Source organism: Odocoileus virginianus, chromosome 8 (assembly GCF_023699985.2).
Source record: "Odocoileus virginianus isolate 20LAN1187 ecotype Illinois chromosome 8, Ovbor_1.2, whole genome shotgun sequence".
Classification (NCBI taxonomy): domain Eukaryota; kingdom Metazoa; phylum Chordata; class Mammalia; order Artiodactyla; family Cervidae; genus Odocoileus; species Odocoileus virginianus.
The window spans coordinates 73,261,203-73,405,381 of record NC_069681.1 but is presented as its reverse complement, the minus strand read 5'-3'; the positions used below and the strand labels follow the sequence as shown (position 1 = coordinate 73,405,381).

The 144,179-nt window shown below is 45.8% G+C and overlaps 2 protein-coding genes across 10 annotated transcripts; one reads left to right on the top strand and one right to left on the bottom strand.

Moving 5' to 3' along the window:
• The first annotated feature begins 748 nt into the window (after nt 1-748).
• On the top strand, nt 749-4,297 carry GPR12 (G protein-coupled receptor 12). 4 transcript variants are annotated; one of them, XM_020902985.2, is made up of 2 exons: nt 749-1,271; nt 1,967-4,297. In XM_020902985.2, the coding sequence occupies exons 1-2, from the start codon at nt 851-853 to the stop codon at nt 2,977-2,979; spliced, it is 1,434 nt and encodes a 477-aa protein (XP_020758644.2). In that variant the 5' UTR covers nt 749-850; the 3' UTR covers nt 2,980-4,297. The 4 variants fall into 4 exon arrangements, with proteins under 4 accessions (XP_020758644.2, XP_070327812.1, XP_020758643.1 ...); XM_070471711.1 differs by having other exon boundaries at nt 1,179-1,414; XM_020902984.2 differs by having other exon boundaries at nt 1,179-1,414; nt 1,960-4,297.
• A 37,212-nt stretch (nt 4,298-41,509) lies between these two features.
• Nucleotides 41,510-117,795, bottom strand: WASF3 (WASP family member 3). 6 transcript variants are annotated; one of them, XM_070471705.1, is made up of 11 exons: nt 117,691-117,740; nt 113,028-113,123; nt 82,080-82,172; nt 73,473-73,615; nt 62,831-62,965; nt 60,603-60,756; nt 56,857-56,974; nt 51,575-51,750; nt 47,278-47,541; nt 45,472-45,839; nt 41,510-44,600 (listed from the first exon to the last, which is right to left on the bottom strand). In XM_070471705.1, the coding sequence occupies exons 4-11, from the start codon at nt 73,603-73,605 to the stop codon at nt 44,443-44,445; spliced, it is 1,506 nt and encodes a 501-aa protein (XP_070327806.1). In that variant the 5' UTR covers nt 73,606-73,615; nt 82,080-82,172; nt 113,028-113,123; nt 117,691-117,740; the 3' UTR covers nt 41,510-44,442. The 6 variants fall into 6 exon arrangements, with proteins under 6 accessions (XP_070327806.1, XP_070327805.1, XP_070327811.1 ...); XM_070471704.1 differs by lacking the exon at nt 113,028-113,123 and having other exon boundaries at nt 117,691-117,795; XM_070471710.1 differs by lacking the exons at nt 51,575-51,750; nt 113,028-113,123 and adding an exon at nt 48,354-48,520 and having other exon boundaries at nt 117,691-117,795.
• Between the last annotated feature and the right edge of the window lie 26,384 nt (nt 117,796-144,179).

Sequence of the window (144,179 nt, the reverse complement as noted above, 5' to 3'; positions counted from 1 at the left end):
AGGGGAGATAGGGTGGCAGGAGGAGGATGCATCTGCAGGAAGGAATTTAGTTCTAGGGTCCTATGCCCTGCAGGACCCCCTTTATTCACACAGAAACTACTCCCTCCACCTCAGGGTGGAGAAAGGTAGCTGGGAAAACCGTCACTGCTGATGGGGAATGACCAGAGTATCATACCTTTTCCTTCTCCCATCTTGAAAGAGAGACCATGTTTAAAATTAGGATGTCCCAGGTCCTCTGAATTTTGCATCCCGAGGAGACAGGATCATAAAAGCAGATAGCCATCAGGTTCTCAATCTTAGAAACTATTGAATGTGTTCAAATGAAAAGATAAACTAACATTGCCACTTCAGTGCATCAATGAATTGGGTTTTGGCCAGCATTTGCTTCTGTAAGAAGTCTGTAAATGATTTCCATTGGAAAACACAGCTCGGGGAACACTTAATAAGTGCAATTTGATGATGATAATGATGATTCACGTAGCAGCACCCTATATCCAGTGAAGCAAATATTCCCAGGGAATAGTGATTAAAAAAAAAAAAAAAAGCAAGCTAGGTCCAGGACGCATCTAAGGAAGGGGGGTCCCTTGGGGATCAGGACTGCAGTGTGGTCAACTGCAATTCCGAAAACAGCTGGCTGGATCAAAGACTCTGCTTCCCTAAACCTGCTCACCCCCGCCCCATCCCACCTGACCATCCTGAGTACCACCCTAGGCAGTTCTTTTGAGCGTGAAGGCAGCAGTTTAGGGAAAGGCGTGGAGAAGCGGGCCCTGGAGACCGGGACGCCCCAGGGGGACCTCGGGCAAGAAATGGGTCACGGGGCTCCGGGGCGGCGCTGTCCCGCCCCCGCGCCATGCGAGCCCGGGTGGGATGCGGGGCGGCGGCGGCCACCGTGACGCTGCAGTTCCTGGCGTCCGGCTCCTCTCGCTCGCACCCGGCGGTGGGGGGCTCTCCCCGCCCGCGCGCCCAGCGCAGCCCCGACCCGTGGGGCGCGCGCCGGCCTCCAGGGGCTCCGGCGGCGGCGCGCGCGGGGGCGGCGGCGCGCGCGGGCGGGGAGAGCGAGCGGCCGGGCGGGGAGAGCCGGGCGCGTGAGCCGAGCCCGCCGCTCACCTGCCGCCGCCGCTCACCTGGCGCGGAGCGCGCCCCCGCCCTCCCGGCCAGGCCCCGCGCGCGGCCGCCGCCCCTCGCCCCGCGGGTCCGGCGCCGACATGCGACCCGGGTAGCGCTTCGGGAGCAGCGGAGGAGCTCCCCACCCCCGGCCTGGGCGCGCCAAGGTGACCCCCGAGATGTACCCGCGCCCTGTGGGTCCCCTCGCGTCCCCTCGCGTCCGCCGCGGTGCCTGGGCATCCATCTGTCCGTCCGTGTCCACACTTCCATCGCGTGAACCCCCCTTTCGTGGCTCTGCGGCGACTGCCCGGTGCGCACGGGTCGGCGGGGCGGGGTGGGGGGGAGCGGCCGGGACCCCCTTTGTTCTGGCTGGGGTGTGAGTGTGCGCGCGCGCTGGGCGCCTGGCGGGTGGGAGTTTTGAACGTTCCAGCGAGGATGGCAGCCCAGCCCGGCTGGAGAGCTGTCGCCGCGGCTGGGTCCCCCCCCGCGGCAGCCCCGGTGCCAGGCGGCCGCTCGTTGGTGGCACGCGAGACACATTTTCACGTGTGTCCCCAGCACTTGAGCAAACAGACCGCTGCGGTCCCGCGTGTGCCTTCCCCGCTCGCGCGCCTGTGTGCAAGTCCCATCCCGGGTGTCACCCAGCGCCAAGACGGCATTTTTGTTGTTGTCGTGGGTTTTAAGCCACGGAGACTTTGGCTTTTGTCGTACTTCTTACGAGGTTGTGATTTGGAAAGCTTGTGGCATTTGGGGGCAGTGTCTGAGTAGGGCTGGTTCTCTGTTGGTGTGGTTTTTGCGTGATGTGGGATTGTCGCCCTGCCATATCTCAGCACTAAACAGCCTGTCTTTTCGTTGAAGAGGACAGGGGTTAAAATGAATGAAGACCCGAAGGTCAATGTAAGCGGGCTGCCTCGGGAGTTTGTAGATGCCGGTGCCTCCGGGAACATCTCCGCAGAGGTCTCCTCCCAGGTCCCTGTCCTGCAGCCGGAGCCGGACCTGGTGGTTAACCCCTGGGACATTGTCTTATGTACCTCGGGAACCCTCATCTCCTGCGAAAATGCCATCGTGGTCCTTATCATCTTCCACAACCCCAGCCTGCGGGCACCCATGTTTCTGCTGATAGGCAGCCTGGCGCTTGCAGACCTGCTGGCCGGCATCGGACTCATCGTCAATTTTGTCTTTGCCTACCTGCTTCAGTCAGAGGCCACCAAGCTGGTCACCATCGGACTTATCGTGGCCTCTTTCTCTGCCTCCGTCTGCAGCTTGCTGGCCATCACGGTTGACCGCTACCTCTCCTTGTATTACGCCCTGACCTACCACTCAGAGAGGACGGTCACGTTTACCTACGTCATGCTCTTCATGCTCTGGGGGACCTCCATCTGCCTGGGCCTGCTGCCGGTCCTGGGCTGGAACTGCCTGCGGGACGAGTCCACTTGCAGCGTGGTCAGGCCCCTCACCAAGAACAACGCCGCCATCCTGTCGGTCTCCTTCCTCTTCACCTTCGCACTCATGCTGCAGCTCTACATCCAGATCTGTAAGATTGTCATGCGACACGCCCATCAGATCGCCCTGCAGCACCACTTCCTGGCCACCTCGCACTACGTGACCACCCGGAAGGGGGTCTCCACCCTGGCCATCATCCTGGGGACCTTCGCTGCTTGCTGGATGCCTTTCACCCTCTACTCCTTGATCGCCGATTACACCTACCCCTCCATCTACACCTATGCCACCCTCCTGCCCGCCACCTACAACTCCATCATCAACCCCGTCATATATGCATTCAGAAACCAGGAGATCCAGAAGGCCCTCTGCCTCGTGTGCTGCGGCTGCGTCCCGCCTGGCCTGTCCCAGAGAGCGCGGTCACCCAGCGACGTGTAGCGGGCTCTCCACCTAGGAGGAGCCTGAGGGAATTTACCAAGCACTCCCACTGCCTGGCCAGACCGTTGAGATGCACTCCTTCCATCCTTTCTGCTGGAGTCTCTCTCGAGCCACAGGAGCACTTTGAAGCATTCACTTAGATGAGTTAAGTGCTTGAAGTGAAAATAATGTCACCAGTGTTTTCACCTTTTTAAAAGCAATTGAGTTCTTTGCTCAATGTTATTTTGTTTTGTTTGGGATGGGGTTTTTTTTTTTAAGTATTTTATTTGAAGGCGGGGCTTATGCTTTTTTGTTGTTTGGAGGATTGATATTGTCAGGGGAAAGGAAGGGGTGTAACATGGCCATGAAATTATGAAAGGTAAACTGGTCCCAGAGTTTTTACCTGGACTTTAAAATAAAACTGAATTATTGAGGAAATTGGAGAAAGTACTTTTTTCAGACCTTCTTTTTTAAAATGTCAAGGTAGATTTTTTTAATGCTGCATGATCTAACAGAATACAATCACTCTGAAGCCAATAGTCTATGTGATTATGTTATGGATTTTATTAACACGAACTGATTTTATTCGTGTGAACTCAGTTGTGAGTTACCAACACTGAAACCATAAACTCATTTTTATTCATTCTTTCTTTACTTTCAGCAGTTGCTGTTGACAAGAGTTATTTTGGCATTTCTATGACTGTTGTTAACTCTTTCTGCATGGCTGCCTGTGTCAGCTAGACCACTAGTTTCAAATGTTGCCATGTAAATCCAGAACCAGATGAATGAGTCACTCTTCAATACAGTTTTTCAATATGACCTTCTAAAATGAAATATGAAATGTGTTGTGATTTACGTACAAAGTAGGATTGATTAGGTATAACACAGTAGTTCCCTGAGCTACAGTGTGTGTTCAGGAAACAAAAGAAAAAAATCAGTATCATGTTCAAATTAGATTAAATTGATTTTAGTATACTCTGAAAAAAATGAATCGATGTGAAGCTATCACAAAATATAAAAAGCATCACTTTTCCTATCTAAGAATGTATTAATAGTTTTTCTTGGTTGAACCAAATAGAATGAAATACTGTAGACCAAGTATTTCTGATTCATACACTGTCTGTGGTGTCAGTGCATTTGAAACAGGTGGTCTTCTATTTTACCAGTTAAGCTTGTGAATAAATAACATACATATCTGATTGTGATGTATATCGGCTATATTCTGTATGTTTACAAGCAGAATGACCATGTGGCTGTTTATGAAAAGTTGAATTTGAATTCCTTTTCTTTTCACCAAAAAACAACTTAAATTCAATAAAAACTATATTGCCTGTTTTCAGAGAGCCAAGATTTAGTCCAGGAAATGACACAGAAAGAATCATTTTAAATATATCGTAAAACTGCTGTGTTTGACTGTCTTCTGTTAGCACAGAGGATACTTTGGACACAGAAAACCTTGCCTCCAGTTGCAGTGTGTTTATAGCTGTGGCTGAACAACCTGTGGGAGAATTTCTGGACAGCCCCATCCATGTAGCCCATTCAGACAGTGGATCCCTGGGAATCATTTGTAGTAAATTAACCTCTTTGGTGTGTCCCAAACCTTATATTCACAGTGGTCTGAGGCCCTTCTGGCAGCCTGCAGGGCTGATACCATCTCTCCAGGACCCCTTCTAATGCAGCCCAGGTGTGGATCAATCCTGCCTGAGTCGATGTAGAGGAGAGGGGTGGAGACACTGCAGAAATGGGAAAGGATTTTCAATACACATCACTGGATGACCCATCTTAGCCTTTAAAAATTCTTCAACACATGACAGAGTTGGCAGGTTGAATGTGATTAGTCTGATTTTCGTCACTTGAAAGTTAATCACATCTCCATGGGAGAAGTGACTGAGGTAAGTTGGTTTCAAGGTGGGCTGGGAAATATCCATAAAGAGGTTTGAAAACAAAAAATGATGTTTTTGTAGAAATAGTGTTTGCCATTTTCGTATCTCTAAGAGTAATTGTAATGATCATAATAAGTACTGTTTTTCACCACATTAAAATGTGCCGGCCTCATGCTGGGTGCTTTACCTGCTCTGCTCTCTTCACAAAAACACACATTTACAGTTAAGAAAATAGAGGCTCAGAGAGGCGAAGAAATTTGTCCAAGGCCACAGAGCTTCAAGGGTAAAGCTGGGATCTGAACCCAGGTTTTCCAGAGTCCATGCCTGTCTCCCTTCTGCACGGGGCTGCCCTGATGCTGCCCTGAATACGAGGGAAATGATTTACAACATGTGTTATTGTTTAGTTGCTCAGTTGTGTCTAACTCTTTGCAACCCCATGGACTGTAGCCTGCCAGGCTGCTCTGTCCACGGGGATTCTCCAGGCAAGAACACTGGAGTGGGTTGTCATGCCCTTCTTCAGGTGATCTTCCTGACCCAGGGATCGAACCTGGGTCTCCTGCATTGCAGCTGGATTCTGTACCGTCTGAACCACCAGGGAAGCCACCTATGTTACTGTCACTGAAGTTTTAGTTCTATAGGTAAGACGTAAAGCTTCCCCTTTAAAATTACATGGGATGGACTATCAATGTAGTCCTGCCTAGGTGAAAGAGGCCTGTTTTTCTTTAGGTCTCTTCTTCCCAGAGCTTTTTTCCCATTTAGGGCCCCGTTAGGGCCAAGGCCCCCGCCCCCAGTCCCACCCCTTGCCCGAGGCACAGTGCAAAGTTTTAATGCAAAGAGATGAGGGTACTCTTATTATTCAAAGATTTCCTCTTCATTTACTATTTAAATCCTCCTATTATACCCTTACATCAGTATGTAATCGTCTTCTAAATACTAGTTAAGTGGCTGCTTTTGCCTCCTGTTTTTTAAATACCTGATTTCAGCTGAGATTTTTTTTTTTTCAATCAACTAACATGTTCTTACAGTTTATTTTCAGTTGTGAAGATTTCTGGATGTTTATGTGGGGGGTCCGTCTTCCCTCCTGGTACCTGGAGGCAGGGGGTGGGGTGATGGGGAGAGCACCTTTTCCAGAAACCTAAATGGAACAGCCGCATTCACGAAGGGAAAATTCCTCTGCTGACTTAGCAGGCAGGATTGATCTTGGAGTCCTGCAAAATTTAAAGCAGGATTTAAACATGTTTAAAAGAGAAAATGTCCCTCACAGCTCAGTTGGTAAAGAATCTGTCTGCAATGCGGGAAACCCTTGTTCAATCCCTGGGTTGGGAAGATCTGCTGGAGGAGGGGTGGGCTACCCACTCCAGTATTCTTAGGCTTCCCCTGTAGCACAGTGGGTAAAGAATCTGCCTGCAATATGGGCCGACCTGGTTTCAGTCCCTGAGTTGGGAAGATCCCCTGGAGAAGAGAAAGGCTACCCACTCCAGTATTCTGGCCTGGAGAATTCTGCAGAGTTGGGCATAACTTTCACTTTCAGTGCCAATAAAAGTATTTTGGAGCCTTAGTAAACTTTGTGTTTTTAGAGAATTGCTCTATTAATTATTAAAATAGTGATTGATTTTATTTCTTGATACCATATAGATCATTTATTAGGACAACTTACCATTTCAAATTAAAAATACATATTAAGTGGCTATGATGGTATTGTATTGAACATTTATGTTTCCACTTTGATCAAAACCCAGTGTAATAAAGGAACAGATGGCCTTCTTGTCCCTTTTGAAGAATGGGATGATTATCAGATGGTTTTGCTGTCTGATTGGAATCTTAAAATCTGATTAGAACTTTTAGAATCATCAAATTTAGTTTATATACATCAAGAAAGTAAAAACATAGTTTGAATTAGCAGACAGATACACTGTCCTCTGGCAGACAATGCAGAGAAAATCCTGATAATTTTGACTAGGGTGGTGCTAGTGGTAAAGAAGCCGCCTGCCAAGGCAGGGGACATAAAAGACGTGGATTCAATCCCTGAGTAAGGGAGATGCCTTGGAGGAGGGCATGGCAACCCACTCCAGTATTCTTGCCTGGAGAACCCCATGGACAGAGGAGCCTGGAGGGCTATGACCCATAGGGTCACAAAGAGTTGGACACTACTGAAGCGACTTAGCACGCTTGCAATTTTGACTAGGGATCTCCGAAATTTAAATGTTTGAAAGACACACAAATTACCTGAGACTTGTTAAAATGCAACTTCTCCTTCAATAGGTCTGGGTCATCACCCAATTTCCAGCAAGTTCCCAGGTGATACTGATGGTGATGCTGACGGTCTGCAGTCAATGCTTTGGGTCACAAGGATAACTGTCCCATCTCTAGCATCCTTTCAGAAAGTCTATAAACTTCTGATAAGAATGAATGCTTTGAAATATAAATAATATATATAATTTATATAAATGTATATAATAAAATGTAAATATATTAAATATAAATACATAATATATTTTAAATAATATTGTCAGAAGTTAATAATTAAGTAGTCTGTGTTTAATGCATATGAACTTTGAACTTTTTCTAGAATTTCTCAGTTCCTAGTAAAGATCTATAAGTATTTTTTCCATGCTAATATTCTCACTTTTTAAAATTCAGATTATCATTACCTTAAGGTGATTCTTTCATAATCCTTATATAACAATGCAATGTGTGTGTATACATATATGTGTGTACACATATATACACACACACACACACACACACACATATATATATGATTATACACAGCAGCAACCAAGGTTTTCACTGCCATTTATTCAAGGACAGCTTTCCCCATGATGCATGTGATTTGTGTTTAGGGGACTATGGGTGCTTGCATGATTTCATTTGGAAATAACTGAGATGAATACTTTTGTTCTCTGGGTTCTAAAACTCAACCAAACTCATCCTAAGGTGTCCCTTTTCTAGCCAAGATAAATCAGAGAAATTGAAAAATATCTCACCGTGATTTTTGACATTTATCTGTGATCTTTTGTATCAAAAATGCTATTAATAATAGTGACGATGGTCCCTATATCCACTGTGGTACATTTCTGTCCAAGGAGGTAAGAACATTTTTTTTTTTAATCCAACAGAAGTATGTTAAAGTACAAAGTTGAAGTGGAATTTAATATATAACTTAAATATCTCCATTGTATTAAATATTTACAGAAGAAACCTAAGAATTTTTTACTCATTAAAGTTCAAATAACAGCATCAAAGCACCAGTGAACAAACTTTCCACTGAAAGTAAATTTGGAGCAGAAATGAAAACACTAGGCACAGAGTCCCTGGTAATTGACTGTCTGAACAGACAACTACAAGGAGTGTATTTTAAAAGGAAAAAGACATCTTAACAGCATCTTCTGAAAGGTAACAGAAGTCAAGGTTACTGACTTGGGAAACTGAAGGGAAAAAACCTAAGGGAAAATTGCTTTGTTCCAACTACAGCCTTACTCCTTCCAGAATCCTTTTGAAATAGGAACAAATTTATTCTTGGGTACTATAGAGTCTAACAGCTGGAAGGAAATTTACAGAGTGGGATTTTCTATATATTTTCTATATATATTTTCTAAACCATCTAAGTCAAGGTAGCTTTGGAAACTGAAGTCCCACACTTTTCCCTCAAAGCTTGGTGTGTTTTAGTATTCCTAATCATAGGCTGCCTTATGACGCTGTAATTCTGTTTACCATGGCCCAGCCCTGGAGACGCAGAGAACGCCTTCGTCACAGTCAACATTTTTATATTGAAAATATTGATTAAACAGTATTCTCTTCTTCAAATGATGTTATCCCAAAGAATTAAATCATTTTTCCTGGTTGATTTTATTTTATACCCTTTTGATCATTTTCCCGATCCTTTCCCCCACATCATCTACCATTTCTCTGCAGCCTCTTCGAGTCATCAAAACTGGGCTCCAGTGTCCCACTAAATGTGGAACTTCCTGGGGCAGAGTGATTAATTACCCTCTGTGTCTGCTGGCTGTGCAGCTGTGGGCTTTCAAGCAGAGACCCCAACCAGCAGCCTCAGCATCTCCTGGAAACTTGTTGAAAATGCAATCTCAGGCCTCACCCCAGACCTGTTGACTCAGACACTTGGGCCATGAGACCCTGCAGTCGGACCTTTAACGAGCCCACCGCCCCCGCCCCCACCTGATGCAGGTGACTAGAGTTAACTGAAAACTCTAGTCTTGCAGTCTGGGTGCTACTCTAGGAACCCAGGGGCCTCCCTCCCTCCGGATGTCCTCCCCCACCCACCCCTCCCCCTGCAGCCCCCAGCAAACAGCCTTGTAAACAGGCATCATGCATGCTTGGTGCATGCATGACAAGTTGCTCCAGTCACGTCCGACTCTGTGATCCCATGGACTGTAGCCTGCCAGGCTCCTCTGTCCATGGGATTCTCTAGGCACGAATACTGGAGTGGGTTGCCATTTCCTTCTCCAGGGGGGTCTTCCCAACCCAGGGATTGAACCCCGGGTCTCCTGCTTTGCAGGTGGATTCTTTATCAGTGAAACACCTGGGAAGATCAAAGGAACTATACTCCTTTGGTTAAGTTTAAAAAAAAAAAGAACAGAAACTGTCACTCCCCATTAGGTAATTGCTTTCGTTCTGGAACAAGTGACAAACACTGAGGAATCTCCTCACACAGTACAGAAATAAGCCTCAGAAAAGCTTATTTCACTGTACCCAGCCCTTCTGTTTGTGTGAAGATGGTTTCTTCCATCTCTCAGACTAGGTTTCTCCTCTAGTTACCAGCAGGTGCCTACTGATTTCCTCCAGGAAGCCCCCCTGGGTTGCAGAGGTTTGGGAAAGAAAACCTACCACTCAGGGCGCCCGCCTCTACCAGCAGACCTGCCAGAGTGACAGGGCTTGAGACAGCAACGTTGATCATAGATGTCATTTCTATTGGAGTAAAAATAGGTTTATGATTGTAAGAGGGAAAGACGTCAATCAATGGTTATGTAGTCTTCCTGAGTAAAATGATTGGGAACACGGGCTCTGAACACATGCCACCTGGGTTCATGTCACTTCCGATTACTGGCTTTGGGATGTATTGCTGAACCTCTCCGAACCTCCATGTCCTGGTTTTATGAAAAGAGCATGACCCAAGGACCCCCCACGCAGCGATGCAGGAGATGGGACACTGGAAGGATCTAGCATACAGCGCTTTGCACAGACCTACTTGGGTGTTATTTTGCCTTAGTGTTTTTATTAGCGCTGCTGTTAATACATGTTCTGACTCACTCATTTTTCATCCCTTGAAGGTAGTATTTGAAAACTAGGATTAAAGCGGCGGTGGGGGGGTGGGGGGGGTGGGGGTTGCTGTTTGCCCCAGCAGATTCAGAGCCAGTCCTACAAGCCTCCTTCTTCTGTGGCCCCCGGTGCTCTGCTCTGCACGTCTGGGAGTTCAACACATTTCTGAGCTCAAATTGTCTGATGATTTACTGGCTTAATAAGCAACATTGCATTTCAGAAGTCATTGCATTTTCAACTCAGGTTATATGATGTTTGCATGCCCCAGGTATGAGTCCAAAACAACTGGGCAATCCGATGCTTTGTCACAGCAGGGCTGGCAAGCTCAGAAGAAGGATTTGCAAATCGGAAATTGCAGAAATACAGGTAAACTGAAGAAACCTTCAAAATAAGCTAGCCAATAAAAACAGGAATTTTTTAAAAACCGGGACAGCTGCTTTCTTAGTTCTCCTGAGGGAGAAAAGCGCAGACTGGCCATTTTCCAGTCTGCGAAGTTTACAGGCTTTCTAAGAAGATGGTCTATATATTGGATAAGAGATTTCACTGAAAATGATGGATTTGGCAGTTCATTTCAGGATAGCAATCAGCTGCTTCACAGAACTTGAGACCCAAGAATAATAATCTTTGCCTCAACCAACATTGGGCTTCCTGGTGGCTCAAGGGTAAATAATCTGCCTGCAATGCAAGAGATGTAGGAAATAGTCACTGGGTCGGGAAGATCCCCTGGAGGAGGAAATGGCAACCCACTCCAGTATTTTTCCCGGGATAATCGCATGGACAGAGGAGCCTGACAGGCTACAGTCCATAGAGACATGAAGAATCGGACTCAACTGAGCAAGTGAGCACACCACAGCAAGCAACATCCAGTAAAAGTATATTCAGTGGAATGTGTGTTTGTGCGTTAGGATGGACTGTAACCTATGTATTCTCATTTTAGGTTTTGAAACAGTTTGAAAAACAGTTGAGGATATATAGAATCAAACTTGATTTTTCTGCATGAAGTATGAAATAAAATGGGATAGGACAAAGTTGAAGCCTTCAACACATACTCAGTTTTTCCAAACCTGTTTTTTATATACTTTTAAAAGCATACAATTCAGTCATTAGTGAGTTATTCTTAATGACAATGTTTAATGTCAGTGGCACGTATTTTGGATTGTATGAGTTTGGTAAATATTTTGTATGGAACTATCAAATCTAAACAGTTGCTATTAAAAGCTGTGTCAATGGCTACTTAAGAAAAGTAAATTAAATAACCAGCAGCTCTACTTGTGTTTATTTCTATGTATATCTATTTTGATAGCAAAGTCCTGGAGCAGGGCTGTCTGAGGGAACTTTCTGTGATGATGGGAAAGTTGTGTGTGTTCTATTATTCGATACAGGAACTTGCAGCCTTGTGCGGCAACTGAGATTGGAAATGTGGCTAGTGAGACTGAGGAACTGATTTATTTTTTTCATTTCATGTCAATTGATTTAAATTTTAAAAGTCATGTGTTGCTGCTAGCTGCTGCAGGGCGCAGCACATGTCTAGGTATGCACTGCTTCTGTCATGGAGCTGCTGCTGCTGCTAAGTCACTTCAGTCGTGTCTGACTCTGTGTGACCCCATAGACAGCAGCCCATGGGGCTCCCCAGTCCCTGGGATTCCCCAGGCAAGAACACTGGAGCGGGTTGCCATGGAGACAGCTACAATAAAGACTGGCTCCTGTAGGTCTGTGTGATTAAGGACTCAGTCAGGGTAGGAGATGCCCTGGATCCCAGGATGGAAGTGGAGAAGTGTCACCTGGAAAGCTTCCTAGAGCAGTGGGTGTGGGGGGCATGGGGTCGGCTTTACTGAGAACCATTTCCTATGGGTCAGTCCCAAGGAGACTGATCGCAACTCACGGAGCCCAGACACACACCCCACACCAGCCCCAGACCACAAGCCAGCCCCTAGCTTCCCGCCCTGTGTGATCCAGTTGCTGTACACCGCAGCAGTGCAGACCCTGCCTGCAGGGCCATCCTCCCGCCCCACCCCTTTGCAGGTGTGGATCCTGGGGCCTGGATCACAGCCGAGCCCCGAGGTTTGCCGGCTGCCACCCCATCTCGGGCCACAGCCCAGGTCCACCACCCCACCCCATCCTCAGCTTTCTCTTTAGACCATGGTGGTGGATGTCAGGACCAGGCCAGGGGTCCTGTATGAAGGTGGTGGGCTGGTGCTGCAGTTGGGGACACGTGTCTGCATCCTGGGGCTCCCACCTCGGGTGAGTCACTTCACTTCTGTAAGCCCAAGTGTCCTCTGTGAGAAGCTGCCCATGAGATCATAGGTATAGAGCCGTGTCCCTAACGGACTCACAAGGGGAGCTATCTTTTACTATTCTGCATGAAAATCCTGCTGAGCGTCTGCATAAGCAAGTACCCTCTAACCTAATAAAAGTCAGATATTATTTCCCAAACAGGTAAACCAAGTCTAGCGAGGGGAGGGGAGGGTCCCTGATCACAGGACATGGAGCGGGCTGGTCCAGTCCCGCTTTATTTTCCTCCATTATTCATGAATGCTTGTCTGAGGCCTCGCTCATATTGCTAACGGTGATGATTGCCAACACTTACAGAGCCAGCACGGTGCTGAGAGCTTCGCCTGCATTCTGTCTGACACCATGAATTTTTAATGTGCTCTTGTGTCACTTCACGTATGGCCAACACATTTCGTCAGGCAGGGCCTGGTCTATGACCACGTACATTCTCTTTAATGACTGTAGGATTCTATCAGATGAAAATACGGTTGTTATTTAACCAATCCTCTTTATACTGATTATCTGGCCAATTTCCAATTTTGTTACTGGAAATGTGCTTCAAGGATTAGCCCTGAACACACGTTGCCCACACCTATGATTTTTTCTCTAAAAATCCTAAAAGATAAGTGTTCCCTCCTGGGCCAGTGGTTAGGTCTTGGTGCTTTCACTACCATGACCTGGGTTCAATCCCTGGATAGGAAGCTGAGATCCCACAGCCACATGGCATGGCCAGAAATAAATAAATGAATAAAAATAACCACTACCTAACTTAGTATTGTTTTCCTTTCATTTGTATAAAATATAGTATGATGCTATTTGCGGCCTTAAATTAAAAATAAAAACTCTAGAAGAGGAATTACTGCATCACAGTTCCACACTACCATCCAGGTGAAAGTGTTAGTCGTTTAGTCTTGTCCGACTCTTTGCGACCCCACAGATTGTAGCCCACCAGGTTCCTCTGTCCATGGGATCCTCCAGGCAAGAATACTGGAGTGGATAGCCATTCTCTTCTCCGGGGGACCTTCCTAACCCAGGGATCGAATCCAGGTCTCCTTGATTGCAGGCAGATTGTTTACTGTCTGAGCCATCAGGGGCCCTCAGGAGTGATCCGCAATCCAGCCAGCATTGCGTGCGAACGTCCCCAGTAGACACGGTTCTATCCTAGGCGTGTCTGCGCAGATGAGGGAAGGCAGGATGACCGGATGCTTCTGCCCCATGAGTGACGGCCTTGCAGGTGTACCCTGATGGCATAATGGGCTCCATCTCAACCCAGAGGCACAGAGAGGGGAGACGTGAGGGGCCAGGCTCCACGGGGAAGGAGGGCTGGGACCACCCTCTCCCTTCTGCGCTGGTTGCACTTCTATTAGTCCCTGCGCCCATCTGGGGACATGGTATTTGGAAATGGTTATAGATACACTGAAACAAATTCAGTTTACAATGTGATTAAAAAGGTCAGGAAATGGAGTCAATGAGGGAAGAAGAAAAGCGTTGGATTCTCTGTCCTGGAGGAAAGGAGGCCAGTTCATGACCTAATTACTACCTTGAGGTTATAAAGAACTTGAAAGAGAGTGTTTTGGTTGCTTTTTTTTCAGTATTGATGGAGTATTGAATAAGGAGAATAGATCACATTAAACTGGGATATTTTCCAGTTGGTACAACGGAAATGCTTTCCATGCATCATCTCACTGAATTTGATGATGACCTTTTGCTGAGGGCAAGTCCCTGCAGGTATCATTGGTACCTCAAGTCTACATCAAGGCAGTTGAAGAAATCAGTTAACTTGCTAAAGACCCACAGGTACTCTTCCACTCTCTGGTGGATGCCCAAGCCCCTAGCACTATGCCTGGCAAAGGGATTGTATCTACTGACCGTTGACTTGAGTACTTGAATGCACTCCTGCTGGATTCCACAGCCCTTGTCTGTAACCACTGGGATACAAGGTCCCCAATGCACAGTCAACAGGTGATGCTCTCTAAAGCATCACTGTAGCCCAGATATCTTGGTCCTGTCATCAGCTCTCTTCTAAGCATTTGGTTTCCCCATCATAAAGAGTGTCATCTCACCGCCAAGTCCCCCTTGGACAGGCCTCTTCTCCAAACCTAACCTCTGTCCTCCCCTGTCCCAACAGAGGGGGCTTCCCCGGCCCCTCCCCCCAGGTGGCAGTCAGCCCAGATGGCCTGCCCTCATCCTCTGTCTTGGCAGCTCTCAGCTCTGCCAGCATGTCTCTCTCACAGGCAGTAGATGGCCCACAGGCCCAGGAACCCGGTCTGTATCCCAAATCCTGATGAGCTTAAGGAAACCTCCACCCTCCCACATGCAGGTCTCAGGCAGGGTAAAGTCTTGTAGTAACTGCTGAGACAATGATGTTTACTCCCAGTCGTGTTATTTAATCACAGGTACTACTTGGTATGAGGCTTCCCAGACGGTTCTGGAGATGGCAATGGCAATGCAGGAGACATAACAGACACAGGTTCGATCCCTGGTTTGGGAAGATCCCCTGGAGGAGGGCATGGCAACCCACTCCGGTATTCTGGCCTGGAAAATCCCAGGGACAGAGGAGCCTGGCAGGATACAGTTGATGGGGTCCCAGAGTCTGACACAGCTAAAGTGACTTAGCATGCACACATGTACCTGGAATGAAGGTACAAGAACATTTCCTTCCCATGAGCCCACACAAACCTCCTGGCAAAGCTCCTCTGGCCTCCCACAGCTGAGGGGACCCCAGCTCCACACCCCCTCCCAGCACAGCTCTAACCACTGGCCCAGCACTGGCCAGTAGGAGCCCTGGACCTCTGGCCTCTGACGATCAGCCAGTTTGTCCAAGAAGCACACAAGGCCGCCTGCCTGGAGTTGGGAGACCCTCCAAGCTCAAGAACTGCCTCCTTGACTAGAAACAAGCCAACGAGCTACAAACAGTTGCGGGAGGAAGCGAAGGACTGGTGAGCAAGCAGCTGTCACACCACAACGTGCCCCTTCATCAGCGAGGACCAGCAGTCCTATTTTCTAAGGTATCCGCTTTGGCTGAAATTCAGGTGAGGCTGCGGGCTAGAATGTGGGCACACAGACATGCACTGGGTGAGTAGCACACGACACGTCCCTCCTACAGCGTCCAGGCCCAGCTGCCCTCGCATCTCCCGGTGGAGGTCTCCCTTGGGAGGACACATGTTCGGGTAGCTCCCTGCCACCAAATCACACAGGACATGGGTACACGGGCGCCCAGAGGCTCTCAGCCCACACTTGTTACTTCTTTTCCTTTCCTTAATTTCTCTGGCAAAACCAAGGCTGCCTGGGCTGAGGAGTCATATTTTCTATGGTTTCTAAGGAGTGCTGTATGAGATGTGTCTTGAGATAAAAAAGAAATGGATTTCGGGGTGGCTGGTACTCGGGGTAGGATGCACTCCGGAGCCCCACCACCCACAGGGAGGCTGCAACTCCTCCCGTGTCCATTTCACTCCAGGAAACACACCAGGATGCAAAGGACGACGACAGTCACCCCGGAGATAACCTTGACTCTGTTTTAAAAGGGTTTGAAAGAGTAAATAATTCCAGCTGTAGCTCTTTCTTGTCAGTAACACTTGGGCTGAGGACACATGATGGGATGTCATGCTGTGACTAAGGATGTCTGAAAGATTGTCGGCTACTCAGAGGGACAGAATCCACAGGTCAGTGGGAACAAGGCCATTTCAGGATGAAACGTGGGTGGGTGAGCGATGGGCTGAGGACAGAGGGGCAGGCACCTGCGGGTCAGACCCAGAGGTGGAAAAGCGAGCAGAGTTTCAGGAAAGGTGTGGGCTCATCGTGGTGGGTGTAGACCCCTGTGCTGTCTCAGGCCCCATGTCCAGGAGGATGGGAGATGACGCTTTGCACTGAGGCTCTGTGGGTGAGACCCTGTGCACGCAAAAGTAAAACTGCTTGGGCTGCTGTGACAAGGTTTATCCTCCAGTATCAGTTTTCTCCTTCTCTTAGTATTATACCCAAATTTTGTCTGCAATACAAGCCTGCCCAGAAGAAAAACTATTCTTATCTTCCTTGCACCTGTGGCGGCCCCTGGGATAGAAGCAGGATTGGGGTCCACGACTACCTAGAAATGTCCTGAAAAGTAAGAAATACACCTTCCCTACCTTCTCTCTGCTAGCCAGCTGAATGCATATGCAATGGCTGGAGCTACAGCAGTTATCTTAGCCGAAATAGGAAATCCTTGTGTTGAGGATCAAGGTGGAAGGATCTGGATCCTCAACATGTGACATCCTATTCCAGTCTGTGCCAACTATACCCATTATACAGATTCCCCATATTACTGACAAACTGCCCTCTGTTGATGGAGGAGGTGCTCAGGAGCAAGGCGATACACAAAGCCAGATATTCAGAGATGACTTGCAAATAGGAGGTGCTCAATATGGTACTGCATTATGTGAATTGGGAGAGAAAAGAAAACTGCCTGGAATGAGCATTTGGGAAAGAGCAAATATCCCTGACTCTTAGAGAGATGAAAATAAAAGCGCAGGGCCTTGCAGGCAGACCAACTGCAGCCAAGGTAGGCTGGATGCTCTATTTAGGGGAAAATAAAGCAGAGTCAAAAATAGTCTCTTTCATCAGCAGGTCCCTGGCAGCGCAATCAGCCACCCACCCTTCCTTGACGGTCAGCTCCCAATAGCCCCAGGTGAGTGGTCCCTTGTTCCATCGTAATCGCTTACTGTCCCTTGGAGGTGGGACTGCTTTGAGGTTTGTCTTTTCACAACAGGGAGCAGCTGCTGCCCTGCACGTGCCCTCTGGGGAAACACTCTGCAGCGCCTTCACTCTGCCAGCCAGCCTTGCTTGGGGGCCAATAGCCAGTCCCCGGAACCTTCTGAAGCACCACGAGGGGCCCTGGCGGGGGCTGTGTGCAGTCAGCACACAGTCTGGAGGTGTGCAGAGCCCTCAAGCAGCTGAAGGGACCAAAGCCGGTGGGTGCCTCCTGGGCAGGCCTTCCCAGTGGCTCAGCCGAGACGGCTGGCCTGGCCGGGTAAACTGAGGCAGAAGCTGGTGTGGGCAGGGGTGCATGGGGAGGGACCATGCTCTAGAGTCCCCTTTTGACCACTCAGGAGTGAGGATGCTCCTCTGGCCTTTAAGACTCCCAGGACCCTGTCAGACCGCATCCCTCCTGCCAGCTGGATTTGGTATGAAGACTGACCTCTCTAAAGCACTTGGGTCTGGAGTGTAGCCGCAGACCAGCGACCCTCATGGGCAGCACATCATGGTCTCGGGCTTTAGTAAAGACTGCAAGGCCCATGGCCTGGCTCCAGGACTTGGTCCATTTCACCTGCATTTTCAAATGTATTGGTGTAATTGCTTATTACCTTTTTGATGATTGGTGGGACTTTTAGCAAAAATCCCCTTTATACATCCTGACGTTGATTTTGTTACTTCCCTGTTTCTTTAAACTGGGGTTGTAGTATTTGTCTTCTCAAACAACCAGTCTTTGGCTTTCTCAATCCTCATTTGTATGCTTATTTTTCTAAGTCTTTTTCTTGGCTTTTATCTTTATTATAAATGAAACTTTCTTTGGCTTTATTTTCCTGTTCACTTTCAAACTTGTTGAGATAGACTCTTAGTGCTTTAATTTTCAGCATTTATTTTTGTCTAATAAACTCGTTTGGGCTTCCCAGGTATCTCAGTGGTAAAGAATCTGCCTGCCAACTAGGAGATGGGGGTTCGATCCCTGAGTCAGGAAGATCCCCTGGAGAAGGAAGTGGCAACCCACTCCAGTATTCTCGCCTGGAGAATCCCGTGGACAGAGGAGCCTGGAGGGCTACAGTCCATGGGGTCCCAAAGAGTTGGACACGGCTGAGGGACTGAACTGCAGAAACAGCAATAGGTTCATTGAAGGCCATAAATTTTTCTTCAGCCATGGCTTTGGCTGCATCCCAAACATTTTGATATGTAGTGTTTAAGAATAATTTAAAAATATTTTCTGATTTTTATTATGATTTCTTCTTTGTCCCATATAGTTCTTTAGAAAAAAATACTGCTTAATTACCCATCAAATACACTTATCTTTTTGTTATTGATTTTTAACCTAGTTGCATTGAAGTGAAAAAATATTCCCCTCTTCCTTATATTTTAGATGTGTCTCTTGTAAACGGCGTATCACTGGGTTGTGTTTATCCCATCTGGCAAACTTTGTATTAATTAGAATATTTATCATGTTTATAATTAATGATGTGTATTATAGATTACTTTTATTATTTCATTCTATTATCTCATTATACAGTTTTTCATATTCTTCTAGTGGTTACCATGGAGATTACAACAACACTCCACACATGTCAAAGTCCAATACGAATTGGTTGTCTGCTTCTTTCTGCTGTGTCCTGCTTTCTGTCCCTTCTTCTGCCTTGGATTGTTGGATGCATTTGTAACATTAATTTTCATTAGAGTACAGTTGCTTTATAATGCTGTGTCAGTTTCTTCTGCATAGCAAAGTGAATCAGCTCTCTGTGTACATAGAACGCCTTTTTATGGAGTTCCTTTCTATTTAGGCCACCACAGGGCACTGGGCAGAGTTCCCTGTGCTCCATGTCTGTTCTCAATAGTTAGCTGTTTTATACATGGTATCAATAGTGTGTATACGTCCAGCTGATCTCCCAACCCATCCCACCGCCCCTTCCCCCTTGGCGTCCACATGTTTGTTCTCTACGTCTGTACCGGTGTCCTGGCTGGGCCAGAGCTCAGGCTCAAAACACAGACTCCACCTGTCCAGCAAGTGGAGTCTGTGTTCCTCAAGACTGTCTTTGTTTATAAGGACACCCGGACGTCTGCAGGCCCATGTGACATGCATGGTGGGGGTGGCAGGTGGAGGTCAGGGCTCACTGAGTGATATCAAGCCTCTGGAGAGGAAATGCACCCCGGGGAGGAGGAGATGGGGCGGAACACAGAGCCTTGCTCCAGGTCAGGCCTCCATATGCAGCTGGCGCTTAGACTCCCCCCACCCCCGGCAAGACACCCGGTCACACACATGGCCCCACCTGGGTGGGTGCAGGCTAAAAAGCTGGACTATTGGACTCTGGGATGGGGGTCCTCTCCCCGAGGTGCCACCAGGGTGGTGGGGTCTCTTCTCTTTGGGTGTCACTGACTGGGGGGAAATTGCAGGGCCTGACATGCAGACAGAAGAGATTCTGACCTACTAGGGGGAACACTGGAGACCCTGCCAGTGCTCCACGGAAGGTGGGCAGCCCCCGGCCTCATGTTTGAGGTACCAGAATTGTTCAGGGCTGCCACCCGAGGCCTGGAGTCAGCGTTTGTGTGATCGCTTTCCTACTTCCCAGCAGAGACACCAGATCCCTGGGAGGTTTGTTTAAAAAAAAAAAAAAAAGAAAAGATCACTGTCTAAACTAAAAGTAAAACCCATGTGGGGAGAGTTCGTCCTCTAAGTTTGTAAGATAAGGGCTTGGAAACCACGAAGTCTAAGCTCCTCCACTTGATGCCACAGACATACGGCGAGGTTCCAGCCAGACCTTCCGGGGAATCTGATCACAACCACACTGAGCACCCTTCGGTCATTTTTCGGAAAGTCTCTGCCTCTTGCTCAGCTGCGACGGCTCTCAACATGCCCGTGTCGCGGCTGCCTGGTGAAGCCCATTTCTGGAGAAGAAGGTCCCCCTATGCCGCCGCTAGGTCATCCGCTCCCAGACTCCCCCACAGCTGTCCCTGGAATCTCAGAGGGACCTGGGGACCCAGGGCATGAGTCTGTGGCATCTCAGAGATGCCATCTCCTCCCAGAGGCCACACCAGCCTGGGGTGAGGTGACGAGAAGCCTGTGGGTCCGAGCCCCGGTGCTGGGAGGAGAGACCTTCCCGCCAGGGGAGGGGGTGAACAGACCCCAGGGGTGGGGGTCGCAGGCTGACCTGGGGCCTCCCCCAGGCCTCTGTCCAGGGCCAGTCTCACCTCTGCTGCCTCTAGACCTTCAGACCACAGGACCCTCAGCCTGGCCCCCTCCCTGATTACCAGGCAACCCCCCCACTAACCGGCCCCCACAGTCTCAGGACACTGGTGGGCCTGCTTGCGAAGCCTGCCCTCTCTCCCCAGGACACCGGCTCGTGTGCCTGAAGAACCTTCCACACTCCCTTGGCGTGTGGGCCCATCGCAGACACTTGAGCTGGGCTTCAGATGAGAGGAGCCTGGCAGCTTGTGATTGTTACCTAAATGCAACACAGCTGCAGCGGGCGCGGAGTGGGGGGGGCGCAGGGAGGCCCTCATGGAGTGTGCATCCCCCGCTCCACGGAGTGAAAGAGTCTGCAGCCAGGCCACCCCATGCTCTGCGGGGCGTCCATCCCCATCTCTGAGGATGTCTGACGGGAAGGCCTGCCCTTGGCACTCCCCCGCTCTGCTGGGCACCAGGGGCTCCAGGACGAGAGGGGACCTGCCAGGACCCTCCAAGGAAGCTGCCAGTCTGCAGACTTCTCCACTGCATCTGACCCGGCTTCAGGGAACAGCACAGCGGAATCCCAGCTCTGGTCCTGCGCGCCTGGCAACTTGGGGCCAGTGGGACCCTAAGGACCTGGAACCCTCCTCCTGCATCTCAGCACCAATGAGAGCGAGGCTTCTACAGGCTTCTGAACACAACTATGGTAGGAAACGTGACAAGCCACCACCCTCCACACGCTAGTTATTCCATTTCTTTTTTTGCCAGTGCTGTTTATGACCCAGCAAATTGATTTCATGTCTTCGAACCGATTTCCAACACACATTTTGAAAAGACTAGCTTAAGGAACCCATACATCAGGAACCTGTTCATTCTTTCAGTGAATAATTTTGAGTCCCTCCCCGGTGGCGAGCGGGCTGGACACCTAATACGTAGTGCTGAGCTAAGGAGATAATGCCTGGCCTGGGGAAGTACACATATTACCAGACTATGGGTGCTCAGTAAACAAGTACATTTGTAACTTTTGAATCGTATCAAGGGCTGTGAGAGGAAAGAGCAGGGGGACGGAGTGACTTGGACGAAGTGGTTAGTAAGGGTGCTCTCCAGGCCGAGGGAGCTCTGTGCACAAAGGCCCTAAGAGAGAACTGCAGGGGCTCAAGGATGAAAACCAAAGTGCCAGTGGGCCCGAGGGCAGGGAGCCTGGCGGACACTGCAGGTGACCAGTGGCCACAGGCTGCAGGGGCGCCCCGCCCAGTGAGCGAGCCGCAGTCACGGGTGGCCTTGAGCACCGAAGCGTGTACTGAGATGTGTCCCACCTGGAAAATATACTAGGATTTCTAAGACTTAGGGGAAAATAGCCATGTCGACCATCTCAGCAACTTTTTATATTAATTTCATGTTGAAATGATATTATGTTGACTATTCTGTATTGGGTTAACTGAAATATATGATTCCTGGAGAAGGGAAAAGCTACTGACTCCAGTATTCTTGCCCGGAGAATCCCCATGGACAGAGGAGCTTGGCAGACTACAGTCCATGGGGTCGCAAAGAGTCGGACACCACTGAGTGACTAAGCACAAAATATATTATTAAAATTAATTTCAGTTTTTCAAAATTTGCAGTATGGCTATGAGAAACAGAAAGTTATACCTGTGGTTCCATCTGTGGTTTGCATTAGAATCTGCTGGAAGGTGCTGCAAATCACAGAGGTTTAATCAGGGCAGTTAGGAAGTCACTTGGCTGCTCTGCGAGAGGCAGATTCAGGGTGCAAGGTTGGCAAGGAAAGATTGTGGGAAGTGGCTGTCTCACCCGACAAAGAGGGAGGGAGAGCGTTGACCTGGATAAGCGGGGTGGTCCTGAGGATGGGCAGACAGGGATGATGTCAGATGTGTTCGCAGGGCCCCCCACTGACCCACATACTCCTGAGCATCAAGAAAGGAGCCTTGGCCATTTCCTTCATTTTATGTGAAAATAGAGTGAAAGAGTCAGTCCCTCAGGTGTACCCGACTCTTTGTGACCCCGTGGACTGAAGCCTGCCAGGCTCCTCTGTCAAGGGGATTCTCCAGGCAAGGATACTGGAATGGGTTGCCATGCCCTCCTCCAGGGGATCTGCCCGACCCAGGGATTGAACCCAAGGTCAATCCACCTGTATTGCAGGCGGATTCTTTACCCCACTGAGCCATAGGGTAAGCCCAGCATTATTAGTAGTATTATTTGTGTGTGTGTGTGTGTGTGTGATTAAAAGTCTACTTTATTTTCTTTTTCATCACCTCTTTGTGACATATTTGGTGAACATGAACTTCCTGCCCTTGATAAAAACATTGAAGGCCCATGACTTTTTTGCAAGTACACGGCTGAAATCAAAAGCTGCCACTAATATTATGAGGAACACTGTACCAATTTCATTATTTAAAAAAAAAAAAAAGATTTAAAAATCCAGTAAAACATTTTAAAGGGGTCCTTAAAGGCTTCCCTTGTGGCTCAGCTGGTAAAGAATCCGCCTGCAATGTGGGAGACCTGGGTTCAATCCCTGGGTTGGGAAGATCCCCTGGGGAAGGGAAAGGCTACCCACTCCAGTATTCTGGCCTGGAGAATTCCATGGACTGTATAGCCCACGGGGCCGCAAAGAGTCAGACATGACTGAGCGACTTTCACTAACTGTCCACAAGTTTGTATCATTAGCATTATGAAGTGGTTTAACACTAGGACAGCAAAGGACATAATTCACTGCACTGATAGAATATGGAGAAAAATGAATAATCAATTGAACACATGCAGAAAAAGCACTTTTAAGAATTCAGTATTCATTCTTGACAAAACATTTAGGAAACAGGACTACAGGGGGTCGTCCTAATCTCACAGGATTTCTTAGCAGCATTTTTAGAGGCATCATTGCCATGTCCCCTTTGGCCCCCATGATAACTAGAGCCAGTGCCGGTAAGATGTGGGCAAATCCCTCATTCTAGCGTTTATATCAATAATGGGAACATTTATATTTTGAACCAGAGGGCCAGGGAATCTAATATTCGATATCTTGATCATTCCTTCCAGAGTTGAGTTCACTGCACATGATCAATATCTAACATAACTTCGTTGGTTATTAAAGCTCTGCTTCTTTGAAAGCAACAATTGACCCTCTCCTGCAATGGACTCATGACACCGGGGACCTGGGAACCTGGGATGCTGGTCATTCTCTGACAATGATGGATTCCCTTCCCCTGCAGGTATGTTCTTCTCTCTATAAAATTGCACTTGATTGGGACCCTCAGATGATGTTTCAAAAAATGACCAAAGTTCAACTTTCGCAAGAGAGTAAGATCTCAGCATAGCCAGTCTTTGTAAAGAAGAGACACAAGACAGTGATGTGGCTCAAAAGAACACCAGGGTTTAGGGCCAAGGAGGGGCCAGGGCTCCGCAAAGAAGAGTCTTGTTCCACTGACAGTGCTGCTGAGGGGGCCACCTTTCCCATGGCCCCAGGAGTCACAACGCTGAGGTTCTCATCCACCTCCCACCCTGTGACACACGCAGGTGAACTCAGGCCTCAAAACAACGTCCTCTGCCCGTGCTACGGATGGGAAAACCAAGTCACCAAGAAGTGGACACACGCAGAGAACTTAGAAGATGGTTCCACATGCACAGAGTCCAGTATAAACGGTAATTATTCAAAAGCTGGCAGCTGTCTAAGGGTGACTGAAATTAATTGGGCTCACTTCTGAAACTATCAGCAACGGTAACAGGATACAAGGTTAACAGACAAAGTCAACCACTTTCCTATTTACCAGCACAACCTGGACACTGGACTTTCAAAATTGCCTCCAGATGGCTCTTCGTTCAGCCAGTGTTGGGAACCCAGCCCCAGGCCACTGAGGCACCCCCACGCCACCAACCGAGGCCTGATGAGCAGGCGGCTTTAAATGATCATAATATCAACTTTGCATGTTGCTAAGAACAGTCAGCTCCCTTGCCATGTTGCCATCCTAATCATCATAAAATTGTAGTGCATTGGCATAATTTGGAATCTTAATGAGAACCGCTTTCTTCATCTTAATTGGATTCCAAGTTACATTAATTCTTTATAAATATCTCTCAATATATTATGCTTAGTAAGTCAGAAATATTTTGTTAGCACTGCATTTTAAACATGAGAGAGAGAAGGAGGGGGTGGAGAACAGAGCAGATAGCTCATTTTAAAGCACTCTAAAAGGCGAAAGCAGTCCTCGCACACACCAGCACTGCAGACGCGAATGCAGCCCCAGCTCGTGTTGTATAACAGAAGCGAGACTTCTAACTGCAGGACACAGACCACAGCCACCCAGGAAGCAGCGTGACTCGGGCCACGACCTGCCCCATCAGGAGACACGCTCCTGCCGTGGCCACCTACACCCTTTGAGCCTGTTTTCTTGGATTTGAAAAAGAAGTCACTCTCACTACCTGTGTGTGGCAAGGAACTGGGTCAGGTGCCTGTGCTTGCAAGCTGATGAGATAAATGATGAGACTTTCTTAACTCAGGCAAAACAGAGACCCAAGTACATGCGTTGTCCAAAATTACACAACCAGGAGAGGCAGAGACAGGATTCAAAAAACTGGGTACCTTTGAGTCCAAAGTCTTCTTTTTTTTTTAATGTATAGAAACACACAATATTTGGGCTTCCCAGGTGATGCTTAGTAAGCAGTGGTAAAGAACCCATCTGTCAATGCAGAAGACAGGTTTGATCCCTGGGTCGGGAAGATCCCCTGGAGGAGGGCACGGCAACCCACTCCAGTATTCTTGCCTGGAGAATCCCATGGACAGAGGAGCCTGGCGGGCTAGAGTCTGTGGGGTTGCAAAAGAGTCAGACATGACTAAAGCGACTGAAAACACACGCACAAGCTAATGTAAGCAAAAAAAAAAAAAAAATTGCATTATCTAGCAATATAAAACTATCTAGGAATGAAAGAAATGTAGAAACAGACTATATATTTGTTTTATTTAATAATCATAAAGATGAGATAAAATAACAGTAAAATTTTTAAGTATATAATACACTTAATAAGCACAAAGTCTTCCTGTCTACGCCACTCTGGTCTAATAATTCTGACTGAGATAAAAAGCCAGTTTAGACTTGAAGGCATCATGCCAATTGAAATAGACCTGCCCATAGATTCCGCTGATGTGAGGCTCAGGAAGATTATGGTGAATGAAGAGGCCTCTTAGACCTAAATCCATGACGGGGGGGTGGGGGGTGGGAACCACTTTCTTATTTCACTTGAACTGCCTTGGGCCACTCAACAGCAGGAGTCTAGGAGACCCCAGGGGTGCCCTGCTGAGGGTGCCCTCTCTTCCATAGTGTAACCTATCCCCTTGCGCCCCTTCCAGCTCTCTCTGCCTCCATCTCTGGCTCCCAGGAGGGTCTTCAGGGTCTCAGAGCACAAATACAGTGAAGTGATTTCCATCTCTTGCACTCAGCCTCCATCCCAGCCCGGTCCATGAGCAGAGGCAGCCTCAGCCAGGCTGGTCCAGTCTCCTCTGGCCTTGGATTCTCTGTTACAACAGCCTGGCAGCTCCAAACAGGGAACTTACTGTACTTTTTGCAACTCCTTTTTCTGAGTCACCGGCTCTCCCCCAGCTCCCTGGAGCAGAAAGGATGCTGAGGAGAAAGCTTCCAGGCCAGAGAGGTGCTCCCCCCAACCCCCGCCCCGGCCGTCTGGTTTGATGTGATAGCCACCTCTACTCACCACACAGCTAGGCCCACACCCCACTCCCCCCCAGGTCTCCTGAAGGGTCCTTCACGCCCATCAGAGAGCAGACAGGGCCACCTCGTGACTCAGCATCCCGCCTCCGGGGACCCGCCCACGTCCAGGACTGCCCGGAGGGGACAGCTTAACCCCTGCTTCTTCCAGCAGGAGGGAAGACCCGGGCAAGACGCCCACACCACCCTCCTCTCTTCGGCTCCATCCAGGGCACGTCCCACGTGGAAGGAAAAGCCCCTTTCCAGGCAGAAATAGCCTGGGGAAGCACACGTTTCAGGCCGGTCACCCTGACTACCTGGTTTTAGAAGCTGGGCTGAGGGGCGGGGAAGCCCTGGCCTCTGGGTCCGGGGGTAGGGGGGACCAGCTCTGCAGCAGTGCCCTCCTGGACTGGGCAGCGGGTCAGCTGAGGGCAGTGGGTGACCAGGCAGGTGGGAGGACTCCCCCCCGGGGTGCCGAGGGACGCTGCGCCGGGTGACGCCTCATCCCGGTCCCGGAGCCGAGGCAGCACTGCCCCCGTGTGGACGGTCCCTGCACCGCAGCCACCTGGCCGCCCAAAGCCCGCCGGGCTGCCGCCTCGGACCGCCCGGCATAGAAGATGGGTTCAGGTCCGCTGATGCCCCCGCCTTTCTCACCACGTTCTGGGTGAGGAACCCAACACTCAGAAGCCGCCCGCGACCTACCCCGGGCCGTGCAGCCCGTGACGGGCCGACAGCGGGCTGGGAGCCCGGTGCCCTGCGGGCCTGCTGCTCCCGGCCCCACACCGGACTGACCGCCGCAGCTCCGCGGCGAGTCTCAAGCAGGATCCTCCAGCCTCTGACTCTGCTCCCTCCTTCAGCAGTGTGCGGGTGGCCGTCTCTCGCCTCTCAGACCGCCTCTGGCCCATCCACACCCTCCCCCAGACCAGCCCCACCGCTGCCCCAGACTCGGCCAGGCCAGGCCCCTAGCCGCGTCCTCTCGGAGCACGGGTCTCCGTGCAGGCCAGCGCCCGCGCACACTCTGGGGGGTTTGGTTTTGGTTTTCTTCTGTTTTGGTTTAGTCCGCGGGGGCTGCCCTGGGGGAGGGGTCCCTGTCCTAGACCTGCTCCTTCACTGCCCCCTCTCGCCCGCCAGAAGCAGAGGCTGTTCTTTCATCCAACCTCCCTCCTCATCCCCTGGGGTCCTCTGAACCTCTGCTAGGAGCTAACCACCTTGTCTTGTTCTACTTGGTAATTCTTTATATCAAAATGCCCTTGTTCAGGGGAAGGCGCGGCCAGTTGAGACAGTAGCACTGGCGTGTATACACTACCATGTGTAAAAACGCTAGCTTCTGGGAAGCTGCTGTGTAACACGGGAGCCCGGGCCGGTGCTCTGTGATGACCTAGAGGGGTGGATGTGTGCGGAGGGGAGGGAGGCTCAAGAGGGAGCCCGTGTATGTATAATTATTTGTTATAATTACTGATTTGTGTTGTTCTACAGCAGAAACCAATATAGTATAGTAAAATATGTAAACATAATACAATACCACCAATACAACATAGTAAAAAATAAACAATAAAAAAAAAAAGCGTTAGTCGCTCAGTCATGTCTGACTCTTTGCAACCCCAAAGACTGTAGCCCGCCAGGCTCCTCTGTCCATGGGATTCTGCAGGCAAGAATACTGGAGTGGGTTGCCATTTCCTCCTCCAGGGGATCTTCCCGAATCAGGGATCACCCAGGTCTCCCACTTTGCAGGCAGATACTTTGCTGCCTGAGCCACCAAATATCCCTGTTCAAATAACCGGTGTAGTTACTGTTTCCAATCAAACCCTGACAGCCTGCTGGCAGAGCTCAAGACTGGCAAAAGGGGGCAGATCTCTGGCAGACCCTCCCCACCCCAGGGCATAAATGGGAGAGGGAGCAGGGGGCTGTGGTTGGGGAATGCTTGTGAAGATAAGAGTCAATCACTCAACAACTGAACCAAGGGTAAAATAAAGATAATTTCAGATAAAAATAATGAGTTTTTCCATCAGCAAACCCTCACTGAAGAACATTTTTAAATAATGTACTTCAGGAAAGAATGAAGTGATCCCAAATGGAAGGTCTGAAATACAGGAAAAAAGGAGGAGCAAAAATAATGATGAATTTTGGGGTAGATCTAAAAGGACATGAAACAATGCTATCTTACGAGGTTGAAAAAAGAATCCATAAGTCAGATTGGGGTGCTATGGACTAAATTTTGTCCCCAAAATTCACACAGCAAAGCCCTAATCCCACTGTGATGGTGTTCGGATGTGATTAAGTTATAAGAGGGGACCTTCTGGATGGGATGGGCGTGCTTTAAGAAGAGACCCTGGAGAGTTCCCCTCCACCCCGCCCCATGAGGGCACAGCAGGAAGGCGGCCGTCTGCAAGCCAGGAGGAGGTGCCTCCCCACTCTGCCAGAATCCAGACATACTGGTACCCTGATGTTGGACTTCCAGCCTTTAGAACCATGAGAAAATACATTTCTGCTATCTAAGCCACCCAGGCTGCGGTGCTTCATTGTGGCAGCTGAGCTAAACCAGGGAAGGTGTTCTATACCCGAGATGTGGCAAAACCTTCATCTTGTCCCAAAGGAGTGAGCAGACAGGACTGGCAGCCAGGCCGCTTGAACCTGTACATCTTCCCGAGTGGACTGGCCACTAGGGCTGATTGGCCGGTGTGTGTCATAAAACAAATAAGTTCATTACCTCTGGGGAAATTATTGACCATCTTTAGACTTTGATAAATTAAGCTTTCATATTATAATGCTGACAGTAATGACCCATTAAAAATTTTCCAATTAAAACACAAAAACTGTCAGGAGGAGGAAAAAAAAATCCAAATATTTGCTAACAAGAGGCATATCCAAAACATAAGAATACACAAGATTGAAAGTAAAAGGACAGATACACGAAGAAGATGTTCATTTTAAAAAATGCTACTGGAACATTATAAATATTAGACAGAACAGATTTAAGGTAAAGACAATCATCAGAAAGAATTTCGTGTCATGACGACAAAAGCTCATTCACTAGAACGATGTAAGATCTGGTTAAAAGAACAGATTCCATTGTCTGTTGCTTCATTTGCTATTATTTTCTCCCATTCTGAGGGCTGTCTTTTCAATAATAGCAAACGAAGCAACAGACAAAGGATTAATCTCAAAAATATACAAGCAACTCCTACAGCTCAATTCCAGAAAAATAAATGACCCAATCAAAAAATGGGCCAAAGAACTAAACAGACATTTCTCCAAAGAAGACATACAGATGGCTAACAAACACATGAAAAGATGCTCAACATCACTCATTATCAGAGAAGTGCAAATCAAAACCACAACAAGGTACCATTACATGCTAGTCAGGATGGCTGTTATCGAAAAGTCTACAAGCAATAAATGCTGGAGAGGGTGTGGAGAAAAGGGAACCCTCTTACACTGCTGGTGGGAATGCAAGCTAGTACAGCCACTATGGAGAACAGTGTGGAGATTCCTTAAAAAACTGGAAATAGAACAGCCATATGACCCAGCAATCCCACTTCTGGGCATACACACCAAGGAAACCAGATCTGAAAGAGACACGTGCACCCCAATGTTCATCGCAGCACTGTTTATAATAGCCAGGACATGGAAGCAACCTAGATGCCCATCAGCAGACGAATGGATGAGGAAGCTGTGGTACATATACACAATGGAATATTACTCAGCCATTAAAAAGAATTCATTTGAATCCGTTCTAATGAGATGGATGAAACTGGAGCCCATTATACAAAGTGAAGTAAGCCGGAAAGATAAAGACCAATACAGTATACTAATGCATATATATGGAATTTTAAAAGATGGTAATGATAACCCTATATGCAAAACAGAAAAAGAGACACAGATGTACAGAACAGACTTTTGGACTCTGTGGGAGAAGGTGAGGGTGGGATGTTCAGAGAGAACAGCATTGAAACAAGTATACTATCAAGGGTGAAACAGATCACCAGCCCAGGTTGGATGCATGAGACAAGTGCTCAGGGCTGGTGTACTGGGAAGACCCAGAGGGATGGGATGGGGAGGGAGGTGGGAGGGGGGATAGGGATGGGGAACACATGTAAATCCATGGCTGATTCATGTCAATGTATGGCAAAAACCACTACAATATTGTAAAGTAATTAGCCTTCAACTAATAAAAATAAATGGAAAAAAAAAAAAAAAGAACAGATTCCAGGGACAGTCTGTTCAAATCCCAGCATGGCTACTTACTATATATGGAGTCCACAGCAAATTACTTAGTCTCTGTATTTTTCAGTTTCCATACATAAGTGGCCTACTAATAGTAACTACCTCATAAGACAGTTGGGCTTCTCTGGTGGCTCAGTGCTATAAAGAATCTGCCTAACAATGCAGGAGACTTGGGTTCTATCCCTGGGTCAGGAAGATCCTTGGAGAAGGAAATGGCACCCCATTCAGTATTCTTGCCTGGGAAATTCCATGGACAGAGGAGCCTGGCAGGCTGCAGTCCATGGGGTCACTGAGTCAGATGCAAATTAGTGGCTAAACAACATAGAATGGTTAAGAGGAAAAACAAGTTAGCATATATTTAAAGCAATTAGAACAATGCCTGGCATGTATGTATATAGTAGGCATTCCAGCCATAGGACTTGAAATTACAAACCCTAATAACATGAATCAACATATGTGAAAATAAGTTTCCTAGAACTACAAAATATAAGAGACACCAGCCCAGATTCTCAGTGGGCTATTCTAGATACATCCTCTCAGTGACTTAAAAAATTCAGTAACAATATGGAAAAGTTGACAGTACAAAAATCTTAAATCAATGAACACATACAAAACACTGCATCCAATAACCTCCTATGAATTGTTTTCCAAAATTTGACATATACTGCATCATAAAGTAAATGTTAGCAAATTTCAAACAAAGCCTGCATGAAATCATGAAAAACATATTCTAGAACTAGATGCAACAAAGCTAGAAATAAAAAACCAAAAAACCCTAGAAAGTCCCCTTATGTTTGGAAATTAACATTTCTAAATATTGGATTGACCAAAAGCTATTTGAATAACTTACCCAAGGTCATGGGGCAGAGGCAGGATTGGAATTCCAGAAGCCCAATTCTAGGGCCCCATTCTTTTCTGTTTGCCTTACTTGTAGAAAAATAAGGTGAATTTTATGATGAACAGGAGTCTTTCATCTCTATATCACATGTGCAGCATATCAAAAGGACTTTCTATATTTTAAAATAATTGGTCAATGTTTTTTAGGCTGGTGAACATTTGTTATTGTTTGGTTGGCAAGTTGTGTCCAGCTCTTTTGCCACCCCATCCATGGACTGCGTAGCCCACCAGCCTCCTCTGTCCATGGGATTTCCCAGGCAAGAATACTGGAGTGGGTTGCCATTTCTTTCTCCAGGGGATCTTCCTGACCCAGGGATCAAACCCGCTGCTCCTGTTTGGCAGGTGGATTCCTTACCACTGAGCCACCAGGGAGACCCCCAGGTGAACATTTTCTTGGCTATAAAAGTGACAGGTATGAAAAGGGAAGCAGGCGAGATCCCTCTCCCCAACCCCGAGACACGTGTACGCTCCTGAGGTCTACTACTGACACTCTCCTGTGGATCCTTTCAGAAATATTTTATGCACCTAGAAATAAAGACATGCTTTTTTCTTTTTTATTTAACGAAGGCATATATGCATATTTTTCCAACCTTTGTTTTTTCACTTTAACAATTTATCTTGAGAATCATATTAATTCATTTAAAACACCCTTGTAGTTTGTACAGTGGCAGAGTATTCCATTGTGTATACATTAAATTCTGTAATTTGTATTCTGTCGATAGAACAGGAGGCTGTCTCCAATGTTCTGTTATTTCAAACCATGCTGTGGGGAAGATGTCATTTTGCAGTGTGCAGATAAGCTGGAAACACCTCTCTGTGCCAGGGACTGGCGTGTCTCAGTTCCTAAAGGTGTGTAACAAATTACCCCAAATCTGAGTAACCTAAGGGGACATTTATTTTTGCTTACAAATCTGCAGTTTCAGCTGGCAGAACTCAGTGGGAATGGATGTCATTGCCCCAGCAATGGTGGGCTGTGGGGACCCCAGTCCTCGGCAGGGGTCTCTTCCACTCCCCGGGCTGGCAGGCAATGCTGGGTGCCAGCTAGGACCAGACCTTAATGTGGCCCCTCTAGTCGGCTTCCTAGCAGCATGGAGGCTGACCCTGGAGGTGGGTTCTGAGCCAGGCTTTCTTGTGTTTGTGACCTCGGCTGAGAAGTCTGGCCTGCAGAGAAGCAGCTCCTAAAACCCCACCCGGCTCCAAGGGGAGGGGAATAGAATCTGCTCCTGACACTGGAAGGGAACGTGGGCCCAGAAATACTACTTCTGGAAAAGTCCTGCACAGAGATGGACTTGCTCGATCACAGGCATGTGCAGTCTTGATAGATGTTTGCTAATCGCCCTTGGGGGAGGAATATGTCCCAGTTCCCTCCCAATGGTGGTGAACAGAAACTCACACCTGTTTTATGGAGGAATGAGAGATGGAAGCAAAGAAGGGGTGCGGGGAGGGGCCGCAGGAGCGCTGCTGTCCCACCACCGGCCGCTGGGGGGCGGCGCTTCCCCGGAGAAGCGCAGGGCGGTGCCCTCCGAGGCCCGGTGGGCCCTGGGGACCACAACGCGCTTGAAGAGCGAGGCCAGACGCTCTCTGCATCTGGTCAGCTCTGCGGGCTCACACCGCGTGGGTGCCTCGGTGGACGGAAGAGGAGAGGTGGGTCAGAGCCGTCCGTCTCTCGAGCTCTTCAGTAAAGCGCTGTCTGGTCTCCCTGGAGAGTCCGTCCAGGGATTCCGGCCCCACCATCCTCCACAGGACTCTGGGGTGATGCAGTTCCATTCGAGGCAGGTTTCCAGAGGGCCTCAGGGTTAAGTGCCAGCTCCTGGCTTGCTCAGTCCCCAGGGAAAGAGGAGATGCTGCTGGGGGTCAGAGATCGTGCAGATGCTGACCCCCAAGCTGCGCTCCTGCCCAGATGACTCCAGGGTGATTGTCTCTGATTCCATCTTGCTGAAACCTCAGTCACTTCCAGGGACCCCAAGACCAGAGCCCCTGGGACCGAGCCTCCTCCGCGGCACTGTGAGGCCCCGGGTGTGGCACTGGGGTGCTGGTAGCTGCCCCGGCTCAGCAACCCTCTGTGCCCGAGGTCTGAGATGCAGGCCCGCCTCGGGGTCATCATTCACACAGACCCACTCCCGCCTCCAGCGCCCCTGAGTCTGCCCTCAAAATGCCCACCTTCCCATCTCCCTGCCCGGCCTAGAGCACCGAGGGGGCCTGTCCACCAGCCGTGAGTGTCTCTCACCAGCCGAAGGCCACCCACGGGAGGGAGGGGTCAGGCCAGGCACCCGCACCAATCCCCAGGGAGGTCCAGGCCAGCTCCCTGCCTACACTCCGCTCCTCAGACGTCAGCGGGGTCCAAAGCAGGATGTCTTGACCATGAAGCTTTGATGCCAGGATGGTTCCATTGTGCATAAACCTTCCAAAAACCAGTGAAATGGGTGTGTGGACCCCCCTACTCATCACCCTGCCCTCCCCGCACCATGTCCCTCTCCACCAAGGCTCTGGGGCTGGTGGAGTCGATCTGCTTGTAGTCCAAGCAGGCGACCAGCAGGTGGAAGAGAAGGGCTTCCCAGGTGGTGCTGGTAAAAATCTGCCTGACAATGCAGGAGACACAAGAGACACGGGTTCAATCCCTGGGTCAGGAAGATCCCCTGGAGAAGGGCATGGCAACCCACTCCAGCATCATCGCCTGGACAGTCCCATGGACAGAGGAGCCTGGTGGGCCACAGTCTGAGGGGTCACAAGGAGTCGGACACGACTGAGCGACTAGGCAACAACAAGGGGACCAGCAGGGCCGTTCTGCCCAGGCCTGCCGCCCACCATGAAGAGGCCGTGTTTTCACTTTGCCTGGGTGGACTCACCTACCTCTGGGGTGCATTGGGGCCCCGACTCTCACTTCCCACCTTGCAGTCCTGCTTCAGCTTCTTGGCAGAGCAGCGGCAGCAGTGGGGTCTACCAGCTGCCCACCGAGTCCTCCTGCAAATTCCTGCCAGTTCGCCTGGCCGGGAGAGCGGAGTCCCACTGGGAGGCCTGGTTTGAACCTCGGTCCTGGGACCCCTGGGGAAAACAGGTGGCCTCACTTTTCTCACCTGTGAAATGGCCGCACCCCACTGCAGAGAATCACTGTGTTCAACCCAACGGCTCACGCAGCCATCCTAGCGTGGGGCCGGGCATGGGGCAGCTGGGGGCCCAGGGGGGCCTGTTTCCATCACCCTGTCCCGCTCTTACAGCTCCCGGCCCAGCGCCTTCATCCCAGCGGGAGAGGCAGCTGTTCTGGCCACACTCAGAGCGGAGAGGAGTCAGGTTTAGACTCAGGCCACGTGGACAGGGGGTCACGGGTGTCCCTCCAGCCACCCCCTCCACATGGTTTCTCCAGATGAGGTGGACGGTCCCTCGGGGACACTCGATTGCTTCCCCTGTATCACCCTGCAGGGGGGGCAGGGTGGCAGCCTGCGTGCCAGGCCCCCGAGTGCCTGCCCCCCGGGCCCCGCCCCGCCAGCCTCTCTGCTGGACTACAGGGGACACTTGACTTCGTCCCAACCCCCGTGCTGGTGGCCCCAGGACATGGTGTGGGGGGCGTCCTCCTTTCCACGCCCTAGCAGGCCTCTCACTGCCCTCTATTAACATCCACTAAGGAGCCAGAACACAGGAAGCCCCGCCTCCAGTCTCCCTGCTCTGAGGAGGCCTCTGTCCAACCTGCTTTTAGGACGGCTTCCTAGCCGTGGCCTTAGGACAGACGGTGCTGCTCCCTCCTTCCGGGCGAGACTGGAATGAGTTCCGCGGGCAGGGCCGGGCAGGGGTGGGCAGGCTCCAGCTGGGTCAGCCCCAGGCTCCCTGGGCCCCCAGGCTGAACACAGGCGCCCAGTATTCCTGATGAGCTGGAGGGCCCACCAGTATGTAGATGAGTCTCTTTGGCCACTCATCTTAGCAGAGGGCAGATAACCATGTTACCAGGTATGGGATCCAGCCGAGAATCTTTACTGTTTCCCATCTAAAGTGTTAGTTGCTCACTCGTCTGACACTCTGCAACCCCATGGACTGTGTACTCCACCAGGCTCCTCTGTCTATGAGATTCTCCAGGCAAGAATACTGGAGTGGGTAGCCATTCCCTTCTCCAGGGGAACTTCCCGACCCAAGGATTGAACCCGGGTCTCCTGCACTGCAGGCAGATTTTTACCACTGCAGCCACCAGGGAAGCTCTTTCCCATTTAAAGTCAGTTACCAAATGGGAAGGGATGCCCTAGGGCACCCTCCACCCTGGGACCAGCTAGGGGACCCACCTGCTTGGGAGGTCTTAGGGAGATGAAGCCACTTTCCCCACTTCCCACCCCATGTGACAGACCTCCACCAGCCCCCACAGAAGCATATTTTTGTAAAACACATGACTCTAGAAAACCAAGGCAGTGCTTGGCTTCCATTCCTGTTGCCGTGCCCCCAGGGCCGGGGGTCAGGGCCCCTTGCCACTCATCATAAACTTGACTCACATGCCAGTTCTAAGGGCCATGAAGAGGGGTGGGGGAACTTTTAAAATTTATATATATTTTCAATACACCTATATCTTTTGTCTCCACCGTGCAGGGTCTTAGTTCCCTGACCACGGTTTGAACCCATGCCCCCTGCAGTGGGAAGTGTGGCGTTCTAACCACTGGACCGCCAGGGAAGTCCCAAGAGAACTTTTAAGAGCAGGGTGCTCACACCTCCAGGAGAGAGGTCCTGGGAGCTTGGGGCCAATTCACACCCCTGAGCATATCACACCAGCCCTGTCCCCACCCCAAGGACCCCACAGTGGTAGAAACAGAGCAGAGAATCAGACTCATCTCACAGTCTAGCCAGGGCAGGACGAAGCTCTGTCCAGTGAATGGTGTCAACGGGGACAGCCCCCAGACAAGAGTCAGGCCCTGGGATTTTGTCCTCCCAGGTACTGAAGCCAAGAGTTCAGAGGGGCTCCTAAATTACCTGCTCTGCCCAGAACCATAAACTCTCCCAGGTGCTGCATGCAGCCAAGACCGATTGGTACAAACAAGTGAGGAGCTTGGGGGTGGGGGGTGATCAGCAGGCAGGTTTGGAGCTGAGGGGACAGCCGTCCTGCAGGAACATGGGGCTGGGCCACCAGATGTGAAGTAGGATGGCCACTCTGCACCCCAGCCCTGGGGTCCAAGATGAAGTTGCTTGGTGGGGGACTCTGCCCCCCCACCATGCATACCAGGGCTCCATACTTCCCTCCACCGGGCACTAGTGGCAGACAGCCCTGGACTGTGGGGGGTCTGAGCCCCACCTCGAGTCCACCTGGTGCCTCGGTGGGCTGGCCTGGGTCACTGTCAGAATCTTTGGGTTCTGATCAGTCCTGTAAGGTCCTGTAAGAGCTCGTGTTTCTTGAACTCTATGTCCCCAAGAATCACTTGCCTAGTGGGGTGAACCAGGGTCTCCTGCTCGAGGTTTGGGATGGAGCCTGGAAACCTGCATTTTTAACACGCATCCCCAGGTAACTGTGGTGTGGGTGGAGTAGGAACAACGCTGGGAGAAAACTCAAGACTCTTGGCTGGTGAGACCCTGAGGGGGGACGTGACCGCCGGGCTCCTCCGGCAGCATCCAGGGACATCTCGGCTCAGACGCGCTGACTCCTTTATTAACTGCCCTGGGCCTCAGTGCCCCCAGTATTGCCTCGACACCCAGTGGTGTGGCAGGGTCTGCACCCAGAGTGGAGGAGAGCAGGGAGCCGTGAGCTGGCCACTGCGGGCGGGGGCTGTGCTCTGGAGGAACCCAGGGACTCAGCAGTGACTCATTGCTCAGCTCGGCCTCAACGTAGCTGCCATTGAAATTCTCTAACTTGCGAGTCAAACGAATGCCTAGGTTCTTGAAATGGTCAAAGACGTTTCAAAGCAGATGAGAGGTAACACCCTAACTTAATTATCAAGCTCGCAGTCTTGATTCCAAGAGGGTCCATTTCGAGCCACTATCACCTGAGCCCACAAAAGGCAATGTGTGATCCACATAAATGCTGAGTTACAACTCTCGTCTGCAGGACGGGAAGGCTGCATCCTCTCAAATTGCTTGACTTCGATTTAAACCGGTTTGGGGCCAGAACTGCCAGAACGCACCCTAGAATACTAAATGCTTTGAAATGTCACTTCATGGAAAGTACCACCACTTGGCAGGTTTTAAATTACTCTCAGGGGGCCTATTTTCTTCACGGTGAATCATCCACCAGTTCACCACCTCTAATCACGGTGCTGTGTTTGAAGCTAAATTACTCAAATCACAAGCAGGCAGATGAATGTAGAGGGGGACTTAGAAAGACGACATATGCAAATATTCACCACAGAGCTACTGTGTTTTGGCACATGCACGTCCAGCAGGTGTCAGCTCTGTGAAGAAAGTGTACTTGGAAAGCAAATCTTTCTCATCTAAGTCCTTGTCAAGACACCACTACAAGTTACTCCCACCTGCAAATACGTAAATCTTCTCAGGCTTTAACGAATCTCTGTGTTAGCACTGCCTTTGCTGAATATACAATGAGAGCGCAGTACAAAGTGGGGTAACGGTGTGAAACCTTCTTGGTCTAAAGGTAAGAAAATCAGAGAGTGATGATGTCACGCAGTGGTTCTCCAACTTCTAAGTAGTAAAACCAGTGTTTCAAATGAACCCGTAACAATAGAATTTAAATTTCTAACAGTGAAAACATTAAAGTGCTTTAGGGAGCATAAAATTTGAGACTGGGGTTAGGGCTGGCAATTTATTGAAGCAATCTCAATTCCCACATTATTTACGTGCTGTGTTTTGCTTACAGCTTAGAGACTATCCTGATTTATAGACATAAGGAGATGCGAACAGCGAGTGTTTCAGAGCATATTGTTCCTTAGTCACAGCCATGTCTGACTCTGTGACCTCATGGATTGTAGCCCGCCAGGCTCCTCTGTCCATGGGACTCTCCAGGCAAGAATACTGGAGTGGGTTGCCGTTTCCATCTCCAGGGGATCTTCCCTACCCAGGGAGTAAACTTGCGTCTTCTGCATTGGCAGGTGGATTCTTTACCGCTGAGCCATCAGGGAAACGCCCCATGCATGCAGTTCTTCCCTACCATGCACACATAAAGAGATCGCAAGTCTCACTGTAGAGTCCTTGCAAAAACAAGTTTGCCTGGTAGAAAAACTGAACCACTGGTCTTCTGTTATATTTTTGGTATTTAAAAGTGGTCTGCGTTTTTTAAAATTACATTTAAAAATATTTAAAAAATAAACGTTGCGTCAGATATTTACAGAATGAGGCTCCTGGGAATGGAGGATGAACCCATGCCAGACCAATTCTTTACCGAAAACAATTATAAGCTGGACAAACTACACCACACAACTATTCCAGGCACTGGAGAGCAGTCAGAAGGACACTAGAGAAAGCTGGTGCTTGAAAGGAGAGAAGTTTGGTGCATTTCTTGTTTTTTAACTGCTTTTTTTTTTTTTTTTTTGCATGAGGACAGGCTTCATCCTATCAGGCAGGGCAACTAAATTTGAATAGAAACCCTGCAGGGACTTTCCTGGCAGTTCAGTGGCTAAGATTCCACGATGCTCTCAATGCAGGGGGCCTAGTTTGATCCCTGGTCAGGGAACTACATCCCACATGCCTCAACTAAGATCTGACAAAGCCAAATTTAAAAAAAGAAAAGGAACCCTGCAGCCTTGCTGGCTCACTCCAAAGTCTGTTGGCTTAAAGAATAAGAGAACCAAATTCAGAATGACCAGAATAGACAGAGAGTGAGGGGGGGAAATCCAAGAAAGGAGAGCTGGAGATGGGGCCTAAACATTCTGTGTAAAACTTCACATCTGTGGTTGAGCCTGCAACCAGGCGTGTACCAGGAAAACTCCAGGCAGCCTGGCTAAGCTGAAAGAACTGAAAAGATTTCTGCTGTTACCCATTGCAAGGGGAGTGGGGAAGCATTGGCAGTTTAATTCTTGCCACGTGAACTCTCTTTTAAAAAATTAGCACTTTTCAGAGCACATAACAGAATCCAGAGTCTCTAAAATGTGTTATTCACCAAGGTTATGATACAATCCAAAACTACTAGGCATCATGCATTCATCAATATCAATGGAGACTGACCCTGGAAATATCCCGATGTCGGGGATTAGCAGGCAAGGGTTTTTTAAGAGGTAGTGTAACTATGTACAAAGATATAAAGGAAAATGAGCTTTTAGTAAATGAACAAGTAGGAAATCTCAGGAAAGAAACTATTAAAAAAAAAAAGAACAGCAAATTCTAGAATGGAAAAAAAATGAATAAAAGATTAGATGAGCTTAAGAGCAAATTATGGATGACCAATAGACTCAGTGAAACTGAAGATGGATACATAAAAATTATCCAACCTGCAAAACAGAGAGAAAGAAACTTTTTAAATGGAAACAGTCCCAAGCAACTGTGGGTCAATACTAAAAGGTCTAACATATGTAGACAGGCAGACCTCAGAGACACGGCAGGTTTGGCTTCACATCCCTTGCAAGATAGTGAGTCACGTTTTCTGTTTTCCCAGTGTTTGTGATAGTCACGTTTACACATGCTGTAGTCTATTAAAGTGTGCAATAGCATTATGTCCACAAAAACAGTGTACTTACCTTAATTTAAAAATATTTTACTGCTAAAAAATGCCAGGACAATTACAACAGTAACAACAAAGATCACTGATCACAAATCACTGTAACTCGTCATGAAAAAGTCTAAAATATTGAGAGAACTACCCAAGAGTGACACAGAACATGAAGTGAGCAAACGCTGCTGGAAAAAAGGCACCAGCAGCCGTGCTTGAGGCAGAGGTGCCGCAGAGCCTCAGCCTGAAAAAAAAAAATGCATCATCTGTAAAGAGCAATAAAGCAAAGCATAAAACAAGGTCTGCCTGTCACAGAAGTCTAAGAAGGTAAGTGTGGAAAGGGGCAGAAAATATATTTGAGAAAATAATGCCCAAATGTGCCCCAAATTTCATTAAAGACATACATTTACAGATTCAAGATTGGTGAACCCCAAGCAGGATAAATACAAAGAAAATCCCAGCTAAGGATGTGAGAGCATTTAATGTCACCTCTTTAGATGAGATGCTCCCTCAGGGCAGACTGGCCTGTTTCTGTCTCCAGCAAGTGGCCTGCAGACACCGATGGCTAACCGTCCCCTCTGTCAGCTAGGCGTCCAGCACAGTTCTGTGTTTTACACAAGCTATTGCATTTACCTTTTTCTTAGGCCTTCAAATATGTGTTGATGAAGACACCCTTTCTGATGAAGCTCTGTAAATGACCATCAGTCAGTAAATATGTATGGACCCCTATGAAGCGCCAGGCGCTGTTGCTTGACAAACAGGCTGTAACAGTAAATATGATGCCCCCCGCCTGCCCTGCTGAGCCCTAGCTGCTGGGGGACACATGTAAATAGAGTGGGAGCCAGGCATCTAGGGACAAGTGCTAACAAGGCGGAAATACAGAGTACCTGGCAAAATGCTTCATATTTTAAAAATTGCACACAGCTAACTTTTGGTAAGAAAGTAACTCGGAAATCCACCATCCATCCAATCACTCCACGAGGAGCTGCTTGGTGTGGAGGCATCAGGGCCATGCTGGGGCTCAGACACACAGATGGCCGGGGTCCTCGCGGAGCACAGCGCTTGGCCAGCCAGCTCAGCGCAGCGGCCGCAGGAGCCCGGATGCCAGCCTGCTCCCCTAAGGTGGCTGCTTCTGCCCCCCTCCGACCTCAGCTGCCACAATCCCCCGCGGTGCTTTCCCATGTGCAGTGCAGGTCCATCAGAAACCGTCCCCGGCCAGCAGCTTAACCTCACTCTGTTCTCTCACACAGGAAACAGGCAGAAAGCCCCCTTTCAAAGGATCATTTTAAGGAGTAGAGGAAAACATCTCAGAAGCTATCCATGCTCCCGAATATCAATCGCTACAATTCAGACTAGATGTGGTTAAGATGCCAAAGTCTCCTGGGCAGGTTGCTTCCTGCTCCGGGAACGGTGTTTTCAAACTGTACCAGTCCTTTCCCAAGTCACTCGCAGAACCAACTGCGACTCTTGTCTACAGAAAAATTGTGTAGAAATTTAAATGGCATCCGAGCAGTATCTTCTATTATCTAATAATGGAAAGTGTAAGTGAAGTCGCTCAGTCGTGTCTGACTCTTTGCGACTCCACAGACTGTAGCCTACCAGGCTCTTCCATCCATGGAATTTTCCAGGCACGAGTAGGGGTTGCCATTTCCTTCTCTAGGGGATCTTCCTGACCCAGGGATCGAACCCAGGTCTCCCGCATCACAGTCAGATGCTTTACCATCTGAGCCACCAGGGAATAACAGAAAGGCTAATTAAAAACCCCACCAAGCCCCAATTTCTCCCCCCACCCCAAAAGGTTAACCATACAACACTGCTATAATAAGCAAAACTGTTTAGGGTTAAAAGTGTAATTTTATTTAGATGTTACTTGTACATAATCTATAGTAAGATATACAAACAGATAAAAATTGTTTACCAGGAGGTTTTTTTTTAATACCACTTTAAATTCAGTGTACAACAGCATTGGTAATACTGCAAGGTGACAGACTCTGGTTTAGAAAACAAAAATTACTTGCTACTCTGGCTGATACATTCCCATGAGTCTTCAATGGATGAAAATGTATCATGAATTTCAGCTGCAAATTATTACAAAACTTTCACAATCTAGCCACGTGGTGCTCAGAAAAGATTTCGACATTCTAAAAATTTACTGAAATGAAAATGCTAATTCTCCAACAGTATACTTTTACTGAAGAAAATCGTAAGTGACCAAATCTTATTGTTTTAGGGCTAGACAACAGAAAATTGACTACATCATATGCGTGCAGTTAATGGGTGGTGCTGAGTCTTCTTCTCATCCCTCTGCCTGATCCGTGACATGAGAAAAAGCTTCTAAGAAATTAGACTAAACAAAAAAATAAAATAACCTTACAACATAGAGCTTACTTTAAAATGTAAAATCCATAGATAGGAAATATGCATTTAAATGTTTTTCTCCATTTGTCTCGTAAATACTTCTTGAAAATGAAAATGGACAGTTCAAAATAGTCACTTTTTCCTTTTCATGTGCTATCATATTAGAAAAAGTCTGGATTTCATTTTTAGAATAAATCAGTGCTGAGAAAAATACTGTGAAAAATAATTTAAAATGGATTTTAGTCCTTTTCCATTCTCTTAGAGGCGACATAACACATCAGGGCAAAAGCGTTTTCACTGGTCAGAACATCAAGTTGAAAATAACTTGTTGATTAAACTACAGGAAGACAACCAACACTTAACAGGCTCATGAATATGTATAAAGTGCCACTAATTTTACTGTGATAAGATATAAATAGAAGAAATCCTGACACGGATAGTAGCTTTATGCATTCTCTCCATCCTGAGGACAGAAGGGACATTACAAAAAAAAAAAAAACAAAAACAAAGATTTACCAAGCATAGGTTCTAGAAGGACACAGATGCCTCCGTATCCAAAAGTAACAGTAAAGACAAAATACTGTAAGAAAGACAAAATATGACCACAATTTGTAAAAGTCCCAAGAAAAATGCCAACACAGCTGGCCTCTGCACTGGAGAAAAAGAAATTAAAAGAGAGGAACTGGGAAGTTGATTAATAACTACTTAGAGGCAACACAACATGGTGATGAGCTCCAACAAGTGTGTGCCTGAACAGCTGGTTTTAGCTGAAAAGACTCAGAGACAACCTTGGCCTGGGCACTTGGAAACAAGGGTAATACAGATCTGAGGCTCTTCTTGAGTTCCAACCTAGGTGGCTCAAGGCCCGTCAGGCAGCCCTTACAGGATGACCGTGACCTTCCACAGGGAAGGTGACACAGACGTGTCAGGGACACAGACGTGATGGTGGGAGAAGCAGCTCCCTGGGGAGACCTCAGCAACAACACCCCCCACCCCCGGCAGTCAGGGTCCTGCTGACATCCTACCGTCCACCCAAACATCTCTGTTTTAGCCACAGATTCCTTGGTCACAACTGAGCGTCACCAGGACCCGAGGCGCACGTGGCAGAGAAGTCAGAGCTGCTCTGGGGTAAAATGTCTTTGTACATCTGTGAAGTTGCACCTGAGATCAAAGCCTGGGGTGTTTTTTTCTTCCAAACAAACAGTTCACCTTCACCCAGCATTACAGAATCTAACTTCTCATTCACGAGTTTCCTAGCACTTTGTATTGAACAGGAAGACCCGCTCGGGCTCACCTGTCATCACGTGGGAAGGGACAAGGGAGGGTTGACCCTCCCCCGGGGTACCTGGTCAAGCGTGGTGTGCTGATGACTGGTGGGAGAGGAACCCGTGCACTTCAAGGGCTGGGTCCCTAACTGGCCACAGCACCAGGGAAGGCAAAAAAGATGCGACAGTTTCCTCTCACCTAAATGAAGCTCTCAGAACTCAAGACCAGTTGGGGCCAGGTGCCACCTGGAGCCTTCCCTGTGGCTCCAAGGCCTCCACGTGGGCCCGCCTGGGATGTGGTTCCAGGAGAGAGGTTGTACGGGCTCTGCTCCCAGGTCCGTGCGGGCTGGTTCCCCAGCCAGGGGCCGCTGAGGGTGCTGAGTGCATCCCCGTCCCTGACAACCCCAAAGGAAAAAGGGCTGTTCTTCACTTTCCTTCCTACTGCGCTGCTGAAACCTCCTACAGAAACCACCAGTGAGCACTGACTCCGTGAATGCCTGCGAGGGATCCTGCCTGAGAAGGGCCAAGTCCACATTTCACAAGGTCAGCAGAGAAAATGAGGTTCTTCAACAGAGCCTCCAGATTGACAGAGGCCGCCGGGCCATGACAGTGCAAGCTCAGACAGCTGAGTCTCCTACTTGTCAAATCTTTCTCTCAAGAACCAACTTCTTCTGAAACACATTTTCCTTTTTTTTTTTTTTAAAAAAGTGGAAAACAATATCGCTTACTGATCGGAAGACACTGGTCTGTTGCACAGTCATGAATCTCGCAGACACCTGACAACAGGCAGCTTCACAAACACACAGCAAGTCTGCAGGATTTTCACGATCAAGGAGCGTGAACCCAAACGGCACTGAGCGCGTTTGTGGCCGAGAGAAAGAAGCAAGAGGCTGTTTTCAGGACGATGCGATAGTTACAGCGTTATTTCCTCGTGTGCCGCACGGTTTGCTATGTTTAGTGGCACTTAAGTATTACACAGTAAATACTGAAAAAACCCAGAAGTTTTGGATGTGCAAAAGCAATCTCACATTATTGATACAAAAGTGGCTAAGCTACGGGATTATAATACCACTATCTGGGTGCTGGGACCACTGACATCGTCGACACGCCCCCCCGGCCCGGCCCGGCCCGCTGGGCACCCGTCTCAGTCGGACCAGTCGTTCTCGTCGAACTCCGAGTCATCGTCCGAGTCGCTGTACTCGACGGCGATGCGCCGGGACAGGATGGTGGCCACGTCGTTGCCCACAGGCTCGCGCTTGGCCTCCTGCTCCCGCTGCTCCTGCACCTTCTTCAGCTGAATCCCTAGAGACACAAGACACAGCTCAGAACGCAATCCCTCTGCCCGCTCCAATTAAACAGAGATGGACCAACAAGCCTATTAGACTTTTTTTGGCCTACTGATGCTAGAATGAAATGTTTTAGAAACTGAAGGGGAAATGCTTGGGAAATAGATGTTCCAGGACAAAGAAGAAAAATAAAATGTACAGAAGTCGTGACATTCCTTAAGCGATGTGTTGAAATGTAAGATAGTCAGTTACGATTCCAGAGCACATGAGCACCAAGAAAGAACATTCTAGAGCAGCACAGACCACCCAGGTAGCCACTGGCCACCAGAGGCTGTTTCAAGGTTTCCAGTGGCCCCCTGCACTGGGACAATTGTGCCAAATGAGTGTTTCCATCATGAAGACCATACTCCCGGACAGCCTGCAGCTCACTAGCACATCAAACTAAAAATATAAAAGTCTAAGATAAGACATATCCTAGATATGAAAAACTAGATCACTGACAGGAGCTCATTTTCTTTTATTTATACTTCTGATCTTTATAAGTATAAGATGGAGTGAAAGAAGTATAAGTAAGTAAGTTTAAAGTATAAGTATAAAGTATAAGTAAGTATAAAGAAGTAAGATGGAGTGAAAAAAAGAAGATCCAATTAATTGATGATCATTTTTATAATCTATTCCTAGTCAAGTAAAGCTTTCCTGAATTCTCAGTGCTTTATCACCGTGTTTACTTAGCACTGAAAAAACACATTCGCTGTTAAAAAAAAAAAAAAAAAGGAAAACCAAATGAGGCTCCTGTCACCCTCTCCTAAAGGCCATCTGGTGGAGGTTGGAGCTGATGGAAGCCGAGGCCATGGCTGGTGGGCCGCTGTCCTGGGACAGACACTCACCCATCCGGATGGCGGCGAGCAGGTCGCTGCGGGCGTCGCTGACCGGCTGCTGCGGGGCCTCCTGCCTCTTGGCCTCGGCCCCCGGGGGGGCGTGCATTGGGGAGGAGGAGAGCGAGGAGCCGGCACCTGGAGGGCCGGGCGGGGGCGGCGGGGGGCCCGGGGGCGGCGGGGCCGTGACCACAAGCCCCCCGGAGGGAGGGTGGGGAGGGCCGGCATAGGCAGAGCCGGCGGAGGCCGGGAAGGGGGGCTGCAGGGGCATCTGGAGGGGGCAGACGAAAGCAGTTTGTGCGGAGGGGATCACGGGCGGGGGCGGGGGCGGCGGGGGTCCCGAGGGGCTGTAATACTCCGTGATCTGAGCCGGCAGCATCCTGGCGGGGACAGGAAGCAGAGAGTCACTAGAGAGCAATAGGCAGCCCCATCCTTGGAGGGTCTCCCCCACCTTAGAGACAGCCCCCCACCCCCACCCCGGACACTGCGCACGCTGTCATGTGAAACACTGCAGGACGCAAATAACCATGCTTTGGACCACAGGTCATCACAAGTCACTGTGATGGGACTCAAGATGGTCTGCTGACGTGCACCAAATGATAACCACCAGAAAAGGTGACGTCTGTGGAGCGCTGGACAGCTGACTGCAGCGTGAAGAAAGCAGGACAAGGCATCCTTACATGGGGCATCTCAGGAAAGGGGCTCGGAAATCTGTCTTAGCAGGGTTCTGAGGCCAATCAGATCGGCAAATTCTGTATTTTACACCCCATCCCCATGGAAATTCCCCAGAGCTCACAAAACCCTCAGAACATCCAAAGCTTCGAAACCCCTCCAGCCAAGAAACCTGCAGGGATCTACTTAGCCGAGAGTTTTCCAAACCAACTGGACCACAAACTCTCTCTGCCTGACACTCGGAGCCTCGGAACATTCTGTGGGAACCCTGAGTTACAAAGACCAATTGCAGGGACCGTCTAAGACCCTGCTGTCAGAGAGAAAACCTCTGGGGGCTGAGGGATGTACATTTAGAGTGCCACCCTCACTGCTCCACAGTGGAGAAAACCCTGTCCCTGGAAACCCTGTCCGTGTTCAAATTCTCTAGGTGCTGACTAGGAGGGACTAACTCTTGAAAGACTGAGCTTAAGCCAAAAAGATCGCTTACCAAAACACAGGTGGTGCTTAACTTAACAAGCCCTTAACATGAGGATCATTTTTTTAGGAGATGTTTGAACTTTTCCCAAATAACACAAAACAAGAGGACCTGGTGGCAGAATAATATTTGGGTACCCAGAGGTCAGGGTTACATACATCCAAGTCTAAGAAGTCCTGTGTTGCATATTATCGTTTTCTCCTTTGAAATGTGAATTCTCTGGAGCATTTGTGACATGCCGGTCATAAAACTGGCATGTCGTCCTTTGTCAAGGCCCTGCCTCAGCCATTCAAACATAAAGGTAATATGTATTCATAAACATAGACACAAACCTGAGGCTTGTGTGTAATAAAAGGGGAGTGGCGTGACCCCGCCTTTCCTAACACAGAGTTTCTCAATGGACGGGATCTGCACCCGCTCATTCCTGGCTGCATCCTGGCCTCCAGAGTTTGGCTCAGGGTTCAGTGTTAGTCACTCAGTTGTGTCCAACTCTCTGTGACCCCATGGACTGTGGCCCACCAGGCTCCTCTGTTTACAGAACTCCCCAGGCAAGAATGCTGGAGTGGGTTGCCATTTCCTTCTCCAGGTTATTCAGTGACAATTCCTCATCACCCACCCAACACCCCCACGCAATGGCGAGCCCCAGAGGGAGCCCAGGATGGGGTATTTACCCGTAGTCGGCTGGAGCCATGGGCGCGGGGGCCTGGGGGCCCTCCGCAGCCTGCGGTGGGGGCGGCGGGGGCTGCTGGGGCCTGTTCAGGGCCAGGTGTCGGGCTGAGGCCGACGGGGGCCGGAACTCATGCTCGGGGGCCTGGGCTGCCGGCCCATGGGGCGGCGCGTCACCTGCTCCGTAGGAAGGGGTCCCGGGCTGCGGGTGCAGAGAGTGGTTGGGGGTGGCCGGGTACGAGTAATCCGTGACATCTGATGCGTGGGACCTGAGGGCCAGAGCCAGGGGTGGGAGAAAGTGGAGTCAGTAAAGAAGACTTCCCCCCACCACCAGGTATCAGCGTACATTTAAATCTGAACACGGCCAAGGCACAGAAATCACACGCTTATTCCCTGTACTATCGATAAGGTCGAGGCCCATAAGAGCTTCCAAGCACAATGCAATCATGACTTTAGCGGCAAAGCTCCAGGGTTACGTGGTTTCAGAGCCACAGCTGTGATGTGCGTGGTCAGACAGACGGACAAGCGGCAGACAGCACAGCCCCTTCACAGCATCGCAGCAGACTCGTTTGTAAGACAGGAGCCTCCAAGACAGGGCGTTGAACTTGAAAACGGCATCCAAGGTGGAAGATTTCAGTGGCGATTAAACTGACAACGTATAACTACACCTTAACAAACGGCAGATGAATCGGGGGGAAAAAAAAATGAACGGTGTAAGAACAGAGAAAGAAGTCAAGAATGCAGTGAGTGGTAGTTTTCTTGAACAGGAGAAATGCATTTATGGCCAAAAGAGAGAGAGAAGGAACACAGTGCTGCAGGCAGAAGCCCTCTTGCTGCCTCCAAGGCCCACAGGAGAGAGAAACTCTGAAAGGATGCACACATCTCCGTGTTAGTCGGCAGAGTTCAGAAGGATGCTGGGACCCTGGGGGTACCGCTGGGGGAGGGGAGGGCTGGGCAGCGCCGCAGGGTGTTAGTCACCCGGGTTATGGGATGTGTGGTCAGTACAGGGCAGGGCATCCTCTCGTGACGCCGAAGCGGGGGGCCACGGGGGCTGGGACCCGGAGCAAGCAGAACCACAAACCCGGCGGGCGTCCTGCGCTCTGCCGCGCCCCCTGCCTGCTGCAGCCTCCTCGCGTCACTCATGAACTCAATGCCCATCTTCCTTCTCTCCCACTCTTCTCTTCTGGTCCTGACTTTTCTCACACTTATTTGCTGGCTTCTGTTGGGATTCATCTTGTGTCTCTCTCTCTGAAGGGAAGAGGCAAACACACGTCGGGTCTTTGGAATTCAGACAGCAGCTTCCCTGGGACATCACTGCATAGAGAAGTTCTCTAAATGGCAAAAAGACTACTGTTTTTGTTTTTTTTTCTTTTTTCTTCCCTATTTGCAGTATAAACATAACTTGGACACTCACTTCCTTTTTCCCTAACTGCAGTATGAACTGTACATTATGGTGTGCATATGACTGTCCTTTGAATTATGCCAACTGTTGGCAAGGGAGTTAAAAATATTTTCAGTGGGGGAAGAATCTGACCTGTTTTTAGTTTTAGCATATTTTAAAAATGTAAATACCTGAAACTCTGTATTCCCTGATGATGGGGGCATGGCCCCATGTGGGGGACTGTGCCATAGCCGGGGTACAACTTTCTAATGGAAACAAACTCATCTACAGGCTACGGAGTGCTTCTGATGGGGCGAGGAGCCGGGGCTGGAAATATCCTGGCACGATTCAGAGCTCTGTTCTGTAAGGTGCAGGGTGATACAGGAGGCAATGGGGGACAAAACTGGATGGAGGACAGAAGTGAGCAGGACATGCCCAGTGTCGGGAATTACAGCAGAAGAGCCTGGGGGCAGGGCTCTGTGACAGTGGTGGGCTGCAGTGGAGAGGGGGCTGGCTGGCCACTCCAAGTGTCACTGCCCCTGTTCGGGGGACACCAGTGGGCTGGACAAGAGATGAGGAGGAGGGTGACCGCTGAGCGGAAAGGACCCCCCAACAGGAAGGCAGAATCAGCCCCAGGGTTCATGGCACCAGTGTGGGCCAGGGGGGGTGGTCCTAAGGCTGCAGGGGCACCAGGAGCTATCTGTTAGGGGAAAGAGAATGTAGAGGAGTGAAGAAAAGATGGGACAGGAGAAGTGTCAGCAGTGGAGACTCAGTGGGAGAAGCAAATGAAGCCCTCGGGGTTCTGCGGGAGGGCAGGGTCGAGTGTCTGGGACACAGGGTCAGGCGGCTGCAACACCCGGAACAGGGTGAGGAAGGGGGAAGGACAGGGGCCAGGGGGCACCCTGCTTCCTGATCGATGGGGGGAGCGGGGGACAAGCATTTCATCCAGGCTCATCCTAAATGTACCCTTAGAATCAAACCATTCCTGCTGATCTACAAAGAGAGTGAAAACTTATCGTTAGTTTGTGTGATGAGCTGAAAATGTATTACTTAAACAAGAACAAATTATATACATACCATCAAACTTAAAGCTCAAATTTCCCTCAGTTACCCCGAGTACATCCATTAAAAACCACGTTTCTAAATAACACTTCAAACAGGAATGTGTGAAAGTCGCTCAGTTGTGTTTGACTGTTTGCAACCCCATGGACTGTAGCCCACCAGGCTCCTCTGTCCATGGGATTCTCCAGGCAAGAACACTGGAGTGGGTAGCCATTCCCTTCTCCAGGGGCTCTTCCCAACCCAGGAATTGGCCCAGGTTTCCCACATTGCAGGCGATTCTGTATTCTCTGAGTCACCAGAGAAGCCCAGGAATATGAGACATTATAAAATCAAAAGGTAAATAACACAGGGCAGACTTCAATTTCATTAAGTAAAAAATATACACATGTACAGAAAAAAGACCAAAAAAGAAATACACTAAAATACAACAACAGTGGTTTCTCTGGTAATAGGATTATGAATAATTTTTTCCAAATATAAAAATTTAATCTTATTTTATAATAAGAAAACTGTTACACTTTCATAAAATAAAAAATATCCAAAATAATTTAAGGGCTATAATCCATCAATTTTATACCCAGCATGGCACAGTCTAATCTCAGATTCAAGAATGAGTATCGATTAATTCAACCGAAAGATTATTAAAAAGTCATTTTTCCATTTGTACCTATGGAAAGAGTTATGTATGGAATATTACAAAGTATATGTTTTGCACGAATAAACAGTCACAGCTTGGCTGGAGAAAACGGAACAGGAGATATGACATCCTGGGAGCTGTCAAGTTCACATACTTCTCACCCAAAGAACTATAAGCAGAAGTGTATCTTCAGTCTTAACCTTCTACAGAGATAAACTGACACAAAGACTAAAACTTGAGGCTACAGCTCAGTTCAAGCTCCAGGAATGGTCAGATCATTACCTGATAACAGCTTGCACAGAAAAATCTAGACGCTGCCTCAGTCAGTGACCGGCAGCCCTTGTGGGATAAGTGTATTTATGGGAACTATACCCACCGAACATTAAGCATCTTCTGTACATCAGACTGAGCTAACCACGGAGGTTAATACACATTTCTTAAAACACAGATTTAATGCAAGGCCCAGGTCACTGCTGATGTAAGAATCCTCTATTCACAGGTTTAAATGCCGATGGAAGAGCCCACCTTTACAGAAGCAGAAATACGAAACTAACAGTAAATCACGATTACTGGTCAGGTCTTCCAGTGAAGCCCTTTCGGGATAAACGCCGCTTAGTGGCCATGTCTTTCACATCTGCAAGAAAACAGCTTTACTGAATGGCTAACAATCTTTAAAAATAAATTCCTAAGAGAATTCTCCTCCTGCAATTAGAATACATAAGATTAGCAAACTGAAGGGGGGGGAAAAAAAAAACTTTGTTCATCCCTTTTGGAAAGGTTATCAAAAAGAACAATGAAGTTATTCCTTGATCACATCAGTCACTACCTACAGTCGTTTCAGATACCAAGTGGCAAAGGAAAAGCAGAATTCTAAGCAAAAGAGGCAGAGAAAGAATGAAAGGATTATCAAAATGAAAATGCCAGTCATGGGCAGGTACTAAGCCCAAATTCAGAATCGAGGTTAAAACAGTACATCTAGATTAATCAAATGATTAAGTGAAGTCACAGATGGAAAATGATGCAAAGTAACCCAACATCAAACAAAACTAAAGTATTATTTGAAACTCAAAACATACACAACACTCATCTTTAAGGAAAGTTTGGAACACACACTGTGGACCACATAAACACAACGCTGTGCTACGTTTCCACTTAAGGGAAGCCAGGCCCCACTCGCCCTCACAAAGCATGCACGCACGCGTGCGCACACACACACACACACCTAGTGTCTGGGGACAAGGATCCTTCAGAAGACGCTCCGTGGTGTGTGCTCTGTGACAACCTGGTGTCGGGTCTAAGCTCTTTGTCATACGCCATCATATTCCATTCTTGGCGCCTGTTTCTGGCTTTTCTAACCTTTTTCACCTCCCGGGTTGTGCCATCTATACGCTTTTGCTCCTGACGTCCGAGGAGGAAGGCAAGCGTGCCGAGACAGAGGGAAGGAAAAGAGTGGGTTAGTGCGGTTGCCACGGCAGCGGTGAGCCAGGGGTGCAGACAGGGCGGGCCCCTTTCCATCACTCCCGGGTCGAGAACCTCCTGACACCCTCGCCCAACTCAGACCCAACCAAGAGAACAGAAACCTACTGATTTAACACCAACGCGTAGAAGTTACTGTGCTGCAGTTTCAAGAATTGCTTACCATCATTTTTGGTTAAGAATTCTCACTTCACTAAGATGGAGCTTCTTTTCAGTGTACGATACTTCTAGATCTATTTTATACACACGAAATACCTGCCTGCTCGATACAGAGATGTCGTTTCCCACCCTTCTACTGCTCTGACTTGTTAATGTATAATTATCTGCCACAAAATAATTTTTAAGTGTTCAGTTTCAAAAGGATTATTTTAGAATATTTGTGCGAACCCTGCAACTAGCTTAATACAAACTAAAAATGAGGTAAGAACTTACCTTCCCTCTCACTCCTGCTCCAGATCTACTTTGCCAGTAAAAATGTCTTCAATAAATAACTTGGGTCCTATGCAGGTGCTTTTTTAAAGGTGAGGACACTGCTTCCATGTGTGTTTATATGTCCTTCCTGCTCCCCTCATGAAATCTAATGATCTTCGGGAAACTGATCTATGAGCCTTTAAGTCCTACGCACTCCCCCACCCCTTACAGCCCCTCCACACACAGCTCTGCAATGAACAAATCCAGGTAACAAGATGTTCACTACGGCTCGGGCACCTGCCAGGCCCGGACAGTATGAATGGCAAATAAGAGAGGACAGGTATCTGCCCTCGTGGGGCTTGCGGTCTCACCCAAGCCGAACTCCTAACTGTCAATGGAAAGGAACCACTAGACCTTTGGATAGCAGCCATCCTGACTGGCGTATAATGGTACCTCATTGTGGTTTTGATTTGCATTTCTCTGATAATGAGTGATGTTGAACATCTTTTCATGTGTTTGTTAGCCATCTGTATGTCTTCCTTGGAGAAATGTCTGTTGAGTTCTTTGGCCCATTTTTTGATTGGGTCATTTATTTTTCTGGAGTTGAGCTGAAGGAGTTGCTTGTATATTTTTGAGATTAATCCTTTGTCTGTTGCTTCGTTTGCTATTATTTTCTCCCAATCTGAGGGCTGTCTTTTCACCTTGCTTATAGTTTCCTTTGTTGTGCAAAAGCTTTTAAGTTTCATTAGGTCCCATCTATCCAAAGGTCTACAAGCAATAAATGCTGGAGAGGGTGTGGAGAAAAGGGAACCCTCTTACACTATTGGTGGGAATGCAAATTAGTACAGCCACTATGGAAAACAGTGTGGAGATTTCTTAAAAAGCTGGAAATAGAACTGCCATATGACCCAGCAATCCCACTTCTGGGCATACACACCAAGGAAACCAGATCTGAAAGAGACACGTGCACCCCAATGTTCATTGCAGCACTGTTTATAATAGCCAGGACATGGAAGCAACCCAGATGCCCATCAGCAGACGAATGGATGAGGAAGCTGTGGTACATATACACCATGGAATATTACTCAGCCATTAAAAAGAATTCATTTGAATCAGTTCTAATGAGATGGATGAAACTGGAGCCCATCATACAGAGCGAAGTAAGCCAGAAAGATAAAGACCATTACAGTATACTAACACATATATATGGACTTTAGAAAGATGGTAACGAGAACCCTATATGCAAAACAGAAAAAGAGACTCAGATGTATAGAACAGTCTTGTGGACTCTGGGAGAAGGCGAGGGTGGGATGTTTCAAGAGAACAGCATTGAAACATGTATATTATCTAGGGTGAAACAGATAACCAGCCCAGGTTGGGTACATGAGACAAGTGCTCGGGCCTGGTGCACTGGGAAGACCCAGAGGGATCGGGTGGAGAGGGAGGTGGGAGGGGGGACTGGGATGGGGAATACATGTAAATCCATGGCTAATTCATTTCAATGTATAACAAAAACTACTGTAATGATGTAAGGTAATTAGCCTCCAACTAATAAAAAAAAAAAATAAAATAAAAAAAAAAAGGAAAGGAACCACTAAAAATTATATTTTAAAATTTTAAATGAAGATAATGCCTAATTAAAATAGCGATAATCTTCACGACTGGAGGAGCCCTGTTAGGGGCATAAACTGGTCCAGTCCTGAGAGGGTCAAGAGCAAGAGAGTGGCACCTTTCAAAATTTTAAGTCCACACTGCACTGCTGGGAACTGACCCTGAAGAAATATGTGCACCGGAGTACAGGTACTCCCTACAGTGCTGTCTTAGTGACAGTTTAGAAGCAACCTAAATACTCATTAACTCATTAACTGGTAAATAGCTTAGGAAGCATCCAAACTTTGGAATATGATACAACTCCTAAGAAGAACAAAGCATATCTTTATTATATCACGGTATGGATCTGTCTGTATCTGTGTATGCAGGTCAATTCCAGGGATAAAAAAAATACTTTGTGAAGTGCGTATACCTGTATTATGAATGCACAGCTGTTACCAGAGGGCAGTTATGCCTGGGCAAGGGAGAAACTCACCCCCAAATTTTCTAAACGCATGTGTTTACTTCAGGATGGGTTGGACATTTTACAACTGGCATGTATTGTCTGAATGCTTTTAAAACCAAGAGAAAGAAAAGGAAGGTGATTTCTCTGGATTCCAACATACCTCCTGCTTGAGAGTCACTGTCTTCGACTAATTAAGAGCTATCACCCTTACTTTTAAGAGGTGAATGCTGACATGGGTAGGGACAAGTGTGGTGGTATCTGCCACTCTCTTTACAACGGCTCAGCCTCCAATCTACCCATCAATGCACAACTCACACACACACACGCTGACTATGATATAACATTGACCCTGACACATCTGCACCTGGCTACACCGCCTACATGAAGACCCCAAGGCTGTCCCCAGCTCCTTTTTACCCCAGGATGATTTCAGCTGCTGCTACTTAGAATGCTCCTCCATCCTGAAGGCCCACCACCCCCTCACACACACTCACTCCGCTCAGCCAGCCTCTTCTGCAGCCAGCCTGCATCTCAGGCACAGGCCTCCTCCACTCTCCACGGCCTCCCCGCAGTCACCTCGCCTCCTGCTGCCACCTCCCCCAAAGCCACCCGATCCCTCACTTTCCAGCTCTGCAACTTCAGCCTGACACCAACGTCGTTATCTGCACGACTTAAAAAAATGTTTTTACACCAGCAAATGAAGGAAATTTCATGTTCAGAGACAACGGATGTCTTCTCCCCAAAGTTGCTAAACTAATTCTTCTTTCAGATGGGCTTGTCCATTCCAAATGAGAGTGTGACTTCTGGAGTTTCTAGATTCCTGGGAAATGAAGGCTACCTTGCCTAGTTTTCTGTTCCTATAGAAAGCAGATTTTGTATTAAAAATTTCAAATTTCTTTCCCTCTTTATGAGTTCCAGAGGATGGCATGACTTTTTTTAATGTCTGTTTCCCCTACTCGACTCTCATCTCCATGAGGGTGATAGTCCTTTCTTTTACATCACAGCCTTTAGAAGGCATTCAAAAAAGAACCATTATACAAATGAGTGAAGGAGAAATTCTCATCAGAATTTTATGTGTTTGAGGCACAAAGGATGAGACAAAACCACCAAGGAAGTGACAAATAATTCTGTATATACAGTAATCACACACAGTCAACTAAGACTGCTTTCCCCTGAAGAACAGTGGCGAAAAAGTTAAATATTTTTGCCAAAATAAACACTGCTGCTTCGAGGGAATTCTAGGGGACCATTTTAAAGGAGGCATGCTGTAAAGGAGAGAACTTGTAAAGTCTTGGAATTCTGCCCTGGTGCCATGAGGTTTGGGGATTCAGATCCACAGGCTTTCAAATCTCTGTTCCTTCTCCTTTGGAGATATCAGCACCTTCCCATTCTGTACTTCAGTCCTGAGCGGTGTCTCTGCTTGAGTATTTCTCCACTTGAACACCCAGCAACTCTTCCAAGATTCCCCGTTAAATTGCCCCAACGGGAGTCTCCAGGCAAGAATACTGGAGCAGGTTGCCATGCTGCTCTCCAGGGGATCTTCCTGACCCAGGGAACAAACCTGGGTCTCCTGCATTGCAGGCGGATTCTTCACCACCTGAGCCCCCTGGGGTGCCCCGAGAAGTGCACACAGACAACAATCTGAGAAATTCCCTCCCAGGATTTGAGGTAACATGTCACACCTGCAGTCTGCAACCGACTGCCATGCTCCCTTTCCGAAATCCTGTTTTCAAATCTCAAGCCCTCTTCCATCCTGAACTGTCCCTCCTGCTGCGCCAGTAAACCTATAGTTGTCTCCAACTTCCAGGGAGCCAGCCCACAAAATGCTAATAAGCTCTTAACTCACACACTAGGTGGTCATTTTTTAAAACATCGTTCATATATAAAAGGCTTGGCAACTAATTGCCTTTGGAGAATTAACTGATTTTCAGTCATTTAAGTCTAATTTCTGGGCCCCGAAGGCACAATTTTCAAAATAGAAGCTCCTGAACCTGAGGGTGGGTTTGTCCCTCCAAGAGTGTTTGCAAAGCAGGTGCCTCAGTTCTCCTGCCTAAGACCACCCCACCAAAGGGAAGCAGCTCATTTTCAGGAAATACTATCCTCTCAGTGTGCTGACCACACATGCTTTTCCATCTGATACGAACCTCTCTCACCAAGGCCTTAATTACAGTTAGGTGGCGGCCCAACAATTAATAATGTTAAAAATGCCAAAAGCAGACAATTCTGATAGTGGAAGGTTGACTGCTTTATGCAATTTGAAAGTGCAAGAGAAAAGTTATAAAACTCAGTGACAAACAATACTGAAATTTTTGCCACTACTTCTATGAAAGCAAAGCAAGTTTTAGAGAATAAATCAATAGAATTTATTGACAGTAGTACTGTATTACTATGTTAGATTGAATGGTATCTTCACGTGAAGAATGCAACCTCTAAAAAAACTTCAGCACAAAACCCAACATGTCAACTGTTTAAAAAATGTACTAATTTTTAAATCTCTAATTTCTAAGCAAGCATCTCAATTAAACGTTTATATGAGCATTTCCCCTACTTGAATTCTTTACCTTTTGACGTCTTTTCTCTTTCCTTTTGTCTTCCGTGTCCTGTAGCATTTTTTCTTTCCAGAGGTCAAAGAAATAGGAAGGATCAGTATAGAACTTCAGCCCATCCTTCTTATCATCTCTGTAAATCAATGTATTACAAGTCAGGTGGGAAAAAAAGGTTGTTAGATATTTTCATATGGGGTAATTATTAATGTTTATTTAAACTCACGAGATAACAGCTACATGAGGAATCTGAACTATCCTATACTCTGTGAAGTCTCCCAATTTTCCCTATTTGAAAAAAAATGTGTGAACATGCAGTAACAGCAGTTTTTTTCTAGAATAATTAAGTAAAAACTACTCTTGCATATTTAGATTTAGAAAAATGCTACCCAAAATCACAATATAGCTCATAAACAGCAATATTTAATACCACAATTATTTCAAGGTATGTTCTGTTTATTCCAGTGGGGGCTACATATAGAGATGGATGGATCTCTTAGCACATATGCGTTCACTTCTATTCTGGAGTGACAAGGCTATTTGGATAAAAATTAGCAAGTACTTTTTTTTTTAAAAATCAGGTTTGCCCAACATCTATAATTCAATTAGGAAAGAAGCAGAATATTCATGGTGCATAAATGTAACTAGGATAGAAAGTGATGACCTAGATACTTTTCAAGTGCAAAGTGAAAGTGTTAGTCAGTCAGTCATGTCACTTTGTGACCCCTGGGACTGTAACCTGCCAGGTTCCTCCGTCCATGGAACTTTCCAGGCAAGAATACCAGAGTGGGTTGCCATTCTCTTCTCCAGGGTTGTAAATGGAAGTAACTCACAAAGAAAATTCACTTGCAGCTATTTAGTTTTCACGAACTGCTATAATTACTATATATTTAAAAATATTTCAAGTCTTTATATGCTACTCATTTATCACAAAGTCAATAAAATGCAGCCAACATGGACCCAAAGTTGTAATATACATCAATAGACAGCAAAGCTCAAAATAATCACATTAAGAAGTGAACACTCTATCTGCTAATGCTTTAAAAAGAGTATGTGACCTGTATATCACCTTCAAGAGGGAGCAAAACATTTTCACTTAAAAGACAGCATTTCAAATAGTCATTTGAGGCATACAGGGAAAGAAAAAAAAAAATCAGAGAAAATAAGTATAGAAAAGAGTTTGTGGCCCAGTAGTCAAAGTGACGTGAATTACTCCAGGGAAACTGGTCTTGAAGTTCCTGCTATGCCGGGTTCTCTCAGCTTCTCAGCATCAAATGATAATTCAGGCTATCAGGAGGGTGGTCTGGCAGTTCCCCGCCTGAAAGTCGCTAACAAACCAGCACAATTCACTCTGTACTTCAATCTTTAGTTATTTAAAATCCTCTCTCTTCCCAATTTCCTAAGTGACAAGCAACCTGCATTACTGGGATTTTATTAAAAACATTGTTGTGAAAAATATAAACTATTTCCCTAAGATACTACTAGGTTATCCATATAGTTGAGGACATAGAAAAACTGAGCAGCAACTTGCTGCAATCTTAAAATGTATAAAATGCATCTTCTTTTTTCAAAAGTGGGGCTGATACTTTGATGAGGAGTTACTACTTAATGGAACAAATACGTATATTAACTTAAGCAAACGTTAACCTTGACACCAGAATATAAGCAGAAATATTCTATGTCTATCGCAACACTTGACTTTTCAGTCACACTGTACTTATTTAAAACTGTGTTGTCACTGTCATATTTAAATCCAATTGTAAAAGTTTGTGTTTTATTAAAAATACAAAATATTTCTGTATTAATAAAAAGTAGATTTGAGTTGGCATGACTATTTTTAAACACACTATTAAAAGACATTTTTCTTTTCCATAAAACTGAGTATACACAATATATATGAACATCAATTTATTTTTATGCAATTAAAAATTTTAACCACAATAAATATTTAATCATGATCTTGATTAGTCAAATATGAGTGGTTCACTGAGTCTTCTGGGTTTCTTTTCTCCTTTATAACAAAATATTTAGTGAGGTTTCTTAGGAAAATTTTAGTAAGTTCTCATGGCTCTGGGATAAATAGAGCTGAAATTGCCCCCAGAAAAATGTCTGCTGAACAAGTTAAAAAATTGGACTTCTCACCCCATCTCACCTTTCTAGCTTGTCACAGAGCCACAGTCTGAGTTCCCAGCGTCATATGGCAAATTCCCCCTGGCTATCCATTCTACATACAGTAGAGCGGGAGGCAGGAGGAGGTTCAAGAGGGAGGGGAAATGTCTACACCTGTGACGGATTCCTGTTGATGTGCGGCAGAAACCAACACAGTATTATAGAGCAATTATCCTTCAATTAAAAATAAATTTTTAAAAGGTAAAAAAAATAAACTAGGCTTACAATACTACTGTTCATTTTTAAGATGAGTATCTAAAGACTCCAGAAACATACACTTGTTTCATAGAAAAATGTGGTATCCTGATCCTCTCCCATCACAGCTTCCATGGAATCCCGACTTCATTTTCTGGAGCATCTTTCTGTCCATGCTGAAGAAAGGGATGCAGTCTGAACAACTACTTTCCTAGCAGAGCTGCAATAAAGGACGGGTCCAAACGTTTCCTTTTGCACCCTGAGAAAGGACAGGAGTTCAGACCAAGAAAACCCCTGGGCACTGCCTGAGAAGGGCCACCAGACCCAGAAGAGCAGTAATGGACATGAAGGACTCAGTGAATTCAGGAAGGCTGGGATACCACCCAGCAGAGCTAATCCTGGGGGGCCATGAGGATCACCCCTCACCAGTCTGAGCTCATCAGAGGCTGAGAAGCGAGCTCTACGGGGGGTGAAGATGGGGACGAATTACTGGGTAGGCCAAAAAGTTCATCTGGGTTTTCCTGTAACTGTTCCAGAAACCCAAATGAACCTTTTAGCCAACCCAATACATGAAAACAGGAAAGAACACAGTGATGTGGGAGTAGGTCAGAGAGGAGTTCTGAAGAGCATTTTTAGTGTCTTAACAATAATTTTTGTACAATTTATTTTTCATTTTTTTTCTAGGAAGTTCAGTCCTGATAGTGGGTCCTACCAGTTCAAATGAAAGGTTACCTTCTTGATTCTATATTCACTCTTAGAAACCCCAACGCTGCAGAACACATGTTTCTGAATTAAATAACAAATGTCTGCGGGGCTGAAATGCTGAGACAGGTACTTGGCTGCATTAGAGATGAACTATGCAACTCCTTTAAACTTGACTTTGAACGTGAGGATCAACACAATCACACACCATTACCATGTAATGTACCCTCCTCTACTCAAGATATCTGCATCTGAAAGCTAACATCAGAGCTCACACTTCCCTTGGTAAGCTTATCTGTATTTTGAAATACTCAAACTTTAGCAATTCTGTAAATCACTAATGTCATCATGGTTGTTTTTGTTGTTGAGTCACTAAGAGTTGACTCTTTCGTGACCCCAAGAACTGTGGCCCGCCAGGCTCCTCTGTCCATGTAATTCTCCAGGCAAGAACCCACTAGAGTGGGTTGTCTTTTCCTTTTCCAGGGCATCTTCCTGACCCAGAGACCGAACTTGTGTCTCCCACATTGGCAGGCGGGTTCTTTAGCATCTGTGCCACCTGGGAAGCACAATTTCATCACGGATAGTACTGCAATTATTATTCTCAAAGTCTGAAAAGATGTTTTCACCACACTGCCCACCTCTCTCAGCTTACTTACCCTGAGAAGCTCTGGTGATACATCTGCACGTGGAGGACCTACCTGTACGGTGTAAGGATGTTCAGAGGAGGTGGTTTATCGCTCTGGTTGTAAATGTCAGCAACAGGATTAGGAATGCTGTTCTTTGAAACCACCTGCTGGTCTTGGACTGTGGAACTTTTGAAAGCTTTTTTCATGTTGATATCCTGTAGCGACACTGTTTAGAGAAAAGTCCCCCAAGTCGGGTTATGTGGAAATATTTTGAACCGTTTAGAAACAAGTATAATTTGATTCACAATTGTAAACATCTCCTAGAATGGCCAAATATATAACATCTATTCTAGCCGAACAATAGTATCTATTATTGTTCATTTAAAATCATGGTTACTAGTATTCGCAACCCCTGCCTCTGATAAACAACAGTTATCTCTATAAATCATGTCTTTCCTTCTTTTGTGGCAATATAATGATTTCATTGAGCATAATTATGAGTGCATCATTCTTTACTTAAATAGCATTTCTCAGAAACCACACAAGAATAAAATTATGATTATAATAGGTATATAAACACAAAGATTCAGGGTATCCAGGGGGAGGGGACCCATTCAAACAGTTAATACCAGTTTAGTTATAATACATGTGGGAAATGCATCTGTAAAAAAATACATGAATGTAGAAAGTGCAGTAAGTATTTCTGACAGTAATATTAAGGAGAAATGGCAAAGCTTTTCAGGACACCTAGAGTCCTGGAAATAAAGCAGCATGATACAAATCTACACTAAGGAGTCTGAGAGAAGCAGGCTAATTACACTCATTTCTTGAGTCTGAACAGCATGCTGCATCTCAGGTGTTAACTCATCTGACCTTGACATGACTTTCTGACATGCACAGGCGCATTCACCCACTGGACCAATGAGGCTGACAGTCAGGGGAGTTAAATGACCTTTCCAAGCCTGCCCAACAGAAGAGTGGCAGGATCACATACAGCACAGATTTCCTGACTTGGTCAAGGATTCTTCTATAGGAATATCCACACCAACGAAAGTCATAAGGGAGAATACTTGATTAGGAAGGGAATTTAAGGCTATGAAATGTGCTGTAGAATCTCAGGATGCTTAACCTTTTCCAGGGTAAGGTTTATCACAAGCATCACAACTGCAAGAGCCAACAAAAAGCTGAATAAAGACAAGTATTTTTAAAATCATTTTTGATACCATTTGAAAAGTATATGATTGATTTAACTCCTTGTCTGAATAGACCCAGTAGCTATTCAAACTTTTCCTTAATAAAAGATACATTTAAAAATCAAATTAAAAAGAGCATGTCTCTAGCTTCCTACTTACTGTTGGAAAAGTAAGAATGTTCCTAACAAATAAAATCTCAATGTTCTACGCTTGTTAAATTTTTAGTTCACTTATTTAATTTTGACCTTTGAAACAGATCTGAAGATAAGAAAATGTTTTTTTGAGTGACGAGGGATGAATTTCATAAATAATTACATTTAAAAAAAACTTTCACTTTTTATTAATACTGCTATTGTAGGCCTAGTAGAAAAATAAGATGCTAGGATCATTTTAGTGCCAGGAGGGAAACTGTAACCACCTATATAAAAGGAAAAATAATTTTTAATCTAAGCGTTTTCTTCAAAGTAAATATAAAATGGCACATCTTGATGTGGGGGGACAGTTTTTTTCAGTCTTTTATTTGAAAGAGACAAAAAGTGAAAAATTTTTTAAGGGATTGTTGAACTTTAATTTGTTTTGAAACTATCCCAAATTCAGGGTGCATCATCAAAATGACTATCAGTTAACTACACAGCACCTGTGGATATTAACTTTGTTTTAGAGGCCTGAAGCCCTTCATTTCTGGGCAATTAAGTCAGCAGAATCAGCTCAATTACTTACAATTGGTCCTAAGAGGAGCAGAGAGTACAGGGCTCTCTTAGCTGGACAGTATCTTTGGAGTGAGTCTGTGATTTTTCCGGTAAGAAAGTATCTTTCTAATAACGACCAGTAACCTCCATTAGGACTTCTAACACCAAATGCATTCAGAGAGTTCTTTAAAACAAATACTGCATGCGTCATTTATTTAAAAATTGAATGTGGTTCACAAGATAGATCAGTTGTGACTCTTAATTACTAAGTAACCCCGTGCTGTGGGTTTTGCCCCTCGCTTTTCTTCTAGGAAAAGACAAGATAAAGGATAAGCACACAACCCCGAGGAAGCAGCAGGTGACTCCCTCCCCTCCTTCAGCATCACTTCCAGCTCCCGGCTCTCCAGGGATGACCTACCCTCTTCCACAGTGGAATCCAGCTGGGTGACCTTAACAGCGAGGCGATCAATCCTATCCTGTAGAGAGTTCGCGCGGATGTAGAAATTGTTGGCCTCATTAAACAACTCTCCAAATATGTCCTCAGCATGTTTGCCTGCAGAAGGCATGAGCAGAAGGCTGCCTGGTCAGAGGCTACACTCTCACCCAAACCCAACGCCAACCTCCACACATGCAGTTTTGTGCAAATCATCACAAAATGCATCACCGTCAAAGACCTGTAGGATCTTTCAAAATTTATTAGGAATACTCATACATATCCGAAAGTGACCCGAAGTTGTAGGATTTTTAAATGACCCAGATAATATAGAATTTTTACCATGAGCTTTCCACCCCCACCAAGTTGTTTCCCATTAAATTAAGCTTCTTTGGGAAAAAACTCACTCTCATTTTGTATGCTTTGCGCATACACGGCTCAGGACCTGAACTTTCCTTTTACTTCCCAAGTAAACAAATTCAATTCAACAAATCATGTTGGCTTCTAAATTCAGGATTTTAACCTCATTAACAATCAGCAATATCAGATATCTTATACAGTGCCTCACACTTCCAACGGCATTAAATTCTTCTAATTCATATTTCAAAATCTAGGTATAGAATGCTGACTCTGGCCCTCCCTAAATATCAGTACATTGAATTCTGAGTTAACTTTTCTGTACAGATCATCTCTTCTTTTTCGTGAGTGTGAGACACACCTCCCATCTTCCTTAAAGTGTAATTAGTAACATTTCTGAAAATTTCACAAGATGGGAATCAGTATCTGCTTATGCTCAATTTCCAAATCCTAACACCATTCCTTTACTCACTCAACAAACATTTAATAACTGCCTACTAAGTGTGCAAGGAGCATGACCGCTAGAACATGACTGCTATGGTGTGAGTAGGTTTAGTGCTTTAAGAAACAGCTAAACCGTCTTCCAGAGTGGGTGGACCATTCTGCATTCCCACCAGCAATGAACGAGAGTTCCTGTTGCTCTGCACCCTCCTTAGCACCTGATGTTGTCAGTGTTTTATGTTGTGGCCGTTCTAATAGGTATCTTTTATCTTGTTTTAAGTTGCATTTCCCTGAAGACTGTGATGTGGAGCATCTTTTCACGTGCTTGTTTGCCATCTGCGCATCTTCCCCAGTGAGAGGTCTGTTCAGGTCTTTTGCCCATTTCTCAAACAAGTTGTTAATTTTCTTATCGCTGAGTTTTAAGAGTTCTTTGGATATATTTTGGATAACGGCCCTTTATCAGATTATGTCTTTTGGAGACATCTTTCCCCAGTCATTGGCCTGTCTTCTTCTTCTCCACAATATCTTTTAAAGAACGGAAGTTTTTCATTTGGATGAAGTCCAGCTTATCAATTATTTCTTTCACTGTCATGCCTTTTAGCACTGTACAGTCACAGTCATATCCAAGGTCATCTAGGCTTTTACCTTTGCTATCATCGAGGAGTTTTATTGTTTTACATCTAGGTCTAGGATCCATTTTGACTTAATTTTTGTAAGGGGTATAAGATGCGTTGACCTGCAACTTTTTATCTGCACATTCTATCAGCTTATCACACAAAAGGGAAGACAGCCTGAACCTTCCCAGAAGAAAAGTTACCTGGAGCAAGAATAACTGTAATGTTTTCACTGTGCTTTACAATTTACACGGTGTTCTCACACTCACTCACCTCAGTCTTTGCCGTGAACCCCGAGACTATAACCTCCATGAGAGTTAAGAACCACCTGTGTCCACTGGGTGTCCCCAGCTGTCCCCACCTGGGACAGAGCCTTCTGGCACCACCTGTATGATGAGTGAGAACTCATGAGCCAGACATGGAGCCGCTGCTCCCACCTTCCAGGTGACTAAGCTGAGCACCAGGTGGTCCGTCCAGACACCGTGCCGAGCAAGTGGGAGAAACAGATGAAATGACAACTTGGGTCTCCTATCTTCTGATTCCCTGCCTTAGCGCATACTTCACTCAACTTTCTCGGTTAGAAATTAGCAACTTCCCATGAATTATCTCAGGTCATGAGACACTTGAAAATTTCCTGTTTACTTCATAAAATGGATTGAAATATTCTGCTGCTTCAACGGTTACTCCTAGATACTGGATAAGCATCTCTTAAGAACTGAGAATTTGTATACTTTCATAAATTCTAACACTGTAACTGTCTTAATAACAGGAACGCTGTCTGAGGAAGTAAGAGTAAGAAAGGAATCAATGAATACTACTAAAACCAGGAGTGGGGACTTTGACTACGTACCTCAGTTGAGCAGTAAATCATTTCTCCTGAAGCTGAAAACCTGCAGTGCGGCTTTCTGGAGTCACCTGAAATCCTGCCGAGAGTCCCCACTTACGCAATATACAAAATGGTTCCAAAAGGCAAACCAATTTAAAAAGGGTCTTCAAATTATGCATGCTTTTAAACACTGTAATTAGATGTGGCATCCAACGGTAAGGTTTGTTTGCTGCCTTTATTATGAACTTCCTGAACAGGCCTTGTGTGTCTAATTACCTAATACACATCTCCATGCTGGTGTCCTGTAAGAATTGTAATTCCTGGACAAGTTCTCATAGGAGCTCATGTTCCCAATAACTCAAACCCACACCCCTACAGGGAAAGGCATGGTCCACCTGCGATGAAGCCCCAGAAAGAACAGAAGCGCCGTGACTGCTCCCTCCCTCCACGGGCACTGACATCAAACCACTGCTGCCCCCCACCCCCTGGGCTCCGGCCCTCCCTGTTTCTCTCCTGAATTACATCAACAGCTTTGTTTTCCCGTGTCCAGATTCACCTTCCATTCTTAGATCTGCACATCACAATGCTGCTAGTCCAACCCTTCATGGCTGCCATCATCTCAAGACCAAACCCAAGGCTCTGAGCAGGCACGGGGCCCCATGCACTTTCGCTCTGTCCTTTTTCTGGGCTCTGGCAGAACACTGCCTGAACCCTCCCCGCTTGCTCACAGATGCCGTTAGTCCTCTGTGTGTTCAAACCCTTCCATGATGTCACCTCATTCAGAAGGAGAGATGAAGGCCGGCAGTGACTCAGAAGGTTCTGCCGGGTCCAGTTCAGTGACCTCCCGGGCCCATCCCCTACTTCCGTTTCCTTCCCACGTTCCACGCCAACCACACGGGCCACAGATACTCAGACACGCCCGCTCCTGCCTGGGCTTTCACATTTTCTGCACCTCCCCCCTGGACCACTTCTGTCAGCCAGGTCTAGACCCCAGTGTCATCTTCTAAGGGAGACGCTCTCTAGCACCTCTAGCTAAATGGCAATCACCTCTCTGTACACACACTGACAGATGTAAACACACTCCCACACCCCCACTGTCCCCTCCCTGCTATGTTTTTCTCTGAGCACTCGCCGCCACATAATAAGTAATAAACTTGTATTTAGTGATCCTGTTTCCAGCCTGCCTCCTTCCACAAGAACGCATGATCCAGGAGAGGAGGACTCTATGCATCGCTGCATCCATCTCTAAGGTCTAGGGCACGTCTGGCTTATTGTAGGTGCTCAAAAAGAGATTTGAAGAAACGAACAAAAATGCACGCACTTAAAACCCATCCTTCGGGAAGCAGACTGGGGTCCGCGAGCTCAGAGGCCCCTTCCTGCGTGCGCAGATACCCAGAGGACATCTCAGTCACAGGACGCGTCCCTCACCCCTCCTCTTGGCTTTTTCACACAAGTCCTGTAGGGCGTGGGCCACGCCCCTGGTCTCTGCACTGATCGCGCTAGCCGGTGCTCAGCATCTCTTGAATAAAAACACATAACCTGTACCAGTGTTTTCATTCACAAGGACACAACCAACAAAGGCTCCCTGCTCAGGTCCATTTGGGAAATGCTGGACTAGGAAGTTTAAACATGTAGATGCCTCAGGCATCTCAAAATCTTCAACATGCTCGTGTGTGTTGGGGTTCCACAGGACAAGCACGGTGCACACCACCTTTTCAAACTGACTGGTTTTTGAAACACCAGAAATGCCTTTCAGACTGTTTTCTGAAGCCTGTGTGGGAAAACGCCTGCCCATTCAGCTGGACGACCTGTAGACAAAGTACCATGTTCCAAATGGTTTGGATTCAAGTCAAGCAGCTGTTTTTTCAGAACGCCAGACGTAATCAAAATAGAACCAACTAATTTTTTTCTACTTGACCATTCATGGTTAAAATAAAAAAAAATTCCAGTGCAACTCCAAGAAAACTCCTTTCCCTTCAGCACTGCAGAAATCTAATTAATAGCGACAGTGTGTACCACCGACAACTCGGGCATGGACAGCCTCTTGCTGAAGGGACTTGAATGTTCTCAAAACACTCTCTGTAGAAGCTAAACAGGTCGGAAAAGAATCAATAACACGGACCCTCCACCTTCATTGCTTAATCCTATTTGAAAAAACACAATGGACACTCTACTCCCCTTACAAGTTCTCAATTTATAAAAAGAAACAGAAATTAAAGACTTGCAAACTTAATCTTCTACCAGCGGCTGGAAGCTGACAAGTGACCAAAGAGAAGAAAATGGGAGGAACTCTATTTTCTGATGAACAAGAATAAAGTACTGCAACCACAGCACTCAGTTCTAGGAACAGTAACTTGTTCGAAGAGTTTAATTTGACTCACTCTTCCAATGGCAAGTCCGATAATAGTTGAACTGAACTAATTCTGAATTGAATTAAAGACCATGAAGAGGTAAGAGCCACTGATTCATTCTTAACTGACAAAGAACCAATTAGGGATTTATCTGTACCACACGAGTTCGAGTCCAAGCTCAAAAAATCTTGTTGGGAAGGAAGGAAGCAAGGAATGGGGCAATGGACAGAGGGTGATTTCTCAATAAATGAGTATTTGGTAGGAAGGATGCAGACGGGAGTCAGGGGTGCATGAGGCAGGCAGGAAGCGGGTAAACCCAGTCCTGGGATCACCACCGTAGAGCGGGCGGGGCAGGACGTGCCGGTATAGAGGCAAAGCAGAGGGCTGAGACGGCAGAAGGGGGATGTCTGGTTCTCCCCTAAAACCTTTTATTTTCCCAGTGAAATAAGTAAATCATTAGCTCACTATCTGGGATGGGGGGGCTGCGGGGAGAAAAGATGTGAAACAGGCAGCAAACTAATTACTGCAGGAATTACAGCATGACTGCCGAGAAGCCCTGAATGCCCACCTGAGGAAGGCTGCCGATTTCGCGTCCCTCTCCTTTTCTGACACAAGCATTTAAAGATACAAACTTCCCTCTGAGCACCTCTTTACATAAATCCCACAGATACGTTGGTGATTCTGTGTGTTCATTACCGGTGCAGTGAGAGTTTGCAATTTCCTTTTTGATTTCTTCTTTGACCTAAGGATTAATTTAGAAGCTGCCGTTTGATTTTCCAATATGTGAGAACTATCTAGAAAGATTATTGGTATTATTTTCTCATTAACATCATGCTCTTGGTGGTATGAGTCTCTTCAAATGTATTATTTTTTGGCCAAGCACATGCCCCATCTTAGAGAGGCAGCATTAAAAAACGTATATTCTGCAGGTGGGAGTTCTGTGTTCTACAAACATGGATGACGTCAGCCTAGCTGGCACTGTCGTTCAAACCTCCCATATCCTGGTAAGCTGTGATCCTTGGAATCTGTCTTTCCCAGTTCTGGGGCAGTGGTTTGTCCTGTGACCTCAGTTCTCTGATGATCTAACAGAAGCTGCTGAGATCTTTTCTTATGCAGGTGGGTGTGACTTCCATGTCTGGAATGCCAGGCTGGGGTCATCTGTGGTTCCTGCTTCTTTCTGTAACTTCTCTTTTTCTTGATCGAGTGTCATGCTTTTCTCCCTTCCCGTGAGTCTCCTACTTTTGGCTGGACCACGTGTGTAAAAGGCTGTTAGAGAAAGAAACAGACACAGTAGACCTACCCTTATGAAAGGCCCTGTGTTGAGGAGGAACACAACTGACCTGAGACTGCTGATGATCACAGTCGTGGACTGACAGGACAGTGGTGACACGGTTTGGACAATTTTAGAAAAAACATTAAAAACCTTGAAAACCTTCCCTCAACGTTTTTAGGTGATAATAACAGTGCAGATCACAACGGTCAGAAAGACACCTGTAAGTCACTTATGATACGTTACCGTAGGCCTATGAACTCATGAGACGGGAAGAACACAGATGATGAAGGCAGAGAGGTCTGATAGCTGGCTCTCCACGTGTGTTAGGAAGAATCAGTCTGCATTTAAATCCTGCTGCGATGCAGTCAGCCCAGAGCAGGGAGAGGTGAGAAACAACCCTGGTGTCATTACTTCTATTGAGGAAACACGTCTGATGCTCCAGGTGAGGGATGGGTTAGGGAAAACGCTTCAGTTTCCAACAGCCCTGTCTTTGTCAGGAGCAGATTCTTCCACTTACCTTCAATTCTGTGGCTGACAGAGCCTTACTTTACACATACACATATACAGGACTGCTTACCTCCTTCACTGGCTTTCTATTTTTATCCACAAGAAATGCAAACACGTATCTCAGTTTGAGGCAGTAAATTTTTAAAAATTCATGCTGTTTCCTCCAGTCAACTCTGTCTAGTACATAAACACCTCTTCTCTTAAAGCACCCTTAGCCTAGCCTGAACCTGCATGGTCATGAACTTGTGATCTATCTCTTGCAGTAATAGCTTATATTATGCTCTTGGTGGTATAGTAATAGCTATATTATGTTTAATCTTCCCTTTTTCCCCCTCAAATATTCCATTTGGCTAAAAACATCCAAGAAATCTATTCAGCACATGCGTTCAAAACACTTAAAATCTCTCTTCTGACTAAAACTGCACTTGGTATAATCAATTAACACAACCCTGAATTTCAGATCCAATTACATAAAGCAAATGTATTATGCTGCAAGCCATCAAGAAAAGTATTTTGATTCAATTTAGCATTTGGTTTGATATGAGACATAATACATAAAGAGTATTAATAAAAATATTAATTACTAATTAAAAAACTGAGAAGAAAACAGACTTTCCTTCTCATTTATACAAGTAGTCAATGTAGAAATTAAATGGAAAATAGGTTTTGTAATCTTTTTTTTAAAGAGACTCATGTTTAAAACTGATAGTCTCAGAATTTTTATACCATTGGTAAGAATGATCTTAGCTCTGTGGGAGGAAGCTTGATGACACATAAGATGAAAGAAATCTTAAAAAAAAAAAGAGAGATGCCAAAAAAGATTTGAGATGTAAGTACTAGTTTTATACAAGAATTATGACAGTGTTTCCCCAAAGAAACATATGTATGCCCAACAGCAAGATAATGGTTATTCATGGTATATCAATATAATAATCTCTAGCTATTAAAAACGTATCTTAGATGCTGAATATCTACTAAGTGAGAGTAGGCTATAAAACCAGATGTATGAGAAATGACTTTTAGAATGATATATATATGAACCATTATCAATGACTTTCTGTGATTAATTTAAAAAAAAAAGGTAATATTTTCCTTTCATGTTATCCTGTGCTAAGTTCTCTATACTATCTTATTAGTACCATCAAATATAACCAAAAACTCTGGGCAGGGGGTACTTAAGGTCTAATTCCTTTCCTTGTGACATCTTGGGGGCCTTCATAAAAAAGGAAAAGAAAGCTATTACTGCAAGAATGTAGAGAGAGAAGCGGAAACTGGCTTGGGAGGCACAGAAATGGATTGGACACAAATGCTCTGTCTCCTTTTTAAAGCAAATTCTATTAGAATTATAATATCAGAAGGAATTTGATTGCAAGACAATAATTTTAATTGAGCAACTAGGTGATAAAAATAAGAGCACTCAGATAATTAATTAATCAAGGAAAATGATGAAAAAGCACTCCCAATTCAATGTTAATTGCTACACGAAACTGTCATTATTTGAAGAAAAGAATATCAATACTCCATTACTGGAAAACCAAGTAACACACTAATTTTTTTTCACTGAAGTAAAGTTGATTTACATATTATTTTCATTTCAGTTACATAGCACAGTGATTCAATATTTTTACAGGTTATATACTGCATTAAAAGCTATTACGAGATAATGGCTATAATTCTCTGTGCTATATATAGTAGATTCTTGTTGCTTATCTGCTTTATACACAGTCATTTGTATCTCTTAATCCCACACCCATATCTTGCTCCTCCCTCTGCCCCACTGGTAACCATTAGCTTGTTTTCTGTATCTGTGAGTCTGTTTCTGTTTTGCTATATACAATCATTTATTTTCTAGATTCCACATATAAGTGACATACAGTATGTCTTTCTCTGACACTTATTTCACCAAGTATAATATTCTCTTGGTCCATCCACATTGCTGAAAATGGCAGAATTTCTTTCTTTTTTATGGCAGAGTAATATTCTCCTGTGTGTATGTGTGTATCTACAGTCCACTGTCTCTGTCCATTGGTTTGTCAATGGACAGTCAGGCTGCTTCCACCTCTCAGTTTTTGTAAACAGTGCTGCTAGGAACACAGAGGTTGTTGAAGAATGTTTTCCAGTTAGTATTTACATTTTCTTCTGGATATAAATCCAGGAGTGGAATCGCTGGGTCATATGTTAGTTCTGTTTGCATTCTGAGGGACTATTTGGTATCTATTATCCCCTCATGACGCTGAACTATCCCCCCACAGACGTGAAGAGAACCAGAGAGACACCAGAGGTGCACCAGGCCCTCCACTGCTAAGTCTTCCTTCTGGAAAAGACCAAAGAGATGCCTTCTGGCCCTGGCTCTGTTCTTCCTCCCCTAGACCCACGAGAGCAGTGCTCCCCAGCCTTCTTGGTCTTGGGGGACCGATTTTCTGGCAGAAAATTCTTCCACGGATCGGGGGCAGGGGGCTGGCTTCGGGATGATCCAACACACTACACTTTCCTGTGCTCTTTTTCTCTAATCTAATGTTACCACTGACCTGACGGGAGGCAGTGGTCTGCAGCCCAGGGGTTGGGGACCGCTGCACTAGAGAACTAATGACTCCGGATTGCCCATTTAAAGGACCCCCGGTTTTCACTGGGCCCACCTGGACAGCCCAGGGTAACCTGCTTCTTGTGAGGTGAGCTGACAAGCAGCCTCAACCCTCTGCCTGCCGAGTGACACAGCACACCCGTGGGTCCCCGGGGTGAACAGAGGCCCTCGGATGGGCGGGCCTCAGGCTGCGCAGAGGGGGCTCCACGGAACAGACCAGACCATGTGGGCAGCTCCACTTGCAAACAGGCCCCACAGACACGGCTGACACAACGCTCTACGGAACACGGCACGATTGTTAACAACCTTAATAGTTCACGTTGGTTTTCCTCACGTAGACCCCAGGCCCATAGACGCTTCAGGCACAAAAACAAGAGACTGAAAAGCATTCTTACAGAAATACATGAAGGCACACAGAAACATGTTCACCCTTCAATAATCTACATGGTATCCTCTTGTAACATGAGTCTACACATTTTATCAACAACCGCTACCAAAAATCAATTATAATTAGTTCAGACTCCAGAAGAAATCTATTTTGAAACACATTTTAAGTAATTTCCAGGTTAGTCTGGCCTCAGCCAATGATTATAGGTATCATATATCAAAAATATATCCATAACAACACAGTACAATTTTTTTAAAGAAAAAAAAAAAAAACTCATCTGTTATGTTTCTTCTTCAAAACAAATAAAAGTACTTGAGTTGTGTTTTTTTTTTTTAAACCACTCTCCTGTGCTTGAGGTGACCGGGACGTGAAATTCCATGGAGGATTTTCTCATTATTAACAGAGGTTCTGAAAATTTAACTGTGAAAACCTGTCACCCAAAATGCAGTGTGAACCATCTAAACCAAAAAGGAGTGGGATGAAGTGAGAAAATAAGATCACGACGTGAATGTAAAAGTTAGGCAGAAAGACTGCAACTTCAAAAAGCTTTGGAAGAAAAGCATTTTCATGGACAAACGAGTCTTAAGAAATGGAGTATTCCTTGTGTATCTCATACTAATGTTCAAAATAGGAAAAAAAGGAAGCCCTCTCCTCCTTATGCCTGTGTTTGCTTACATGTCTGTAACCCATGTGTGTGATGTGTACATGGCACTGCATACGTGTCACCAGCAGCTCATTGCTGACCTCCATTCGGAAGTCAGTACCTGCACTTTAACCTTTAGAAGGTTAAAATCAGCAAGTCTCACTGGTTTCAGGCTGGATCCTCTGATTCAGTTGAAATCTTATTCAATCAACAAACACGTATCGAGCCTCCACTCTATGCCAGGCATAGCACAGTTCTCAATTCACTACGTTTAAAAAAAAGATTAGTCCTATCCAAGTGTAATAAATAACTCGCTTAAAAAAAACAACTACCAATGATTTTATCCTTATGTATAATAATCTTTTAAAAATGAACACTACTTTAAACTACACATTTGGTCTTATCTAGTCATCTGTGAACCAGTCAATTCCAACTTGATCACATCAAGCTGGGGTCAGCAGACCAGAGAGGGCAGACAGCTCATTTCATGCTGGGAAATTTTCAGGAGGGAGAAAGGCTTTTTCCTCCAAAGCCTCTTCTTTGGACAATCCCAGAACTACTGAACTGAAATCACTTGGCTAAAGTTATTAAAATTAACACGTCACTGGTAATCGGAAAGGAGGGAGCCTGAGGCGAGGGGACTCACTCAGACTGCTCAGCTGGCGGATGATGGCGGCCAGGGTGCTGTTGGTCACACACTCGAGCTCGCTGGTGATGCCCTCGGGCAGGGCTCCCCGGCACAAGTGCCGGGGCTCGATGTTCCTCTTCACTAAGGGCATGGCTCACGATCTGAAAATGAAAAAGATGGTTTCAGAAGCTCACAGTCCCAGTGTAACACGCCTGGAGCTTCGACTCCCTGGAAAAAGACTCTTGCCCAGGAATCCGCATTATCCTAGCGCATCTGTGTGAGCGAACTGGCTAAACACGCAACAGATGTCAAACTACTTATATAAACGTTACAGATTTCAAAGATATACAGACAGCACATTCTACTTTTACAGAAAAATGATGTATGCACGATTTCTAGTTAAGCATGGCTAAAATAAAATACTTAAAATTATTTCCCATCTAATTTTGCTTACTGTACAATTAATCTAAACCTGAATTTTTCCTGTGATTTTACTCATTACACAACAAGACGCCTGCACACTGGCATTTAACTTCCAGTAGTACTCTTCATTACAATTCAAGTCAAATGATAAAAGAATTTCAGAATCATATCAATATGCTTTCTACTTTCAGGCAACTTTCCTATCTTACAATAACTCATCTAATCTCTTTTTTAAATTCCATACAATGAAGCTCTTCAGTTATCCCATAGCATGATTAACTGGAATACCTTTTTTCTTAAAAAAAAAAAAAAAAAAAAGAAACTATGGAAGCAACTCCACAGATGTTTAAAACAGTATGAAGTTCTCAGAGCATCTCTTTCTGTGACCATCCCTTCCATGTGAACCATCTGGAAGATGTCTTTTGGGTGAGCAGCCAAAGGCAACTGAGTGAGACAAACACAATTAGTCAGTTTTTCCAGATCTCTTACTTCTGGTGGCTTTCAGTTTAATGTTGTTGTGATCAGAGGGCATGCTTTGTCTGATTTTAATTCTTTTAAATCTGCTTTGTTTTATGGCCCAGAAAACGGTGTGTCTTGGTGAATGCCTCACACATGCTTCAAAAGACTGTGTATCGGCTGCAATGACTGACGCTGCTGCTGAGATGTTCTGTATCCTTAGCTGATTTTTAATACACTCGTTTCATGAATTACTGAGAGGGGGGTTGAAGCTGTCAGTGATCACTGTGGATCTGTCGATTTCTCCCTTGAGCTCCATCAGTTTGTGTTTATGTATCTTGAAGGTCTGCTGTTGAACATACACACAACATTTAAGATTCCTGTGTCTTCTTTTTTAATTTATTACGTTTGGTTGCCCTGGGTCTACATTGCTGCGTGTGGGCTTTCTCTAGTTGTGGCAAATGGGGGCTACTCTCTAGTTGTGGTGTGTGGGCTTCTCATCGCAGCGGCTTTTCTTGTTGCAGAGCGTGGGCTCTAGGTGCATGGGCTTCAGCAGTTGCAGCTCTCAGGCTCAGCAGTTGTAGCACCTGGGCTTAGTGGCTCTGCGGCATGTGGGGTCTTAGTTCCTCAACCAGGGATCGAACCTGTGTCCCCTGCACCGGCAGGAGGATTCTTAACCCCTGGGCCATCAGGGAAGTCCCCACTGTATATTCTCAGTGAGATGACCTCATTATCTTTCGGTGATGCTCCACTTTTTCTGGGAGATTGCTGTGCTGGCTGCCCGTGTTTGGATCTGTGATCATGTTGACAGGTACGCAGGAATTCTGTCCTCAGAATAAACATGATCCCAGAAAAAGTGGCCACATAGAGCCCGTGCTCTGACTCCGCCGTACTGTCCACTGTGAAGGGCAAGGTTGCGGTTGCTCCCCAGTTTCACAGCACTCTGCTTGCCGGCTGACATCCCCAGGAGGTCACGTGTCCGCAGTCAGAGGGGGAACCTGGGCTTCCCCAAGGCCCGGCCCATTCCGTGACCTTCTAGAGCGACACTGCCTGGCCTCTTCCTAGTTAAGCTTCAGATGAAAGTCGTGATGAAGTGAGGGGCAGGGCGGGGGAAGGACCACAGACGGTTCACCAGTTGTGGTTCAGTGGGATCAACGTCCAGACTTTGCTTCTAGAACACGGTCTGTCCGCTTCTGCAGGATGAGAGACAGAGAGTACGGGGTCCTGCCGCTAACACTGCATGGCCCTGGGAGACGTCTTAACCGAGAGAGGCCTCAGGTTCTTCTCCTGATCAACAGAGCTGCTGCTCTCCAAGGGTCCTGAGCTCTCAGGGGCTTTCCTTCCTTCCAGTTAGATACACTTAGCTGGCTTCCAGAAACATCCACATTGGATTCGCCTGCACACCAAACATCTGCATTTTGATTATACTTCAGCCAGTGGAAATGCAGAGAATAAACAGCAAAAAAAATAAGACAAAAATCCCTTTCCTCAAGGAATTAAAGGTTCAGAGAGAGAGACAGGCATATAAATGAAGTTACAATCCAGGGTGACAAGCACTAGTGTAAGGTATTTCTCATTTCCCGGGAAGTTAAAACACAACTGGAAAGACTTCACTGGTGGGGAAGAGGGAGAAGGGGCGGGGTCAAACTGCATCGCCGACCCCACGTGTGGCACATGGAGGCCACTCACTAAACATAGGGGTGGTGGAGGAGTGCCGTTCACAGCTATGGTTTAGAAGCAGATCCGAGGTACAGTGGGGAGCAGAGCTGCCTTCCAAGGCTTAGAAGCAGCATCCCATTATTTTAAAAAAATCATCCAGTCTTTGCTCAAAACCCTTTACAACTAAATAATAAGTATCTCTGGGTGGGGAAAGCAGAGTTCTGTCTGATGGACTAACACAGTGATAAACAGTCATGCACCTTTCCTTGACATGTGAGCCCTTCAGGTGGATGCTAACACCCAGTTCTAACTGAAAAGGCAGAGAGCAGAGGGCAAGGATGACACTCCTCTGCCCCCATGCGTTCACCACTGGCTCCTGTCTCATTGCTTGTCTGCTACAAGAAGAAGCCCCAGAGCCATCAGTCTATCACGAAGGAGATGCAAACTGAAACCACTAGGAGGTGGTGAGCACACCTGTTAGAATGGATAAGGTAAAACCACCAGCCACACCGAATGTTTGTTAAGGATGTGGACAGAGCACAGTTCTCTGCTGAAGGGAATGGAAAACGACCCAATCACTATGGCAGTCCGGCAGGTTCTCAGAAGATTAAACACACACTTCTCAGGATGACCCTAGGATCTACTCCATGCCTGGGAACTCACGCAGAAGAAGTAAAAGCACACACCCAAAAAAAAGACCTGTACATGAACGATCATACGCCCTCATCTGTAAAAGCCAAAAACAACCCCAGAATAGAAACAAGCCCAAATTCATCAACAGGCGAGCAGATAAACAAACAGCACTTCTCAGCAACAGTGAGGAATGAATCACTGATCCGGGAAACAACGTGGATGAACCTGGGATGATCACACTGAACCAAAGTCAGACCAAAAAACAGTACAGCCAGCAGGACTCCATCTATGTAACTATTATACTGTGATTTATAGTAACAAATATATATATTTGGTCTTCATCTCCATCGATGGCACGGAGCTTCAAAAACTCTCGGAATTCCTAAGTGACAAGAGCTATAAAGGTGTCTTTTGCCACAAACAAGCCAACCCCACTGAACCACACCTGTGGATGTTCGTGAAGTGACTCTGGACCCTCCCTAAGGATGGGGGCTGGTTACCAGGGGAACCAACCCAGTGAGTAGGAGGCTGGAAGCTTCAGTCCTACCCTCGAACCCCTGAGCAGAGGACAGTGGCTAGAGGCCGAGTTCCATTACCCACTGCCGATGACCTAATGCATTGTGTCCGTCACGAAGCCTCCATACTCCCAGAAAGATGGGGTTCAAGGGCTCCCAGGTTTATGCACCAGATGCATTTACGTGCCAGGAGGGTGGACTTCATGACCAAGCTCACGGGGACAGAAGCTCCAGGGGCTTGGGGCCCGCAAGACTTAGTCTTCTGTCCTCATCATCGAATTGCGCATGGTGTCCTTGACAGTCCTTCTAACAACGCTACCATGAGTCCGGTGGGAAAACTGGCTTCCTGGGCTCTGGGCACCATGAAGCTCAGATGGGGCCGTGGGAACCTTGGATTTACAGTTAGTCGGCCAGAACGCAGGTGACAAAGGAAGCTGGTGGGGTGAGGGCGGGGGGTTGTGGGGGATGGACCCTTCACCTTTGGGGTGACTGCCCCCCACCAGACACATGTCAGAACTGAGGTCAACTGCATGCCCCGAGGCTGGTGTTGCCAAACTGCCTGCCGTTGGAAAACCCACACGGCTGGCATCAGACAAAGACGCACAGACACACACAAGCGTGTCTCCCTTCACAGTCACGTTCTGGAAATGCAAACCCATCTCCAGAGACACAGGGAAGATCGGAGGCTGCCTGGAGGTCGGGGAGCGACCAGGGAGGGCTGACCAAGGCCAGAGGAACCGCACATGGTGACAGCGTGCGAGCTCATGTCTGGTCTGTGCTGGTGGTTTCGTGGCCATGTGCACGGGTCAGAATTCATCAGATGGTACACCTCAAACACGCATCCTTTACTGTTGGTCAGTTACGCCTAATAAAACTGCTTAAAACTGGATCTGTGGGGGTGGATGAGAGATACAGAGCAGAATGCAAATTGGGAGATGCCTGGAAATTTATTCCCTATTTAGATTCTGACATGATGGTCAGGTAGAAAGAATTACTGTCAGCCACAGACATGGGACAAACAACTACAACAGACCAAAAAAAAAAAAAAAAAACCACAGAAAAAAGATAAGTTTAGCAACTCTTCGGGCGCAACTCCAGAAGAGTAACACAAAAGGCCACAGTTAATGGCTCAGTGAATCCGGCAGACAGAAACGCTAGCTCAGCTCCGAGGAAAAGTTTCCTCCTGCAGTTCCCTCCTCCTCAGGGGATGAGTTCCCCTCTCACCAGGCCCCAAGTCAGTACTGCAAAGAGGGTGAGTGCTGAGCAGAGACAGCTGCTCTGCCGGGCCCTGCCTCCCTCCCGCACCGCAGCTGGACAAGCCGGACCACTGAGCCAAACCCGAGTTCTTCCACTAAACCCCAGTCCTCACCTACAACACGGAAGCAACAACGCCTGCTGCTCACCTCCAAGGACTGCGATGAGAATACACACGAGCAAGGTCGGGAATGCCGAAAAGTGGATCCCAAACCTCCAGACACTACTGCTGTGAAGGAATCGAGGCTTACTTGACACATTAAAGAACTAGCCCCATCCCTCCCTCTCCTCTTTAATTGGACAGGAAGGGGAGGATGGTTTATCAGCACCATGACTGGGCTGCGATCACGCTGTGATGAGCAGGCCAGGCTCATGAGCTGCCTTCTGCAGTATTATTCCTGCAGTATTCATTAGGATCCACACTAAGTGTCTCTTACGTGAATGCCCTTTTAAATAAAACTAAAATGTCAACTTCTGATTCGAAGTACAATAAACATGTGATCTACAGACACTTAACAAACACAAGACTAAGTTGAGTGGCCACTGCATTATTTCCCTAAGAACACATGAAGAAGCTGAAACCATCGAGAGTGCTTTAAGACTTGTGAGGGAGACAGAGCTCTCTGATAAATATGAATCTCAAAGAATTCTCAGGGGCTCAGACTCTACTATGTGACCTATGACCTCAAGGTTTAATTCTCAAAAGGCTCTAGTTTTTGTTTCCGTTCACTCACTTGACCATAAAAGGACTGTCTTCCTGGAGGTAAGTCAGCATCTCCTCTTCTTGTTAAGAAAGATGCGGCTCTCCCCCTTTTTCTCCACCCTACTCCTTTACAGCAGCCATCTGAGAATGACATTCATCAAAGAAATGAATGAAAGTCCAAAATGCATTAAAAATAAATTTAAGGTCCTGGAGGAAATGAACTATAAGATACAAAAGCAGATCATTTGCCAATTGTGTAAAGAAAACACTATCGGCATAGCCTGAAATATCAACTTGAACCATACAAAATTACCACTTTTGTCGGCCAAAAATAGCCAAATCTTGGTGATTCATATGAATGACATAAAATAAGGTCAAAATAGCAGTAAATCTGTAGAACCTATCAACTGTTCCCCAGTACACGTGCTATGAATCTGTGGAGTCTCTGTATTTTTAGAAACCAAAAGCATCCTGATGGCAGTATTTTTGGCAACTAGAAGCTGTGCTCATGGAAGAAAGTTAAGATAAACTGAACGCTATTTTAGTTAACTACTCTCAATTGTTTGCACTATGAAAGCAGGAAGTGATGTACCAGTGAAGTATCTAAAATTTGCAACACTCGGTCTCAAAGAGTATACCCGGCATCCTATTGGTTCCAACACAGTACAAAAGGTGGATTATGATCATCTCCAAAAGGATCATTCAGGCTTCCAGGTGATGCAGAGTCCTGCCCCAAGACCACAGAAGCTGAGCCCAATACTAAGGTCATCTCTGGAACTGACTGGGCCTCTTGTAACTATTGCCAAATAGCCCCCCTGATCCTTACCAGCCAGTTTTCATGACCCCAAATTAAGCAACAATGCCCATCTCCCTCCCTATAGCACCCTAACCATTCATCTAATGCCATCCTTCCAGCAGAAATTTTCTTTGTTTTGAAGCTATACAAATTGGCTCAGTTCAGTTGCTCAGTCGTGTCCAACTCTTCGCAATCCCATGGACAGACTTCTGTGTCCATCACCAACTCCCAGAGCCTACTTAAACTCATGTCCATTGCGTTGGCAATGCCACCCAACCATCTCATCCTCTGTCATCCCCTTCTCCTCCCACCTTCAATCTTTCCCAGCATCAGGGTCTTTTCCAATGAGCTATTTTTTCGCATCAGGTGGCTGAAGTATTGGAGTTTCAGCTTCAACATCAGTCCTTCCAATGAGCACTCAGGACTGATCTCCTTTGGGATGGACTGGTTGGATCTCCCTGCAGTCCAAGGGACTCTCAAGAGTCTTCTCCAACACCACAGTTCAAAAGCATTCAATTAACCCCCAAAAAGCAGTGATTTGCCCTGGTCAGTCAGGAGGTCAGCCCGCTGCACTCGAGGTGCCCACATGATCTCTGCTCTTTGTTCTCAATAAACTCACTCCTTTCTGAAATGATCTCTGTCTGGAACTTCTCTTCCAACCCGTGTTTGGACATGTCATTTTACAGAAAATCAACCAAAGAAACAAAATCATAAAGCTGATCATGGTAAATTGGTTATACATGATAAATGGAAACATGTTATCAATACATATGTAAACATTTTATATGTCATTGACACCCATTACAACTTTATAAGCTGGCAGATAAAGGTAAACTTAACAGATTAAGAACTCAGGGCTCAAAAAATAACTTATCCAGAGTGATGTGACTAGTAAGTGCAAGAACTTCAACTCCAAACCAGCTGTGGCAGGTGCCAAAGTCTTAGTATGTTTCTGCAACTAACATCCTCCGTTAGCATCACCAAGTGAGAGTCCATGATCTCCAAGGTGCCCTGAGGAATGTTTTTCAATGTTTTCAGCAGCTTATCAAGATTGTGGGTGCGTGCCAAGTCGCTTCAGTTGCGTCCCACTCTTTGCAACCCCATGGATTGTAGCCTGCCAGGCTCCTCTGTCCATGGGATTCTCTAGGCAAGAATACTGGAGTGGGTTTCCCTGCCCTCCTCCAGTGTATCTTATATAATTATACAAAACATGTCGGTATAAGACATGACAGCAAGCATACAAAACAACTGTTAACTCTTCCAAAGCTAAGTGACAGTTATAACAGAGTTAACAAATAATGTTGATATACTCTCACAGAATTTGAGAGGACATCTTAACATTGTTTCAGATAGCCTTTTTCTTTAAAAAACAAAGGCTATTTAATGAAGTTGAAACCAATACATAACTTTTAAGTACTATACACAGCTTTCCAGTTACATTAACAGAAAGAAGAAAATGCTGAAATAAGACCTCCCAATAGATGATGCTGACTTTTAACTTTAAACTTAAAAGAAAACAGTAATTTAAACCCTCAAGTGATATAAATGTGTTGCCGTGCTTTCTTGAGTTTCAGATCACAACCACAGAAACCAAAATTTAGTAGATAGTACGGGCTGGTATTCAACAGTGACTCCCAGCCCCCACCCTCCCTGATATATCAGAGGTGAACCCACATTTCTGAGGCCCCTGGCGAGGGGAACCCTGAATTTGCTTTCGCCTCTTTCCATATCCATATACCTTATATTTCTTTTTCTTGCTTTGTTTCACTGACTAGACAATTCTGAAGTAAATGGGCAAAATATACAGGGGAGAAAAATGAGATCCAGTTTAATGAGTCAGAAACTGCATAGCCACATTTGTGGTTCACATAAAAATTAACAGGAAATGAGTATATCAAATTTCAGTTTTCCTCTTTCAAATTCTTACTGTTGACTAGGAACAAAAGCTTGATATATTACCTGACTGTTAATATTTATATATTAAATTATATTAATATTTAATATTTAGAAACATTAACATATTTTATCCTATTCTATTTCAAATTAACATTTTGAACTACAATTTATAGAAATTAAATGGCTTTAATGATTAACATATTTTATCCTATTCTATTTCAAATTAACATTTTGAACTACAACGTTATAGAAATTAAATGGCTTTAATGATGAAATGCACACACACTTACCATGTAGCTGTTGACTTATGGGTTGTAGAAATGTCCCCTAGGTAGCATCACCACTGGCTCAGGTATCAGTAGTAACAGCAATCAAAATTAAAGCTAAAAAGGAAAAAATAAAATTAAATACTGGCAAGCAAAATGCATTTGCGTCTCCAAGAAAGTTTAAAATTCAAATTTCACATTTTGATTATCTCATCAACGGAGCTCTAGTCTCAGAACGAGTTCTTTTTTAATTAGCAGGGATCTAATAAGGAATGTGCATTCTGGTATGGCTCCCACTCCTTTTCTTGGAATAAGCTCTGCAAGTAACTTCAAGGAGTCGAGTAAATAACAGCCAAAGGGAAGAAACACAAAAGCCCAGTAAATCACAGGTCTGTTCAACGGAACTGCTCACACACAATGTAGGCTTGTGACCACCCTCAATTAATGGAATACCAACCCACTGCACAAGAACTCTTATTTCAAGCCCATAAAAATTTTGGTGATCACTTAAAAAAAAATTTCAATAGCACATATGGGGATAAAACAGTGACAAAGACTCCATGTGGGCCGAACTGACCCTAGTGTTTCCAGGATGACTGACAGTAACAGCAAGTCTACAGAGTCACCTGAAGTTAAACAGTGTTCACCAGTGAGAAGAAGCTAAGCCAAGTCACTTCAGTCGTGTCCGACTCTGTGCGACCGCATAGATGGCAGCCCACCAGGCTCCCCCGTCCCTGGGATTCTCCAGACAAGAACACTGGAGTGGGTTGCCATTTCCTTCTCCAATGCATGAAAGAGAAGAGTGAAAGTGAAGTTGCTCAGTCGTGTCTGACTCTTAGCGACCACATGGACCGCAGCCTACCAGGCTCCTCCATCCATGGGATTTTCCAGGCAAGAGTACTGGAGTGGGGTGCCATTGCCTTCTCTGAGAAGAAGCTATGTGGTACCAAAAACAGTATAGCTTCCTACCCACACAGAGTTATGGTTCACTATGGCGAATACAGTTAAGAAAGGTATAGTGAACAAGCATTCATTCATCCAACAAAACTTTTCCAAGTACCTGGCATAAGTTGGCCCCGCCTTTTCAGCACTGCGGACACAAAAATGACTGAGAGGATGCTCGCTCAACCCTGTGAGGGTGGCCGACGCTGGCAGGTACAACACAACACAGCAGGTGCAGGCAAGGGCAGAGCAGCCCGGAAGTGGGGGGAGGAGAGCAAAAGCTTCCCGGGAGATCAAGGGCGGCTGGGAAGGGGAGACGCCAGGAAAGGAGGCCCAGGAAAGGACAGGATGCAATGTCCTTAGGCAAGGTGAGCAACCCGAAGTCTAGAAAGGGCTGTGTTGTGAGCTGTATGTGGGCCAGCAGACAACGAACACCCAGAGTTAGGATCGCCACCATCCTTTTGAAAGTGTGAAAAAAAAAATAGATCGTTCAATGACACTCTGATCCACACATGTCCTCCTCGTTTGCTCACTTAAAATTAACAGCAGCACATGACTTCCTTCCCCTTTCTCAGGAGCAGCTGTACGGCGGGTGCTTGATTATGCAAAATTAAAAATGACTTTTCCCTAAGCCATTTGCATAAGCGATCATCCTATTTTCAAAGACAGAGAAGTATCTCTGGGTTTTAGATGATCCGGGCCAAATTTCTCCTGAACCAGATCACCTGGTTCAGAATCTGCATGATTCTGAAAGTAACCAGCATGTCTGTTTCACTTTGGATAAGGTTATTATATATATCTGCTAGCTGTGCATAAGGGCAAGGCCAGTGTCCACATACGTGTGTCCTGGGTGACACTTTGTATTTACAGCCCTGGGTTACCTCTTTCTTCAGGAAACACAAGTGTGGATTTCCCCATTCATGTGAAAGGCTATGCAACTAATATTCTGTTATCAGTTATCTAGTGGTAAATGTCTCATTGAAGACTAAGCAGAATGCTAACTTGTAACTCACACTTAACTTAACCTTCACAAGGCAGGACAGAACCATGCTCCTTGCCATTTCAATAAACAAAGAACGCTGCCCACCATCCAAAGAGCAGCCATAGCAGCTGCCCTGACAAGTCAGCCCTGAGGGAATTCAGAATTGAGAAAAACATGATACCAGCCCTAGGCAGTCAAGACAGAGGATGAAGGACTATGTTCCATGAGCCCAGATCCCTGCATCTTCCCCTACACAGAAAAGCACTAAAATCATTAAACTGAGACGTCCATCTTTTATGATCACTAGTGACCTTCTGATGTTCAACTACATGTTTGTTCATTTTTCCCCAACAAAACTCCAGCTTATCCTGGCTCCCCCCTTGCCTCTTTGGAGCAGTCCCTCAGAGAAACTGTGAGGCTATCTCCCAGGCTCTAGTCCTCAGTAGGACCCCCCACCCAAATGAAACGTAACTCCCAACTTTCAGGCTGTGTGGTTTTCTTTGGTTGACACAGGTAAACACCCTCATTAAAAAAAAAGAGGAAACGGGGGATTGGAAGGTGTCTTGTCCAGATGACACGGCTCTGGAGAGGCAGAGTCCGGACAGGCTGTCTGGCCACCACCATTGCTCTTAGTTACCACATCACACAACGTGCATCACAGGACCTCCTCGGGACGTGCACACATGCACTCTTCTTTCCTACTGAGTGGCGAACACGTCTAAGCTAAGTCAGGAGCTGTGAAGGGCTTGAAGAATTAACTCAGCTCTGTGAACGTGCTGCCTCACTTTACAGGGGAACGTGAATCTTTAACTCCTTGGAAGTTACAGGGGAAGACTGCAAAGTGTGAAATGCAGCGCCTCTACGAAGAGGTGTCACACTAGCTCAGGAAACACAGTTATATGCCACACCATCAACACGGTAACCCAAGGGTCTATGTCCCCGGGTGAAGCCCTGGCCATGGTGCTGAACAAGCCACTCTGGCAACTCCTGGGAGCACAGCGCCCTTCACTTCCTGCCAACAGGCATGCATCTCTGATGGTCCCCACCACGAATGCCTCTTTTCTTCTGGTTTCCATGCATCCCAACTGGCTCCAGCCTTCACAGTGCAACCTCGAGTGGCCTCCTTCACCCACCCGTTCCTCCCTCTGTCTGCTCAAAGAACACATACCTGCTGGGGTGATGTGTCAGGCTTCGTGTGTCTCGACCCTGTCAAGTCAAAGCCCATACTGCACCCACAAGAACCTCTTGGTGCCCCAGAAGAAAAGTCCTACTGATGAGGAATCAGCGTTCAATGTGATGAATGTATGCTTGTGGTATGGAGAGCACAGGGGAGCAGTGGCAGCCATGGGGGACAGGAGAGGAATTCACAACCCTGGTAACACTGCAGCCTTAATTCAGACGACAGATGACCAAGACCTACAATGAGACGGGGAGAAGTTTTTAATGGGAATTAGGTTGAGAGGCGTAGGCGCTGGGTGATGGGGCAGATGGGCACTGGGGTGTCTCAGGGGTAGGGGTGGGCCCGGGGCAGAGGCAGCACTGCCTGGCTCAGCTCCTCCGTACACACCCCCACCCCACAGCGATGGACGTGTTCTACAGATGGACACTGATCCGTGTACAGCCCGAGCCACAGACGGCACTTGAGTGATTGCTTGACCTTGACAAGTGTTACTGAGGAGCTGAGTTTTCCATTTTATTTCTTAATTAACATTAAACAGCAGCACATGGGGCTTTCCAGGTGGTGCTAGTGATAAAGAATCCACCTGCCAATGTGGGAGACATAAGAGATGAGGGTTCGATCCCTGGGTCGGGAAGATCCCCTGCAGGAGGGCATGGCAACCCACTCCAGTATTCTTGCCTGGGAAAATTCCATGGACAGAGAAGCCTGGCAGGCTATAGTCCATGGGGTCACAAAGAGTTGGACACAAATGAAGCGACTTAGCATGCACACACTCATGCGCATAGCAATGCATGGCTAGTGGCTATGAGACGGAACAGTGCAGCTCCTAATGTTGCAGGCTTGCGATTCTGAGCTGAGGGGTGGTTACCAGATCTGGGAAAGGGAACACTAAGAGAAAGGCACGCAAACATGCAATTATTTGTTGAATAGATGGATGAAGAAGTCAAAGGACAGAGGAACAAACTGAGTGAGCTTAAGGGCTCCTCCCTTTAAAATCCCACCAAGATGTGGCTGTCCTCATCCGGTCAGGTCTCCAGTAAAGTCCTCAACATGGGGGCATCAGAGTGCACCCACGCTGGCCCCAGATCACAGCCTAATCCTTAAAACACTGCTACTAACTTAAAATCCCTTATCCTGTGAAGCACAAAAACAAAAAAAAAAAGGGAGGGGGGAGAAAAAAATAAAGAATAAGGAAAAACTATTATTTTGAAACTACAAAGTCATAATGCAGATCAAGGATAATGAACGAAGCCAGGATAAGTATCTGTCTAGAAAAATATGTCTTTTTCTAAAAAAAGGAGGCAGAGAAGGGAGAGGAGGGTGGCTTGATCATGAGTTCAGGTCATTTCAGATACATTACAGCCCACTCAGCTCCTAAGCGGTTCAGCTGAACTTGGTCTACACTCTTCTGTGAAAGAAATGACTGAATTTACTTACAAAATAACGCATTTTGTTCTAAACAGCATTTTGTTCTAAACTTTAAAAAGGTCAATGATAATAAAGCTGTCCCTGGGATTTTGCCCTTTCCTCTTAGTTCCTACAACATCCAAAGTCAACACAAAAGAAGGAACTCTGTGATGTGAAAACATCTAACCTGAGGACAGGTTGTGTCTAAATAACTCACTGGTAACCTGCCAATAATTAACCTAATCTGATTGTATCAGGATTTGTTTACTATTTTGGTCCTTGCCATCCCGCCTAAGCTTCTGAATCCCAGTTTTCCGGAAACAGGGAGCTGCGTACATACGACATGCACACGTGGTCCAGGACGGTGGTTTCTGCACTGCATTCTGGGGCCACCTTCCTCCTCAGACTCAGATTCTAAGTTCCTCTCCATCCAGGAGATCACAGCATCAACCATCTTCACTCTGCACACAGCAAGCTCTACTTACAAGATGGTGAGCTCCCCGGAACATGCAGACTCTACCGTCTTCACAGCAACGTCTCATCAGTATGTCTAATAGGAATGGTTTTAGCTAAAGCGCGTGTCTAACAATATGATAAAACAGCAACCTCTGTGTTGCTCCTCCTGGCCTCTCAGGTTGGTTATCTGAGCTTCAGCTCCCACGGCTGGAGTCGTTTTACACCTCCCAGGTCAGGGCCGCTAGGGACACACTTAGCCGGCCCCACGGCTCAGCTCAACATGTAGGGAGCTCCCGTGTAGAAGTGCCGAGGGGCACACACGGTCCTGGTGCCCTCTGTGTGTGTGTGTGTGTGTGTGTCTGTGTGTGTATATGTGTGCGTGTAAGACATGGTCCTGGTGCCCTGAGAGCTTCACCTGGTGAGGACAGGGTGTGTGTGTGTCTGTGTGTGTGTGTGTGTGTGTGTGTGTACACATAAAACAAGCAGCAGGAGAGGTACTGCTGTATAAAACACAAAAATAATGTCAGCTGACATTCAGAGCCCACTCCCAACTAGGGACACTCATTCAACAATTAATAAAACCACATTAATTATCTTATGAGGATGCAGATGAGGAAAAATTCTCCTAGTTTTAAGTACTTAAAAAGTACGTATCAAAAAAAAAAAGTATGTATCACAGATTTATATGCTAAGGTATAAAAACAAGTTTCTCCTCTTTCATTTCATGATCAATAACTACCCAGTATAACAGGAAGATAAAATGATCGATTCCTGATACGACGCGGCTGTGCGGAGCCACGGCTGGCCCACACCTCTGGGCCAAGAGTCCCCAGCCAGAGACTCGGATAACCCAGACGGAGATCTGGGCCACGCCAACACCTCACAGTCCATTCAATCACTGAGCGTCTTCCTACAACACACAAGAAACACAGTCACGAATCAGGCGGAAATGAGGCCTGAAAGCGCTATGTGGCCAGAGCGACCCGCACAGTGTCCTGGGAGGAGAGGACCAGCTGCCACGAATAAGACAAGACTTAGACGTGTGTGCAGAACAAAGTGACACCACGAGACTGAGTCCTGTCCTCAGAGGCACGGGGACGCGGCGAGGTCAATACAGACAAGGGCTCCGCCACCACCTAAATACGAAGGCATCGTGAGGGGGTCAGAACGTTCCCAGGTCCAGAGCCTGCTCATAACATAAAGCGTCTGTCCTCTCTACCGAGGTCTGGGCAGCTACAGGAAATGCAGTGGCCAGAGCGGGAAGGGCCAGAGAGCAGCCCACCACTCAGTGCAGACTCCCCTCTGGGCTGCCCCACCCCTGGGGGCGTCTCCTGAACACTGCCCAGGCAGGGGACGCTGTAACCTCTCGGGAACACCAGCTCTGTATTCAGTTCAAGCCTGCGTCTTTATCACTTCAAACCCGTGCTCTCTGTCTGCCCTTGGAAAACAAAGAATCCAGCTCAGCCCCTTCTCACCTCTGCAGGTTTCCAGGGACCTGAAGGCAGGGGTGGGCTCCCAGCCCCTCTGGCCTTCCCCAGCTCCTCCAGTTCACCCTTCACAGATGCAGGTGCGTCAGAGGCACCGGGGGCTGCAGTGCACCCTCCCGTTAATGCGGCCAGCCTGCCTGCTAAGCTGGCTTTTCCTTGGGGTCCCCATGCAATGAGCACCACCCCACCCCACGGGGTGACAAGCCAATTCCTGGGCAGGCTCCACAGGTTTCCCCACCTGCCCCTCCTCCCCACCTGCCCTCCCACCTGTACGCCCTCAGCTCCCCTCTGACCAATGAGTGATCAGTTACACTGCTAGCTGCAGGTGGAGCCCGCCCCTTCCTCTGTGCCCACCCAACCAGATGGGCAATGCAGGATGGCACGGTGTGGTGGGCTCTGGAGCCAGAATCCAGCTCAGACTGGGATCCCACTTACACCCTCTAAGGCAGGTTACTTAAGCTTAAACTCCCTGAAATACAAAAATGAGACTGAGAATCAAAGGAATGATCCCTGGGACAAGCTGGGCTCCCACATGGTAACATCGCCCTGAGAGCCTCCAGCGCTGGCCCTGCCTGGTCCCTGTGACCGCCCCCCGGGCTGCGGGAGGATCACCTCATCCTTATACCCCCAGGGTTTCACACAGAAAGGAGCTCAGAGACCTCCTGAACCATCCTGGGTCCAGAACGAAACAGTGAACCAGTGAACGAGCACGCCAGAGTCTAAAACCAAGATGATCGAAGCAGCCCAGATTTAGGTCTGGTCTTACGTCTGCCTGGTTATTCATTCCCGCAGCACAAGATACCCGAGCTACTGGGAGACCAAAGAACTCAGAGGCTGAAAAAGTTTGGAAATTCACAGTAAACAATCAGTTTTCAAAGAAAAGTGAATTTTTAAATTATTTGTTGCTTCTGCCAACTATGACTGTTTAGCGTTTATAAATATATATATATAATGTTTTTAGGGCTTCCCAGGTGGCACTAGTGGTAAAGAACCTGCCTGCCAATGCAAGAGACATAAGAGACACGGGTTTGAGCCCTGGGTCGGGCAGAGCCCCTGGAGGAGGGCACAGTAACCCACTCCAGAGAATCCAATGGACAGAAGAGCCTGGCAGGCTACAGTCCATAGGGTTGCAGAGTCAGACACAACTGAAGCGACTTAGCACGCACACATATAACATTTTTAACACTCACAGCAGACAGGTCTGGCTGTGGGCGGCCACCTGAGTCCTAAAACTGCACTCCTCACTCCCAAAGATCTTTTCCATTTTCTTTTTTAATTCCTAGTACCCGGCTCAATGCTTGGCACACAAGCAATGATCAAAGGGCATTTGTCAAATAAGTGAACTTTCCCAAATGCCTTGGTTAAAAAAAAAAAAAAAAAAATCACACTGCATCTTCGTGACCTACTTCAGCCAGGTGCCTCGTGCCCTGGTGTCAGCCTCACGGTCACCACCTCAAGGGCTGGGCTCCACCCAGGGGAGCGGCAGGAGAATCTGGGTCAACAGAACCCCCGATTCAATGCAGCCCAACAGTTAATGAGCTTTTGCAGAAGGGGCATAAAAGACAAAGTAATAATAACTTGCAAGGGATAAAATAAGGCTCCCAGCTCGAGGAGAGATTGCTGACAGGGAGCAAGTTTTCAGAGAGCTGTTTAGCAACGTTATGGAACGATCCACAACCATTAGATACAAATGTGGATCGGGACCAACTGGCAGCTACACACCCTGTGCTTTCACAATATTCACAGGCAGCGGAGAACGGGAAAAACAGCCGAGCACAGAACCGATGCAGGAGACAGAGGGGCAGAACTGACCTTCGGGGAGGGTCTGAGGACAGGCAGACGGGGGGACGCCCGGGGATCCCTCCGCATTTCTTCCAGAACCCTGCCGATGACACAGTTACCACAAGCTTACCCATTAAAGACATCCCAAGGATTTTTTTTTTTAAAAACTTCCCTTCTTAAAAAGGGGACACTGTGTCCTTGGCTGAGGTCCTGGCACTCTTCTTCTTGTTTGTGACCCCACAAGGGATGACAGACCAACAATTCTGGGCAGACCCCGAGGACGGCAGTCTGAACCCTGAAACAGAGTCAACTCAAGTAAAAAGATCTTCTTGCCTACACAATGTTATATTTTTCTCTGCTTTAATTACTGAATCCTGTAACTGGGATTCATCACTGATTCAAACAGATGCTAAAAATAGTCTGTTCTAGAATGTGGAATGAGAAGCATTGTGTGATTTTGCTACTAAATGGACTCTGTTTTTTTCACAGCTCAGTAACTTACTCTTCAGATATATTTCCTCTTTTTATTAACCAAAAATGTAAAACCCTCCAGATTCATACTAAACATTAATTTTAAGTACTAATTATGTATTTATAAGTTTGTAAGTTAAGATCTCAGACATACACTAACCTTACTAAAAAAGTCTCTTTGACTCCTTCCCTCAATGTCTAATCATGACCTTCATCAAACACCTCTGATTACAAGAATACAACCTCATTTACATATGATGAATGAATTAAAACGGAGCTGTGATCCAACAGGCTCCTGCTGCAAATGGCAAATTATTAATAACACCTCACATCTGAATCCATGGTGCCATTTACAAAGGGCTCTCACATAAATCGTCCCGTTTAATCTCTACAACAAGCATGATGCCAACAAGCAAGGCAGAAATTAAACTAGTTTACCGGTGAGGAAATGGGCTCCAGGGGCAAACAGCATGAAAAGGTGGGAGGGGGAAGGGCCCTCTCCACATCCCCCTCACTGAAGTCCCACCTAGTATAACATTTCCTAAGCACCCCCAGGCCAGCCCACTCACCCCCTCCTCTGGCTTAAACAGAACTCAGGATAAGCACCCAGGTAACACCCAATGCCTCTTCTTCCTACCGAGGTTTCCCTCTGGATGCAGAGGCTCTGTCTTCTCACCTCAGTGAGAAGCTCCTGAGGGTAAAAAGAGCAGCTTACATTTCATGCTGTCTAGAATAACACCACACACACCACAGGGGGACGCTGGACCAGTGTTACGACATCTCCTATCAAATACATGTAAATCCACGGCTAATTCATTTCAATGTATGACAAAAACCACTGCAATGATGTAAAGTAATTAGCCTTCAACTAATAAAAATAAATGGAAAAAAAAAAAAAAGATGCAGAAAAAAAAAAAGAAACCCGCGTGGCTCTTGGCTTTGGCCTCACCTTCCTTGCTGCAGCTGTGTTAGAAAGTCCATCCCAGGCCATTGTTAGTAAATATAAAGGCGGTTTCCTTAGCAATGATTCAAGTTGCTTTCACCTTTATAAATGGTCCCTGGCTTCTGACTGTGTGTTGGTTCTTGAGAACCTGGGAACCTGACCCACTGGGTGTCTCCATGATGTCTATTTCCTTGCTATGACCCGCCTTGATTCCCATATGCCCCTGGCTTCTGTCCATTCCTTTCACTTCCAGCCCCACCAACCTGACTTTCTAACCCATCCTCACATGGACCCCAGTCGGCCCCTACAGGGACCCACAGAGTTTCTACCACTGCCGGAAAGAGGGGGTACTTCTTCACTTACACCTTGAGTCCTGCAGGTCCAAGCTCCTTCAGGAGGACAGATGTAACTCAGATGAGGGCAGTCACTCTGGCCTCCCCACAACAATATACTTCCTCTTCAAACTCGGACTAATCAATATTACAGCCTCCCAAAGTACCACACAGTCAGCAATCAGCACACTGCCAGATACCAAACAGACCATAACAAATTAGGACTACTGTTTAGTTTCATTCAATATGCTGAATCTTAAATTTGGACCAAAACTATCACATAAATGCACAAAAATACTTAAGAAATCTGCATCTTATCAGATGGAAATAGAGGATATAAATGCACAGCAGAGGGCTGGGTTTTTCCCATCACCATGACAATTTTTATATATTCCAGAATCAAAATCTATTTCAAAGCTTTCTGTGTACCACTAAACCTGACATAAAGATTTCACGAGCAATTCAACAAGTAACGTCGGTTCTTTTTCTCCCTGGGGACAGAGTATAGTCACAGCCGCTGTAACAAAGGGGTCCATAAACGCCGCCCCCCCCCCAGCAAAGGGGACCTGTTCCTGCAAACAAGACAGATACACGTGGCTATCATAGTTTATGATGCGTCTGCATTCAAGTCTCCCGAGTCCCTGGTCACACCCTGCAGTAGCCACATCTGAAACACACTGAGGAGGAAAAACACAGCCCATGAGGAGGAGACAAACAGGCGGGAATGATAACCGCCCAGAAAGACAGGTGAAATTTCAGTCGCCTGGAAAGTAGCTCATCACTAAAGAGGAAATGGGAAAGAACTGAGAATCACTCCCACACCCCCAACCTTCATTGTCTCCAAAGGGAACAGGGCAGGAGGAGCAGGTCGTGATGGAAAGAGAACACTTAACAGCTTGAAGGTGGGGACCCGAGGTGCAGGGAAACCCCCAGATCCCCAGTGAACAGAGCTGAGCCCAGAGTAAGAATGTCAGGATCCACCAGCATGGCTGTAACTGGAAGGACGGAACAGGGACACGGCAGGTGGGAGGCCAAGGGAATGAACACAGATGAGAAGAAAACAGCCTCTGAGAGCAAATGCCAGCAGAAAGGCGCTCTCCTAAAATGCCAGTGGGGGTAGAAACTGTCATACTTCTGTTGTCAGTGTATGTTAAGAGCCTTAAATTATTTAAACGATTTCAACTAGCAATTCTTTATATATATGGAAGTTAAAGTGAAAGTCGCTGAGCCATGTCCGACTCTTTGTGACCCTATGGACTGTATAGCCCACCAGGCTCCTCTGTCCATGAGATTCTCCAGGCAAGAATACTGGAGTGCGTAGGCATGCCCTCCACCAGGGGATCTTCCTGACTCAGGGATCGAACTCAGGTCTCCTGCAGTGGAGGCGGATTCTTCACTATCTGAGCTACAATGTGTCACTATATATATAAATATACTCTAAAAAAGTAAACACAAATGTGGGCAAAGATTTGTATATTAAGATGTTCCCCTTAGTGTTATTTATAATAATAAAACACAGGAAAAATAGAACAAAAGAAATTAATTTAAAGCAAATTATGTTAGATTTGTAAAACAAATTATTAGGCAACCACCTATGTTGCATTTTAGAAGACTTCCAAATTACATGGTAAAAGTCTTGTGACACAAGATTATATCGGAAAGCGTACAAAATAGTATCTACAGTATTAACTTATAAAAAAATTATTTGTTGGGTATCTACTATGTACTAGTGCCTAGGTACTAGGGACCTAGTAAAAAATGCAGTAAAAGATATAATTCCTTATTTTTGTGGAACATGGATTCTACTGGTAAGCATCCCAGAAAGGATAAATAAATAAATCTGCAAGAGAATCTCATGTGAAATAAATGCTAACAAGGCAAACATTAACAGATGATATAAAAAGAGTATCAACTATAAAAAAAAAATCTGAAGTTGACTTAAAATGTAAAGCAAAAAGCAAAATGTAAAATAAAAACCAAGAGTGAATTTCAGGTGACTTAATTTCAGGTCTAGAAAAACAAAGGTGGCATTAAGACAACTGAAAAAGTGTCTGGGTCCTTTATAGTTTACCCTTCAGCATCCCCAGGAGGCGAACTTACAAGCTCTGACCTCTCAGCCTCAAACATAAAACTCAGGAAGTGCAGGAAGGCAACCTGCCCACGGAGGCCTGGGCTCCACCTTTGGCTCCCAACAGCCTATTCCCCACTCAGAAGGTAGAGCAATTCTGTCAACAGGGGAGCTGGATCTGCGTCTCTCCTGATCTGAAACTCTCTAAGGGCTGGTCACCTCAATCAGGTAAAAGCCACAGGCCTTACGACGACCCAGCAGAGGCACCTGGCCCGTGTCCTCCCCTCCCTTCACCGCTCTGCCCTGGTCTCTCCCGGCTGACTCTGGCCACCTCCCTGTCCACCAGGGATTCCTCTTCCCCCGGCCCACTGCCACCTTCCGATGTGCACGCGTGTGTAACTGACTAGGTTTCCTCCTCCACCGCCCACTTCTCCCATTAACAGCGCTCAGCAGGGGTGGGGCAAAGATTTTCTCACTGTCTGGTTCACTGATGAATCCCCGATGTCCAGACAGCACACAACACATGACCCGGGAGTCAACAGCCAGCCTGCTTTAAGTCCGTGTGGCGTTTCATCCCTACTTTTCATACAGAAGAAACTAGCGAATTATGAGACTATCAGATTTTAGATGTATTTATTTGGAACTTTTCCTCAGTGATCTCATCTAGATCTGCCTTGTACTTAAGTCTCAGCCAGATTACTTTCTACGAGTAAATGTTCAGGGAATATTTTTGGTTTAAGATCTACATTTAAAGAGGAGATCTGAAGGAAGAAAGACATTTTATAAGAATCATCAACTTATCAACTCATGCCTCCTTTTAGTTTTCCCCTCAAATAAGAAAGGTCAAAATTTAAAAAAAAAAAAGGCTGAAGTGAAAGTAAACATCAGGTTACATAGAGAGTGAGAGACGGCAATCTTACAATTAAAAGCAGTAATCAGAAGATTCACCCTTTTTTTTTTCCTGAGCCTGATTAAATGGGGAAGAGAGATCTTCTCAGCAGAGGATCACAGATAAGAAAAGAGCAGGGTAGAAACCCAAGCGTTCCAGCCTCCAGCCAAGAATGTCTGAACAGTGTCTTGCTGCCGAGGACGGACAAAGCATATTAATGAGAAATCCTGTTGTGAACGCTATTCAGATGTGGGCTCAGCACCAGCTTCCCCAAACGGAATGGGTTTCATTCACAGGGGAGGGAAAGTTACACACACGAGAACAAAGGCGTGTTTACATTCCCCATTCATTTCTGTAACCTGAGCTTATGAGGCCACCTTCGCCGGCGCTGGCGGAAATCCAGGAAGGGGTGGTGGTGGTCAGTCAAGGAACCAATGTGGGGACGGGACGCTGCCCTGCTCCAGTTCAGTGTGACAGGCATAACAAGGGTGTTCACCGAGGCTGAAGTCTAAAGAATCATCTAGCCAAGCAGCGCGAGTCTACCCACGTCCAAGATCACGCAGAGCACGAGGTCTAATACTGAAAGGAAGATGGTCCACTCCACCCCAACCTTCACCAGCGGGACTGTTTTTAATGTAACTGCAAGAGAAGCACACATACACGTCTGCCCAGCTCCGTGGTGCTTTGGAGAAATAGCCAAAGGGGAGATTTAAATACCAAATATATGCAAAATCATTCCCAAAGGATTTTTACTTTCAGCGTTCAACCAATGTTGAATCAGCAAGATGCATCCGACACAGGCATCTATGGACACTACCATACCAGGTCAACGTCTCTTAACTTTCATGGAACTTTGTCACTTGCGACACAGGGAACTGGCCAGACCACACAGTCCCCGATGCCTGCTGAGCAGTCACAGCTACAGTCCTACTGGTCACGACCGACCTGTCGGTCGGGCAGGTCCCATCAGGCGCGCTCACTTCCTTCTGTGCCCAGCTGGCACCTGCCTGCTCCCTCCGCCCAAGCCGGTCCCAAGATGAACCACTCCTAGTGCTATATCTGATGCCTCACAGAGCAAGTTGAAACTCTTCCCAAACGAATCCTCTCACAAAACAGAAGACTCCCTGCAGCCCAGGGACTCGTCTGAACAAAAACAGGGAACTCAGGGAACTAAGTCACGCTCCATCCAGTGATTAACAGAAGAGCAGGCGTGAAGAGGACTTTCCTGTGGCTCAGATAGTAAAGAATCTGCCTGCAATGCAGGAGACCTGGGTTTGATCCCTGGGTTGAGAAGACCCTCTGGAGAAGGGAATGGCAGTCTACTCCAGTATTCTCGCCTGGAGAATTCATGGACAGAGGAACCTGGCAGGTTACAGTCTACAGGGTTGCAAAGAGTTGGACAAGTGAGCAACTAACACTAAGCATGAAAAAGTGGCTAACCTCACGTGACATCCATAAATGCCGAGGAGAGCCGCTGAGCCATACGCTCTTTTCACTTATTATATTAGCAAAGGCTGAGACACGAAAATCTACATGCTGGCCAGGGTAGGGGAACAGACACTCTGACACTTTACTGGCACACATATAAGCTATAAAGGAAGCTTTTTCAGATGGCAAAGGGTGCCCAAGATCAAATTAGAATCTAAGGAAAAAAATATGTATTTCCCGGGCTTCCCTGGTGGTTCTGTGATTAAGAATCTGCTTTGCGATTCAGGGAACACCTGTTCGACCTCTAGTCCCGAGAGATCTCACGTGCCTTGGGGCAACTAAGCCCATCTACCACAAGCATGAGCCAGAGCCACAGCTATGGAAGCCCACAACTACTGAAATCCCACACCTAGTGCCCATGCTCCAAACCAAGAGAAGCTTCCACAAGGAGAAGCCAGTGCACCCCAACAAGAGTAGCGCCGCTCACTGCAACTAGAGAAAGCCTTCGTACAATGAAGACTGACCACAGCCAAATAAAAATAAATAATTATTAAAAAACTATGTATTTCCCAAAAGGCAATCTGTGATTGACAACAGATACAGAAGTCAGTTTGGATAGAAACATGCAGGGTTAATTTGACACCACACACACACACACACACACACACACACACACACACACTCCCCAGAAACATGCAGGGTTAATTTGACACTACACACATACACACACTCCCCAGTCGCAGTGTGACCAGGACGGACATGACCCAAAATGGGCTGGTCGGCTTCCCTCCCAGGACCTGGGATCTGAGATTCTGACCCTGGCTGACCCCCATCATGCGTGTGCCAATGAAGGAAACTCACATCAAGGGCTTTACTGACTGAAGTCCCACGTTCCTGGCATGTCCTCTTTCTACTTAGCACACAAACAGCATCTGGATCCAGTCAACTGACTCCCAGTTTGAATTTTCCAAATGTAGAACTGTTGTTGCTGTTTTTTAGTTGCTCTGTCATGCCTGACTCTTTGCAACCCCATGGACTGCAGCCTGCCAGGCTCCTCTGTCCATGGGATTCTCCAGGCAAGAATCCTGGAGTGGGTTGCCATTTCTTTCTCCAGGGGATTTTCCTGACCCAGAGACTGAACCCCCAGTCTCTGCAGTGGCAGGCAGATTCTTTATCATTGAGCCCCCAGGGAAGCCATACTCTAAGATTATTTTCTTATGTTCTTGTTTTTCCTAAACCCCCTTCTTTAACCTTTCTAATTTCATAGTGGTGATTTAACAAGTTTATCTGATGACTATATTGACCCCTATGATTTCTGCTTCTTAAAGAAAGAGACTGTCTGCTGCAACTAGATTCAACACATCCCAAACCTCACCCTTCACTTCAGAATACCATTCAGATAGAATTATAGGATTTTTCGTGGCTCTTTTTTTAGGTTTTCTTCTTTAAGTCCCATAACAACTTTAAAATCAATGAATCCTGAAAGTAATTTTCCAAAGAGGGCAAAAAAAAAGAAACTGTCGTCTCCTCACTTTTAAAACTCACTTAAAAAATAAATAAATAAATAAATAAAACTCACTTTAATGGTAACCGCTATTCACTGATAGATGAAGGCCAATCTTCTCCCATCATTTGTTCCACTATTTTCCAATCTGTTACAGAATCCTACAAAGTATAGACGTGATGTGCCCTTCAAAATGTAAACTCTGGCTCATCTGAGAATTAACACAGCCTTGATTGTCTCCTCCCATAATCATTCCATCCAAGGCTTTCTCCAGCCCTAACAACCAACACTCAGAAAGGGAAGAAGATATATACATACTTATTTCAATCATAATAGTCAACTATGACAACACAAAGAATGCAAGCTTTCAAAGCACTTAATTCTGCTGAAGATGCAGTTGCGTTATATGCTTCGAAAATAACCCACTCCCCCATCCTGTTTTTAGAGAACTTTGAAAATCTAGACAATATGCTTCCTTTCAAAACACCAACTGCTTACAGAGGAAAAGAAAGAAACAGATAAATGATCTTGCCAAGAAACACTTCTGCAGTTTCTCTTGTTGGAGTGGCCCTTTCAGCGACGACAAAGATGTAAATTCAATCCTTGATGGGGTTGATGATATACCACCTCTCGTTTATCTAGAACTGAATTTTAGAACAAAAAAGAGCTTACAGGACTCTAATTCAGCTGCTTCCAACTTCTGCAAGGATGAACATCCCACTTTGATGCTAAAAAATGTTAAAGGTACTTACAATAGTTGTGTCTAGTGACTGAGAAAGTTAAAAAAGTGAGTACACAGCAATTCTTTAAAAGCACCTGCAAACAGCTGTAAAATAGTAAAACGTGAATCTGATTTTTTTTTTATTACAAAGCCAGTTAATGTCAGAACTAGGTTTAAAATCAAGTCTCTAGGCTAACAACATAGATGGAGCCCTAAGAATCCAGAGTGTCACTCATCACAGAGGAAGGTTTTCAGTAAGTATGCCCAACAATCCTCTTAGGAACAAGACAAGCCGATTTTAAAGTTCTTACGGGAAAACAAGCAGAGATGTGAAATTATGAAAAAGAAGATTAAGGAACTGATAGCATCCCCATCAGACACAGAGACACTAAAGCTACAGTAATTAATCAGTGTGGTGCTGACTTCTGAGTAAATACACCTATGATGGAGCAGATTAGAAAATGCAGAAAATGACAAATACATACACATTAGGAACTCAGTCTAAAATGGATGTGGCATTTCAAACCACTGGAGTAAAGATTATTATTAAATGCTACTGTAACAACCCATTCAGTCAGTCAGTCAGTCAGTTCAGTCACTTAGTCATGTCTGACTCTTTGCGACCCCATGAATCGCAGCACACCAGGCCTCTCTGTCCATCACCAATTCCTGGAGTTTATTCAAACTCATGTCCATTGAGTCGGTGATGCCATCCAGCCATCTCATTCTCTGTCGTCCTCTTCTCCTCCTGCCCCCGATCCCTCCCAGCATCAGGGTCTTTTCCAATGAGTCAACTCTTCGCATGAGGTGGCCAAACTACTGGAATTTCAGCTTCAGCATCAGTCCTTCCAATGAACACCAGGACTGAACTTCTTTAGGATGGACTGGTTGGATCTCCTTGCAGTTCAAGGGACTCTCAAGAGTCTTCTCCAACACCACAGTTCAAAAGCATCAATTTTTCGGCGCTCAGCTTTCTTCACAGTCAACTCTCACATCCATACATGACCACTGGAAAAACCATAGCCTTGACTAGATGGACCTTTGTTGGCAAAGTAATGTCTCTGTTTTTTAATATGCTATCTAGGTTGGTCATAACTCTGCTTCCAAGGAGTATGCATCTTTTAATTTCATAGCTGCAATCACCATCTGCAGTGATTTTGGAGCCCCCCAAAATAAAAGTCTGACACTGTTTTCACTGTTTCCCCATCTATTTCCCATGAAGTGATGGGACCAGATGCCATGATCTTAGTTTTCTGAATGTTGAGCTTTAAGAAAACTTTTTCACTTTCCTCTTTCACTTTCATCAAGAGGCTTTTTAGTTCCTCTTCACTTTCTGCCATAAGGGTGGTGTCATCTGCATATCTGAGGCCCATTAGGGGGTTAAAAATCCACCGAGTCTGAACCCATCCTTTATACCAAAAGAAATTTCAAATACGAGCCAACAAAGGACTGAAAGAAACAGAAGTTTTTTTTTAATATGTATCGTGCAGTGGAGGTCTTTCAAAACATGACTGAACAAGAAGCCAAACGTTAAATTACTTGAAAAAATCAAATATTACATCATTACTGAAAATTCTATGCATGCACTGTCAGTCATGTCAAACTCTTTGCTACCCCATGGACTGTAGCCCACCAGGTTCCTCTATCCATGGGATTCTTCAGGGAAGAATACTGGAGAGGGCTGCCATTTCCTTCTCCAGGGGATCTTCCTGACCCGGGGTCAAATCCCATGTCTCCTGCATCTCCTGCACTGGCAGGCAGATTTTTTACCACTGAGCCACAATCATTTGAAACATGACTGAACAACAGAACCAAATGTTAAACTACTTGGAGAAATCAAATATTACTTCATTATTAAAAATTCTATAAACAAAGCCAGAATTCTGCACTAGACGAGGCCCCCTTCAGAACACAATGATTCCGACCAGCGAACACACCCAAGTTCTCTGCCACCGCTGCACGGCACTCCTGTTTGCTATACAACTCCAGATTTAAAAAAAACCTAAATCTCACAGAATCCACGGGAACAGCGTCAAACCTTTCTCTCTTGCCTGGACCTGGAAAGCGAGGTTTCTAGAGCACTGTCCTCAGCTACGACCTCCACTCACACTGGAAACCATCAGCCACACAGTAAATCTTTCATTAGGCATCTGGGGCCACAGTTGAATTTAACAAAACATACACATGGCAAAGCAACAAGCATTTTTCGTTTGTTTTTTTTTTTTCCAGAATAAGCCTGCTCTGGGGTGTATGGTCTGACGGTCCGCATGCAGACTCGGCAGTGAATGCTTACTGATTTGTGATGTTCACAGACGCGCCTGGGCACCTGCTGTATGTAAGCTGTGACACCAACTCTAAGATGCAGAAGAGCCAGCCTTCTGTCTTTGAGAAACTTACTGTCTAACTTATTAACCAAACAAACCATACGGATCAATAGCAGCAACATGGGTCATGTTTCAGTCTTCTCACTTCCCCATATGACCAAATAAAGCAAAACAATTGTTATCTAATGTATTCAGTCAGTTCAGTTCAGTCGCTCAGTCGTGTCCGACTCTTTGCGACCCCATGAATCACAGCACGTCAGGCCTCCCTGTCCATCACCAACTCCCAGAGTTTACTCAAACTCATGCCCATCAAGTTGGTGATGCCATCCAGCTGTCTCATCCTCTGTCATCCCCTTCTCCTCCTTCTCCCGATCCCTCCCAGCACCAGGGTCTTTTCCAATGAGTCAACTCTTTGCATCAGGTGGCCAAAGTACTGGAGTTTCAACTTCAGCACCAGTCCTTCCAATGAACACCCAGGACTGATCTAATGTGTTACTTATAAGCAAATCACTTCTAATCATGTTTTTTTAAAACCAGTTTATGGGTCACCTAAATGCCTCGGTCTCAAACTAGAAGGCACCAGAGAATAGCCTCTTAGCTGAGTGGGGGCTCCAATGGCATGGTAAAGTAAACAGCTGCTGTGTGTGTGTGACTCAGTCATGTCCGACTTTGTGACCCCATGGACTGTGACCCACCAGGCTCCCCTGTCCACGGGATTCTCCAGGCAAGAATACTGGAGTGGGCTGTCATGCCCTTCTCCAGGGTATCTTCCTGACTTAGGGATCAAACCCAGGTCTCCTGCATTGCAGCTGCTATTCATATTTAAACTCAACCATTATTCAGTATCACATAGGTCCTGAAACCATGGAATTTCCACTTCTTGTGGATTCGTTCCCCTTTATCCATAGCCTGTTTTCCTCCAAGTTTTCATCCACTCATTCTTTCTCTTTGACATGAGAATTGCATTTGCTATAATTACATATTTGCTCACTTCTGTTTTTGCCAAGTTTTCTTCCTTTTGTGCTTCCCGTGTTATTACTTTGGAGGATATTATGTATTTCATGATGGAAGCTCTGATTCGAAGGGAATTTGCTCCCCACCATCCCACCATCACTCCCCAGAGAATGGGAGACATTTCTCCTTTGCGTCCTTGGCCAAACGCACCAGCTGTCGGAACTATCAAAGGAGGAACTCTCTTCATCTTTTTCATTTACAAAGTCTTTGAAACAGTTCTGACTTTCTGTAAGGTCATTTGCAGGGCAATTCTGACTTTGCAGCAAAAGATTCCAAAACCTCTTATCCTATGTGTACCTTCAGCATGCAGAGTCTAAAAAGATTCCTGAATAACTACTTCATGTGTTTCTTTGCTGCCCATGAACATTCCCCATAAAGCTGAAAAAGATTTTATAGGTTCCTTATTTTAATTTGAGGAAATGACTGAACTCAAGACAAAGCATCCTTTAATCTGGTAGTTACGAAGAGATGAATGAAATTATAAGTCAATTCCATTAAGCTGTCCTTAATAATTTCTGCAATAAATAATTCTTTGGTTAACAACCAGGACTCTCAATATACTGCAGTGAATATATTAAATGTAGATTAGGTTAACAGAGGCCATATAGTCTTAATTTCAGATCCCATGACTAGTTTCATAAAAATTATGTTCATTGCCTAGTACTGGAAATTAAAGTCACACTTTTACTCCAAAAATAAGTGCTCCAGAGAAGCACTCTTAGCAAATATTTCTCATGAATTGTAAGATACCTTCATTTGCCACAGTCAGGGATTTTCATAGTAAATATCTTTAAAATCCTGAGTGTTTTATTTGTATTCCAGCAGAAACCATCCAGCCCTCAAGAAAAAGGAATAGGAGAAGGCTTCCCAGTCTGTTAACGAACAGGTCCCCTGTCATTCAGCCATGATGAAGAGCCTTTGTTATCAAGCTCACTGATCCTCCATAATCCTGCAAAACCAAGGGTGTCTTTGCTTTGCTTTCCTGGAAGGGAGGGGAATGATAGGAGAGAACCAGAGGTGCTCTAACTTAAAAGTTAGAGATGTAAGGAAACAGGAGGCAAAAATGCATTATCTTACAGGAGGTCAGGGGCTTCCCTGGTGGTTCATCAGTAAAGAATCCGCCTGCCAGTGCAGGAGACAACGTTTGATCCCTGGGTGGGGAAGATCCCCTGGAGGAGGAAATATTAACCCACTCCAGTATTCTTGCCTGGAAAATCCATGGACAGAGGACTGGTGGGATACAGTCTATGGGGTTGCAAAGAGTCAGACATGACTGAGCACACAGACCAGGAGATCAGAGATTCACTGCCCTGAGCCCAAGATGAACTGCACTGACCAGAGTTCTCACGACCTTTCTGAGACCTCTTTCTGATGAGCCGTGGCTTCTGCACACCCAACCTTTCCCGGCTACTGAGGGGACAGCCATCTTCCTGACGCCTTTTACCACCTGCGGAGACTGAAATGGTCCTGACGCAGCCGCCCAACCACAAAGGCAAACTTGAAGAAAGCAAGAGAGGATCAAACAAACAGTCATGGCTCTAAGAAGGGACATCCTACAGATGTGATACAGAAGAGGAATGGAGAGGCGGCCCAAAGCCAGAGGACAGTGTGTTCGGGGCCATTTCTCCGAAAAACTTCTCAAAGAAACAACAAAAGCAGGAAATAACAAATTCACAATTTAAAAAGCAAATACAAATACTTTTTAATAGAATGGGCTTCCCTGGTGCTCAGACTATAAAGAATCTTCCTGCAATGCAAGAGATACGGATTGTATCCTTGGGTCAGGAAGATCCCCTAAGGAAAGGCACGGCAACCCACTCCAGAATTCTCGCCTGGAGAATCTCATGGACAGAGGAACCTCGCGTGCTGCTGTCCATGGGGTCGCAGTGTCGGACACAGCTTAGCAACTGAACAACACAACAGCAACAGTGAGAGGGTCAAAGCATGGCCTTGTGGTGGTGCTGGTTTACTCGCTCAGTCGTGTCCAACTCTTGCAACCCCATGGACTGTAGCCCACCAGGCTCCTCCGTCCATGGGATTCTCCAGGCAAGAATACTGGAGTGGGTTGCCATTTCCTTCTCCAGGGGATCTTCCTGTCCCAGGAAGCAAACCCGGGTCTCTTGCATTGCAGGCAGATTCTTTACTGACTGGGCTACAAACATAGCCTTAGGATATAGCATTTACTGTTTCCGCATCGCGTGAGAAGGAAGGACAACAGATCAAAAAGTTTTGGTCAACTCAAACCTCTCTGGGTTTACACTTATTCAACTTTCCTAAAATGTGGCTTAACTCACTACTGTTCATATCCCCAACACTTCAAAACTTCTGTAAACTTAACTTTAAATGAAACTGGCTCAATCTTATATATTTTAGTAATTTCTTATATATTTTAGTACTTGAGATAAATCAAATTTCACTCAATTCAGGAACAGAAATCATATTCCACCTATCCAGATAAGGGTTTCTCATTTCACCAACAAACCAATGCTTGTAAAACAAACATAATCTTTAAAAAAAAAAATCCGAAACTACCAGAAATAATTTGATGCTGACACTAGAATTACGGGGCAGAAAAAAGCCAACAAAGTGCTGAAATGTATTATATGAAATCCAACACTTCAGAAATAATATTTCAAAGCTAACTAGACGTACACAAGCATATGAATCTAATGCTTGGCCGCTTTTATACAAAACCTATTGAAAGGGATTCCATTCACTGAGGTTCTTTGAGATGTTCCTGATAGAAACAGAAACTGCACATATTTTTAAGCTACATTATGCTATAGCACTTCTTAGGGGGGAAAAAAAAACATGAAAGCCAACTTTTGGACACATTCATATTAATAAGAACCTATCCTAATAACTGCTCTAAAAGGAAAAACTGAAGAGGTTATTTTCAAGTGCCTTTCATACTGGAAACCCAAAAATACATAATAAGAAATGACTGGAAATACATGCATCTCTAATTTTCAACAGCTAAGGCTTCTGAAAGGCAGTCAATCCAGAAATCATGTGTTTTGGGGGCATGATTCAGTTTCATTTTTCTCTGAGCTCATTCATTTGCTTCTGATGACCAAGCATAATCAGTGGGCATGCTAACCATCAGGAATGGTATCTCGTGCTGGAAAGGGTTACCACAAGAATATGTGCTCAGTTGTGTCCAACTCTGTATGACCCCATGGACTGCAGCCTGCCAGGCTCCTCTGTTCATGGGGTTTTCCAGGCAAGAATACTGGAGTGGGTTGCTATGCCCTCTTCCAGGGGATTTTCCCGACCCAGGGATTGAACCCAAGTCTTCTGCATTGCAGGCAGATTCTTTACCACTGAGCCACTGGGGAAGCCCCTCACAAGGGGACACACCATCTCTACAGATCAGACTCAGGGATGGATGCAGGGTGACCAGGATGCAAAGAGAGTCATGTTTTTCTTTCTTCTTTTTTTTTCATTTCCCCCCCCCAAAAGTTCACAGACAAAAGAAAAATGGTAAAATAGGCAAGGTGATATAATATATGTGAGACTTTGTTTATCTGGAAAACAAACCAAAATACAAATATTCCCTCATAAAGAAGAACTATTATTTTCAACCTATTTCCTATCTTCCACACTTTGATTTAATGTTTGTCTGGAATCCATGAAACATTAAAACACTTGAATTTTATTTGCCTATATCAAAAATTACTCAGTAAAAGGGAAGCAAAAAATTATAATTAAATAATTTGCTTATTATTTAATGGTGATGGATCACCACCATCTTTCCCCTTCTCTAGCTTGCGTAGTTTATTTACTGTTGTGTTTTAATCTAGTTTTTCTCTTCTTGCTGTACAACAGTTTCACAGTAAAGAGACAGTTCCAGACAACTGTCATTCTAAAATCCTATAGTCTAAAACACATTCATAGATCATTTTTCAACAGTTTTGAAGTTAAGTTCTACCTAGATGGTAGAAGATTAACAAAACTGACACACCTTTAGAATGACCATGAAACAAGGAGAGCAATCACAAATCGGTAAAGTCAGGAATGAAAGAACAGACATTGATCACGACTAAGGATTACAAGGAAATACTCTGAAGAAGTTTATGCTACTAAACTAGACAATTTAGATGAAAAGGGAAATTCCTAGAAACATATATATTAACAAAACTGACTTAGAAAGAGAAAAGCTGAATAAATGGACAGCAAGTTAAGAGACTGAATTAGTAATTAAAGATCTTCCCACAGAGAAAAGCTCAGGTCCAAATGACTTCACAGGTGAATATCTAAAAAGAAATACCAATCTTTCACAAATTCTGCTACAAGAGGAAACACTTCCTAATTCATCCCACGAACCAGTTTTATGCTGACACCAAAGCCAGACAAAATACCACAAGGAAACTAAACATTAACAGCCCTCTTGAATTAGATGCAAAAACCCTCAACAAAATATTAACAAATCAAATCTAGAAACATATAAAGAGTTACATATCATGAACAAATTGGATTTATCCCAGGAATGCAAAGCTAGCTTAACCCCACAAAATCAATTAGCACAACATGTCATATTAATATGGAGAAGACAATGGCAACCCACTCCAGTACTCTTGCCTGGAAAATCCCATGGACAGAGGAGCCTGGTAGACTGCAGTCCATGGGGTCACGAAGAGTCAGACATGACTGAGCTACTTCACTTTCACGCATTGGAGAAGGAAATGGCAACCCACTCCAGTGTTCTTGCCTGGAGAACCCCAGGGACGGTGGAGCCTGGTGGGCTGCCGTCTATGGGGTCGCACTGAGTCAGACACGACTGAAGTGACTTAGCAGCAGCAGCAGTCAATTTCATGACTAGAGCATGTCATGATCCTATATGTAGAAAGTCCTAGGGAATCCGCAGTGACACTGCTAAAACCAAAAGACAGGTTCTATAAGGTCACAGGACACAAACCAGCACAAAGCAACTGGTGCCATGAAACCAGAAGACGACTGCTTCCTGGCAGGAAAGCAACGACGAACCTAGACAGTGTATTGAAAAGCAGAGACATTACTCTGCCAACAAAGGTCCATATAGTCAAGGCTAGGGTCTTCCCAGTGGTTGTGAGAGTTGGACCGTAGAGAAGGCAGAATGCCAAAGAATTGATGCCTTTGAACTGTGGTGCTGGAGAAGACTCCTCAAAGTCCCTTGGACTGCAAGAAGATCAAACCAATCAATCTTAAGGGAGATCAACCCTGAATATTCACTGAAAGGACTGAAGCTGAAGTTTCAGTATTTTGGCCATCTGATGCGAACAGGCAATTCATTGGAAAAGTCCCTGATGCTGGGAAAGATTGAGGGCAGAAGGAGAAGAGGGTGTCAGAGGATGAGATGGCTGGAAAGTATCACCCATGCAATGAACATGAACATGGGCAAACTCCAGGAGATGGTGAGGGACAGGGAGGCCTGGCGTGCTGCAGTCCATGGGGTCGCAAAGAGTCAGACACGACTGGGTGACTGAACAACAGAAGGTGAAAACAAAGGTTTTTCTTTTTAATTACATTAAAAACATTTAAAACAGACTCAAATGGCCTCTTCCTTTTTCTACCTAAATGTTTAAAACTTTTTTTCTTGGAAATATTTCACATCTACAAAAAGGTTCACATCCCCCTAAACCTACAACTTTTAGAGAATTACCATAAAGTGGACAAACCCAGGTGATTCACAGAGATCATGAAGCGGGGCACTGTCAGCACCCTCAGATGTGTCCTCCATGCCCGCTCAGGTGTTAATCCTTTCTCCTTCCCAAAGGGAACCATTTCCTTAACACCCCTTTTTAATTTAAGTGAAATCTCATAGTTATGAATTCTGCTGTTTAGCATCTTCCGCCCAACATTAAATGTACGAGATTATCACTGTTGTTGCATGGAGCATAATGTTTTCCATTTCTATCACTGAACAATACGTGAATTCACCACAATTTACTCAGTCGCTCTACTGCTGATGAACATCTAGGCTGTTTCCAAACGGGCTATTGCAGCATTGCTGCTGCGAACACCACCATACGTGCATCCTGGTAGGGTCGTGCATTTCTGCTGGACGTGTGTACACCTAGAGCAGAGATTCTGGCTCACACGGCATGTGGATAGTCAGCTTTAGTAAACAACGCCTGACAACTCTCCATGTTTGTGACAACCCGCACACCCATGGGTCAGGGATACGAGTGCCCGCTGCCCCACCGCTCTCCACACTACAGGCCTCTGTCTGGTCTTTTCCACGTTAGCCAATCCGATGACTGTATGGCGGCATCTCAGGATTATTTCTATCTGTGCTTCCTGATTCCTAATGAATTTCAGCTTCTTTTCATGTGTTCACTGGCCATCTGTATGGCCATACCTGCACATTTGCAAAATACTTATTCAAATCTCACCCATTTTTCTTTTGGATCACACACCAATTCTCAAAAAGACCATACTTTCCAAACTTTCTATATGTAACAAAATCAAATGTCTACACATTTCTGGTTCTGTTTCAGGGCTTTCTATACAATTTCCCTGTTTGCCTACGCCTGTGCCAATATTGCACTGTCTAGAACATATGACTTTATAAACTCTTGATATCTGATAAGTCCACCTGTTCTTCTTCATGGGTGTCTTGAAATTCTTTGCTCTCTACATTCATATAAATCCTAGAAACACATAAACACATAGCCAATTTCCACACCCCCAAATTTTTTCAGGCTATGGACTAGAGTTGAAAGGAATCTGTATCAATTTAGGGGATCACACACTGGATTGACTGAACAATCAGAAGTGAAAACAAAAGCAATACATAAAAAATGTACTAAGAAACTTAAAGCCTTTTCACACAAATGTAAAACTATAATGCACAGTGCAAAAAGACACACCCCTCAAATTTAGAGAATTAACGCAAACAAGGCAAACCAGCAAAGGATTATTCTCAAAGATATAAAGCAACTTCCAGCTCACCCCAGAAAAGATCCATGACCGCAATCATAAACTTGGGCCTTCGAAGGAACTTTCCTAACAACCATTTTATTAAGGAAACACATTACGAATTGCTTAATCCAACACTTAAATGTCGAGATTATCACTGTTGTTGCAGAGAAATGCCAATTCACACTAACAAACTGAAGTACCACATTTACTCAGTCCAGTCATCTGGAATGGCTGTTATCCAAAGTCTACAAGCATTGATGCTGCGAACCCACATACGTGCAGGAAAAGGGTCCTCATTACACTGCTGGTGTGTAATAGAAATTAGATTCAGCTCACTATGGCATGTGGTAGCAGTTTGTAAAAAGCTGAAATACTCCATTGACCCCAGCAACCCATGTCAGGGCATACGATCCCGGACCCACCAGTCTCCAAGACACAGGCCTCTGTCATCTTTCCCAACTGTTCCAATCGCAGCACTGTATGGATCCAGGATTAATCAAACTAGTGCTTCCTGATTCTGAATGAATGTTAAGCTTTTTTTGGTACTGTACCACTGGTAATATTACTCGCCATTTAAAATAATTATTCAAATCCACTTTCTTGGATGGATACAACTGAGCTCATTTAAAAAGACATACTCCAAATTTAAGTATAAAACCATAACTGTACTAACACATTTCTGGTACTTTAGAGCTTTAACAAACCCTTTGCCTACGCTAATGAATACTGATGTCTAGAACAGACTTGTAACTTTTGATATGGAAGTCCACCTGGTTCTTTCATTTCTAGAGAATTCTTGCTTCTAAAACATTATATAAATCCACATCTCTGTAATATTAGTCTTTCACTCCATGAACATGGTATATTCCTTCTTTACTTACCTGTTCCTTGAATTTTCTAAATATTTTATGGTTTTCTACGTAAAGGTATTGCAAATTACTTGCAAGTTCTACTCCTGTACATTCAGATACTTACTGTTATAAACAGTACCTTTATTAACTTCATTTTCTAATTGTTTATGGCTATAGAGAATCTAGCAAGCAGCCTAAACACCCATCTTAAGTCTAATAACTTACACATAATCTTTTGGATGTTTATACATACAAAATAGTTTTGTCTGCATGTACTGAATTTTCTCCTCTTCCAACTCCTGTAGCTTTTATTTCGTTTTCTTATCTTCGTGCACTGGCAAGAACCCACAACATAATGCTGAATAAATGTGATAATAACAAGCATCCGTCTCTCATTTCCAATTTCAGAAGGTCACTTTTTATTATTCCACCACCAATGACACCTGCTGCACATTTTCTTACAGATACTCTTCCTACTTTGCTTGAAAGTTTTTCATCACAAATAGATACTAAATTTAGTGTTTCCTGCATCTAATGGTGATTGTCTAGTTTTTTTTCCTTCATTAATATGGTGATATACACTGGATTCTGAATGCTAAACCAATACTGCATTCTAGAATAAACACAAATAGCACATGATGTATTATCCTTTTATATTAATAGATGTAACTATTATTTTTTAGGATTTAGCAAGCACATTTATGAATGAGACTGCCCTTTGATTTTTTTTCCTTGTAACATCCTTGACAATATTAAGATACTAAAATTACGCTGGCCTGGCAGGATTTCCAAGCTCCGAGGATCTTTGTCTACCTAATTCAAAATCTTCCCATTCTCCCTCCAAACCATCCATAAGAAGGGTGAAAAATCCACCTATGACCATGCCTTCCAGCATTAATAGAGAAGGCAAAATACAACAGCCTTCAAACTACTTGTAAGTAGAGGAATAAACTGAATTCCAACACAGCTTCCAACACACACCACCTCAAGCCAAGGTGCTTCTTGTGTTGAGTCACTGACATCTTGCATTATTCAAATAAGTCCATCATATCTAAAACAATGATCTGGAAGGCTCGAATGCCACTGACAGTACAGATATTGTCGTTTAAATTTCCCGATCCTCATAGAGTTTTGATTCTCATTATTTTTAACAGCTTTATTATTATGAGTATCTCCTATAAACTAATTCAAGCCTCAATGTAATGGGAGAACAAGAGAGAAAAGCCCCCACTGTTTCTGTCCAATAAAATCATCAAGTATCCCAATAAATATTTGGAGAGAGTACACATTCCATTTAAACAAAACTGTACTTGGAACTTTCACTTATACACAGTGGATCTAAGTTAATTTGGTGTCCAAAAGAAAAAAAATGCTGAGTAAATATTAAAATACAGGGCAATATCATTTGTCTCAAGTGAAATTTGACAATCATTAGCAACCAAATAGCTGCAGAAATAAAGCCACAAACTTCCAAACTGTGTAGCAGGAAATAGTAGCCACAGATGTGGCTTAAAAGAAATTCTCTTCTAAACCCTTTAATGCCTAATCCATAATACAATTCTTTCAAATGATGCCCTAAGGTTTTGTCATGTCCATAGTTGTTTTGTTTTGTTTTTTTTAGAGGAGTAGAATGTCCAGGATGTTCCTGGACATCCTGGAAATGGAAGAAGGTTTTAACTAACCTATGTGACTGCAATGGACAAACAGTGCAGAAACTATGCATTTTTAATTAGGCTCAGGCAGGGACTTCACTAAGGCTGACAAGCCTGTAACCATTCAAAATTACAATGCCAATTTGTAAAAAGAAGTAATGTTTTAATAATCTTCCTCCCTGGGACATCTCAAAGAATAACTTCCACTGCAGTCAAGTCTTTGGAAACAAAGCTGTTTGCCATGTGCAATTGAAATCTGAAGACAGGTGACTGGGGAGTTTGGGGGATTCTGTGTACTGCCATTTTTTAAATCAATAATCAAGGTCGTTAACTCTAAACTGTACAAAAATGGGAGACAAATCCTATAGAAAACCAAGAACAAAGATATGTTCTAAATCTACAGGGTTGGTTATAAAACAAATTAGTTTTCTGTTACTATTGAAACAGATGAATGTCTTATCTTAAAAAATTACAATCATGGCCCCCAGATTAAGATGTTACTTTGCAGAAATGGAAGGTGACTCTGTGGCTCCCCTTTCCAGGCTACAGCCACTCACAGGATGAGACCAACAGGAGCACACGCTGCTTCATCTCTCTCCTTGCAACTTCCTGGTTAACGCCATCCCACTTCGGACTGGACGCTTGGCTCTCTGTTTAGGCACTATTCCTTCCAGGCACCACAAGGAGCAATTTAAATCCCTGAGCCTCTCCAGAAGCATTCATTCTAGCCTGAGGAAAGAGCTACAACGTCAGGACGATGCGGAAATCTGCCAGGTAACTCCCTAACCCAGCACTACATAAAGGAACAGGTGAAAACCAAAAACCATTGTGTCATATACAGTTTTGAGAAGCTGAAAGAAAATAAATGTGACGCTAGCAGGACAAAATGACTCCAGTCAAGTTTTTACAATTAACACAGTAGGGGTAGTGCTCTGCTTAGGTCATGAATCAAAACTTATGACATTCAGTCAATGAAAAAATATTTGTTGAGGCTCTTCTATGAGCAAGGAATACACTATTTCATTCATTTAGTGGATAAAATATGGCCATGCGGGCTCTGGTTCACAGTCAATCACATCCATACCTTTATACTGCCAACAGAATTTCACTGAACTGTTGACAAGCACAAAACGGGGACCTGCACTCAGGGAGAGGATGGTAGGAGATGAACTAAAATGGAACTGTTGCCGTAGATAATAAAATCTCTGGATTGGGACTCCTGTGGTGGCCCAGTGGCAAAGACTCCGTGCTCCCAATGCCCCGGACCTAGGTTCAAGCCCTGGTCAGGGAACTAGATCCCACATGCTGCCACAAAGATCAAAGACCCTACATGCTGCAACTAAGACCCGGGGCAGCCAAAATAATAAACATTAAAAACAAGGAAAACTTTGGATAGCACTGGAACACAACTTTTAAGGTCCAATACTGTCAGAAGCACTCAGAGACCAAAGGTCAAGCTGGCTGGCGGAAGACAATGAGTGTTACCCCTTTGAGCTAAGGCTATGAACTACTGAGGTCTTTACCTGAGGTCATCTGACAAAGCCAGACACATCTACCAAGACAGGCACCACCTGTCGGGTTCCTGCCCATCAGGAGTTTATAGATGGTGAATGAGACAATTAACCCTCTGCCTCACCTCTCTGGCTTTAGAGGACAGGAGTTTGGCTGTATCAATCCTGTCACCACCAGTAACTCATGATACATGGTAGGCATCCAAACATGAGGGAATCTCCTGTAAAGAACCAGAAAGCAAAAACTAAAAGAAAGAAATTAAAATAAATAAAACACTGAAAAAGTTCAAGAATATGTAATACAACTGAAAACATCTTTACATCAATTTCAAGACCATTACCCCAACAACAGGCATTAAGAGGGAAAAAAATCTCATTTGTAAGAAGTCTGAGAAATGATCCCAGGTGCTTAGCTCAGACTCAAGGTTCAGAGGCTCTAATAGACCTGAAAAGTGAGAAAATACCCTGGGGTGTTTGGGATATTTAAAATTTTTTTAAAAATAAAAAGTAAAAATAAAAAGTCAACAGAGGTGAAGAGCTAACCTCAGAGACAAGAGGCATGGTCCAGGGAAAAAAACAGATGAGGGTGACTCCAAAGATCTGGAGTGAAATCTGAGGATGGAGAATATTCTAATCAAAGGACATCTATTAAGTTAGGGGGATGGGCTCTGATAGGAAACAAACAAGACTGGCTTTGAGGTCAGTGGCCAAGAAAGCACCGCCAGGATGGGGCAGCCAGAGAAAGGACGTCACAGACAATGTGACCCCCCCGAGGACACCAGGACCCGGGAAAATGACAAGGCTGTGTACACAAATACCCACCCTTAGAAGAACCACCTGCTGCAGGAAAAGCATGCCTTAAGAGGAAAACAGCATCTTAAGACTGCTTTTAACAAGAGAAACTTCTGACAGTACTGGACCTTAAAAGTTGTGCTCCAGTGCAATCTGAAGTTTTTTTTTTATATTTATTTTTATTTATTTATTTTGGCTACGCCGGGTCTTAGTTGCAGCATGTAGGGCCTTTGATCTCTGTTGTAGCAGGCGGAGTCTTTAGTTGCAGCATGTGGGTTCTAGTTCCTTGACCAGGGATTGAACCTGAGGCCCTGTGCTGGGAGCACGAAAGTTCCAATCCAAAGATTTTACTATCTACTGCAACAGTCCCATTTTAGCTTATCTCATAACAATCCTCTCTCTGAGTGCCGGTCCCCATTTTGTGCTTATCAAAAAACACAAAACTCACCCTGAACTAGGGTTCCTCTCTAAGCGAAGGCCCTTCTCTCATCTTCAAAATCTAGCCTTCCCTGATTGGCTTCACCCCCTTTGCTCCATCACCCCTCAATCCAGAGCAGTAAGGCTCCCTTGAGATGCCTCCTGCCAAAATCAGTACATCTTAGGGCTAAATCCAACAAAAACGAAAACACCATCCAACGGCATGTCTGTCTAGCACCCTCTCCCCCTTGGTCCTTTAATATGCTCAAACTCCTCCAGTAAAAAAGAAGAAAGTGCCCCCCTTCACCTACTCTCCTCCATCACCCTTCAGCACCACACTTCTGGCCCCCACTTACAAGGAAGCCCCCTTACAAACCGGCTGTCTCGCTCCTGTTCCCGTAACTGTGTCACCACTGCCATCACCTCTATGATAATGTCCTGGCTGCTATCACCCCCCTTGAATGACATTTCACTGGATCATGGTTTCCCAGACACCAACCATGTCCCCAACTCCCGTTTGCAGTCTTGACATGGCAGCCTGCCTTTTAAATATGAGAACCCCTCAGAACCCATTCTCCTCACTTCTCTTCTCACTCTACACATGCTTCCTGAATAACCCGATCTACTCCACAGCCTCCACTGTTAACAAAGGCAGAAGTTCCAGAACTTTCTCTGCTCACTGCACCCAGAAAATACCCAGCCAGTAATGAAACCCTTAGCTACATGAAAGTAACAAGTATCTACTAGCAACTTAGTACCCATTTGAAAACAGTGCACTTCTATTGAGAGAAAACAGGTATTTTACTTCACTCTTAAATAAACCATGAACAGCCCACATGCCTGTGTGGAACAGCTCACAATTTCTCACACCTGGAGTCAGACTGGAAACCATTCCCCCAAGCCCTTCCCTAGCAAGCAGGGAAGGCCTAGCTTTGCAAAGACGACATCATCAGAAGGAATTTTGTAGAAACTCCGGTGGAAGCTGTCCTTAGGTGCTCAGCGCTGACAGGTGTTTGCACCGCTGAGGGTCCTTCAACAATTTAATCCCCACAGTCTCCCTGCGAGTTCACTGTGGCAAGTAGTTTGGGAGCCAGTGTGCTGAGAGCTCCCGAGTGTATGTGTCCAAGTCCAGACACCTCCCAATATCTGGATCCCAGTGCAGCCACTGACCGATGCGCCCTGCAGGCACCTCGAACTTGACAAGGTCAGCATCTTCCCCCAAGGGAATGGCTGCTGCTCCCTGACCTGGTGTCGAGGGACAGAAGTGCCATCCACCTGCCAACACCCTGCACGGCCCTGTCCCCTCCCTCTGCCAACACACACAGCCCCATCCTACTCTTCAACCCCCCTCCCTCCAGCCTTGCCCCAGTGCCCATTCTCCAAGGACACATCTGACCATGGAGAAAGAAACAGGACAGGACTAGAGCGCCAGTAAGAGGAGGAGAGGAGACTGCAGACTTTCTACTCCACTGATCTCTAGAGTGATGTTAAATTTATTGTACAATATGCATTATTTATGCACTGCTGGTCTACGATATTCCTGTATTACCTGCCTAAAATGAGGTGGAGGTAAAGAACCAGCGCTGAAGAAGAATGCAGAGGTCCAAATGCCAAGAGCATTTGGAAAAACCAGATGCTGAGAAAAGGATGGAAAAGAAAAGTTGAGCATTTGCAGTCTGTCCAGCCATGTGGAGGCGCTCCCAAGAAAATAAAAGGAACGACAGTCGCCTATGCCTGGAAAACACAATCTCGAAGAGCTATCCTTCAGAGGAAGTTCTGGGCACTCTGAAGGACCATCAGGAGTGGCCCAGGAGCTCAGATAACGCTGAACACTTGGAACAGGCAACTGTTTCCATCAAAATGTTCCAATAACCAAAAAGTTCCTTGTCACATGCAGGTCTCCACAGGAAGAAGCGTAAAGCCCACCTACAAGGACACACCGGGAAGAAAAGGGATGCTCTAATGCTGGCAGGACTGCTCAGCGAAGTGTGTTTTTCTACCTTTATATTCAGAATTTGTAAAAATGGTATAGAACATCATTGACTATTCAGTCAATAAATCTGAGACAGACAGAGAAAACGACGCTATAATGCAACTTCAGGTCAGCAACCAGAAGGGCAGGAACAATTTTTTATAAGTAGATAGTTCTAGAACAAGCTTTTCACGGTGGTAAGAAAACAGAGACTACAGGTCAGATGGTAACTACATAAAGCCAACCAAACTTTCCAACCTAGTGAGCTCGAAACGTCTGAAAAGACACAACTCTCATGAATATAAATTAAGAAGGTCTTTTAAAATGAAGAAAAATGAGTCTGACTGTGGCTGTTCTTAGAAAGGAGCCCAGACACACAATGAGAACTGCCTATGGGAAAGACCAGACTGGCTTCCTTTTGTTTAACCTCTCAAGCAGATAAAAAGAACTAGCTTTCAAGAATCTCCGCATTGTTTCACTGCTAGAAAAGGAAAGTTGGGTGAAGCAGATACAAAAAGAAGCAACCAACCTTCAACGGAATTTGCCCTAGAGGCAAAAGAAAAGTAAGTCAATTATAATACTTTGAACCTAATTTCGATAGAGAAGCAGACATTTTAAATTTTTGGCAAACCTCATTTTTTTTAAAGATGCAAAACATTTCTAATGGCTGGCTCCTCCCCTTAAAAAAATGTGGATTCCAGTTCTTAAGTTAGTATCTCCTGCCCCACGAGACACTTGATTTGAAGCGTTTCAAAAGCTAAAGCAGACCTTTTAAAGTGTCAGCTTTTAAAAACTTAGTAATTATTGCTAGTAGTGACTGAGTATTTAAAATTCACCCCCAAATGAGAAAGAATTCCTATTCCGCCCAATAGCAGCTAAGAAATGAGATGTTCCATTCATCCCTTAAGCCCACGGCTGAGTTTCTTAATAATTAAGAACTCTGCTCTCCACCAGGGAACTCTCCCTTGCAGAGACTGAACCAAGAAGAAATCGCCATTGCCCGTGAGCAGGCACACCGAGAGGCAAAGGCTTTCCCCCCCGGCCGAAGCCCCGGGCCCCGCCGGGAGAGTCTCCCCGAAGGACGCATCCCTGCCCAGCGACCCCGCGGCCCCGCGGCGCGCCGCTCCCGGGCTGCCGACCCCTTCCCGGAGCCCAGCCCGAACGAAGGCCGAGGCCGGGACCCTGACCTCGGGTGCCCGCAGCCCCGGGGGAGGGCCGAGACGAGCGGAGAAGGCCGGACCTCGGGCGGCGGGCACCCGGGGACAGGGCCAAGGTGCGACGAGGGCGCGCGCAGCCCGGAGGGACGCGAGGTTCCCGGGCGCTGGGCAGCCCCGCGCTCGTGCGTGCGGCGCGAGCCGAGGCCCGGGCGTCCGCCCTGCAGCCGGGAGGCGCGTACCGGGGCCAAGGGCCGCAGACCGACCGCGGGAAGCCGGCTGGGAGGGTGCGCCGGGCCGCAGTGGGCCCCGCCGATCGCCCAGGCGCCCGGGCGATGCAGCAAGTTCACTTGGCCGCGGGGCTTCGGGGCGCGCGCCCGCCTCCGCCCGGCCTGGAGCCGGCAGAGATCGAGGCCGGGGACAGACAGCCGGCCGGCCGCAGCGCGCACTCACCGGTCCGCGCCCCCAGCTCCATGGTCCCGCCGCGGCCGCCCCGCACCTCCCCGCACCGCCCCGCGCGCAGCGGCGCCGGCGACGCCGCCTCCGGCCCGGCCACGGCCGCGGCCACGCCCCCTCCCGGCTGGGGGCCCGGCGGAGCGGGGTGGGGCCCAGCGCCGGCTCCACCAACCAGGGCCCGCTCACCGACCGCGGCTCTCGGATTGGCGGGAGCCTCGGCCAATGGGAGCGCGGTAGGAGCGCGGCGTGTCTGCGCCGAGGGGCGGGGCATTGCGGAGGAGGTGGTACTTAGCCTTGGTCCTCCGCCCCGGGCTTGGGGATGAGGCTCTGGCCGAAGTCCCTCCCCCGGGGGTTGGACAGGTGAGGACGCTTTGGGCAGAGTTTAGTGTGGGGGCCGTGCGTCCTCTCCGCTTACGATGGGCCCACTGCAGTCCCTCGGGTGTCCTCCCCTACCTGAACCTTGGCGGGATTGGAGGGCTTTTGCAGACAGAGATGCATGTACCTGCGTGCTGCAGAGTTGAGGGCTGGCCGCCCTGAGAGGATTAGAGCCGTGCCCGCGGTTGGTCTTATGCCCTTCTCAAATCCTTTACCAGCCTCCCTGCAGAGCATTCTCATCTCCCTCTGCAGGTGTTTTCCCTTCTTTTCCCCAACTCCAGTCTCCCACTTTCCAAATGTGAGAGAATCCACAATATCTATTAAACGCAGGGTAAGCCTGAAACTACTCAGCCAAGCCCCGTGGCAGTGGGACTTGATGACTTAGGGGTAAACTTAAGGAAAGAAAAGAAGGGGGAGGGGGAGGAAAAGGGAAGAAAGGACGACAAAAAGAGAGAGAAGCCAATTATGTTCTCCTAGGTCCTAAAGGAAGTGTGGATCATAACAAACAGTGGAAAACTCTTAAAGAGATGGGAATAACAGACCATCTTACCTGCCTCCTGAGAAACCTGTATGCCGGTCAAGAAGCAATAGTTAAAACCTTGTATGGTACAACTGACTGATTCACGATTCAGAAAGGAGTATGATAAAACTGTTTATTGTCACCCTGTTTATTTAACTTATGCGCAGAGCATATCATGAGAAATGCAGGGCTGGATGAGTTACAAAATGATATCAAGCTTGCAGGGAGAGACAGCAACAACTTCAGATACACGGATGATACCACTCTAATGGCAGAAAACGAAAGGAACTAAAGAACCTCTTGATGAGGGTGAAGGAGAGTGAAAAAGCAGGCTTAAAACTAAATATTAAAAAAACTAAGATCATGGCATCTGGCCCCATCATTTCATGGCAAATAGAAGAGGAAAGGTGGAAGCAGTGACAGATTTCCTCTGCTTGGGCTGTACAATCACTGCGGATGGTGGCTGCAGCCATGAAATTAGAAGACAATTGCTTCTTGGCAGGAAAGCTATGACAAACCTAGGCAGTGTGTTAAAAAGCAAAGACATCACTTTGCCAACAAAGGTCCCTATAGTCAAGGCTATGGTCTTCCCAGTAGTCACATACAGTTGTGAGAGTTGGACCGTAAAGAAGGCAGAGCGCCAAAGAATTGATGCTTTTGAACTGTGGTGCTGGAGAAGGCTCTTGAGAGTCCCTGGACAGTAAGATCAAACCAGTCAATCTTAAAGGAAATCCACCCTAAATACTCATTGTTAAGGGGAACTTCAGCTGAACCTGAAGCTCCAATACTTTAGCCACCTGATGCAAAGAACTGACTCACTGGAAAAGACCCTGAGGCTGGGAAAGATTGAAGGCAGAAGGAGAAGAGGGCGACAGAGGATGAGATGGTTGGATGGCAGCACGAATGCAACGGATATGAACTTGGGCAAAATCCAGGAGATGGTAGGGGACAGGGAGGCCTAGGAGAAGGAAATGGCAACCCACTCCAGTATTCTTGCCTGGAGAATCCCAGGGACAGAGGAGCTTGGTGGGCTGCCATCTATGGGGTCGCACAGAGTCGGACACGACTGAAGTGACTTGGCAGCAGGGAGGCCTGGCGTGCTACAGCCCATGGGGTTGCAAAGAGTCAGACATGACCTGATGACTGAACAACAGCTTTATTCTTTTGATTTACCAATAAGATCACTAAATCCCAAGTTCAAATCCCAATAAAGAGTTCTAGAAAAACTAACTCAGGTTGTCTTTACAGACATGTGATAACTACCCACATCTTATCCTGCTGGTAACAGCAACTACATGCTAGGAAAAATGCATAGTAGTTGATAACAATTTCAGCAATGTTTGCAGCACCAGAAATGCAGAAGAAAAAGCATGCACCCCTCTTTATGTGTAATCTATTAACCTACATTACTTCCAAAGGAAGGGTTTTTGAAGCTCTATTTTAAGGTGACATATATTTAGTTTCCATATCATGGCAACATGAAATATTCTGGTCATTCATAAGGTAAACAGGATATTAGTGAATTATCATAGTGCTCTGTATTTGAAATATTAATACCCGAGTGATAATTTTCTGCTCAATTCAAAGCTGAATTGGCATTCAAGTTAAAATGTTTTTTCTTCAGTCTGTCTTCACTTACCCAGGGGAGTAGCTTCCATGTCTATATTTAGGTCATTGATTTAGAATTCAAAAACATGAAGGCATAGATTACCCAGAGTGTGTTTTCAGGGCTGCTAATCACATTTGCCTTGTTCCTCCTGGCTTCAGTGACCGCCCCCCACCGCCGTATATAAAGTGCTGCTACACTTAATTTACACCTTCTATTAGCTCTTAATTGTATTATCCTGATGTGTGCAGGGTTGTCTCCTAGAAGTTGGTCTGATCTCAAATTAGATGGTAAATCCCATGAGGGTAAGGCACTTACTTTCTACTCCTGTTTCCTCACTGCATAATGTCTAGAGCAGTGCTGGAACATCCAGTAAATATAAACCTACCCTAGTACTGTGTCCACAATGTAGAAAATTTTCTTCAAATATACTACTTCTGTGAACCAGTCCTTCAGATAAAATTGCTCAGAGCATTTTCATTAAAGGGCTAATGCCTCACACTTAACAGAGCTTGAAAAATGTTGCCAAATCTGGAGTCAGTTGTTGTCGTAACAACAATTGTTGTTGTTGCCTGTAACAGAAACTTGAGTCAAGTGTATAAGAGGGAGGGGGGAGAGGGGGTGTTTCTTAACCACATAGTGGGAAGTCTGGAGTCAGCCTGGGGCTTCTGCTCAGCTCCAAGGGGTCAGTGGGTGTCAGCCTCCTTCTCCCCATTGTCTCTGCTGTCCTTGACACCTGACTCTGTCTCCGTCTCACATATGCCTGCTCCCCTCTGGACGCTGTCTCGTACTCTGGAAAATGGTAGGGGGATGGGTAAAGGACGCAAGGGCAAAGAGATGACTGCCAACTAAATCTTCCCCTTAACAATCTTTCTGGGAGGTCCCAACCACCACCTTCTGCCTGCTTCTGATTGGCCAGACATGTGTCACACTGACCACCCTTAGATGCCAAAGAATCTAAAATGCTAAGTAACAAGCCATGGACCTTGTCTGCACCAGTGTTAGGGCTCTGATAGTGAGGGAAAAGGGGAATGTAGTTTCTGCCATGGTCGCCGAGTCTCTTCCCTCACTCTTATTTATTTATTCATGAGATGACCCACTTTTTTAAACAAGTCATTCAAATCTCAGTAAGAAAACAAAGAGCCCAGTGTAAAAGTGAGCAAAAGGTCTGAAGAGACTCCTCATCAAAATAGAGGGCAATATTCATTACATGTCAGAGATCTGTAAGTCAAACAATGAAATACTACAACATACCTTCTAGAATGGCTAAAATCCAAAAAACTAATAATACCAAACCTGGAAAGGATGCAGAGCAACTGGAACAGTCGTTCCCTGCTGGTGGGAATGCAGAATGGTGCAACCATCTTGGAAGATAGCATGGTAGTTTTCCACAAAGCTAAGCGGAGTCTGACCACATGATCCAGCATTTGAGCCCCTTGGTATTTACCTAGATGAGTTGAAACAAAGGTCCCCATGAGAACCTGCATCCACACGTTTGTTAACATTCACCAAACACTGGAAGCAACCAAGATGTCCTTCTGTAGGTTAATGGATAAACAAACTGGTATATCCAGACAATGGGATGTTATTCAATGATCAAAAGAAATGAGGTATCAAGCCATGAAAAGATGTAGACAAATCTGAAGTATATACAGTATTGCTAAATGAGAGAAGCCAGGCTATATACTGTGTGACTCCAACTATATGACATTCTGGAAAAGGCAAAACTATGGAGACAGTAAAAAAAGATCAGTGGTTGCCAGGGGTTAGGAGGAGGATGGGATGTATAGGCAGAACACAGGATTTTTAGGGTAGTGAGACTGCTCTGTATATTATAATCGTAGACACATAATTATATATATATATATATATATATATGTCAAAAGTCCATAGAATGTACAACCCAATGTATAACACAAAAGTGAAATATCCTGTAAACCACAGGCTTTAATTAATAAAAATGTATCAGTATTGGTTCATTCGTTGTAACCATACTGAAAGATGTTATTAATAGTAGAAACCATGTGAGGGGGTCGGTTGGGGAGGGATGCATGTGGTGGATGTATGGCCCTCTATATGCAGTCCTATATGTACTGTCTGCCCAATTATCATGTGAATCTAAAACTGTGCTAAAGAATGAAGTCTATTAATCATTAAAAAAAAAAAACAGGAGCCATAGTTAACATAAAGATGTCAACATAATGAAGCTGTCATAATAAAAGAAAACATTTGCTTTGAAGGAGTCATCTTTGTTTTATTTATGGACTTTGAATGCATTCACAGACAAATTCTATTGCCCTTCAACTACTGCTAAATCTTAAAAAGTTCTTCACATATACTTTTTTTTTAGATTTGAAAGTGAAAGTGGAGTCACTCAGTCCTGTCTGACTCTTTGCGACCCCATGGACTGTACCCCACCAGGCTCCTCCCTCCATGGGATTCTCCAGGCAAGAATACTGGAGTGGGTTGCCATTTGCTTCTCCAGGGGAGCTTCCCAACTCAGGGATCGAACCCAGGTCTCCTGCACTGCAGGCAAACGCTTTAACCTGAGCCACCAGGGAAGCCCATATTTTTTTTTTTTAGCTTTAGTTCTGGGTAAAAGATTCACCAATTGTCTGCCACTGCCACATTTTTTTTCAGTCTTTATCAGTCTCCCTCTCCCTCTCTGAACCCCCTCTCATTTTATCTGTCTCTGTCTATCTCTGTCTCTCTCTCAGCATGCATGACTTTTTTTCCATTCAACCACTGAAAGTGAATTCCAGACACCCAGACACTCTACCCTTGATACTTCAGCATGCATCTCCAGGAACAAACACATCTTGATTGTTCTACAAGATGGGATCATGGAGACTAGGCAAACGAACTACTCAAGACTTCATCATTTCCTTTTTTTTCCCCTGTAAATATTTGTCCAACCTGATATACAGTGCCCTTATCCCCAGGAACTGAAATCCTGCTGAAGCAGTAAAATTAAGTTTGGAAGCACTGGAGGTGATGATAAAGCATCGTGCTGAAGAGAATCCTGGTGATGTGAGGCGATCAGTCGTTCATGTTCTATGAAATGATGTGTGTGGAGCATGTGGTGCAGCCAGTCCTGTAACCACCAGTGAGCTGAATGCACACTGCCTGGTGTTATTATTAGGACAGCTGAACAAGCTCTCAAGTATATTCCTAATGAGATCCTCACAGCTATATTCTTCAAAGTTTTTGAAATGTGCCAACGTTGTTCCTCTTTACCCTTGCTGGTCAAAATCTTGGATAAATTCCCAAAGTTAAAATATAGGCAGTTTTAGTGTCATCTTTACTTTGAATCAGATGAATCTGAGAGTGATAACACTGTGATTTTGTGAGACTCTTTATAAATGAGATACTTGCTTGGTGATGTGCTTAAGTTCTCTTTATCATTATAAAGTCCTTAGTGAAAAAAACAATTGTCATTCTTTTTACTTAATAGCATGTCATCTTACATAAAAATTACAAACTGTTTTGCATTAGGAAGTGAGTTCAGCCTCACTTTGTGTGAAGCTAAGGAATGAGAGTGGTTACTAATTAAAAGAACATGATGAGAATATGTAAGAAATCAAATTAGAAGAGCACAATAATTGTCAACACTTTTGACATGTTCATCTGTCCTTGTTCTCAGAATGAAGTGTAGTAATGACTATAAATACCTCAGTTCTCAAGAGTTAATGTAGCTCCATACATAAATCTTTATAAACATGCTTCACTTACGCTAGCTTTCTGTTGAAGGATGGTATCTATTTCTATCTTGACACTAGAGTGAGATAAATACACACATCTACGTGCCCACATCTCACAAGAATAAAATCTACCCCAGAAAAGTGAAGTGCTTTATCTTACATTGGAATATTAGCTCAATTATCTTGTGAGAACAGGGCAGTATATTGATATCAACCTTATTTTCAAGTGAGAGGAATTACAGGATGGTGGTAATAACTAACATGTATTGACAATTCATTATTTGCAGTGTGATGTGCTTGTTATCCTTAACATTTATAACTTCTTATTCAGTACATGAAATTATGTCCATTTTACAGACGGACATGGAGAAATTATGTTATTTACCTGGGGTAATATTTTAGTGCTAAAGCTGTTTTTCCAGTAAACAAGGACAATGGTGAAAATTGCCACATGCACACACTCTTCCGAGACCACATCCAGTCCTTCTGCCATCTGTCCCCTGCCTTTCTTTCCAAGTGCCACTATGCAAGCTGAGGTCACTGCCACCACCTTCTGTACTGTGACAGAAGTATTTCTAATACTGGTCTCCTGGCTTCAGTCCCCTTCTGTCTTCACACAATTTTGTGAGTGGTTTTTAAAATTCCTATGAATCTGATTGAATCCCTTCACTGCTCACAAACCTTCCGAGGTGCCTACCATCTGCAAGTTTAAGTCAAATTATTTTCTGGCTCCAGCCAGTTTTCCTAAAGCATCCTGCACTCGCCCACATGCCTGGACTGTCTGATACCCATGGTGTCCTTCCCTTCTGCCCCTGGGAAGCTTGCCTTTCACAGGCAGCTCGATGTCACCCTCTCTGGAGCCTTCTGGCACTTATTCACCTCCACCTCTGTGCTGATCTGTGTACCCCTCCACCTTCGTTTCCTCCCGCAGCTTCTTCACTGGCCCCCACCAGACAGGGGATCCCTAGAAGGCAGCAGCTCGTTCTTATCTTGAATCCCAGGCCCCTCCACATGCTAGGCATTGAACTAAGCCTGTTGAATGGATTTCATGACAGCAGGGGAATAACTCACATCCGAGAGATCCACGGAGCACTTAAGGACAGAGGGCTCCGAGGCACCAGGCTTAGACATTTCCATGGTGAGTGGGTGGAAAGTAGGCTTCCATCCCCCATGAAGGCCACGAAGCTGACGGCAGTGGGAGCGGGAAGGGTGAAGGTGTCCGGGTGGTGGGCAGCCTGGCCACGCATGGCCTGGGGCTCCCGCCTGCTCCAGAGCTGCCCCCGCCCCACGGCCCTGGTCACCTTCTCCTGACCCTCGTCTGCTAGCCTCGCGGTCTGACCTTGCTGCAGGGAAAGCATGTGGATCTGAAGTTACCTGGCTGCCAAATGCGTTCCCGAAAGAGAAGCACGGGCCATCACTAGACGCCATTTGTGGTCTGCTCACTCTGGGCCCTGAAGCCTGCGGAGGCAGCAGGGATGGGCTGCGAAGGGTGTGAGTTCTGGAATGAACCACTTGGGACCTGCACTCCTGACCCCCATTCACGCAGGGCAGTAACCATATTTCTGAGCCCCAGTTGCCTCATATAAAATGTGCATCAAAGTGGTTGTACCGGCTTCCCTGGTGGTCCAGTGGTTAAGAGTCTGCCTTGCAAGGCAGGGAACTCTGGTTTGATCCCTGGTCCGGGAGGATCCCACAAACCAACGGGCAACTGAGCACCCCAATTACTGGGCCCGTGCTGTACTCTGGAGCCCGGGAGCCCCAACTAGTGAAGCCCACGCACGTCAGAGCCTGTGCTCTGCACCGAGAGAAGCCCATGCAATGAGAAGCCCACACACCTCAACTAAAGAGCAACCCCAGATCTCTGCAACTAGAGAAAGCCCACACTCAGTGCAACCAAAAACAAACAACTTAAAAAAAATGATTGTACCCTAAGTATACATATGTCCCCACCCTCTTCAACCTGCCTCCCCTGTGTATACTCACAGCTGACTCAAGAAAACTTAAAACATAAAATAAAAATAAATTTTTGAAAAGTGGTTGTACCCTTGCCAGTGTTCAGGAAATGTTAATTATTCCTCTTTCCACCCTCTCTATGTCCAGATGACACTCGATTTATCAGCTCTATTCCCTTCACCATCTGAAGGAATCCCATTTTAAGTCAGTATTTTACAAACAATGCAGAAGAGTTACTTGGAAATGCCTGAACCAAACCTATAACTTGGACTCAATTTATGGTAAGTATGTAAACAAGCAGTAAATAGGGTACAGGATGGACCTGGGTGTTGCAATGAGGAGATTTGTTTTGTTTTGTTTTGTTTTGTTTTATCAACCCTGTAGTTGATATTGCTGAGGGTACAGGCTGGTCCAATTGGACTCATAGGGAATGTGTTAATCCCTAGCTGGGATAGGTGCTTCTTTTATTAATAGATCCACATGTGCTGTATTTTCGTATCATCACAAAAACTGAAGAATGCTTGTTTCAAATTCAGTTATTAAACGACCAGTCTTCATTTTACTGCTCGGGTTATTATTGTGCCTAATTTGCTCCTGAAACAAGTTTACAGCTCTCTTGTGCACTGCAGACTACACAGTGACCAGCTAGAGCTGCTGGGGCCATTTTCAACTCCATGAGGTCAAGTTAAATAAGACATGGGGTCCTTAACAGGAAGTACCCCCAGGTGCGGTACCTGAGGGATGTGCCTTCATTTCCAGATGCTCCCTTTGACCATCAGAGCTGGAGCTTTGCCAGTTAACCCCATTGCAAACCCATTTATATGTGGGTTATGATGCAATGGTTTTTCCTATAAAATGTAAGGGCTTCCCTGGTGGCTCAGACGGTAAAGAATCTGCCTGCGATGCAGGAGACCTAAAAGATCTTAACAGATTTGGGTGTTTTAAAAAATTTATTTTTTCTTAGAAAAGCCCTTGAAGGTAAGATATTTGACAGATGAGGCATGGGAGGATCAAGGAAGTTGAATATCTTGCCTGGGGTTACAGAGGATTTTTACTTTAATAAACCTCAGAAAATGTCCTAATTGCCTTAGCTGCCAGTCTGAGTCATCCTGGGTGGAAAGTCTGTTTTCTTCCCCCTCTTTGTGATTCCCACATCATGTTCACTAGCCATCACTACTCACAGCAATCATCAAGTCTTCTTAGTTACTGCAAAGCACTAATGATATTCAACAACCTTTCTAAAAGGAAACATAACTTGCAGGTGTTCTGAAGGATGCCAAGCCAAGAGTTATGTTCCTTCCTGCCCACGAGCGGCATCTCGGGAGGGAAACCCAGGCGTGTTATCAAGTTCAAACCTTGTAAGTCAAGGAAGAAAGGTTAGTTGTAGGGGAGAAGAAAGGTAGGTAGTTCTAGGGGAGAAGTCAGTTATAAATTAAATTCCACTGGAACATTGTAGAGGGGGGTATAGATTCATTCGAGTGGAAGCATGGAAGAGATAACCTTTAAGTTGAACTTTCAAGGGTAGATGTCATTTTGGAAACAGCAGAGTTGGGGAGAAATGGGAAGAAGTGGTGGAGAAGCCAGAGGAAGAGATTAGGACTTATCTCCATTGGGTCATTAAGGTCTTGGTAAGAAATTCAGACATCACTGCATAGATGGCGAGGACCCACTGGAGGCGGTCGGTCCATCCAGCCACACGTGCAAGCGAGCTAAGTGGCCAGAGACCTGGGGAAGGATTGAAATGACTTGCACTTGTGCTTCGGGAGGACTTCTGCCCTGTGGAGGGGAGGTGGGCTGGAGAGGAGGGGTCAGGGGTGAGTGAGTGAGCTCTCACAGTTACTCACAGGTTACAAGGATTCAAACTGGTTACACAGCAGAGGGAACAGAGAGGAATGGCAGGTGTGGGGCGTGGGCAGTGGTCTGGCCCTTGGGGTTTAGCCCTGGTCTGGAAGGAGGAAGAGAGGAGGTTAAAACGTCAGGAATTTGAGTCAAGGTTTCAAGTTTCTGGGGAGGGCCAGGAGGATGTTACTATAAACAGAGGAGGCTGGAGAAAGGGCAGGCTGGAAGACATATCTGGAGTTTCACAGTGAACACTAAGGAAATTCACCGGGTCCTGTATAGATAGAAAAGATAGAAATCTACAACCGAAAACACACTGGTGTAGGACTCCCTGGAGGTCCAATGGTTAACAATGCGCTTCCCCTGCAGGGGCCACAGGTTGGGTCCCTGGTTGGGGAATAAGGAAACTGCATGCCTCACGGTGAGGCCAAAAAAATAAATAACAAATATAATCTATCTATGCTGTTTACTCAGCAGTTCCTTTCTGCAAGAGGAAAAACAGAAATAAAGGCAATTTTTAAAAAATACATTGGTGTGTATAACAAAAACTACTGTAATGATGTAAAGTAATTAGCCTCCAACTAATAAAAATTAAAAAAAAAAAAAAAAATACATTGGTGCATAGATGAACAATGAAGTCCAACTATATAGCACAGGGAAGTCGTATGTGTAACTGAGTGACTCTGTTGTACACCAGAAACTAACACAGCATTGTAAATCAACTGTACTTCTATTAAACATACATATATGTGAAGTGAAGTGGGGTCGCTCAGTCGTGTCTGACTCTTTGCGACCCCAAGGACTGTACCGGGCTCCTCCGTCCATGGGATTTTCCAGGCAAGAGTACTGGAGTGGGTTGCCATTTCCTTCTCCAGAGGATCTTCCTGACCCAGGGTCTCCCGCAGTGTAGGCAGATGCTTTAGCATCTGAGCCACAAGGGAAGCCTTGTGTTTATATATATACATATATATATGCATGAATATATTATACACAGGCACAGAGGTTGACTTATTAGAATCTGAAAACCTGAACCATCTCTCTGCAAAACTGAATATGAGGTCAGTGTGTTAAACCAAGAGATCTATTATGACAGCTATTAATAGAGTGAAACCTTACTCTCCAGGGGAAATCAAGTGATTTTTAGATAGCGTCGTTGATTGACACTGACGGAAGACTGAATGAACACACCAAACCTACACAGACTATCTTAATTCACCCAAACAAAGGTCCGTTCTCTGAGGTCTCCTTGCTGGTTTCTATTTTGTCACTCGTTCCAATGTGGGCAAGAGTCGGGAGCATTTTACTTGCCCTTAAGGAAAATGTTCAAAAGATTAAAAGTCTCAGCTGCTGAGGAATTTGCAGTTTAGTCGAGAATATCAGGAAAAGCAAGTGGACTATGGCAGTCAGTGTGCAAACACTTCCAGAAAGTTCTATGAGAAGCATCTTAAGCAGAGAAGCTGAAAAAGGGAAACTGATGCAAGAAGCCTTCTTGAGGAGGAGACTCAGGATGAGCAGGAATCAGTAAGCTTGAGCAAAGAGCCACCTGTAGGCAAAGTTGTACCAAAAGCAAAGGCACCAGGGTGTATGGTGAATTCAGGTAAATATCACTGTTAACTCCGGACAGACCCAGAAAGCTGATGTACATGGAGTGTGTGTATGTGTGCACACCCATGTCAGTGTAGGCATAGGAGAGAGGTGTGGAAAGGTTATACAGAAATGAGGCAGGAGGCAAACTGAGGCAGGTCCTATTCATGTAGCCAAATAATTTACTTACACATTATATGATTACAAAGAAGGTTTAAAGGATGTCATAGCATATATTCCACAAAACAAGGTAAAAAGACCAATGAGGAGGGCTTCCCTGGTGGTTCAGTGATTAGGAATCTGCTTTGCAATGCAAGGGACACTGGTTTGTTCCCTGATCCGAGAAGATTCCACATGCCTTGCAGCAACTAAGCCCTTGGAGCAACTAAGCCTGTGCTCTAGAGCCCAGGAGCTGCAACTACGGAGTCCACGTGCCACAACTACTGAAATCTGAGTGCCTGGAGCCCATTATCTGCAACAAGAGAAGCTACCACAATGAGAAGCCCGCACACCACAACGAAGAGCAGTCCCTGCTAGCCGCAGCTAGAGAAAAACCACACGCAGCAACAAAGAGCCAGTGCAACCAGAAACAAATAAATAAATCTTAAAAAAAAAAAAAGAAAACTAACGAGGAAATTGAAGAACAAACATATGAGGCCTGAACATTGTGAGATGAGGCTGAAATCACAAAGAGTAGTTAAAGGTGGACCATTTATTTGGTTCTGAGTTTCCTAGCTGCCAACCTAAAGAAGAATGACTCACAAAGTTGATTAAATGAAAAGAATTCAGTGGCTCAGAAGAAGCAGTAGCACCTGGAATGTAGAAAAGTTTCCTGAAGGTTCGCAGGGTAGATGTTTTGCTGACAGGAACATGGAGCTGGAAGAGTAAAGATCTGAGGACAACCATCCTCGTAAGGTACCAAGCGGGATGAGAGGCTGAGGGGGCGGCTGCATCAGGAGCCAGGCCTCCCACCCCCTCTTTGCCAGCCGGGCTCCTCTCCTGCCATCTGGGATTAAATCAGCATGGGAGCCGGCACCCACATACACCCAGCATAGGTGTTCTGGCTGGCCGGCATCGTGTTTTCATTATTGTTGCCTTTTGTTTTCACTCTTCTCCCACTATTACCAAACCAATTCATTTGTAAAATTTTAAGATATAGAAATATATTTTCTATATAAAATACAGAAAAAAAAAACAAACTTCAATCCTGATCAGAAATGAGCACTATTCACACCTGCTTTTTATCCTGGATATTAGCTCCAGTGACAAACACACCAGCCCCCCGGTGTCTCATCCTCTTCTTACAAAGACATGGGTCATCTTGGCTTAGGGTCCTACCCCAATGGGCTCACTCAACTTAACCCTTTCTTTAGTGACTGCATCTTCCAATACAGACACATTTTGAGGTACTGGGGTTTGGGACTCCCATACATGAAGCTGGGGGAGACACAGTTTAGCACATCACAGCATCATTCATAATGTTTAACTGGAAAACACTAGCTTCAGCTTATACTGTATTCAGCAGTTTCTAATCTCTTATCTGCCCAAGTATATACGAAAGATCTAAGATCTACCACAGGCTTGCTTGTAACACCCTCCAATGGCAGAGTCTTTTAAGAAGGATGTGATGGGCGGCGGGGGAAAGGGTGTTTACATCCAGCCCCAGGAAACAAAGCAGAATTGGAGGGTGAGGGCAGTGCCAATCCCCAGTCCCAGATCTAGAATCATTGTTTTTTAAGGATTTGTTGCAGAACTAGCCTTTATGTCAATAACAATTGCTGGGATCTTAGAGATTGATTCTGGCAGGCTTAAATATAGCTGTGGTTAATGACTTAGAGATTATTGCAGTATAACAGCCCTGTAAAAGCCGTTTCCCACTCAATTGTCAGTTGAAACCCCAAGAAGAAGTCAGGCTCAGCCAGGCTCTGGAAACCAACAGTGCGACACAGTCTTTCTGTAATTCCAGGTTTTTCGAAAGAGAGAGAATTGTCAGGCAGGTGCTGTTAAACACGGTTCTGATACCAGGACAGAGGGCTTGAGGCCCCGAGGCTCTGGGACCGGGGGGCTCTCTTTGTTTACTGCTTCCCATCATTCCACCTGGATTCCACACACCGCCTCTCCTCCTTGTCCTAGGATTAGGTGTTTATATCTGACATTTACAACTGCATGAATCTATCACTCCCCCCACCTCAGCTCCCATGCAATAGTGATAGGTCTTTTATTGTTGTTCAGTAGCTCAGTAGTGTCCAACTCTTTGCAACCACATGAACTGCAGCAAGCCAGGCTTCCTGGTCCTTCACCATCTCCTGGAGCTTGCTCAAACTCATGTCCATTGAGTCAGTGATGCCACCCAACCATCTTGTCCTCTGCCATTCCCTTCTCCTCCTGCCTTCCTTTTTTCCCAGCATCAAGGTCTTTTCTAAGGAGTCAGCTGTTTGCATCTGATGGCCAAAGTATTGGAACTTCAGCTTCAGCATCAGTCCTTCCAATGAATATTCAGGACTGATTTCCTTTAGGATTGACTGGTTGGATCTCCTTTCAGTCCAAGGAGCTCTCAAGAGTCTTCTCCAACACCACAGTTCAAAAGCATCAATTTTTTGGTGCTCAGTCTTCTTTATAGGCCAACTCTGGACCAGATTCAAAATGAAATCATTGTCTCTTTGAATGATCTCTATCGTATTTTTTCAATCCTAACTGGAAAATAAACGTCTTCTGAATCAATAAACAATCCACCTTCATTTCTAACAACTTTTCCCATTTGACCCACATAGGTTTCCAGATTTGCTTTCAAACTAAGCAAACATCCATCCATCCATCCTTCCACTCATCCATGCTTTACTTCCTCCCACATGCGCAGAGGGGTCCCAAGAGCTCAGGTGAAATACTTCCAGAAAAACAAAGACCCAGGTCAAAGTCAGGGCAGATCCCTTCCCACCACTTCTGTATCACCCTAGCATGCCGCTGCCTGGACGTGATTCAGAGAAGTGGGGCTCAGGCTTCAACACAGGGACCAATGGGCCATGATGCCCCAAAGCCCTGTGCTACTCCCCTTCATGTCTTCATTTTCTTTGCCTACTTTACAGACTCCAACATTTTAGCCCAATTCAGAAATTCTTTATCCCATTAAATCTGTAGGCTCCTCATGCTGTACTCTACTCGTTGCCTTCACAAAAGTGACACTAAATAAATGTCACAGGCCACCAATCTATAAGCATTTGCTGAGCACCTGGCCTATGCCCAGGGCAACAACAGCCCTTGCTGTTGGGTTTTATCTTTCAATGGGCCTTGGGCAGGAGGAGGCAGGGAGGACTGGTTACCCCAGATGAAACACACTTGATATGTGGCCTTGAACCCTCATCCTCATATCAGTGTGTGAGGTTAACACGGCTTCAGGCAAAGAGGTGCCCACCTCGACAACTACTTCTCACTGGCAGGTTTTGTTTTTGTTTGGTTTTTTATTTTATTGACGTATAGTTCATTTATAGTGATGTGTTAGCTTCAACTGTACAGCAAAGTGAGAAGCTGCATGTGTCTATACCTTCTTGTTCATGTTCTTTTCTGTTACAGTGTATCACTATATTCAGGATATTGAATACAGGTCCCTGTGCTCCACAGTAGGACCTTGTTGTTTACTCATCCTACATGTAATAGCTTGTATCTGCTAATCCCAAACTCCCAATCCATCCCTCACCCTTGGCAACCACAAACCTCTTCTCTATACCTATCTGTTTCTCTTTTGTAGATATGTTCATTTGTTTCACATTTTAGACTTCACATATAAGGGATTTCATATGGTCTTTCTCTTTCTGACTTCATATAGTCAGAATATAATATAATGATAATATATTGATATAATATAATAATATAATGATAATCCCTAGGTCCATCCATGTTGCTGCAAATGACATTACTTCATTCTTTTTTATGGCTGAGTAGTATTCCACTGTATGCATGTTCCACATTTTCTTCATTGATCTGTCAATGGACATTTAGGTTGCTACCATGTCTTGGTTACTGAGAATACTGCTGCTACGGACATAGGGGTGCATGTATCTTTTCGAATCATAGTTTTGTCTGGATATACGCACAGAAGTGGGATTGCTGGATCATACAATAGTTCTATTTTTAGCTTTTTGAGGTTCCTCCATAGTGGTCACACCAGTTTGCATTCCCACCAGCTTGCTGGCAGGTTTCAGTGCTGTCTGACAATTAAGATTCTGTGGCTCCCCAGCAAACAGAAGACAAAAACATTTGAGAAGCAAGTATGGTCTAGATGGAGATGATTTACAGTTTATTTGCCAAGATGTGTAGAGGTAAGTCTAAAACAAAACCCTATCAAGTTTAGCATTTTCCTTCTCCAAATATAATGTGGCTGACTCCAGGCCAACAATATAGCCTCACACTGATCAGCACACTTCCTCATGCTAAAATGTGCCCAGGACGGCAACCATCACTGCTCAGCAACAAGACATCATCCCAGTCATTTGTGAGTTTGTGGCCAGATACTGGCTTCTTCAGACAACCTGCAATCTTACTTACAACTGACCTTGCAGAGAACAAATTAAATGGTGGAGCTTGTTGAAACAGTGAGCCTTTACACATAACCAAAGTCATATTTTTTTTCCTCAAAGATCATGTTTTGAATGTGCAATTAGTCTTCCTCACAGATGTGATGCAACAAGTGAAGGACAGTTGCCATGAAGCAGTGAAGGTCAGCATCTCACAGGTGCCCAGCCAGGAGATTCCAAGTAGCATTTTTGTAGGGCAAACTGATTGTCTTCAAAACGTGCGACTCAACTCATATAATCCATGGAAGGTATGGCACAGTTTCCTGGCATATGGTTCCCAAAAGGAGTGAAACAAGTGCCCAGTTAACCAGCAGAAGGGAGGCACGTTCAGGGAACCTGGTTCAGAGCGACAGACGGATGCAGGGGAGAGTGGAGCCACTCCAGGTCAGAGGCTCAGAAAAGGAAATCTTGAGTAAAGGATGTGAGGTTTGAGATGGAGTTGAAAGGCTAGATGGGGGACTTTCCTGGCAGCCCTGTATGGTTAGGATTTTGTGCTTCTACTGCTGAGGGCACGGGTTCAATCCCTGGTCAGGGAACTAAGATCCTGCATGCAGGACAGGTTGGCCAAAAAAACAAAAAATGAGCTAAATTTCTTTTTTAAAAAAACAAAGAAAGAAAGGCTAGGTGGGACTTTGGAGATATAAAAAGGAGGAACCCAAATGGTGTTGGAGTGCCAGGTGAGACACACACCCCCACCCAATCCTGTCTGCCTTCTCCCCGTAGGAGTTAGCATTGATGGCATACTTACTACATACCAGACACCATACAAAGTACTTGTTACATAAATAATTCATCCAATTCTCAAAATACTCCTGAGATTATCCGTAAAATAATCTTATCCCATTTTTTTATCAGACAAACAAGGCACAGAGAAGTTAAGCAGCTGGTCCAGGATTGCACAGCTGTCAGATGATGGGCTGGATAAAAACCAGGCTAGCTGCTAACAGTCACAGTCCTAAGCACCCCTTCCCCTGCCCTGGGGAGCTTGGGCCCCACACTTGGGGACTTGGCTTGACTCTGCTTTGGGGCCAGGGCTCACAGCTGACCTCACCCTTGCATCAGAGAATCAGGACTCTTGGAAATACCTTACATTTTTAATTTATAAAAATAATGTCTTTGGGTTGTTTTTCTTACCAAAAACACAATACTTCTTTACTGTAGAATAATCAGATGATAGAGAGAAAGAAGAAAAGTAAAAGACTTCCAGAATATCACCACCTCCCACCCTGAGACAGTCACTCATAACATATGGCTGAGTTTCCTGAAAGACTTTCTCTGTACATACATACCACACCCCTGGGGTTATTGCACACAGATACAAACTCCCTTGCAATCTGCTTTTTATCACTTAGCACCGACACAAACATCTGTCTGGATCAATAAATATTTATCTATAGCCTGATTTATCATCTCCTAATAGGGAGTTGGGTGCAAAGCATGTGGGTGGGGGAAGGGGTTGTTTGGGGTCTGAAGCATGGAAGAAGGCCCTGGAACTGACGGAACAGAGGATGAAGAGGCAGCATGGGTGGTCAGGGGCTCAGGATTATCAACCTCATCCAGAGGGGGCAGAGGATGTGGTAAATTCAACCTGATTCAGAGCTGCCCTGGGAGCAGGTGCGGGCGGCAGACTTCTGAGTGTTGATTATGAAACACCGGGATGGAGCAGGACTGGGGCCAGGACCAATGTTCTACCTTATTCTCGGCACCCATCTGGGCTTGACAGGTAGTCCTGCCAGGGCTAGAAGCCCACAGATCCATGGCTGGAAGCCTGCTCTGGTTTGCAGACTTCTGTCTGTTGCAACTTGAACAGTTCCACACACCCTCTTACGGGACCCCTCCAAGCCTGCTCCAGGCCTCAGTGTGTTCGCTCACAAGGCCTCAGACACTGTGTTCTGCCTGCCGGGCTGCTGTCCTTCCCACACCTGTACCTTATCTGGACCCATGCATCCCTCCCAGGGCCTCTACATAGCTGGAGTCAGCCAGGCTGACTCACCACGTCCAAGGACACCGCAGGAGAACGCTAGAGTGGAGGCGGGCTAGGCAAGAATGCCCCGCCGTGTCTTGAACAGCGGGACAAGGAACCTGTTCAACTCAGAGTAAAAGGAGAGCCATGGAAGGTTCCAGAGCACTGGCCCTGAAAGGTTCATCTGGAAGTAGCATGGAGGATGGATGATGGGGAAGATGACCAAGCAGTGCTTAATTCTGACTTCTCTAGCATCTCCTGGGCAGTTGCTGGGCTGCCCATTTTCAGAGACTCTAACTCAAGTGGTCCCAGGGAGGTACTTGTTAAATACCTTGAGCGGTTTAACCAGGAATGGGGAGTCTTAAAGAAAGGATATGATCTGAAAAACACAGCTGAGTGGCCTACTCATTTTTTTCCAAAAGCAACCAGCAGAAAGGTATTTCCAGGAATGAGTTCCTCCCTGGGTCTCTGGTTCCTGGTCTCACTTTTGCATTAGTTCCTGAATCTGGTAGCCACCCTCAGCCCCTGCCACCCTCACCTCTGCTGACCAGTCCGCACTCACCTGACGCTTGGTTGGCCACCCTGACCCTCAGTAACTAGGCCCGGCTATGCCTCCAGATTCTGCGTTTGCCTCCACAGTTGATATAATCAGCCATTATTTTCCCAGCAAGCCCACACCCCCAGAACATGTAGAGCGGATAGGAGTGTGTGTGTGTGTGTGTGTGTGTGTGTGTGTGTGTGTGTGTGTGTGTGTGTAGGGGGTGGTGTATGTGAGAGGCATTACAAAAGGAAACACTCAGAGTTCTGCAGCTGATTGAAGCTGACAGGCTACAATTGAAGAGAGAAGAGCGAGATTTCATTGAACAGCCATGAATTCCTGCAGCTGATTAACATTTGCTGAGAACACAGAGTGTAAAGTCTGTAGGAGGAAAAATATCTCCTACGTCGCATGTCTTGGGCTGTGGGAGGGTGTGCGTTTCCGGCAGCAACACAGGCGTGGTGGTTGCTGACGGGAGGCGGGTGAATTGACAGGTGTGGAGAGCAGAGCTGGAGCCCATCAGGAGAAAAGATGATAGAAGGAGATTAGTAAAGCCGCAGTGCGGGGATTAGAAGCAGGCGGGAGCTCCCACTCCTGAGATGCCAGAGTGAGGCCGAGGCCCGGTGTGGAGGAGGGTTTCAGGCTTTGACCTGAGCCATGATTTGAGCAGAAGGAGTCTATTGAAAGGATTTTCCCTCCTGGTATAAAATGAAATGATTAAGAGGGTGCATGCTTAATTTTTAGATATCCTCCGTGAGTGTGATGGTTTAGAAGGACTCAGTTTGGAACTGGCTCATAAGACAAGGAGATTCTGGCCTGATTGGAACAGAGCGGTGTATTCATTGGGGGAGAACTCAAAGTCAGCTCTGAGACATTCTGGGGGGCGGGAGGCGGTCCACGGGCCCACACAGTCCCCACCCAGGGACCTCAGCCCTGAAATTCAACAGTTTGATATTCATTTCCTCGTGTGCCTTCCCATTTAGTCCTCTTGTTAAAATTCAGACACTCGCTTTTAGAGGTAACACATTAAGTACATTTGCACCAAGGTGTTAATGATTTCTCAGATCTCCTTTCCTGATGACAGAGTGTAGAGTAAAGGGTGAAATCGCCAGAAACTTGGATTACAAATCAGAAAGAAGGAGAGGGAGAGGGAGACAGAGGGAGGGAGAAGAGAGAAAGAGAGTTATTTGTATACCAATGTCCAGAGAAGCATTATTCACAGCAACCAAAAAGTGGAAGCAACCCAAGTTTCCTGTAGGGAGTGAATAAAGCAAAAGTGGTCCATCCAAACAGTGGAATACCACTCGACTTTTAAAAGGAAGGAAATCCTGATGCCAGATACATAGATAAACCTGGAGGACACTGTGCTCAGTGAAATAAGCCAGTCACAAAGACAAACACTGCACGATTCCACTTGCATGAGGTACCAGGTGTGGTCAAGCTCGTGGAGACAGAGAGTAGGATGGTGGTTGCCAGGGGCCAGGGGCGGTGGGCGGAGCATCGGTGTTTAATTGACATGGAGTTGCCGTTTTGCAAGATGGAAAAGTACTGGAGATTGGTTCCACCACGGTGTGAATGCGCTTAGCGCTACTGAACTACACACTTTAAAATGGTTAGGGAGGGAAATTTTATGCTATGGGTTTTCTTTTAAATAAGGGTAGTGAAAGACAAAAAGAAATTTTGTCTATTTTGAAATTTTGCACAGAGCAGGCTCTGAATGGAAATTTTTTGGTTTTATTTTTGGGGTTTTTTTTTTTTTTTTTTTGAGAGACAGAAGAAGAGATATGCTGTAGTTGTTGCTTTTCTGTCTGGAGTGCCCACCTCTGAATTCCCGTTGGTGGGTTAAGTTAGGGTCTCTTTCACCATCGATGTCAAGTTCAGTTCCCACGGACTGAGCACCTCCCACAAGGTCCGTGCTCCTGTGAGTCCTCATTTGTAGGGACCAGTCTCCCTATGGTACAGAGGGAGAAACTGAGAAACAGCAACTCCTCCAGGATCCAGGACCTGGCCTCCAGTGAGCTCCCGCTTTGGAGAGGTTTCTGTGATTGTTTCTTGGCCCTAGTCAGTATTTGTATTTCCCCATCGTCTTTATTTTCCTGGATTACAGAAAACTTGGAAGTGGAAAATAAGAGGCTTCATAGATCTCCTTGAGAACAAGTGGGGGACACAGTGTGAGCAGAGGAGGCCAGTCAAAGACTGTCCACTGTGTGCACCCCCTGGCTGGCATCCTGCAACTTCACCTTCACTTTCTGCACCCAGTACAAGCCCAGCACAGGCAAACACCCCTCCATGTGAAGACACACACAGGCAGAGCTAGCAAACAGCCACGAGCTCTGGCGAGCCAAGGAGCAAGGGCTTCTGAGCTGGTCGCCTTCTTTCTTGCAATCTCATGAGGCCCCCACAGCAAATAACTGTACTTCCTGTGTTTACCCTGGTGATTCAGTGTTAAGAAAACACCTGCCGATGTAAGACATGTGGGTTTGATCCCTGGGTCAGGTAGGTCCCCTGGGAGGAGGGCATGGCAACCCACTCCAGTATTCTTGCCTGGAGAATCCAATGGGCAGAGGAGCCTGGTGGGCTACAGTCTATAGGATCACAAGAGTCAGACCGAACTTAGTGACTAAACCACCACCGTCACCACTTGTGTTTACACGTTAACACTTGCCAGTAGAGACGGATCCTCCCCTCCCCCACCCCACCCTACCTTCACTCCTACCCAGGCAGACCTTGCACTGTTTCTCTCTGGACTTAGGTCAGAGCCCAGACACTGCCCTACAAAGCTCTATTGAGGTGGTCTTGCCCCCTTCCAGCCTTCTTGCTCTTGGTAGATGCACAAGTGGCCAGATCCATGTGTGTGTCAGTGCAGGAGACTAGGTTTCATCCCCAGGTTTGGAAGACCAAAGGCCTCACATGTGTTATCTCCTCTGATTTGTAGAATAATCCTCCAATGTTGGTATTATTGATCCCGTTTTACAGATGAGGAAACAGGCTCAGAAATACTTCAGTTTGCCCATAATCACAGAGTTTGCATGCAGCGGTCAGAAAATGAAACAGGCCTGCCTGACTCCAAAGCCAGGACTCTCAAACTCGATCTGTCCACTTGGCCAAGTGTGTTTCCCCAAATGCTGCAAACCGTTCTTTGCTTATTTTTTGGTTGGACTGTACAGCATGTCGGATCTTAGCTCCCCAACAAGGTATCAAGCCTGAGTCCCCTGCATTGGAAGTAGGGAGTCTTAACCACTGGACCACCAGGGAAGTTCCCACAAATGCTTCTTAAAACCCTCCTTGACCTTACCTCCTACCCCTCACCCCTGCAGGCGCATCCTGTGACTTTTCCTTCCTGCCTCCTTTGTTAAACCCTGTGTCCTGAGCGCCTGCAGCGGGCCAGGCCTATGAAGGGAACAAACCCTCCAGTCTGATAAGTGGTAACTGTCGCTCCCTCAAGGGCAGGGCCTGGGTTGTGTTTTTGTTGCTGGCCCTCCTACTTCCCAGGTGAATAGATCGACCTGATTCTCAGCCTGGAGGCCTATGGGTAGGAGAAGGTTTATTTATCCTGGGACCCTCTCCCCTTTTTATGAGGTTTACTGGAGGGGAGGTTCTTCTACTTTCTAAATCCTTCATGCCACCCCCCATATAACAGTGCTGTCCAGGATCAAGCACAGGGCTACAGGTTGTAGACCCATCCTCCTCCCACCAAGGTCACTGTGATCCCCAACTAGTCATTTCTGTGAACAAATCCTTTGATTTAAAATTGTATTAGTCCGAGACCAATCTGGCCGCCAAATGATGTCTAAGAAGTATCTTGCTCAAACTTGCTGTGAACCGACTGCCTGAGCATCGGCAACAGAGAGAAGGCCTAGAGCACTCCCCTCTAGCGGCCCTCGGCATCAGGAATGCACGGGACACGTGGTGACCGGCTTGTCCAAGAGTCCTGCCAGGGGTGCTTAAGGCGCCCCTGTAAGAGAGGGGACAAGAGGGTAGCACTGACATAGATACACTACCATGTGTAAAACAGATAGATGGCTAGTGGGAAGCTGATGTAAAGAACAGGGAGCTCAGCTTGGTGCTCTGTGATGACCTAGAGGGGTGGCATGCGGGGTGGGGTAGGAGAGAGGCCCAAGAGGGAGGGGATATATGTATACATGTAGCTGATTCACTTCATCGTGCAGCAGAAACTAACACAACATTCCAAAGCAATTTGTTGCTGTTGTTCAGTCATTAAGTTGTATACAACTTTGCGTGACCCCATGGACTGCAGCACACCAGGCTTCCCTGTCCTTCATCGTCTCCTGGAGTTTGCTCAAACTCATGTCCATTGAGTCAGTGATGCCATCCAACCATCTCATCCTCTGTCGTCCCTTTCTCCTCCCACCTTCAATCTTTCCCAGCATCAGGGTCTTTTCAAATGAGTCAGCTCTTCCCATCAGATGCCAAAGTATTGGAACTTCAGCTTCAGCATCAGTCCTTCCAATGAATATTCAGGACTGATTTCCTTTAGTATTGACTGGTTGGATCTCCTTGCAGTCCAAGGGACTCTCAAGAGTCTTCTCCAACACCACATTTCGAAAGCATTATTTCTTGGGTGCTCAGCCTTCTTTATGGTCCAACTCTCACATTCATACATGAGTACTGGAAAAATCATAGCTTTGACTATACAGATCTTTGTTGGCAAAGTGATGTCTCCTGCTTTTTAAATCGCTAAGTTTGTCACAGTTTTTCTTCCAAGGAGCAAGCATCTTTTAATTTCATGGCAATTATCCTCCAATTAAAAAAAATGCAGTTCCAAAAAAGGGGGAAGGGGGGAAGAATGGCCAAGAGTTTTCCCACAATATTTGCCTTTTACTCACCCCACAAGCGTGAAGAAGTCCAGCCCCTATCCTGACCCTCCGGAGACCTGCTCAGTCACCCAGGCTGAGTCCCTGGGTCTTATCGATCTGGTCAAAAGAACAAAATGCCGGGTGCCAAGGATTCTTCCCCTGGGCAGGAGCCACAGGGAGGCTGTGTGAACTCTCTGGGACCTGAAAGTACTATTTACCAGATTACAGAACATTCAGAGCACCTGAGTCATGGAATTAGGTGCTGACAATCTGGTTCCATGGAAACGTGTGAGGAAGGATTTAAGCAGCACATGGAGGCCTCACTGTCTATTCTGTGCCTGAGGAATCACGTCTGCTTTGTGAAGTGCTGCGAGCCAGGGGACTTAATCCTATTTTATAAAAATCTTCCACCACCGTTCTCCTGATAAACTGTTAACAGGTCACCCGCAGTGGGTGCCAGCTGTTTGGCTCTCGCCCACCTCAAGTCATTGGTGTGGAAGACTAACCAGTCTTTAGGGACGAGAGCTTAGACCTTGGCAGACACCTCCTTTGTAGACACAAGCTCAGGGCTGAGATGTTTCTGTCTGTCTTTAGGGAAACACTATGGAGCCACATCAATTAGTCATTTAGGTCCAAAGCTTTCATTCCATTTTCCTTCCACTGAGACATGTTGAATTTATGAGGCTGGGCTTACAGAATAAATGTTTCCAACATCTCAAGGGAAGCTCTTTCTTTCTGAGATTTTTTTTTTCTGCTGTGGACTATTTTTAAATTCTTTAGTGAATTTGTTATAATATTGTTTCTGTTTTCTGTTATGGTTTTTTGGCCGAGAGACATGTGGGATATAGTTCCCTGACCAGGGATCGAATGTGCCTCCCTGCATCGGAAGGTGAAGCAGTTTTAACTACTGGACCACCAGGGAAGTCCCCTGGAAGTTCTTCTTCTTTTCATTGGCCATTTTGTATTGCCTAAATTCTAGGTATTTCAGATGTTTCTTTTAGGTTTCTTTATTTTTAAGGCAACATTAAAACTCGTATTCTCATTGAGTTTCGGTCAATAATTTTTCCTCTGGAAAAAATGTTCCTCAATATGCAAGAACAAATGGTTGTTATTTCTGGAGAATGGAAGAGGGAACTAGGTTTGAGGGTGATGGAAAATGGCATTCTAGTCTTTCTCTGTTGAATATATTCTACTACCATACTTACAAATAAAAATTTTTTGTGTTGTTCAGTTGCTCAGTTGTGTCTGACTCTTTGCGACCCCATGGACTGTAACACGCCAGGCTTCCCTGTCCTTCACTGCCTCCCAGAGTTTGCTCAAATTCATGTCCATTGAGTCAATGATGCTACCTAACCATTTCATCTTCTGCCATCCCTTTTTCCTTTTGTCTTCAACCTTTCCCAGCATCAGGGTCTATAAGTAAATATAAACAATGTGAACAAAGTAACTGATTTGGAGGCTGTCACTGCCTCCGCCAGCACAGCTAAAATAAAGCTGTTCCATAGGTCTCCACAGACTACTGAGGAGTTTATTCAGCCTGTACCAGCCATTCCCTGCTGCTGCTTCCCAGCCAGGCCTGGGTACAGCCCCAGAACACTGGGCACCTCCATTTCCTGGCAGTTGCTTCTGCCACAACCTTTGGGGTGGTGCTGGCCCTTCCCATGGGGCCACTGCCAACATTCCCAGCCCTGCAAACTCTCTAGGAGCCCAAGGAGCTTTCTGTTGCCTTCCTGCCTCCTCCCAGCCCCCGGTCCTTTTCCTTTGCGCATGAGTTGAGGACAGCGTTCCTCTGCCTAAGGTCCACCTTCGCCCTTGGTACTGGGGTGAGCAGCAGATACTACATTTCTCTGCTTCTTTTCCTTGACTTGACTTAGGAGGTCACCTGGTTCATTGTCTGCTCCAAGAATCTCCAAAGTGTCCCCTTGGAAGACCTTCTTTCCCTTGCAAATCGTTCAGGAAGAGTTTGGAGAGCAATGGATCCTCCTTGGCCCCACAACACAAATAGCTTAGATTCAGTCATATATGTTTACTTACACATGCATGCGAGAAAAAAGGTGTGTGTGTATTTGAAAGTATAAAACCACATTTACACACATGAGCAGATGTACGAATGAATGTACAATTCAAGTAGAGATTCAGACAACCGCTAAGTGCAGTGCCTGGCTCCTAATCTGACCACTTGTTGCTTTTAGAATTTTATATTCCTGGAGTCCAGCACATTCTCATTAACATAGCTGTGAAGCGAGTGAGTGAAAGTCACTCAATCATGTTCGACTCTTTTCTACCCCAAGGACTATACAGTCCATGAAATTCTCCAGGCTGGGATACTAGAGTGGGTAGCCATTCCCTTCTCCAGAGGATCTTCCCAACCCGGGGATCAAACCCAGATCTACTTACTGCATTGCAGGTGCATTCTTTACCAACTGAGCTATGTGAGCTATTATAAGCTAACATAGTTGTAGCTTATAATAATTCTCAATGGGACACATTATTTCAATATGTTTGGAAAGATCTCCTCAGGCCTTTAAATATTGCTATTTAAAAAAAAATCCCTGCAAATGTCATCAAGGAGTTAAAAGATTTCAAAATACCAGGGGTTTATTATGAATGCCATTTTACAAGTTAAATTATACATCAGAGTTATATGTAAGGTAAATAGTAAGAAATAATGGTACAAAATTCAGTAACTAGCCAAAGATTAATAGAGGAAAATATGGCTGAATGTTTATCTGATGTTTTCAACATTCCTGCATCCAATACTTATACAGTAAATATATATCCCTTTATAAAACATATCTGTGTGCATAAATGAGAAAAGCAATGAAAATGTGCTAAAACAAACGACCTAATGGGGCTTGCCTGGTGGCTCAGACGATAAAAAAAAAAAAACCCTGCAATGCAGAAGACTCAGTTTCCATCCCTGAGTCAGGAAGATCCCCTGGAGAAGAAAATGGCAACCCACTCGAGTATTCTTGACTGGAGAATTCCATGGTCAGAGGAGCCTGGCAGGCTGTAGTGCGCG

What these genes read in the sequence shown, in the direction of transcription:
- GPR12 (XM_020902985.2), top strand. Translation starts at nt 851, where the DNA reads ATGCGAGCCCGGGTGGGATGCGGGGCGGCGGCGGCCACCGTGACGCTG. An exon ending in CCCGGCCTGGGCGCGCCAAG is followed by an intron (nt 1,272 to 1,966) that starts GTGACCCCCGAG and finishes TGAAGAGGACAG; the next exon opens with GGGTTAAAATGAATGAAGAC.
- WASF3 (XM_070471704.1), bottom strand. Translation starts at nt 73,605, where the DNA reads ATGCCCTTAGTGAAGAGGAACATCGAGCCCCGGCACTTGTGCCGGGGA. An exon ending in CCGCCAGCTGAGCAGTCTGA is followed by an intron (nt 62,966 to 73,472) that starts GTGAGTCCCCTC and finishes TGCCTTCTGCAG; the next exon opens with GCAAACATGCTGAGGACATA. An exon ending in AACATCCTTACACCGTACAG is followed by an intron (nt 56,975 to 60,602) that starts GTAGGTCCTCCA and finishes ATTGATTTACAG; the next exon opens with AGATGATAAGAAGGATGGGC.